Consider the following 144,179-nt stretch of genomic DNA (forward strand, 5'->3'; position numbering starts at 1 on the left):
ATCAAATAATAATTTATACCTTTGCATAATATAATATATATATTAATTAATTATTTATAAATAGTTATATTATATTATATAATTCATATTTTATAAATTTATTTATTTATTATTTTTTTACGCTTACTATCCAAATTAGTTTTTTTAGCAACTATACTCCATTTCTTATCACAAAATAATCTATCCCTGTACTTGTTGTTGAGCTTGTTCCATAACGCACTTCGCTTTTGCACTTCGGATATCAAAAGTTCACAACTTTCCATATTAAATAGTACAAGCGCACTAAACGCAACGATGTGCGGCAACAAAAACAAAATGATTTGTTTTTCAAATCATCCAGTGCGTGCGAACGAATTCGATTGCCCGCATGTGCGGCGATAGCGGCGGTACATTAGAAACGCTGACATGTTACCACAGATTTATTTATTTTGGTCGCCGCATCGCACGCACTAGTGGTGTATATAGAAATTAATTTCGGGGGGGGGGGTATGAAAAAATATATACTAAATGAAGGTTATAAATTAACTTATTTTTAATAACTATGAAAATTAGAATACATAAATTTAATTACAGAACAAAGTCTAATTTTCGAGGTAGATTTGCAAAATTATTTATCACTTCTTCAGTGTTTATTGAAATACTTCGATGAATTGACATGAGAGCTAGCTAATCCTGTTAGTCGATTTTCGCTTGTACTATTTCTCAAGCACGACTTCAATCTTTTCAATATCGAAAACGATCTTTCTGATGACGCTGTTGAGACTGGTAAAGTTACTAACATTGACATTAAGCACCATATATTTGGAAAAAAATCAACGGAGTTTATTCAAAGTATCAATAGCAGATTTGGATTTCTGACAAACCACGGAACATTTGCAATTATTCTGAGGACTTTGTTTTGGATAATTTGCATTTTTTTGATGTGCGAGGATGCACAATTACCCCATACCGGGCAAGCATAGGTAAGAATTAGGCGTAAATTTGCTTAAAAAATTAGGAGAGAGCATTTTTTTCCCATACTAGACATTTTGGTTTTAATTAATACATAGATTAAAGAAATGCACACGTGGGTCGTACTAACCATAAATTTCGGGGGGGGGGGGGGGGTTAACCCCTATATATACGCCACTGGCACGCACCGCAATGCGTTTGCCGCACTCACCGGATTCACATAGGACACGGTGTAAAAGACAAAACAAAGTATAATCTTCACGATTATTGGGTTAGGCATATTAGGTTACACCTATACCCAGGTCCGGATTAACACTATCGTAGGCCCTAGCCCCCTAGTCCTTGCAGGGCCCGTTGTCCAGTATTTAAATGGTTAAGAAACCTTCTCTTTGGGAGAGAAAGTGTTAAATTTCATGCAGTGTTAAGCTTTTAAAAACAATAATATTTACAACATAAAAATCAAATCTAAACTTTTATATGATAACTATTATACATTTTTATAAGATAAAAGTTTTAACAAATGTTAAAAAAATTCATTTTAATTTTAAACATATTTAATATAAATTGTCAAAAACCATATTTTTTTTTTATACCAATTTGCATACTACAAAAAAATCATAACACATTTTCCTAGGCCCAAACATTTTTGTAGGTCCAAGGCACAATATCTATAGTGCCTGTGCGCTAATACGGTCCTGCCTATACCCATAAAAGAAACGATAAATTAATGTTTCAAAACAAAAAAATGGTTACCGGTTAAGAAAGATTTTCCGAACTTGACTCTTTATTCATATACTTATTTCTATACATGTTATTGTTTTAATTAACTTTTATAAAAAAATATAAAATAAATTTTTTAATGATTTTCAAATAAAAAGTTATACCAAATATGAAAGACCTATAAAAATACTGTACACAATAACTTGTGTACAGAGTTGTAATTAAATTCATTCTTATGTTCACTCTACAACAACTATATTAGGTTTAGCAATTAAATGGAATCTACCAAACTTACTGAAAAGGACCGTAACATTGATTTAACTTATTTCAAGTTTTGGATATTGTACATTGGATCGGATAGTCTAATCGAAAACGAGTTGAGGTGTGGTGTGCATGTGTATGGTACAGTTGCATTATTGATTATAAAATATAACCCATGTGCTATAGAAAACTAGCGGACTGCGAGCGTCATTCATTTATATGATACCAGGGTGTGTTTTTTTCAAAACACGGTTTTGTTATTTCACAGAAGTTTTCGTTTTCTATAAGTAAATAATTAGTAATTAATGTGCATATTATATAATCATGATGTCATAGGCGGCATTAGGGGGGTACAAGGGGGCAGTTGTCCCTCCAGAAAAAATATTGAAGGGGAAACTTATCATTTTGCCCCCTCCTAAGTTAAATATTATTTAAACAATTTTTAATTTTTATAAAATACTTATGTTAAAATTACGTTTGTACAATTATAATATAATAATATAATATATACATATAAAATTATATTATAATTTAATTATAATATAAGAAAATTACTCCCCATATTAAGTCAGATCAATATTATCAATATTACAATTAATATAAACTAATGCATTAATGTACTTGTACATAGATTAAATATACAATATAGTACATTTAATCAATGCTCTAATCAATACTTTAAAAATATAACATAATATACTACATTGATATTAATTGATATACTTATCGTCTAATCCAGGGATTCTCAAACTTTTATAAACACTGTACTCCTTTTTACCAATAAACTTTTTATGTACCCCTTCTTAGTTAGTAAACTAAAATATATATAAAAAATTTAAAGACCCACACATAATGCAAAATAAAAAATAAAAAGACCACCACAATGGTTATTTTTACTGATTATATGTATAAATAATACGGCTTATGATGGAGGGGGCATAATCCATTCCCCTAATAGCTACGGCACTGCATAGCTTAGTAAAAAATGCTGCAACCGACAGTATATACTATTATAATGATAACTAACAGAAACATTTATTACATTTTATTAAATTAGCTTATTAATTATGGCACTTGGATGTTTACCACCTTAATTAAATAATAAATTGATAAAATTAAAAGAATAATAATAATGAAATATAAATAGGTATTTTTATGAAACAAGAATAGTCATATAAAAAGGTAATAGCATTGTTAAATGTAGGACAAATCAAACAAATGTTGGACAGTCCTGTCCAATGTAGTACGATTGGCAACCCTAGAATAGCTTAATGTCATGCCAATATAATTTTAATATATTCGACTGTGTACTTGGTATAACAGCAGACCCGTTTAATCAACGATGAATTAAACGGTTAGTTACAGTATCGTTTTAAGTCTGAAATTCGCAAATGTTAACTTAAATTTTGGAGTTTTTTCCACTATTTAAATTTAAAAATTTGTTGGTCAGACTCGAACCCCTTGAAAAATGTCGAGTACATCCAAGGGGTACGCGTACCACAGTTTGAGAACCATTAATCTAATCAGTTATCATACACATAGTAAGTAAAAATGTATAATATGTACATAAATGTGAGTAAATTTTTAAATTGCTCAGTAAATTATGATTAATTTTTGCCCCCCCCCCACACACACACACACACACATACAAATAGAGCTAAGTGTCGCCTATGCATGATGTGATTATTATAGGTTTATAGGATACAAATGAGTAATAACTAGTTAGAGACATATTTCTAAGCATGTGGACTTTGCAGACGTGTATAGAAAGACAGTTTCATTGACCATTCTGATTACCTCGGTATTTTAGTGGCATGAAATGTTGAGAGCCAAAAGTCAAATCCTTCGTACCTACACTAAAATGAATGCCAGTGTAGCAAGCGATCTACCAGCCTGTTTTTGGTGAACGCGATTTGTGAACCGCTTAGCAATACCCAAAATACACAACGAGGAGGTGGGCTTACACGTATTTCAAAAATCGCAATTTAAAAATCACATCCATGTAATATAAGTTTCGATAAATAAATATTTCAAATAAAAGTTTCTTTTAAAAAATCACAATTTCAAAATCACATCCATATAATATAAAAAATAAAAGTTAGTCGCTATTTATGAATGTAGCACGCATATCATTTAAAAAAGCAATAAACAAATCTAGTTCGCTTTTCCGCCACATCTTCCAACAATACATTTCTAAATGTGACTGAAGCATATTGATAGGTACGCCTCTTTTTTTTTAAAATACATCGAAATATATCGTTTATGTCGTTAACAATAAATTACCGATAAAGAACTGGATAGTGCCTAATGGATAGATCACATTTAGATCACATGTAAGCGGTAGATCGCACGCTACACTGACACCCTAAAATGACTTTATAGCAAAAGTCTTAAGCGTTGTTAACGACATCCTTTAGTAATCATTGTAGCCAGACGCTTGCACAAAAAAATATTTTGTGTGGAATTTTAGGATGTACATTTTCATACTTAAGTAATCTATAAGTTATTTTTTACTCTATAAATACATATTTAATAATATTCCTGAATTTCGAGGGAGGGATTTAATCCTTAACATATCCCCACCCATTGTGTACGTGCCTGATCATAGTCATCATTTTTTCACATTCGATCCGGTGACCGCGGTTATCATCGGTGGAAAACAATAATCATGTGAACTTTTCGGCGTACACGACTCAACTACAGACGAGCCACCGTTGAGTGCTGCGCCAGCGCATCAGGCGTCGACCACGCGCGCTACCGTCGGCATGGGCACGCAGCACTTCCGGACGGTGGTGACGCTGTGTGTTCGGTGGTACGTCATGCGGGTGCACTCCGGTGGCCTGTATTTTTCTCGTTTTCCGCAGCGATTGTACGCGAAACAACCGTGACCGCGCGTCTCAGGTACACAGCGAGTGGGCACACCGTCACGTTCAGGCGAGAGGAAAAATGACCCCGTAAAGGTAGGTAGACACGATGGGCGGAGTGGAGACGGTCACCGTGGCAGACGGCCGCCAGACGCCGCCAGTGGCGGTGAAAAAGACGCGACCACGGTTCACGTACGAAACGTGGTACACGATAAACGCGGGTTATCACATACGTGCGGTACTGCAGGGGGTGACGCGACGTTCGCCGTATACGTGGTTGGTGGGCGGGATGAAGTGGGACCAATGAGGGGAGGGGGATTGAATAAATAAAACATCGGCCGTGTTCTGCGCGACGGGTGGGCGAGCGGCGGCGGCGACGTCACAAGCACGTCCGTGTGCGTTTCGCGAACTCTCCAGCGGCGGCGGCGGCGGCGGCGTTGGCGGCGGCGTTCGTGGCCAGTAGGCAGTAGTGTTGTCTGCGGCGGCTTTGGTGCACGACCACGCTTACACCAAACACGCACGCACGCACGCACGCTGACGACGACGGCGACGACGCTTGCAGCGCACACCCCGAAACGCAATATCGAAATATCGTTGCGAGCACGCGCGTGCCCTTTCCGCGAACTCGATTATTATTATTATTATTATTGTTGTTGTTGATGTTGTTGTAATTAAATTATATATACTACGCGAAGCCACAGATTCGGCAGCATTACGGTTTATGCACGCGCGTATGCACTACGTTATCATCGTCAAATCATTCACGTGCGCGTTTTCGTTGGTTAAAATTGTTTATTGTTATTTTTTTTTTTTTTCACCGCGACTCGATAATAATTATACCGCTTTATAATAATATAACCACTACACGTTTGCCATAGATCCCGATCATCACCGTCGCCAACATGCTGGTAAGTGATTAATTATCGTCCGCTCATCACACCGCGTGGTCGTAATTTTTATTTTTATATTCTATTGTATGCGGTATTCAATACAATAACTGCACGGGATTTTTGTCCTTTTGTTTCCTCATCTTGAATCAGTAACGATCCGCACTTCGTAAAGGATGAATTAACGCGAGTTCGGAAATTATGAATTTATGAATTATTTGTTAATTATGAGTTATAAATTTTGAATTCAAACCCATCGGAAAATGATACCCTGTAAACAAGGATTGCCAATAATAGTAGAAGTATATCGGGTCTGAAAATTAAGATTTCGTGATCTACTGTTTCACGTTGCTATTCTGCAAGTCGACAGAAAATCTTGGACTACGCGCAATATATTATTCTACGCTCTCCGAACGATTAAAATCAATAATATTTAAATTTATTTCGGATTAAGAGGAAAAACAATGAAAATCGTTAAAACGCTTAGAAAACGACTATTTATTCATAATTTATGACGATGTGCCCTGTACGTCAAACGTTCGATAGTTTCTCGTAAAGAGACCTGTTATACGGTATAATGATGTTTGTACTTTTTTTTTTTCGAAGTGCAATTTACAGAAACTCGATTTACGTGGGAGAAACAAGTTGTCACCTCACCTGTAATAATATATTATTGATGTGATAAAAATAAGTAACAATACACACACATAAGATAGCAATATAATATTGTAGGTAACGACCGACGGTCATGAATAGTTCTAATAGATTCGTGTTATGAGTTATATAATACGATTTTTTATGATGGCTTTAGTTATTTTGTACGAGCGCAAGGTTATAATGTTACACATCGAGACTCTCCGAAAATAAAATAGACCACCTCGGACTACACTTGGCCGTGAATCTTCATGTTGATAAAATTCAAATAGTTTTTCATCCAAATCGTTATGGGAAAACTGAAAATTGTCGGCACTCCTCAGCGCACTTTGTGTAGAATAAAAAGAGTAAAGTGTGAAAGTGTGTAGTAAAGTCTTATTAATTTGAGGTGACAAAAACAGTTACTTACACGATCGAATACCATAGAATCGGTTTAAATTCAAAAAAATATATATCATAAATATGATGCAATTAAATTAATTTTCTGAAGATTTTCATCTGCTAAGTACCTACGATACTCAAAATGTTTTTTTTAAAATTTAGCGAGAAGGTCGAAAAGTTAAACGTATTATGTCCGTGGGTTGTGGAGCCACTGACGCACATGCGAAACGATGGCTTTACTGCCTGATATAACATAAACGTCGTCGGGTTGGCTCGGCGTACTCTGGGTTTCGGAGAGCGTGCGCGTGCGATAGCCGCCGTCGAGCGTCGCTTGTCGATATTACATTGTTTACTGAGTTCCCCGTTGCGGTTGTGCACGATGTAAGCACTGCACTGCACAATATTTTTTAATCCATAACCATGGGCGCAATAGGATTTTTAGCACCCCTAAGTTCAAATGTAGCCCTTCTGATTTTTTATTTTTTAGATCCATATAATCTATAGTAATTAGTATTTACTAATTGTAGTAAAATACCATTTAATTTGATTTTCAGCATTCCCAATATTTGCGCCCAAATATTTGTCCAAAACCCTCAAATTAATTTATTTTGATGAGGTCACCTCCCCTTCTAACCAATATTATGTAAATGTATAATATATACTTAATGTATTAAATCGTGAATTTTACATAAGAAAAATACAAAATTAGAGTTTTATAAAATGTAATATGTATTTATAGTTATATTATATATTTTATGTATTTAATAGAATACATAATGTATAACTTTTTAATTTGCTGTTAAATTATTGGTGACTCCCAGGTTGTACACCACTGATGTAACCTACGGGGATGGTCGACCGAAGATTTTCTTCGTTAATTTTTAACTGATATTGCCGTCAACGTAATACCACGTGGTTGTTGCGTCATTGTGTCTCCCCGTCAACACCACTGACCAGTAATGAGGTTCCCCCCAAATTTGGTGCGCTCTCCAGACGGCGGTTATGGCGTATTTTTTTTTATTTCGTGTTTTTCAATCCTGGTACCGGTTTCTGGTCACCGGAACGGCGGGGACACGACGTGTTACCGCTGCACCGCGACAAATGTCTCTTTATGTACCGGACGTTCACCGTGGCTTCCGGACTACCGTCGTGTTTTACCATGCATCGTGCGCGAGTATGTTATCAGTGTACTGTATTATACATTATAGTGTAAACTGCCGCTGCATTCACCGACGTCATCTGTTACAGAATATGTATTTGCATATTTGTTTTTGTTTTGGTGCCACTGTCACTCCGTAATTTTTTTTATATTTAGAAAAAAAACCGAGCCAAATCGCACTCTCGGTAAAATAGCTCACAGTTAAATTTTCGTTGAAACGTCAAGCGGTACAATATATTATTATTACCTACGTAATAATTTTTTAATCGCTTATTAGAAGAAATCGTTTGCTGATTTTGAATTTTTTTTTTTAAAAATTGCTACCTTTTCTATACGTTCTTCATTCAACCTTGCAAAGTATTGAATAATATTTTCAAATACTGCTGCATTTTGTTACAAATTTACTATTGGAAATAATGTTATCTGAAAATTAAACGTCATACCCAATACATTTTAAATAAGTTGAGATAAATGTTTCACGGTGTTGTGGTTTATCTACTTAAACTTTTCTAGTTGGTTATTATTATATACTAGCTCAGGGGTCGCCAACCTTTTCAAACAAGTGAGCTACATTTGACATTTAAGTCCCTGGTGATCGATATCCAAGAGAATTTTAGTATTTAGGAAGAGATTTGTTTGATGAGCAAAAGAATAAAAGATCTAACCTCCAAAGAATAATTATTTATTGTATTTTCATAATAATAATCTAATTTTCCCATTATCCGATTAATCTGATTATTTTACGCGATCGACCGATAGTGGTAAAATTAAATTTTACAACGATCGACCTATATTCCTAAAAAGATCGACCAGTCGATCGCGATCGATTGGTTGGCGATTCCTGTAATAGCTGAATTACCCGACTTTACAAGGAGCAGTCTTCATCAGAACATAGTTTTTATAGATTATCTTGCACTATTTAAAGCTTAGTATGGTACAACTCTTAATTATAAAACAAATAAAACCAAATTTCAAACGAATCAGTATGGTAGTTTTGGTTGTACACTGAATCACTCGGTTTTGGACCATGAAATCATCTTTGCCGATGCCAATATTTTTTAAAATCCGATCATATTGCACGACTGGAGTATTAGAGAAACAACTATGTCAAATTTCAAGTTAATATATTTTGTAGTTATTGAGATGTAGAGTAAGAATACTTTTTTATGATATTTCTACATTATAAAATGAAACTACTCACAGAATTGCATAGTCATAGGTTTCGCGTTTCCGATTAGGTGATTTTTTTCATTTACACTTCTTTTGGATTTTACCTTTTTTAGTCAATTAAGGATTATATTATAAAATATTTTTTTGTGAAGTCTCTAAATTATAAAACAAAACTACTCACCAAATATCATTGTCATAGCCTAAGCGTTTTCTGCTAGGCTTATTTTCATATTTAAGTATTTATTTCATTTTTACTTTCTACTTCTTAGGGATTGCATTTTGGGAAATCCTTTCTTATTGCGAATCTAGAGTCAGTGGCGTACATTTAAATTTGCTGGGGGGGGGGGGGGAAATAATGCATTTCAAAAACTAATTATTTATAACTAGCTCTTTTTTCACTAATCAAATACTTAAAAGCAGTGGTGTAACCGGGGAGTTAACAGGTCATAACCCCCCCTCAAATATCTCTTATTTTGTAAGGTATACAAGCATTTTAAGACTGAGGTATAATGTTATATCTTAATATGTTATATCATAGGTGTAATATTATATCCGTAAGGCCGAACATTTGTTATAAATATTATTTCATATATTTTTCTTAGAAGCTTGTACCAAAATAGTTTTATAAATTAGTTATCAATTTATATTCATACAAACATGCATTTTTTATAGAACATAACGATAACACAATCATAAGTAATGTTTTTACTCTTATCTCAGAACGTAACAATAAGTATTTTTAAATATCCCATCATAACTTTTTTTTTGGCCCTGAGGGTGGGATAGAACCCTCCCCCCGTAATTACGCTTCTTTCAAGAATGTATTTGGACCATTATGTCATATTTTAAGTTCAAACAATTTATCGTTTTTTAGATGTAGCGATGATCAGTGAGTGACTTGTATTTGGTTTATATACTCGTATATATATATACATCTATAATACAATTTGCAATTTAGTTCTGATAGAAAAGTCACTGCAACGAGTTTTAAATTTTAAATGAGCTTTAATAATGTAATAATTTATTATTTAATAACAGTTAATTATGAAGGAATATTTCAACGGTCGTGACTATAAATATCTTTTTACCTATTTAATAAACTTATATTTTACTTAATTGTATATTAAACTATGTAATGATAAAATGCTTATTATTTAGTCTTGGAGTGTTTTATATGACATATAGTAATGCTATATATTTTATTATATCATAAAAATATTAGTGTGTATATATATATACATAATACATATATACATATATACATATACACATATATACATATATGTGCGACTAGGTATTTGGTAATATAAATTATAATGGAATCGATAATAGATACTTCAACATTTATTGGATTAAAATTTTTGAACGATTTACAATACTAATTGAAACAATTATTGACTCATATATCTAGCTTTTTTTTATTCTCGTTTGAATTTAGTTGGAATTATTCAGACTATAAAACGCATTTTATAAATTACACATAATGACATTTTTAAGACTAGTTTTTACATAAACATTGTTTAACAGATAAAAATAGGTTAGAAATTCAACATAGAATTGTAAAATCTGTTATCTCATGTAAAATTAACTTCTATTACTATAAATATACTGTCTAACTATTAAATTTAATATTTATCATAAATTGTAAAATTAAATTAAAATTAAATTTGGGTATATATGTTAATGTGTATATATTTTTTAAAAGGTTTATCCCGTATATTTAATAAAATAAAATAAATTAAGAAAAATTTAAAAAAAAAGTCGAATATTTAACAGTAATTAGCATCTAAACAGAGATTGAAAAATTATATACGAATAAAAAATGGATATACATCATGTTTTAATAATACATTTGATGATTTTTAGAAAACTTTGATTCTATTCTAGTCACTAATCACTATCAATCTAATAACAATTATACCAAAAATTTGTCGGCTTTTTTTTTTGTTTTTCTATCAGTTTAATTTTATTCGTTAGCTATGATGTGTAGACAATATTGATTATAACTGTTGCGTGGACTCATTTGAACCCATAGATATATTTATATGCCTGTGATTGAACCTGGTGGTCGGTTTCCAGTATATTGAGTATTAGTATAATATATTTTAATGAATGTAAAACATGGTTAACCATGCATAAATTGCACAGTTACGAATTGTATGCTTCTTTCTGCATTTTGTTAAGTTTTATTTTTTTCTGTCTGTATTGTAATTATTTATTATAAAGGTTATATTATAAATAAATATATCTTATTTTATATAATTATTATAATATATATATATATTTTAAAAATTATACAAAGATGAGTTATATTTTTGGTGACTTGTGACTTATAACTCAATAATTTACTTTATGATAATTTTTTTTTTTTGAGATTTAAAATTATTAACATACATTCTAGGAATTGCACATTTTTAAGTACTGCTGTATTTTAATCGTCAACATTTTAAAAATTATATCCGATAAAATATGTTGCTCCATTTTTTTAAATACTATAATTTAATTAAGACTTAATATTTATTTAATATATTATTAAGACTTTTTGATTAGATAGTTTTGTTAATCATTTAATTGAAACTGACCTAAATTATTTATTATAAATTAACATTTCATACGAAAATGTTGAACTATAAATTATTAATATAAATTAAATTACTGAATATAACTAATAATACATTGAAAATTATTAATATGGAGATAATGTTGGACATAATTAAGAAAAAACAGCAACGCAATTTTTATGAAAAAGAAATATGCTGATAAATGTTCCACTAATATATTTTAATACGTAGGAACCAAATTGTATTTAAAAAAGTATTTATACAAGTGTTATATAAATTATAATTTTTTAAGTTGTAATATTCTATTTGAAAATAATGGTATTACCTTGTTTTAAAAATGAAAATAAACTGGAGCGTGTTTATACCTTATGCAATTTAATCGTAAAATAATGAAAACAATTGAAATACAAACATCAATCTTACTTTTGTTATCTTATCTCTTGCTTAGGTAATGTTGAACACATCAAAATCACGTTTCATAAAATATAAAGCATTACAATTAAAATTATTCAAGAATTTCGTACCATGTATGAACAAACCATTCTATCGTTCTGACTATTCATTTTTATTTGTTAGTAACTTTTTTATATTAGTCATTATACCATATTATATATATATTATATTCATCACCTATTATGTGAAAAATATATACTTAATGTTATTTAAAGTAAGATTCTACATCTGCTTATAATAAATAAATATTTAGTACACAAATGCACTAGTTTTTCAAGTCTTATAAATTATTTATATATGAGTACTATACTGTAAAAAAAAACATTATTTAACTCAGTTATAACATACATTATTAATAGAATATGATTTTGATTAAATTTTGGTTAATATTTAAATTGTCGATAGGAAATGTTGAAAATAATAAGATATGGTTAAAATTTTCATTTTAAACAAACATATTAGTTTTAAATTACACACTATTATTATTAGATAGTTACTTCTTGCATAATAGCTTACTAAAAAATATTTTGCATTTTTTATCAAATTATTTTGAAAATAGTATTGAATCTAAAATGAGAACAGAGATAGTAATGATGGCCGATTACATAAATATGTTCAAACGTAAAATCAATTTTTTGTTTTTAACAAAAATTAAAACCTGTCATAATTTAAGAAAATATTAAGATCACTTTTCACTCAAAATCTGAAAAATTAAATCTTCAATAAATGTATTGAAAAATATAATAATTAATTAAGATAGTTTATTTTATAGTTTTTTTTTTTTTTTATAATTTATTATTTAATGTACAATACATTGGCATATATAAAGTATCCCTACTACTCCACGTTCCACATTTCTCGTCAAATAACGCATTTAAAATTCTTTCAACTATATTGTAACGCGATCTATTAAACATGTTCAGAAAAATAAATCTTTCGCTTTTAATTTTAAATCAATAAATACAGATAAACATGAATTACCATATCAAAATAATATTTATTGTTATTGGTGGTATGCTTTAAAGTAGAAAAAAAGAGCAGAGGGAACTCTAGACCATATATCATTTTCAGTGTTACATTTATTCCCATACAATTATTAAGCAATTAATTATAAATAAAATATACCTACGACGTATCGTATGTAATATAATATTAATAATAGGTAATCGTATATATTTTGAGATGTAGTTAGTGAATAACTCCCTTCACAAACTATTCATGTACTTTAAAAATGTATAAACTTGTAAATTACTTACTTATTGTTTTAAATAACTGATTGTAAATATCTTTTAATAATATAAAATAAATTTAAAAAAGGTATATAAAAGTATATACTACAATATAATTTTTAATTTATTTTTAATATGGGTTAGTTTTGTTTGTAAAATATTGTTTAACACCTAGTGACATCATCTAAACTGCAAATCCAATTTTTCAACTATTAAATTGTGTATAATTATTTTTAACAAACAGTTAAGCGTTTTATTGAACTTTTCAGAAAACGTTAAAGGGGACGCTTTATAATAGGGATAGCCAAAAAACATCGATGTTTTAGGTCGATATATCATTGTTTTGACATATAATAAATAATAAACATTTGATTAAATATGGATTAAAAATCCTTAACTATTCACGAAAAAAAATGTATAAGCTTTTTTTTAAATAATAAGAATTATCCGTTTATATTTTTAAAAGTTATATTTTTTCTTTGGTTACATTTTATTAAAATTATAATTGACGAACACGTTGCGACGAAAATATATTGCAATTGACACGCTAAGAAGGAAAGTGGTGAAGGTGCGCAATAACATTGTTTCCGTGGTACTGCTTTTAACTTACCATATAAAATAATTAAAAAAAAAATAAAAAAATAAAAAAATTTATAAAATACTAAGATTTTATACATAAATTTGGAAAAGTAAATGAGAATGAATTCAAATATTTATTGATCTAATTTTTTTTTGACTTCACGAAAAATGATTTTGTTGAATTTACATAAAGTAATATGCCCTAATAATTTAAAAAAAATTAACTATATACCAAATATGGTACTACGCACAAAGCATGCAAAAACATGCTCTATTAAATTTTAGATTTTTATTACCATTATTATGAAACGGATTTTTATCTCAATTAGCATATTTTTCGATGTAATAAAGAAAACATGCATATGTATGCACTTACGAGTCATGATTACAAGTAGTGGCATACATCCTTACTTGATGTACAGTCGAGTGACTCGTTCTGAAACCAAATTAGAAGTGCAGAATTATGTTGAAGTTTTGGAGTATTGATCTTATTCTTAATTATATGATTTTTTCGAATAGTTTGGCATGAGTTGGTAGTAAGCTTATAGTTCTATAAGATGTGATTTCATTCTTGGTTTTTTTGGGCTTAAGAATAACAATTATTGTTGATAATTTCCATATTGATGGAATGTAAGAAATCCGTAATATGGAATTAAAGATATAATAACGATTGTCTTTTTCTGTAGATTTTTTAGAATTTTATTGGTAATAAGATCATAACCGGGTACTTTTTTTTTTTTTTTTAATTTACTTATTAGAAATAGAACTTCGCTAAGTGAGGTATGTTTTGCTGGAAGTGACATTGAAAGAGGACTATTAATAAATTGATTGATTTTTTCAAGGTGTTCAGTGCTAGGATGTATATCAGTATGTGGTTAGAAAATGTTAGAGAAATGTTCACCAAAAATATAAGTTAAACAATAGCATTTTAACTATTGAATTTATTATTTAATCAGGAAAATAGTACAGATAATAAAGTGTGCAACAGATGGCAGCTCTGGTAAGAAAACAATTTTTTTCTATTCGTACACATCGATGGTTTTTCATCGATACATCGAACACATCGATATTTTAAAAATCGATGTATCGATGCATCAATGTTCAAACAATTTTGACCACTCCTACTTTATAAACGCTGTAAGAGCCAAGGGGATTGATTTCCCTTACGTCCCCTCACTTAAAGCCCTAGTGTTAAGGAAGTGGAACCAGTGACGGTGCTAGAGTTTGCGAGGCCCTGGGCAAAATTAATGTTGATTCTTATAATTTATATTAATAAAATATTTTAAGTTCAGTTGAATCAGAACCGCGGGGCCTTAATTATAATTTAAGGTGCGGGGCCCCGGGCAAATGCCCCTATTGCCCACCCCCTCGTGCCGTCCCTGAGTGAAACATAGTTCCAGAGTAAATTTAGAATTCAAATTTATTGTTGTCACTTGGGCGAAAATGTTATAGTCTAATATAACACTAGAACACTTATAGCATAATAACTATGTTATAATATTTTCTAAAATTTAAATGAAAGGAATTATTTTGATTTTTGTATTTTGTTTTCATTTTTAGAGATGATTAGTTGTTATTATATTTGTTTAGAAATTTAAAGGATAACAAAAAAAAAAATAAAGTTAATCGTAATTTAAGAAATATTTTAAATGCAGTTATATTCATTTTTATAGTTTATATCAAAATACTAGTTTTTAATAGCTAAGACTTTAAATTATTATAGTAATATATAGTAGTATAAATATAATACTCGTTTAAGTAATAATGGAAACCATAAATTTAAAAAAAAAAACTCAATAGAATTCATATTTGGAACTCGTGTATTAAAGTATTCTTACCTACTTTCAAGATTTTATAATATAGTCGGAGTAAAAAGGAGTTAATCATGTATTAATATATCATATTGTAATACATACAAATATTCGTACTATTAAAATATCAAACTTTAATTTTAATTTAAAAATGTTGAGTTTTTTAATTTTTTTATTTTTTCAAATATTTCACATCACATAATTTATTTAAAAAAAAAATCTGTTTATTGATGGATGATATTGCATAAAAAAAATTATTAATGTTAAATGATATAGTAAGTCATAGTGGAATTCATAAGTGCTTATTTAGATACTGAATTCATTATTCAATAAACTCCAGAGAATACTAAAAAATGTAAAATGTAATGAAAAAAATGTGATAATATACTTATTTTAAACTATAAGTAATGAATCAATAATGACTTCAAGAGTTGCATACAGCAAATAATATACATAAAATAAAAATCGTAACTATTATTTTAATGGCTCTAATCATTTTAGATACTTCTGGGTTGTATAATAAAAATAAATAAAATATATTTTTTTTTTTTCATTTTTTTTTATTTATAAATATGCCTCAATTACCAGGGTTATCAATGTTTCTGAGTAAACAAATTACATTTTGTAGTTTTTACAATACATTACGATTAAAGTTGTATATACAGTAAGTTTATGATTGTGTAATTATATGCGATGTATCTATGCGTTCATGTTATATTTTCTGAAATAGGTTCGTCTCTTTGAGGAGTTCCAGAATCGACGATATTCTTTCTGTATTTGGTGCTAGTATTGTTGGGGAGCATTCGTTTGTTTTAGAGCAGGGGTCTCCAACCTACGGCCCGTGGGGCCGTATTAATAAAATAAAATAAATTTATTATTTTTTTTCTTTTGGTATTATTCATAACAATTTATGTTTGTAAATATATACTAACACGAATAATAGAAAAACTCGTCAATCACACTTATCTGCCTAATATTGTACTCAAAACTTACGCGATTGTCAGATAAGATATGATCGACTTTTTCCGTTGTAATAATAATGCTATCGAACGTGTGATCGACGGGTTTTTCTAACTGCGTGAGTCCACTGTAGTATATCGGGTATAATTTATAAATTATGTAGAATCAGTTTTTATGATTATTGTAGTTAAGTGTCATTTATTATCGAGTGTAGTGCTCTGTGCTGTATTAAAATAAATTAAGTAATAAGTTAATAAGTTTAAGTAAAAAACGGAAAGTCGATACAGAGTGCCGTGTTTTTAACAAAAAGTGGAATAATGACTATTTCTTCATTAAACAAAATAATGTTGCTTTATGCGTTATTTGCAAGGAAAAGGTTGCTGTTTTGAAAGAATATAATATTGGTAGACATTATAAAAGCAAGCACGCATCTACATATAACGACCTATCTGGTAAACTACGATCGGACAAATTTAAAATCTTAAAACAGAATTTACTAGCTCAACAGTCAATTTTTATTAAACGGTCATGTCAAAATGAATCTCTCGTAAAAGTAAGTTTTCAAGTAGCCCGTACTCTGGCGATAGCCGGAAAACCGTTTACTGATGGCCAAATTGTAAAGGAGTGCATTTTGAAAACAGTTGAAGAGATTTGTCCCGATAAAATCAATTTATTCACCGGTATTAGCTTGTCAGCGAATACAATTGCGCGACGTACCACAGATCTCGGAAATTATATTATTCGTCAATTAAAAGATATTGCTAAAAGCTTTAAATATTTTTCAATTGCTTTGGATGAATCTATCGACACTTCAGACTCAGCGCAGGTGCTTTTATTCGTTCGCGAAGTCAATGAATCTTTTGAAATAACCGAAGAATTGGCCGCCGTCCACTCAATGAAAGACTCATGTACTGGTAATGAAATTTTTTTGAAGGTAAAAGAATCTATTTTTACTTTGGGTCTTGAATTTAGCATTTTAAAAGGCGTAACTACTGATGGTGAACGCAACATGTGTGGAGCACATACAGGTTTGGTTGGAAATATTTGTAAAGCTGTATTGGAGACTGGTGCAGCAGCACCAATGGCTATTCACTGCATAATACACCAGCAAGCTTTGTGTGGGAAAAATGCACCAATATATGAAGTTATGAATATTGTTGTGCAGAATGTAAATTATATTCGAAAAAGTGCTCTCAGTCACCGTCAGTTTAAGAACTTTCTTGCTGAAATTGAAAGCGAGTACCCAGTATTCCCTATCATTGCGAAGTTCGTTGGCTCAGCCGAGGTCACGTCTTGAAAACATTTTTTTATCTTCGTTCAGAAATCGACACATTTATGACAGAAAAAAACCGTGTAATAACTGAGTTAACTGATTTAACATGGCTATGAAAATTAGCTTTTCTCGTCGATATAACTCAGCTCCTTAATGAGTTTAAAGTTGCATTTAAAGTTGCAAGGAGCTAACTCGTTGATTTCAGATACATATTCCTACATTAGAGCTTTCAAATTAAAACTAAATCTATTCACAAATCAATTAATAGAAAAAAATCTTGCACATTTTCCAACATGCAACAAATTCAAACTTGAAAATTATGAAGAATTCCCTACCGATTTTGCTGTTGGAGTTCTCACCTATTTAAAAGAGCAGTTCCAGACCCGATTTAGAGATTTCAAAAGTGCAGAAGACCGTATTCGAATTTTTGAAAATCCATTTGCATTAAAAATAGAAACTTTACCGACAGAGTTTCAGCTTGAAGTTATCGAGCTCATATCAAACAACAATTTCAAAGACTATTTCAAGGAAGCTAGTCTCCAACAATTTTACGCCATGTTGCCAGAGGAATCATTTCCAAATCTCAAAAAACATGCGCGTGAAATGATATCAATATTTAGCTCAACATACTTATGTGAGCAGACATTTTCAAAAATGAAATATGTCAAATCTAAGTACAGAACTAACTTAAGTGACGAACATTTACAAGCGACGCTGCTAATTGGAACCACAAAGTTTGATGCAAACTTTCAAGACATTTTAAAAGACAAGCAATTCCAAACGTCTCACTAAATAACTTACTCTTATCATAATAAAACGAAATTTTGAATTATAAAATAAAAAAATTATATAAATAAACATACATTTTTTAAATAAATCTTATTTATTATTATTTATTGCTCAATTTTATAACCTATCTATTTTTCTAAAAATGTTGGCCCGCGATGCCAAAGCGTATATCAAATTTGGCCCGCGGTAAAAAAAGGTTGGAGACCCCTGTTTTAGAGTATTTTGTCAGGAGGCATATAGTTAACAGTTGTTATGGTGTTGCATGAAGTGCTTATACATTGTTCCTTTTTGCTTATTAGATGTTCATGTGTGTATAATGTGTGGCCAATTCGCAATTTGTTTAATATAGAAAACATAGTATTATTTGTTTACATTATGTATCAATTTATATCAGAAAAATTGTGGTATCGCTTATAATTAACGAAATAAAAAAGAAAATATTCATAAATGAATAAAAAACAGTAAAATATTATTCATTCATTTTATTCTTAACTACCGATGGCCGAAAGATAATCCTGAATTATTCGAATGTAGAAATATTTAATTTTGTCTCTGACATTACTATATAACTATACATTACTTGGTAATAACTAAAAAAACTAAAAACAATACAGGTAAACATTATTCCTATAATTGATAAGTAATTAGTATTTTTATTTATATACGGTTTTACCTTGATTACTTAATGACTAATAATTAATAATTTTTCATTAAACGATTAAATGTATATTAGGTTAGATAGATTAGATTTGTATATATACAAATATAAAAGAATGAGTTAATCTTAGATTGTAACTAAATTTAACATATATAAATGCATGTAACTAAACATTGTACTTAAATTGTATAGTATTTTTTTATTATAAGTTTAAAAATAGAATCCACAAGGTTTTACAAATTCGGCTTTAAGTTAAAATTATAGTGTTTCGTGTTATCTCAGTGATCAATTTGTTTAGAAAAATTAATGCACTATAGAAAATTCCATTTTAAGAACTTATATTTTTAATTTTTTCAATTGTACTAAAAACGTAATAAAATTAAATGATTATATTCAAATACATTTGCATTTTAACAGAGTCTTGATATTTGATAGGTAAATTACTGAACTTCATTAAAATTTTTTTATGGACGTAATGATTTATCATGGAATTAGAGTAAAAATAATATAATAGGTATTGAATCTCGGCGATGTTAAAAGAGCAAGATTAGTGATGTTTATCTTCCAGTCACTGCATTCTATCTATTCGTTTACGTTTAAAATCTCAAATATTTTATATAATTTTATAATATTTTAAATATAATACCTAGTTTTGGTTGGTGATTTTGAATGTAAAATGCTAATTGACTTTCATGTTTAAATATTACATTTATTGTAAATTATAACGACATAGTTTATGAAGAATTGGGTTGAAATTTATCAAACTTTTTCTGTGTTTAAAAAATTACACATATTTGGCAAATTATTAAAAATCATCTAAAATAATTAATAGTATTTTAAGTAATCAAAAAAAAATGTTTAAAAATTTAATTTATTGATATTATTTTTAATTTGTTATCAGTTACTAATAATACTATCATTCGTATTAAATATATTTTTGTTATATTTGTGTTTTGAATAATACATAAATTATTTATACTTATACTTCAAGTAGTTCCGAGGTCGCAATATCAAACATATTTATTATTTATATTAATTATGTTAAAATTAATATCACTATGTCCAAAATTAGATAAAATATAATTCAGTACTTCTATACTTATTTGCTTTAAATTTAGAATTGTTAAGATTCTTAATAAGATATTATTAAGTGGGTTTCAGCATTTTTGATCCAAGATTTAAATAATATTTTATAATTGGCTTCTTTTTTGGTTTTTAATTATTTTTTACATATTTTAGATTCTGAAAAACAAACAACTTTACTATATATACTCGTTGACAAATTTTAAATAACCATGGAAAATTTCTGCCTTCGAATACATAATAGCAAAATTTCATAAATGTTTTTTTATTAAAATTAAAACAATAAGTTTTATCATTTTCAACTATATACTGTAAGTAAATATATTTTAATAAGTACTTATTTATACATTTTTTCTTACTTTTTATCCATTATATTTTTTGGAAATTGTAGTAAAACTCTTATCACATCTTTAATTGTTTAAAATTTGTATTGATTAGATTTAAAAAACACGTATTATTTTCATTAAGAGATACCAATCAGTTGTATAAATATCGAATCAAGTTATAAAGAGATACATTGTAAATGATTATTAATGTAAGTATATGGAAAGATGATGTAGTATTATCCTGTAGTTTTTAATAAGGAGTTAGAATCTGTTTACTTAGTTTATCAATCATATGTACTTTTTTATTTTTAGTTACTATCTATTTAACCTTACTATAATCTACATGTACCACTCTACTCAGGATTATAATGTGTATAAACCAAAAAATATAATCATAAATATGTTTAAGAATCGATATTCATAAATTTGATATAATAATTTACCTATCATACAATCAAATGTTTGTGAATTACAAATATATTTTACGTAAATTGAACTATTTTTTCTAAAATAAATATATTATTATTAATTAGCGTTATAATTATTTTACTGATACTTTAAAACAAATTTATACTGTAACATAAAATTGTAGAAAAAAATAGGTTTTTTCGCTTTACTATCCCATATTTAATTGAATTTATCATTAAAATATAAAAATTAAAATTATTGTATTAATATAATGTAGTGTATCTTTTAAAACTTGTAACTCGTATTTGGAATCGCGTAAATTCGTGCACAGAATGTTAATTAAGAAAAATGATTCACGAAAGGCAAATGTAGGATATTATAACGGTTCCTATGTTTAGTATTTATTATATACTATCGTATCAGTGATCAATAATTATTATAGTAGGGATACTTTAGTGGGGATCTATCATAGAGATGCTCATAAATTGCAATTGGATTATACTGGATGTAGTAGCGTCGCGTATTGAGATCTGTCAACATCGACGCTGTCTTGTTGTCTTTACCTTCATCATTTCAAACTCTCCGTTTTGGCCAAAAACAATAACCTCAGGTGACTTTATTATTGAATACGAATTTATTCTTATATTATTGTATCAGTTGAAAAATGTGCCATATATGACTAATAATTATTGAGATATACTGGGAATCTATAATTATATTTTTGCAAAAGAAAAATAATTCAAAACATCATGTACATGTAGAATGTATTCTTTAGCTCTTGATCCACTTTTTACTTATTCGTTTTTATATGTATATAGTAGTTATACGAATAAATATGTCATAGTATCATTAAAGTCAATCAATTTTGATTCATTTAAATTAAATAAATTTAATCGTATAATTAGTTCATATTTTTTTCCTAACTAAATGTAAATTATTTAAAAATACTCCTACTATAGGGTACCATAAAATGTACTTTCAACGAACTTAGAAACTTTAAAATATTTAATCCGACTAAAAAAAGATATATTTAATAGAAACAATTTATTAAAATAAGGTAAAGAAATGAGATTTAGTTATTAAATGTATGAACATATTACGAATACGTTAATCCAAAAAAAATAAATGTTATGTTGTTTAATTAAATAAAATGTACATTTAATAAAATAGGTCAAAGTTTTATTCGTTAACCCATTTTATATTGTATATGCTTTTTTTAAATTGTTTCCTAACCTTGATATTTGGAGTATATTACTGATGTATTAACACTTAAAATTAAAATCCTTGAATATTGAAATTATAAAAATTAGTCATCCTTTGACACTATTGTGATGGTAAAATTAATTACATGTACATCTACTATTATTAAGCCATGCATTAAGATAATAAGACACCTACACAAAATAAACACAATATGATATATTTACAAAACAAATTTCAAATTAATATAATTAATTAGTATTTATTTTAAAATTATATTAAATTATATTAAAATATTAAATTATTAAGTAGGAATACTATCATTAAATGGATTTATTAATAAGCTCATGAAAATCAAGTTAAATTAAATTACAAATTGTTATACTTAATGTAAAAAACATTTATAAAAAACTATTTATTATCTTTTAAATATTTTCTTTGTGAAATCTTTAATCTGAATAGGCTGTTCAGTAAGTTAATTTTTATATAAACTTGTATTTCACAAATCACAAGGACTTCGATTATGTTATAAGTTTTGTATAATTAATATATATTCATAATATTTATTTATGTGGGAACCATTTAAAAAAGTAGTGTTTATAACAATTGGTGGGCATTCGAAAAATGCTAATTGGCTTTCACGTTTAAATACTACATTTATTGTAAATTATAACGACATAGTTTATGAAGAATTGGGTTGAAATTTATCAAACTTTTTCTGTGTTTAATAAATTACACATATTTGGCAAATGATTAAAAATCTTCTAAAATAATTAATAGTATTTTAAGTAATAAAAAAAAATGTTTAAAAAATTAAATTTATTAATATCATTTTTAATTTGTTATCAGTTACCAATAATACTATCATTCGATTAAATATATTTTTGTTATATTTGTGTTTCGAATAATACATAAATTATTTATACTTAAATTCAAATAGTACTAAGGTCACAAAATCATTTTTTTTTTTTTTTATTAGAAAAATACAATCTGTTTATTACATACAATAAGAATTCGTGGTATATTTTTTCCATACTATCTTACTTCACACGAAAAGAAGCCCCTTATTAGACGTACTTTTACTAACATAAGAATCAAGTATAAAAATATTTTTAGTCTACTTTAAGAGTATTTTAAAGTTTTTATCTGAGTGAAAAAGCAATTGGTTTTGTGGTTGATACCTAATAATATATAAATATATACATAGTTTATATATATAAATGAATAAATAAATGTTTAGACTGGAGTATTATTATGTTTGTAAAGTACATATGTTTGTATGTATGTATAAACATGGCTGTATATATAAGTAATAATCAATAAAATCGCAACTTAAATAAAATAGAGTCGGAATTTTATTGACTTCATATATACCTGATGATGAATTTTTAATTTGAAACCGATCGTACTTTAAAAATATAATAATATTCCAGTAAGCATTTATTTATTTATTTATTTATATATTAGTTTCAAGTATTAACTATTAACTAATTTTAATTTTAGTTTTTTATTATTTTATTATTGATAACTGATAAGTATTACTATATTAATAATAATAATACAATAAGTTGTTATACATAATGTATTTAATTTTGTTAAAATTAGTAACATATTCAGAAGTATTAGCAGCTTTATTATTAAATTAAAATGTAACTCATAGTATATAGTAGTCACATACCATCAAATAAAATTGTTCATAAATTCAAAAAGTTATTATTTTTCGTAATATCATTTACTACTTTTAAACTCAGAGAATAAAATTTAAGTTAAATTACTAATTCAATAATTATAAAATATCCGTATATTTCTATATTTCTCTAAATTTTGTAAAAAAAAAAAAAAATGCAAAGATGTATTAGAAATCGTGAATGTTAAATATATATTTATAATAAATATTGTTTTTTTTTAATGCAACGACTTATCTTCCCCATTGACTCGTCGTAGACTTTCTTTTTACCTATCTCTCAATTTATGTATTTACTATTATCATTAATATTTAATGATTATACTTATAATTAGTTTAATTATAATTATATACTTTAAACTAAAATTATAATTGTTATAATTGATATAATATATATAGCTTTCGGAATATTAATTAACATGTTAAAATTGATTTAACATTTTTATTCTTTGTATTATCACAATTCGAAAATAGAAGGCAAATCAACTATCCATATATGGTTCTGATTTATATTATAATTGTTACTATAATTTAATTTGATAAAATAATTTTAAATGATAGTTCTTTTTAGTAAAAATAAAAAAACATTTGCAATCCGTAGTAACTAAAATACAATAAACAAATTCAATGATAATAAACAATCAAAAACTCAGTAAAGATGAGAAGTATATACATTATGGTACTTTATGGTATATAGAACAGGATTAATAATTCTACAACATCCCGCCACTACCACAGAGTTAGACTACAATTTGGCATTATATAAATGGATTTAATGGCGGTATAATCTAAGTAGAATTTATAATATAGTTTTGTTTGATGAAAAAAAAAGCTGTATCTTAAAGTTATTACCTCGTATAGAACTTTTTGATTATTTATATCATATATATATATATATATACTTTTTTATTTATTAAAATGTATGGGAATAGCCCAAAAAATAATTTAATGTATAGTACAATATTGTTACGAGTTCATTATTAATCGCATTACCGATACTTTTGCTTTTTATGAGGATATTTTAATTTATCACATTACATATTATAGTATATAAGTAATTTAATAATGTAAACTAAAATAGTGTGGATTTTTAAGCATTATTAGACGAAAAATGTCATGTGCTTCTAGGTATATACAATTAATTATTATATTTTATTTAATTTAATGCCTAGTTTACTCGATACTTAGTACTTGTCACTCGTAAGAATATCACATATATAAACAGGTATGAGTAGTGCTTAGTGTTAGTAAAACTGTGAGCGTGAGTGAATAGAATGCCGTTTTATATTTTAACGACAAGTGGCTATCCTCTCCACAATCCCAATATACTCGCGTTGGTACTCACAACTTATGACCGTCTGATGATAGTGTAAGTCCTTAGTAGAAATGTAAAGAGAATATTTATGAACTGTATTACCAAACTGAATAATTTTACCGGTTTTAAACTCTGAAGTATACCTATTTAACCTATAGTGAATGTTGATTTAAGCAACATTCTATATATATATATAGGTTACTAAATTATTTTAATTATTAAAGTATTATTAAATTATACGTTAAACTAAAAGATTAAGATAAAAATAAATATAAATATTTTCTTACTAAAATACACATTTAATAACCAGTCTCGTTTTTATTTAAAAAAAAATGAATAATCTTACATTGGTAGATCAATTAAAGACAACTAAATAAAAGTGTTATATTTTGTATTAAATTTGGAGTTGTTTGTTGAATAACTGCAAAAGATATTCTATGCAATAGAATATTGGACTTTAATTCTATTTTAAATGTGATCCGCTTGTCGATTTGGATATTTGACGTATTGAAAAAATAATTAAGATTGCCTTTGTATTCGAGTATTCATAGTTTAATCTATATATTTTATATATGATAAATTTTAATTTATTATAATTTCTCTAGTTAGTAATATTTGAAATAAATATGGTAGTATTATTGTACTAATCATGTCATGTTTATTTTGTGAATGTTAATCACTGATCTGCATTTTTCTACCATTCTATAATATTCTAAATTTTGAGCAAAAGATTGACAAATATCTCAAACACACAAAAATTTAGAAATGTAGCTTTATTTCAAGTGCATTTCGTGTAGAAATAATAAGCCTATTTAATAAAATTTTAGATGATATTTTAAAAATTATTTCTAATTAATTCAAATAATTTCTACTTAAATGGTTTTAATTAACCTCTCTTTGTTACATACCAATTAAATATTGCTTATGCGTAGTATACTTACAATAATTACTTTTAAATCTACAGTAATGATATAATTATATACTTCATAGTATTTTACAAATTATTTTAATAATTTCTATTTAATTATTTTAAATTATAAATACACAACCGTGAAATAAGTCATAATTCATTAATTATTAAAAAATAAACAGTAATGTATTGAGTGTTGTTGATTAGAAGAGTTCAAGAATGTAATAATTCTGATAATGTTAATAATTAATATATTATTTTTTTATTATATATTTAAAGGTAATATTTATCTGTATTCATACAGTACCAAAAATAGATTATGAAAAATGTAATTTGGAAATATAATACACTTTAATAAAAAGTGATGACATGTGATTATGGGCTCCATACAAACAGTAAAGCTACTAGGATTTGGAAAAAAAAATTATTTGTATCATATAAAAATATATTTGCTTATACTTTCGATTACAACATTTTCTTATAATTTAAGGATATCTATATGAAAATGTTGTTACCCAAACTATAAGTCATTTTTGCATGGTAAAATCAATTTTTTTTCCAAAATCTTTTCCTAATAGTTTTATAGTTTGTATGTTTGTATACAGATTTGATGTTATTTGACTTCTAATTGAAGTATATTATGTTTTCAAATTATATTTTTATATTATATAGTACGCAAATTATGTAATTTTAAATATTTTATGGTGTCAGTTTTAAGGAATAATTTAGAAAATAAATAATTTAAATAAAGTTGAAAAATTTATTCAATAACAAAAAATTCGATTTTTAATCTCATTAGGTATACTTTTAAACATAATTTTAAAATAATAAAATAATAAAAAATAAAATAAAAATTAAAAAAAAAAATATATATATAACATTTAAACATCACAAAATATACCTAACACTTTTAAATACCCGAAAATATTTTATTGCTATAGTTTTGATCATTACATTGATACCCTAGAATCAAAGTAATAGATAACCACAGTACAAACAAAAACGAAATGGCATCTACGTGTTTTTAAGGAAACATTTAGTTAATGTTACTTTTAGTATGTAGCATAAATATTTTAAATACTTATGAACAATTATAATACAAGCATTTGAAATTGCTAAGTAGAACCATAAAGATTCGTAATTAGTTGACATTAAACAATATTATAGGTTAACAATACGATTTTGCAAAAATTATGGTGCAGATTTATTACCCTAAAAAATATTTATTGAAAAACTAATATATTTTTACTTCATCCTCGAAATCTAATACACCTTTTATTTTAGGGTTATTAGTTTTGTTTCATCAGTCGAGTTATATATAGTGCCTAATATTATACAGTTACTAAATATTATTATGAACATGATTTAGTATCAAGCAGATTTTGACACTGTTTTTATGCTTTAATTTTCTTCCACCGTAAAAGCAAATTAACAAATTTATCGATTGATGCATTTTTTATTCGTATGTACTCGTATATAAAGTGATTGTAAATATACTTATAGTTTTATTGGACCATTTTAAATGCACATGATATCTTGTATTTTTTTATTTAAAACGCACATATATATATATATATATATATATTTTTAAATAGTATTATTTACATGTAAACTAAATCGAAGTAAGTACCTATGAAATTAGTTGAAAATAAAGCTTATAAGTAGGGCAGAGGACTTGTAGCTCTAAAAAATGCAGCACTTATGCACTTAAAAACCCAGTAATATCTACCAACAATATACACCTATATTTTTTTATGTGATTTATTAAAAAAAAAAAATGTATAAATAATTTAAATTTGCGTAACAGTAAATCGTTTTTCACATCCTACTTTAACGTCACAATAATAACAGTATACTATCCTATAGTATCTTATAAGACTGTACAGTTAGTCAAAAATACATCCACACCAAATTCCGAAAAATAGCTGCTTGTAACCGACTGCTAAAAATATTCGGCATTTTAATATTAAAATAACACACAAAGACGATAAGCTTATATGAATTATGAATAGACGCACATATGGAAATAGCATAACTAAGACTAAATTACTAAAATAATAAATTATTAACGAACAACGATTGACAAAAGTCAGTGTAATGAAATTGTTTGGTATCATTTATGCATGCTATCGGAAATTTTATGATATAGACAATGCGCTTAGTGTTTATAAATTAAAATCGGCAACACTCGAAACGTATTTCTAAAAAAAACCTGTAACTGCGAACAGTCAACAACCATATTAAATGATCAAAATTTAAAATTATTTTTTATTCAACAATATTGTGATCGTATGTTAGATGAAATAAAAACATAGACTGAAAAGTGTTGATAAAATAATAATTTATTTAAAATATGCATCTAAAAGAAAGCAAATATGCCCTAAATACAAAAAATACTCGAAATATGCATTTATGTGCAAAATAAAATTTTAAGGCTTGGTTTATGGAAACATGAAACGTATTTGATTCATTTCCTGCTATTTTGTGATTGCGTAAAACAAAAATGCTACAAGTCCTACTACAGTCTACTCTATGTATAAGTAAATCTGAAATCATTGCCTTTTTATTACTATAAAAACCAATAGAATATTAATCCACTTGCTCTATAAGTTTATTATGATCGATGAACACTCGATTTAAGCATTGGATAGTTGATAGTTTCTTACACGAATAAATACTTTAAATTAAACCAATGTGAAACTAATTGATCTCAATTGTATAATTTTTAATTTTTAAATGTTAGGTTCTAATGAAATAAATTAAACTTTTATTTTTACTAAAGATTTTATAAAACTTAAGTTAATACTAATTCCATTGCTATTGTACTTCAATTTAGCAGTCTGTGAAATGTAATACGAAGGCGCCAAAAAAATTAACCCATGTCCTCTATTCCTATTATACTGGATCCTTTAACGTTTAATCTTTAAATTATTTTTTTGTTAAAAAAATGATTAAGTTTTAAACAATTTTAGGTTACTATTTTAGAATACTACATAAAGGTAATCTAACAGATAATAAACAATTATTATTGGTTGATTTTGTAAATAGATATTTTAATGATAATTTTAAAAAAATTGTAAACATTATTTTTTTTTTGCTAGTGAAAAATCAGACTTGCAGCTCTGCCTATAGCTGTTAAAAACTATTGATTTCCTTAAATATATTTTACCTACACTACATGTAATAATTTAATATATATATATGGAAAAATTGAAAACAGCATAACTATTGGCATAAAAATTTGAAGTTATTTTAATTGATTTTCATTGTTCAAGATTTGCTCACAATTTTATTATTGTTGGATATGCCAAAAATGTTGTCCCTAGGAATAATTTCTATTAAATAAATAAGTATAATTTGATGGTTGTATAAATATATAAAATATAGAAATTTCGTGTTTTAAAGGTTTGTCCTTAAACTAGAAGCATGCGCCAGATTATCGTCACTGCCTGTAAATATACACCACGGGTGTATATTTCACCATGGGTGGCCGGTTAGAAAAAATTAAGTGCATAGACCTCTGTGGAAAGCTAATATATGTTTATATGCACGTGATCAGATACAAAGACGAATTAGTGCAAGAACCGTTTTTATTACGCAGTATATTTTGGTTTTAATATGTAATTTTTTCAAAATAAACAAACACAAATGTGTCTAATTTTTACTATTCTTTTGCTAAGTATTTTTCAATTACAAATTATTTACTATGCTAAATTAATTCTTCTAAAATACTCTAACCATACAGATTACGATAGAAAAAAAAAAGGTTATACTTCTATAATATACTAATCCCACAAAATTTAATATTTTATAAATAGTTGAATTATAATTAGTACTCGAACGGATAACCCAAAGTCAATCGAAGTTCAATGATGTATTAAGTTGTTCATTATTCATTCAAATATTCAAAGCACCAATAATTTCAAAAATTAAATCCATTTCAGATAACGTATAAGTATACTAATATTATTTGTTGGAATTGTAGAGATTAAGTTTTAAATATGCTGTAGTATTTATGAACATTTTTAAATTGGAAATCATATAAGTTATTAATTTAAGTATTATTGTTTGTATAAACGTGTACTTTTCAGGATTGGCTTATCAGTATTTATAAAATAGTATTATATTTATTTTAAATCATAATATAATTAACTACTTTAGTTTAAATATGTAAATATGTTGTCGTAATTCGTTATTTGTTATAATATTAATTAATAAGCATTAAATTAAATGAAAGCCGTGTATAAAAACAAATAAACCAAACATAAACGACGAAATATACAACATAAAAATAAGTAAATTGTAGGCATAAAATATTCATTCTTTCATTTTTATTTATAATGATTTAAAAATCTACTAATTTAATATGTTACATCAATATTAATATATTTAATTTTTAGTTATAACTAATATTAAATTATCTCACTAAAATAAACTATTATTTTAAAATTAAATGGTAAATATTAAAAGATATAGGTATGCGTGTATATGATTGTTTAATTTTAACTATTTATAGCAAAAAAATGATTTTATTTAAAAATCATTTTGGCAATTGAATTTATAAACTCAATAAAACTCAATTAAATAGCTGATTTTGTTGAAATAAATACCACTTATTTAAAATTTCAGTAATCCGTTTTTTTACTTCAGAACCAACTTCGAATTACGAAAAACGTTCCATAAATGTTCCAATATAATGTTAAATAGAAAATCCAATATTCAAAAATGTTTAAATTTGTGTGTGTTTACTCAATAGAGAATTAAATTATCAAACTTATTAATACTTGTAAAATGATCAGGTTTATTTATAATTATTTAGGTATCGTTTTATCTATCATAGTATGAATTCAAATACCGCCAGAAGAATGCGTACAGAAGTAATACCTATAGGTCAAGTAATAAAATCTGCCAACACATTTGTTTTAAACTTAATGATTGATTTACTATCCAATGGATGTACTATTACAATCGTCTTGATAATAAAATATTCTCTTTCATTTTATACAATATAAGTACTTAAAACCAATATGTTTAAACGGTAATCGTTCAATTGTTGTATGATTATATTAAACCATAAAACGTGCTAACATTTTCTTAGTTAATTTAGATATGGTGTTAGTAAGTTTAAAATAATTTAAAAATTATAATTTTTTTAAAATCAATTTTCATAATAATATTATAACCTGATAACCCCTGTATCTTATTTCGGAAGGAATTTTATTTTTTTCCATCTATTTACTATACGATAATAAATCTGATAAAGAATCAATTGATTATTATTTATAAGTATATAGTTTTTAAAAAATAAGTGGTATACTTCTATGTGGTAAAATTAATTTTTACTGAACTTGAAAACTCATTTTTCAAAAACTATTGATAAAAAGTAAGCTATCGATTTGATATTCAATATAATAAAGATTATCATGGTTTAAAATTTTGATTTTTTGAAGTTGTTGTAAGTGCTAAGTATATTATAAATTGTTATATAGTAAAGTAAATAATAATTAATAATTCACATAACGTACGGTATTTTTCTTCGTTATCTTGGAATCATTTAGCGGCTTCGACTATACATACTCGACAAAAGTGCTTACAATGTTGCGTATACATGCCAACATGTTTTATTATAAACACTCAACCACCTCCCTGGGTAGTATCGCCTGTGTTGGCTATGTGAGGCGATTGAATAACACAAATATAATTTTAAACCATAGGATAATGACGTATTAATGCACTTACCACCAGCGGTGTTACTTTTGTTCTAAATTAATAGTTATTCACGGTATCATTATAATATTATTCACAGTCTTAAATTATTTTTAACTAATAAAATAATTTAAATCATTTATTCAATGGATATTGTATACTCAATTCTCATTTAGTAAATTATTTATACCATAATGATAAATTATGTTGTAAGAATATTTTGGTAAGCAACCATCAGCCAAACTTAAATTCTCATCATCGTCATACAATATACTAGTATTCTTACATGTAATCATATTAGGGTTTCATATTAAGTACAGGAATGTATCTCTTTATATTATGGTATAAAATTGTAAGTTGTGTATTTTGTTAATTAAAACTTTTCTATTTTTCGTAAATGTTTTGTTATAATTATAGGTTAAACGCATTATTTCAAGTAATGTTAAAAATATGAATAATACTCATGGTACTACTACAAGTTCTCGTTATTCTTCCGAACTTAATAAAATAATTAATTACATATTTTTAGGAAATAATTTAAAATGAAGATGGCATAATACAAGACATTTTAATTAAAAATGTAGAAGACTTCATACATTTTTTACAACATTTACGTCAGCATAATTCTTTTAAAGAGAAGAATTTTCTTTTTGTTAGTTATAAGTTGTAAGACTTACTTTATACATTTATTACCAAAAATATAAAAATAAAGTAGGTCGTAAAGAAAAATGTTTCTTCTTTTTCTCCCTTGCCTTTCTCCCAGCTATTTGGGGTCGATCAGTCTTAATTTTTTTAAAGAAAAATGTTTAAATAATAATATAATAAAAATTAAATTAAAATAAAGAAATAAATGCTTAACCTGAGATATTTTTTTTATTTCGAAACTGGTCGTACTTTATATAGCAATACTCCAGTTAAGCATTTATTTATTTATTTTTTTGTATTAACTATTTGTTTATTTATTTATATATTTATATATATTTAATGTGTTTTTGTTTTCTTTGCAAACGAAATAGTTGATATTTTTATTAATTCTGAATTTCATGCAATGACTAGTAATGATAAATTATATATTATATTTAATATATATTTACCTATATTTATTCTGGATGTTATTAAAAAATTATAGTTTTTGATTTAAAGCCTATGCTATGCCAAATATAATTATTATGCTATTAACTTATTAGCACTTACCTAATTTTTATTTTGTATATTTTATATTTTTATTTTTTTTTTATTTATTTTATTTTTATTATAGTATTCATTAATATAGAATTTACAAATATAGTGGAACCTCGATAACTCGAAACTCGAATATAAAGATACATCTAGAGGCGTGTTTAAGAATTTTGAATTGGGGAGATGGGTTTAAATTATTTTTATTATTTCTATAGGAGTCAATATAAAAATGAGATATATTTTAAAATATAAATAAATAATGTATAATTTTTGTATTACAAAATGTTTGTTAAATGTATAAATTATATTACTATTAATCAGAGAACAAAATCAAGTTTATGAAGTTTTTTCTAATATATATATATATATATTAGATAAAACCACATTCTTAGGTAAAATTATTTTAAAGAAATTAAAAATGAAATAATTTTGAAGATCTCTTAGATAATCACGAGAGATGTTTTACATCTACATCAGCATCTTTAAAAAATGTTTGAAACTATAAGTTATATTTTCACGTATATCTAAGTACAGTCGATTCCGTTTAATAGAGACACCGATTAATAAAGACAACCGCTTAATCGGGACAATCCTACATTTACGAAAACAAATGTATACTAGTAATGTAAAATTACGCCGCTTATCTGGGCCGTGAATCCGGATAATTGGGACATTTCTATTAAATATAATAGTAAATATTAATAGATCAATAGTTTGACAATCGCGATTGACTCCTGTAATCAATTATTAGATTAAATTATACATTTTATCTTATCATATGTTCAAATGTGATGTGTTTTAAATGTTATTTAGTGCATTAGTCGTGTTTGTCGCGTGCAGTAACGATGTCTCGTATGCGTAAAGATTTATCGCTTGCGCAAAAATTAGAAATTCTAGACAAAATTAAATTATAGCCACCAGGCTGTAGTACTCGTCGTATGTCGGAAATGTTAGAAATATCGAAATCAACAATCGCTCGAATTTAACTACAAGACCGTTTTTGCGAGAACAAGCTCTTAACCAAGTGACAACCCGGAAAAGAAAACGAGAGGGTAAAGATGCAGTTGTAGACGAGGCACTGACTCAATGGTTTACACTGGCTACTAGTCGGGTCCTATATTAAAAGCTAAATCCGAAGATCTTGTTAGGAAACTTGGTAATGAAGAATTCAAAGCCACCGATGGCGGGTTATCTAGATGGAAATTAAGACACGACATAAAATTTAAAAGATCACATGGCGAAAAAGCTAGTGCATACTCAGAGTGTGCCGATGAATGGAAACTTACAAAATTACCACAGATTCTTGCAAAATTTTCTTTCGATGATATTTATGACGCAGATGAAACAGGATTGTACTACCTTGCAACCCCAGATGGTTCTCTGTGTTTTAAACACGAATCGATAGCTGGATCATAAAAAGCTATGGACAGAATAACTATACTGTGTTGTGTGAACGCAATTGGGACCGACAAAAAAAAGCTTTTAGTGATAGGAAAAAGTAAAAAACCTCGTTGTTTTCAAAAAATTTCTTTACAAAAATTACCAGATGAGTGTCATGCAAATAAAAACGCATGGATGACTTTGGCCATTTTTACCGAATGGTTACAACGTTGGGATAGTGAGTTGAACAAAACAAAAAAGGCTAAAAGGCAAAAAAATGCCTCGTTTTAGACTACTGTACTGCCCATCCTAATATATATATGAAAAATATCAAGCTTGAGTTCTTACCACCTAATACAACGTCACTAATTCAGCCTTTAGATATAGGTGTTATCCAAAATTTAAAGGTTAAGTATAGAGCAACACTGGTCAATTACATTTTAGAAAAGATTGAAGACAATTTATTTGAACCAAAATCAACGGCAATAGATATCAGTAAAAAAATTAATATCCTACAAGCAATTCAATTAATTTCAGACAGTTGGCGTGATATAAGTAGTAGTTCGACAATTAAAAATTGTTTTCGCAAGTGTGATTTTTTGGAGGAATGTCAAAACATCGATCAACAGTTGGAACCTAATTTCGAAGAATAAGAGTACTAAACAACGTAGAATTTGAACAACTGGATTCAAATATGCAATGCTATGAACAAAATGAATACATTGATGATGTTATTATTCAATCCATACAAGATCAATATAATTCAAATGAAGACACGGACGAGGAACCAGATCCACCAATCCGACTACAGGAGGCAAAGAAATCTATGGAAACACTGAGATTATTAAATAATCTCAATGTTTCTTTTCAAATTTTTTTCTTCAACAAGGAAATGAGGGAAGCCCGATAAGTGCTTTGGATACTTGTTCGGACTACATTCGTCAACAAAAAAAATAAGTAAAAAAACAAAGTAATATTCATAATTTTTTTAAATAAGATAAAATAATAAAAAAATAAAATATATATATATATGTAATTTTATAAATATTTAGATTATAATGCTATGTTTTTCTTTTTGTATAATTAAATAATTTCTATAATTGTATTAGTGTAATATGTATTTGTAATAATAATAAAATATAAGAAATCAGTTTTTCAATAAATGTATATGTTTTTTTTTTTATTTCGGATTATTGAGACAACCGCTTTATTGGGACAATATAACATGGAACCGATGTGTCCCGACAAAGCGGAATCGATTGTTTATCTTTAATCGTAATAATAATACAACTTATAAAAAAAAAAGTGTTTAGAAAATTACTTGGTTCGTGTATTTTCGTCATCATTTGATATAAAAATGATAGAAGCATGTAAAATCATTAAATATCTATAATAGTCAATGGGAAGTTTGAGCACCCTAACTTCCTTTCCTCTTTCTTTGAGAAAGCCTATGAGTACAACGCAATAACCACTAATTATGTTATCGTTGTAAGATATCAATAATCATGATATTACTATTTCTCTATTGCAGTATCAAGAAGTAAACAACGAAGAAATAATGGATTTAGACGAGATCCTAGGAAACTTTGGACTGGGCTCATATCAATTGACAGTTTGTGGTCTAATGGGGCTTGTACTCATGTACTCTAACATATCGCCACTCAGTTATGCAATTACTGCCAGTGATCTGAAATACAGGTATATATAAGTGGTCATATTTTTTTCTGTCTAACATTTAACAGACGTAAATTGACACTTTTTATTAATATTTATCTGAAAAATAATACGAAAAAAAAGGTTTTTTTTAGGTTTAAAAATGATTTATGCTTGAAATTATGATTATATTTTATATCATTATTTATTTTTACACTTGGCATAATCGAAATTTTACTTTAACAACTTTAAAATATATACTGTATTTAAATTAATTTATTATCTACCTGAGTGTTTCTCTTTTGATTTATGTAATCGTATTCTACTTGACAAATTGATAATATTATTTTTAAATTTTTAAGTGGTGAGAGTACATTTATATACTACTTTATAATCTTTTATAAAATGTACAAACATTTAACTGCTTTTATTTCCAAGCTGTACAAATAATGATTATGTTATGATATTTGAAAATTATACATTTACATACATATTTCAGTAGATGTTAAAGTAAATTTAATCAAAATATTAATTAATATTTAATTTATAATTAATTATTATAAATTGTAATTAATCGAACTCAACATTTTGTGCTATCAATTTATTTATTATATATACTTTAAATATATAAATTTGTAACATTTTAGGCGAATCTCATTTATGGACACATTAATAAATAAATAAGATTCAACTGAAAAAGAACATTTTGATTTCTATAAACTATTATTAAAACCGAACGAATTCATTGAATTTTAAGAGAATATTAATAGATTTGTTACAAATTAAACCAATAATAGATATTACTGACAATAATTATAATTAAAAATTATAAAATATAAATACAATTATAAAAAAAAATTAAAAAATGTATATACACATTACGGAAAGTATGATAAATATTAATAAATATATAATATGTACATAAAGTATACATAAAACATTCCAAATGGTGGTTTACGTAGGAATATACTTTTTTTTCGAATTATTTTTATTTTTATAATCGGATATTTCGTTGTGTTGCGAAAAAAATTAATTGAATTTAAATCCACAAAAAAAGAAATTTTTAATTTAAAGACAGAACGTATAATATTAACCAACTAACTTTAAGCTTTTATAATTAAAAAAAAGTACAAAGCTGTCATCATACTAAAATAATCTCAACAAAAGAAAAAAAATCAAATGTTAAATAACAGTTTTATATTTTTATAGAAAATCAGTATAAGATATTGTTAATTCATTTTTAGGAAAATAAGCTATAAATAATTAATTGGTATGTGAGATATCCAATGTCTAAAAAATCTTATATTAATTGTTTCATATATATTAAAATAAATATGATTTTCTAGATATTTAAATAAAAACTACGAATATCTAGTTCCAAACTAACCTCAATTCAAATTAATTTAAAAAAAAAAAAATCTATTTTCTATATTGAATAATTTTTAGGTATTTTTAATAATTTTTCGATATACAACCGATATATACAACCGATATAAAACCGATACCCGATATTATAATCACAAGTAAAAACTAAGTTGATTATTAATATACTCGTATTACATAAAAAAAATCAACTTTTTTGGCAAAACCATGAACTGATACTAAAATTAATCCGATACTACAAACCGATAAAACCGATACCCGATATTATAATCGCAAGTAAAAACGATTTTTAATATATTACATAAAAAAAATCAACTTTTTTGGCAAAACCATTAACCGATACTAAAATTAATCCGATACCACAATCCGATAAAACCGATACCCGATATTATAATCACAAGTAGTTTTTGCGGTATCGGTTCAAATATCGGTTTTGAAAATAAACCGATACCGATATTTCCGATACCACTAATATCGGCCGATAAGTATCGGTTCTAGGATAGGTCCTCCCCTAATAATTTTGTAGAAAATTAATTTATTTGAAATTGAAATTGTGTAAGTATTAAATTAGTTCCTCACGATTTATTCATGCAACATATTAGATGGTAGCTTATGTCTAATAATACTTTGATTAATTATTTCTTACAAGGGACACCTATTTTTGACCAATCATATTATTAGTAACGTATTTAGGATTTTGATATCCTCGAACGTATAGTATCTCCTTCATATTGAAACTCTATACTATATTTTTAATTTTCTTTTTATAATTTTTTTTCTTTTTAATAATAAAACGAATTTTAATAAAAATATGGACATGTATTATAATACTTGTAAACCATAAACAGTACACAGAAATTAAAATAAAATATAAAAAATTTAGATTAATTTCAAGGTGTATTTATCCAAATATGTTTTCATTAATTTATATTGCTACACGTTATTTTCTCATGAATTACAGTGGCTGTCACGATATTAAATTATTACTATGTATGAAGTTATTAATTAGATAGTGATACTATAACAATGCTTCCAACTTTATTAAAAAATACGAATAAAATATGATCAAAATATTATTGTAGTTAATGAATACAAACGTAACATTTTCTAAATGAATTTGTCATTAATTGTTGCAATCGGTGAATCTGAAAATAAATTCTTAATTTGTAAGGTTGCTTCTAATTATAATTATTCTGTACAGTGTTCTCTTAATTAAAATAATGTTCATGTATATTATTCAAACGCCATAAAATGTATGAATATAATTTTTAAATTTCAATAGTAAAAATTAGTAAAAGAGTGCATGTGGTTTATTGTTTATAGGATGTATTTACTATCAACTATTAAATGCAAGTTTTTTAACGACACTACGACTAATGTAAATTAAGAACGATATTATTATTTTTAGTTGAATTTTAAATTATATATAAATTGCTTTAAATAATGTGTTAAATTATATACGCGATTTTTTATTACTAAGATCAATTAAGAGCACTTTTGTTTTTTCGGAGAATTAAATTGTATCGCCTATTTCATTGTGAAAGCTGCGAGTAAAAACAGGTATTTAATTGCTTTAAAATGGAATTATTTCCTTAGTTTTTTTTTACTTGAAGTATTTAATACTGAATTCATTTTACTGAAGTAGACAAATTGAATTTATGATAAATTGAAATCAGATTTTTTCGTTATTAATAATAGATAAGCGAGTCTAAAGAGTGCATTTGATTCGTAATCAATCGAGAAGAGCTACTTATTTTCTTTTGAAATATTTCAGTTCAATAAACACTAGATTTTTTCCATTTATATCTATAATATAAAATTTTTACTATATTCTCGATACTTCGTTATTAATAATTTATTATAATAAATTATTATGATTCTATAGAATCATAAAATATGATTAAAAAAAAAAAAAAATCATAATAATAAAAATGTTAGGTTTAAGAACCATAGCATACGTTATATGGTAACTTTATATACTTAATTTAAGTACAAGGTTAGAAATAATTAATTTGCCAATCTTGTTTTTTTTAAATACCCATGTGCACATTACATGTTGAGACGAAAACAAATTGTACACTACCATTTGAGTTGTTATTATAATTTATTAAAACATTTAATATAAATGAATAATTAAATTTGTGCCATGATATTGTAAAAATAATTGATTATTCTGTCATGTAAATATGATTAATTTATTAGGCGCATTAAATAGGGATTTTCAATACATCATTGCAAATACATTTGTTATAAAAATAATTTAACACTAATTTTCTTCGAAAATGCAATTTTATAATCGAGTATTAAATCAAGGCTTTGCACCCGAATAACTTTTTCGGATTTCGGGTGTTGAATGCATTCGGGTGTTAATAACCGTTATTATTCGGGTTAATATTGGTTAATACGGGTGTTAAGTAGTCAAGGAAAAATATTATTTTTTATTGGTGGAGGGTGGTGGGGAGGCTGAGCCCTCTCTCCACTAATGAAATATTTATATTTTATGTTACCTGCCTATGTAATAAAATATAAATTTCATATACAACTGTGCAACAGTTTTTTAGACCAAACTATCATTATGTTAATTTCAAGCAATGGTGTAACTACGATTTATTTTCGGGGAAGAGGGGATTATTTTATATGTATATGAAGCTTATAAATTATAATACATATCTATTAAAATTAAAAATACTAACACTATGTCCTACTCCTAGTTAGTGCGGACATATGGCATGCGACAAAAAACAAACTATTTTGTATTCTGCGTTTGTGTTTGTGGCATAGGCGGAAACCGGTGGTGGGGCTAGAGGGGACTAAGCCCCCTGAAATATAAAGTACAAGTCTTAGCCCCCCTAGCCCTAAAAATTGTTAAGTGACTAAAAATACAATAATTATTATAACTGTAAAATTCATTTTTAATAACTGAATTAAAAAAAATATTCTGTAAAAAAAATTAAATCAAATTCGTAAGATTTTACAAACTTCTAGTCATGAATTGGAACGATTGCAATTAATATAATATTAATAATATGTAATAATGTAACCCATGTAGGTTGTTTAATTTAATTAATTAATAATTTCTGTTTAGAATACCTACTTCAAAAATGTTTATGATAAGGCACTTAATTGTTTTTTTTTTTTGTTTAAATTGTTGATTAAAACTGTCAAATTGTTAAACTTCGTAAATTGCCTTGTTGAAATAATAAGCAAATAATCCTCAACCCCCCACAAATTTCACCAAATTTCCCCTTATGGTTTGTGGTGCGTGCGCACACTAAAAACGCACTAGCTAAAACATAAGTTATGTTATATATAACATAGGTAATAATAATAAAATAATAATAATATAATAATAAAAATAATAAAATAATAATAATAAATAATACATAACATAGGTTATGTATTACGCTATCGTAATACAAAAATAATGATGATTTTTGATTGTACTAATGAATGTTACAATGAAATTATTACACCAACAAAAATTGACAATTCATGCCATAGACATGTGTACTACACGCCATACACTGAACAAATACGAATAACGCGAACAATAATTTAAGTAATCGTACGCGAGATATCAATTCTATTTCAGACTTACGGTATTGCAATAAATAACGACTCGGTGATTCGCAGAAGATCCATTACCATAGGCGGACATTTGGTTGATTTTTTGGGGGGGCTATAATAATCCAATGTAAAATAACCCACAGGGGCTTCGCTCCCACACTCCCTTCCCATAAAAAAGTAAAACTTATTACTATTAAAAACATAGATATGTTTAAATTTTATTAAAAAATACTAAATAACGTATATTTAAAAATAATTAATATTTTATTTTAATGATAAATAACTATTTGTATTAGCGAAGATACTCAAAGTATCATTGCTTTTTATCTTTTTCAATATATAGTATTGAAAGATTGCTGAACCTATCTTGAACCAACAATGTCCTCAACCAAGTTTTTATTTTTTCCATTGCACTGAAACTTCTTTCGCAAGTAGCCAAACTATGTAATTGGTATGTTAATGCTATTGTAAATAGTTTTTTATTATTTCTTATTTTACGATTTTCAAAAAAAATGAACAGATAATTATAAATAAATTATAAAAACAACGAATAAAATTTCAATGTTTCGATTTTGGGGGGATCTAAACCCCCCAAGTTCCCTTATACCCGCCTATACCTATTACCCATTCAATTATAATAATACGACGTATCTATTTGGGATAATTTTAAAAATAGTATCCCAGTTGTTTACACTCTAACATTCAACATACCATACCATTCATGCATACATGTCAATATGATATATTGCTATTGTCTTTATTTAGATAAATTTAGATTAATTAACAATTTTGTACATTATTTGTGAAATTATTCCTGTGAATAATAATTTTACTATTAAACAACTAATGACAAAATTGAAATAACCACAAAAAATACATACAAAATGATATGTCACATATAGATTGTAAAATAAAAAAAAATCATTTGGGTTATATGGGTTTTAGGTGTTTGATTTTTTAAGGGTTCTTAGGGGTGTTACGGGTTCGAGTTAATTCGGGTGCAAAGCCTTGTATTAAATATTAGGTAAATAGTTCGAAAATAATTATTTTTAAGTTAAAATATTAGAGAAATATGAACTTTTATATTTTATAGCTGAATATGCATTATTACATTTAACTAATTTATTTGGTCAGAACTATTTGTTATATTAACTCTAATTTAATTTAAAACTATCAATAATGTCATAAACTATTGAAATACTTTTTAACATATGCTCTAAATCATTTTTATGTTTAAAATAAAGTTGCTAATTTATTTGAATTTTAACTAATAATTTAACAGAAAATGTTTAAAAATATAAAATTGAACTAATCATAGATTTTAATAAATTATAGTAGACATGGACACATGATAATATATATTTTTAATCTTAAAATAGTAAAAAAAATTATTACGAGTGATTTAAATTCATTAGCTTATAAAAATGCATTTTTAATTTTTTTGAACGAGTATCAATAAATTTAGTAACAAATAATTTTCTATGTACATTTATTTTTAAATATTATTATTCACTTCTGCCTTGTAGTAAAAAATAAGAATACCGTGTAATTTAATAAAAACCCTATCGGACGAACTAACGATTTTGACAAGACGTGTTGAATTTCATAGTACCACGACATTTTATCTTCCATTAACATTGTATAACCCATTTTAACTTACTAGAAACCTATATATAACGAATTATTAAAATACTTTGAACATGAAATTTCGTATGAATAAAATATACTATCAGTGACAAATCTAATCTCAGAAAAACTTGGATTATAAAATCATTTAGCCATTTTACATTAAAAATAAACCTATGATATACTAAAAATGACGATGTGTAGTCGAGATAAACATAAAATAACCTGAAAAACAACTTTTGGTATCAAAATCAAAATTCACAAAATTCTTGTCTTGAAGGCTGGATATTATGTACCGCTTGTACTTTTGGTAAATCCAGAATTGCCTTTATTATTTTTTTCTGTTACCTATATGAGAAAAAATCAAAGTTAAATTTGTGGTAATTCTTTAAAAAAAAAAAAAATCGATCAAGCTTATTTGTTTTGTAGTGTAATATTCGCTAATAACTATGCAATTAAATTACCAGTGTACACAAATTATAAATTAAATTAAAAAATGTATTGATTTTTCTTCGGATTGTTTTAGATGTGAAATACAACAATGCGACTCAAATAATACATCGTACAACCCAGATTGGTTACGGATAGCCGTACCTTTTAAGGATCCTGATTCCTATAATGAGCCTTACAAGTGTGTCAAGTATAACTATAATTTACCACCAAGCGAGTTGGGCAAGTTGAATAATACGTGTTTACCCAAATTTTTTGATACTAACTCACATCAGAAATGCGATAAGTGGGTGTTTGACGACACAGAAAGAACCATAGTAAACGATGTGAGTCAAAAACCTAACAAAAATTGTTAAGTAACTATGATTATTCTTATTGTAAACAATAACACTAATACCGTTCAATACGAACTTATTTTATTCAGTTTAATATCATGTGTGATGATAACAAATGGAAACTTAGTATGGTGGGGACAATAAACAGCATCGGTCAATTCATTGGCATTCCTCTATCGGGATTTATTTCGGACAAGTAAGTACAAAGTAAATTACACGTCCTGTCACTCAATGATCTAAAACATAGATAAATATCATATTAAAATTAATATTTAATAATATTTTTAATAATTCACTCACATAAAATTACGAGTACAAAAATATAAAAATATTCGACTATACTATAACTATAAATGTAGTGAAGATCTATACATAGACACAGTGGCGTCGTGAACCATGATTTTCAGAAGCAGTGGCTTCTAAAATTTAGAAGTGATAGATGGTGGAATGTGACTTGATCAATTATTGGTAAATGATTAGGTATATTGGAAAGCAGCAATCAAATTTTTATGAACCTTAAAATTTAAGGTGTATAGTGAACGCTAACATTGAATCGATTGGTGTGGTGGGGTGGGTCATTAATAAATTGTTCGCTTCTATATTCTTTATAGTTGCTACGTCACTGCAAAGACACCTATATTATGTTTACAAGAATAAAAAAAGACTAATATAGATGCACTTATCGTTTCATTTTACATTAATATTGCGTTGGGATATGCAGTTAAATATTATTACTTTTCTTAATTCTAATTTGATATTGTATGACATTAATAGCTAACAGAACTAAGTATTAAGATATTTAACGACTGCAGTTGACAATAATAAATATTTATCAAATGAATTAACAAATGAGTTTAATAATTAAATGCATTTTGCTTACACATAGAAATTTAAATTTTCTAATACGATTTTATAATGTTTTAATCGTACATTTTGTATTACCTAAAATCTACATGATAAAATTGTATACAGTTTCATCTTCATCCCTGTAGTCTGTACTAATATATATTCGGGAACTAATAAAAATATTCAAATAAAGCATTTCAATGTTATCTTGGTAATTTATATCCCAGATTTGTTTCACTAAATCTAGACCTACATATATTACCTACCCCTAAATCCATATGTAAATAGACACATAAATATACACGGGTATTACAAACTAATGAGGTTCTTAATTTTAAAAACGCGTCAACAATAAATGTAATAAAAGGTATAGGTTACACATTTTATTGCAAATAGTAACGGCACTAAGTTTAAATTTTGTCAAGACATCTGGATTACGACCTTGTGTATATACATACGTACTAATATATATGTACATTAAATCGATATATTCATAAACCCATATACTAACCCTGCATTGGATAAATATGCACAAATAAAACATCAATATTATAGAACACTTGCCCTTTATCAAATGACCAAAAAAAAATTACTCGAAAATATTTTTTTTATCGAATATAACTGTTGAAAATACCGATTAGAACTTATTTGAATGCTTTTAGAACACTTCTATGTATAAATTAAAACATTTAGTTACTTTCTATACATTTTAGTAATTTATGGCCATTATTTATGATGAAGAAAACATGTCCATTAAACTAGCTTAACGTAATTTTATAATCGAAAGTTATCTTTCTGGTTGATGGTAAAAAATCATTCAAATCATCCCGAACAAAAATATTTAAATATTGAAGGATGAACAAATAAAACTTAAAGAATTGTTAAATGATTTCAAGCATTAAAAGTAAAAAATTAAGAACTTTTTAAGGTACAAACCGAACAAAATTCTAAGCAAATTAAAAATCGCAAGATGATAAGTAGCAATCACATCATAGGAACTCTGCATAAGTCTATTCAAAAATTAACTTCGCAAACAAACATTTCGTTAACAATTTCTTATTAATCCACAAAATAGTTCAAAAATTATCTTATAATAATAAATCTAATTTTTTTTAAATTTTTTTATTTATGAAACTTTGTAGATTTACAATTATCTTCAACAATTAAATATAAAGCTAACATAATATAACATAATATATAAATATAAGTGTTACAATAATTTTAAAGAGAAGGTATAGGAAAATAAGATGGAAGTAAGTGGTTGACAACTATGGTTAATAGAAGTAATAACGGGTTGATTATGGCTTTGAAATTTGGAGATTAGGCTTTTGGCTGTAGTTGTTGAGGGTGAAATGTTAGCAGTAACATTGGCATATGAATGTTTTTGTTTCTGGTTGGAACTGGAGGCGATTTTATTTATAGACGGAATGATGTGATTAAGCACCGGATGACAATAAGTTTTGAGTGGTGGAGATTTTTTGCGGTTTTCACTAAGTTTTTAAATACTGGATATCCTTTGTATGAGGCTGTGTGCGGCCCCGAACATAGGGCACACTTGGCGGGTTCTGATGGTGATTTAGTACAATCTGAAGTGTAATGGTTTTCTCCACATTTGACGCATCGTGGGGATTGGTGGCAAAAGTTACTAGTGTGATAATAAGCTTGACAATCATGGCATTGTGGAGGGAAGAGAATTTCCCGGGCTGCTCAATTTTGATTCTGGTATGAAGAAACAAATCTAATTTAAGATTATCACTGTTATTATCAGCAACTTTTAGATCAATTCGAAAAGAGGCAAACGTCTTTTAGTGGTATGATGTAGAATATTAGAGACCTAAATAACTTCGTGGCCAATATCAAATAAGCTGGCTTGTATGTCTTCCACAGCAGTGAACAGGTGAAGGTACCTGATAAATACAGCATATGGTTTCAAACTAGGTGTGTGTGGAAATTTATCTGTTTATTAGTGATAAGATAATTATAAACTAGATTATAATTATTGATGCCGTCGGTGCGGATAATCTGGTGCTTGGGGTATTTTAAAAGTTAATACCCGAAAGAATGACAAGGTCGAGTAAGGATTTCTTGAGCGTATAAAATTCGTAGTCACCACTTAAATAGAAGAAACTATTTCCCAATTTTAGCCGGAAATTATTTGCTTCAATTCCATACATTAGGTGTCTATCGTCTTTCGTCATTTTTGTCCTTTCCCAATCTGCTTGCAAATATTTCTTCAATTTAAGAATTTCTTAGACAACCAGTCACCTGTCGACACGTTTCATTTAATGTAACATCGATTTTTTTTTTGAGTGGGTAAATCTATCCCACACCGGTGATGTATATTCGGCTGTTGATAGGCATAGAGCTATTGCAGTAGTTCTTAATGTTTATGGTTGGGTTCCCCAGCAGCTCCCCATTAGTTTTCGTAACAGTCCGTTTCGTGACGGTTTGAATTCAAGCCGGTGAACCAAAGTAAAAAAAATGAAATAATTTATAAAAACACTTGATTTTAAAGTTTTGAATCGTTTATATTTATTAAATCGAGTTTATTTAGTGATATTCTTTATCAAATTGTCTATTCGTTCTATGTTAATAATCTTTTATTTATGATTTAAATTTTTTATTAAGGTATGGTCGCAAGTTTATCTTGATTACTGGATCTGTTTCATCTGCCATACTCGGCACAATCCGATCATTCACAAACGATTACTATTCGTTCCTGTTTTTTGAATTTTTTGACTCAATAGTTTCCAGTGGTGTATATGCAGCTACGTTTGTTCTAGGTAAGAAAATTAAATTCTTAATTTCTAATTATGTGTACATATACTTAGTTATGCTAAACATTCTTATAATCTAGTTGATATTTATTCAAAATTTCTAAATTATTATCCGTTATGAATGATTTTTATTTTTTGGAAATCCAATAATTAGATAATAAGATAATAATATATATTTTTTTTTCAATACTATTTATTTAATACAATGTGTCAATATTATTCCAGGTCTAGAATTAGTCAGTCCGAAATCACGAGTAACGGTAAGCACTCTGATGGGTTGCTTCTATCCAATGGGTGCGGTTTTCATGGGTCTCGCAGCATACATGATTCTCGATTGGAGGATAATTCTTAGAGTGCTCTATCTACCCGGAACACTAATTTTGGGATACATCTGGTATGTTTGATATCTTGTCGTCTTACGCTGTCTGTACGTATAACAATGTGTCTTAAACATTTTGGATTTTAATGCGATAGGTACGTGCCAGAATCGATGCGGTGGCTTCAAACACAAAACAGAATCGAAGAAATGGCTGATGTGCTATCTAAAATTGCTAAATCAAATGGTAAAACACTACCATCCAATTTAGGTCCAGTTAAAGATGCTCTGATTGTCAACGCTCAAATTAATAAAATGGTAATAATACTGCATAAGTATATTCTATATATATAGCAACGTCCAATACTGGGTTTAGTTTTATTATCATCTGAGACAAACGTAAATCATCTTATTCACATGTTTTATATTTTCGTTTGATTATATTTTAAGTATATATTATTTATATAATAGAGAATTTGTCACCGGTGACAGTAAATCGATACTGCTTTTTACATTAACCTTCCATTACCATAATGATTAAAAAAAATAATCAATGCACAATATTTAAATCATAAACTAATTTGGATGTAGTTAAAATTCATAATACGCCAAATGATGGATATTTTTGATATTTCTAGTTAAAATATAAATTAAATTATATAAAAATACAAAGAATTATCTTTTTGTTTACAATATATTTATTTTTTTATTACTTTTTTTTTTGTAAATGTTAGAAAATTGATTAAATTAATTTTTTATTGTAATTGAAAAACTACTTTTGCAAAAAATACTCATAAATATCCTTCTAGAACATGGAAAGTTTGCGACGCTCATAGCGATTATCCCGAATAAATATTATAATGTCATTCCAGCCTGAAGATACAAAACTGTCATGCAGTAAATTGATGAAGGAAATATTTAGTTCGAAGGAGATCTTCCTGCGGTTGATCAACTGTTCGTTTTGTTGGTTAGTATACTACAACATTTAACACTACTGTAACTATTATAATATGTTTTTGATTGTCTTATTTGTTGCGATTTGATAAAATACCTATTTACACGTATTTTTGTCATTTTAGGATTACGATAACGCTAGTATATTACGGTCTCTCGTTGACTTCTGTGGAGTTCAATGGCAACAAATACTTAAACTTTATGCTTGTAAACGCCGTAGAAGTACCGGCGTTTTTGACATCGTGGTACTTCATGGAACGCTTTTCCAGACGAAACACTCAAGCGTTCACGTTCATTTTCAGCGGCATCGGTTGCATTTTGGTCAATTTAATTCCTTCACGTGAGTAAATCATTCATATTTTCCTTGTAAATTATTTTACTGGATATGCGTATGATTTCAATATAAAGACACATAACATATCTATAATATTTCCATAAATTGTAGATACTAGTTCCGACGTTCCAAAACAAAACATATTGTATATATTATACAGTAGCGGCTCGTAGTTTGGACGACGAGACGATCGCGCATCTCCTAATATTATTTATGAAATGAAGGAAAATAATTCTGATTGTAATAGTATACCTATTAATAATTTATTAAATTATAAAATATTTAAAATACTAAAATGGTCATTTTCAAATAATTAAAATAATCATTTTATAAATGTTGTTGGATGCGATCGCAGCGATTATCATGTGCGTATGCCATAAGTACGCATGCATATTATCCTATCACTGCTGAATGCTGGGCGATAGGCCGCCGCCCGCCGCTTTCGAACGAAAATCGTCGTCACCTAGGTTACTTTATATAATATTGTACATATCCGAGGTGGGCACTGGCGGCCCGCGGGTCTTTTTTATGTGGCCCGTGCTATATATTCAAATTACGTCTAACTATTTTAAAGTTTATCGTCTATCAATATAATAATTGTTATCTGGTATTAAATATCGTTAAATGTCTAAATGTCTTGTATAATATGTATAGTATACATTTTATACGTATATCTTTCAACTATAACTGTATGTACCGAACTATTTAACTGTATCAGTTTCTTCGTATCATTCGTGCCGTGCTGTTGTGTGTTGAATTTATTATTTTCGTGTATAGTATATAAATGCTAATTAAAATGCATATTTTGAAAGACTTTTTTTTTTGCTTTGCATGCTATGGCCTTCTAGATTTTAATTTTCTAAAAATTGGCCGTATAGTGACTTTAAGCAGGGACGTATTTAGAATTACTTCTAGGAGGGAAGAGGGAGACTCAAATTTTTTCTTTAATTCTGGCTTAAAATTTACAAGTAAAGTGTTTCGTATTATTTTAATCAGGTGAATCTTTAATATTTGTGGTTTTTTTTTTTTTTATCTAATGTCGGATCCACTTAGAATTGGCTTTTGTGTAGTTATTTTTTAATACCTGTCCGTATTTTGAAAGTTACACTTGTGCTTTATTTGATTTTTTCACTAAATATGACCCTGACAAAAAGCCCAATTCAGTATTCATAGCCACGCGTAATTTGATTTCATTATAAATTATCCACAATAAAAAAATTTGAAATATGTAGGTATCTCACATATAATCAATTCCTTTAATACGGATTCAAGGGGGGTGATGGCCCCTTTGACCCTAAAATATGACCCCGACTTTGAGTTGCTCATTTTGGACTGCGCGAACGTGTACGGATACGTTTATTCCGCACTATCCTGCAAGCGTATGGGACGACACACTGTGTCATCCAAACATAGGTATAAATATGATAATTTTTAATTTTGATAATGATTTTTAATTTTTAATTTTTATAATGATAATTTTTTCCAAACTAACCTGAACAGTTCAACCGTGGATTCCAGTTTCCGATTGCCAATTAAGGAATTTATTCTTGTCGATTATGTGTCTCATTTAATCGCGTGCGTTTTAAACCACGATTGTTTGCCAGCATTTAGCCAATAATAAAATAACAATTTCAAAAATAAATGATATAGGAACAGATAAATACTTTTTCATATTGTCGCACTCCCTTCATCAACATCCACGAGCCACCCCTGATATATTAGATTTACAATAAAATGGCGTTTTTGATTTACAGATTTTTCGTTGTTAAAATTGTTGTCGTTTTTGGGCAGTAAGTATGCCATCACTATGGCGTTTAACACAATGTACGTGTTTACCGCTGAGATGTTCCCTACTGAACTGCGCATGTCACTGTTCGGTATAACATCTATGTTCGGACGATTGGGTTCCATGATTGCTCCACAAATGTCTTTATTGGTATTTAAACAAATATTAACTGTTCGAATGTTAGATGTCGAACGGGAAATAAAATTAAAACGCACTCATGTAAAATAAATTACATTTTTTGTAACAGGCCTCCTATTTTGGGCAGTACGTACCGATTTTATTATTCGGAATCATATCGTTTATAGCCGGAGCGTTGTCATTCTTATTCCCGGAGACAAAAGATCAAAAACTACCAGACACAGTAAAACAGGCTGAATTCGTCGGAGAGGTCTACAAGGACTCGTCAACTGGTTAATCCAATACGAGAACATGTACTGCGAAAGAACTGTGCCTTATGAAATTTGTATGAGTTTTTTCATTTTTAAAAATGAGTCATGTGTCTCAAAACGTATTATTTATTTTTTATTTTAACTGTCCAACACTAATCAATAGTATTCTATTAACTATAAGTGGAAAAAAAGTTTCTATAACCTATAAGTCCGCATGATTATTATGTACATGTGTACTTGGTTCACTATCTGACATATATATATTTATAGTTTTATTTTTTATTTATACAGTATGTAATCGTGAATAATTTCTTAAAAAAATTCCATTTCATCACCCTTTTTCAGGTGTTATTTTTTATATTACTGAAATTTCTGTGATATTTAAATATGTAATACTTACATAATTTAAAAATTTTAAAAAAAATTGTTAATTATTAATTGTATTACTATTATCTAGTATATATTCAAGTGCTAAGTATACCACCTCTGTAAACATATATTATTGTTAATTATAGCAATAACGTTAATTATTATAATATATTTTAATAGGAAAATATACTCATATAAGAATATATTAGTATAAATATATTTAAGGAATTAAAGACATCATATAATTGTATTATAATATTTTAGTCAAAGTATTAAACTATTTAATTTTTTAATGTAATTTTTATTTAAAAAAAATCATTGTTGTACGTTTCATGTATCAAAAATTTTTGTTAAAAATAAACAAAATACTTATTTTACAATATATTTTTTATTAGATAGGAAAAAATTTAATATTGTTTTATCAATAAAATTTAATTTTTAATTTTTGATCATATTATTTTACCAAAAAAATATAACACTATTTGTAGTGCATTCGATGTATTAAAATGTACTGACAACTAACGTCTCACATAATAATTGAGTGCTAAATGAAAAACGCGAAAATCACGGATTAAGTGTCCAACATACTTATATATCAGTCGGAGCTGGTTATGTCTCATAATTATCGTCATGACAGGTGATTGAAAGGCGTTGATTGTCCGTTTGTATAACAAAAATAAATATAATCCCCCTTAAAAAGTTTCTACTCGTGGTCGATCCTCATTTGCTGCTAATTCAGAAAAATATATAAATATTTATTAATAAAATTGTAAAAGTTAAAAATTCATCCCTGTAGATTGAAAACAATCTTGGTTATTATCTACTGGACACTAATAATTGTAATATATTCATAATGACTGTGTTATTTGTATTAAATACAAATCTAAGATGTTGGAGACGGTATATAAAACATGATTGCCGACTAACATTGTATATTATGGTTCCGATACGAGTAGATTAGATGATACATCAATTTGCGGCGTCACGTTGAAGCCTAAGTCCACGCGTATTAGGTGGCAATCAGTTACATTTTATCGTCTACGATGTGAGTCAGCCTGAGTAGTTTACAATCGTAAAGATGAAAAAAAAACTGAAGATATTTTGTAGACAGGGTTTGATGGTACCTAACGCAATTTAGCGGTGACGTGAATCGTGATGGGTCCGACAAAAAGCTGGTTTCACATTTTGGTGTCTCAGTACCGTAACTAGAGGTTGGTGAAATAGACGGTTATCAAAGGTGCTTCAGAGTAAGAGGTGCAATTGAATTAAATTCAAATTTGATTTTTTGTTTAAAATAAGTGCCAGAATAAAATTCACTGAGATCGCTACGGAGGATAGTTACGGCACTGCGTTGCGTGCCAAAAAGCCACAAAATTGTTCACCATTTATACCTATAAAAAATAACACATGATTAATTAATAATAAATCGAATATCGGTTACATAATACTTAACTTATTGGTAACGACTTAAGTAATTGACAACAAACACATGTTTTCGATGTTAAAAATAATGAAATTTATGTTTTATATTAGTTAATATATTTATAAGTTACTGGCGCAATGTTTTTCACAGATTAGTGGCAATTATTCAATCTTTGTCTTCACGTGGTTTATATTTTCGAGTACATGATGAAAATATTGGATCAATTCACAATGGTAACTTTTTAATGATCGTAGAATTTTTGGCGAAATTTGATCAATTCATATATCAACACATCGAAAAATACAGTAACAAGGGTATTGGATCTACTTACTTCATACTTATCTTCTACAATTTATAAGAAACGTATACAACTTATGGCTAATAAAGTAACATCTAAAATTATAAATTTAAAAAAAACAAATTTTTTTCTATAGTGATAGATTCAACTCCCGATTTATCTCCTACTGATCTGTTATCTTACACTATGTTCATCAAGGTGTCCCAATTGAACACTTTTTAATTTTTATTTCCGGGTGTAGTCATAATTCTCAACAGCTATGTGAAGTTGCTTATAATACTTTAAGACATTTCAACATCCCTATTGAAGACCGCAGGAGCCAGATGTATGATAATGCCAGCAACATGTCTGGGCAATATACAGGACTACAAGCAAAAATAAGAAATACTTAATCATCCTCTTGCAATGTATGTACCATACACTGTGCACTCGCTGAACCTAGTTGGAGTCAATGCTGTACAATGTTCTTCCGAAGCTACTAAGTTTTTTTGCAATCTTCAACATTTATATACCTTCTTTTCTACTTCAACTCATAGATGGGATATTTTAATGAGTCATTTAAGTTCTAAATCAAAGACAATAAAACAAATCAATACTACAAGATATTTTTCAAGGGATAATGCTTGTATCAGTTATAATAATCCTTGGTGTGAGACATTAAAAGCGCTATCAGAAATAGAAAAAAAAGCAACTGAAACATCAGAAACTCGAAGTGAAGCAGGTTGATTGCGTCATAAATTTGAATACTTGGAAACTCATCTTATCCCAATTTTTTGGGGATTGTTACTAAGTAGACTAAATGCTGTAAATAAAAAACTACAAAGCATCGAAATCGATGTAGTCATTGTTTTGGAGTTCTATGATTCATTAATTGACCTTATAAGTTCACAGCGTGAAGAACTTAATAATTATAAAGGAAAAGCACTAAATCGATCTACAATAAAACATTATAAAACTAGTGTATTAAGAAAAAAAAGGACGATCCAATACGACGAAAATAGAGCTAACGATACTGAACTCAATGGGAAGAAAAACTTCAGAATCAATACATTTATGGTTATTCTTGATGAACTAGGAAATTAATTATTAAAAAGACGCTAGGCGTATAAATATACCAAACTGATTTTGACCTTGAAGATTTGCAAAATGAGTTATTACATTTAAAAGAACATTTGATTATTAAATTTGGTCCAGAAACACTGTCTACTTTAAAATTGATTCAATTTATCTATGAAAATGAACTTGAAATAGTTTTAAGAATTTTTTTTAAGTACACCAGCAACTAATTGTTCGGCTGAAAGGTCATTTTCGTGCCTCAAAAGGATAAAAAATTACCAAAGATCGACAATGAGCCAACAAAGATTAAATACTTTAGCAATATTGTGTATTGAAAACCAAATTACAGCAGAGATAGAATATGAAAACATCATAAAAACCTTCACAGAGCAAAAAAGCAGATGCAAAATATTGATATAATGTTTTAATTAATTTTAATAAATAACAATTATTTGTATTAATTATCTATTTTGTAATTGTAAAAAAGAAAGTACTCATTTAATTTAATTTTAATAGATGTTTTCAAAGATTTTTTAACAAAATTTTTTAAATATTATAGGAATATGATAGCTATGTTTTTGTATTCAATGTTTATTACCTATTTCATATCTCACTATTTATATTTCCGTTATTTGACTGTTTAAGCATTGTTTATTTGTACTGGTAATAATGGTATCTGAAGTAAAATAATAGACATGAAATATTTTGTTTTTAGAAGTTTTCTATTTTAAAGATTTAATATTTAATATTTTTATTTTTTTTTGATAAAAAAACTGAATACAATTTAAAGAAAAGGGTTTAGACCAAATATTGTTGGTTCCTTAGTAGAGTGGTAGGGAGTGGGGGGCAGAGTGATTAAGCCTAGGGGCGCCAAATGCTAAATCCGCCACTGTTCGTGAATGAACAGAACATAAAGTGTGTTCGTCATTTTCGAATTGTGCATTATCAATTCGTATTTTATATCTTTTCTGGAGAAATTGAAAATTGTCTCAATATTAAGAGTACAACCAAGCATTTAAATGAAGACAACAATAAAGAAGAAAATAAACGTTAGTTCAGAAAATACGATGATAGTTATTTAGACTTTGGTTTTATTTACATCAAAATAGACAACGAATAACGTCCTAAATGTGTTATTTGTTTAAAAGTATTAGCTACCGATAGTATGATTCCAAATAAATTAAAGCGTAATTCTAAAACTAATCATGGATCATTAATTAATAAAAAACGAGATTATTTTGTTAGACAACGTGAACAATTAGAAAAACAATCAACCAGTTTTATCAAACAGACAAGTGTTCCGACCAAAGCACTTTTAGCTTCTTATAAGGTAACATTTCGTGTTGCTCAAAGTAAAAAACCTCATACAATTGCTGAAGAACTCATTTTACTATCAACAACTGATATGGTTTCTACTATGATCGGGGAATCTACTGCAAACCAACCTAAAAATATTCCCTTGTCTAATAATACAATAAATCGCCGAATTTATAATATTTCTGACAATATAAATGAACAGCTTATTAATAACTTATAAAACAAAAATGTTGTAATACAACTTGATGAAGCTATCGATAGTAATAAAGACGAACACTTGATATGTTATACTCGTTTTATGGACAAAACAAATATTATAGAAGATTTATTATTTTGCAAACCAATTTTCGGAGACACTAAGGCTAAAACCTTATTTGAGATCACTAATGATTTTATGTATTGTAATAATATTAATTGGGAAAATTGTTTGGGTGTATGTACAAATGGGGCTCGAGCTATGGCTGGTCATTATGATGGACTTCAGGATTTAATACGACAAAAAGCTCCAGAAATGATATGAACTCATTGTCTTATTCATCGAGAATCTTTAGCATCACAAAATATGTATCCATCGTTAAATACCGTACTTCAAACAGTTATAAAAGTAGTTAACTACATAAAAACAAGGCCTGTTAAAGCAAGATTCTTTAAAAAGATATGTGAAGAAATGGGAGCAGAGCATACTGCGTTACTGTTTTATCGTAATTCTTGATGGATATTAAAAGGAAACGTACTAATTTGAGTGTTCGAACTTAGACAAGAACTTTATACTTATTTGAGTGAAGAAGGTCAAAATGATTTTAACAAATTTATTGATAGTGATTTTGTAATTAAATTAGCGTATTTATGTGATATTATTGAAAAACTTAATATACTAAACACATCTTTACAAGGTAAAGAAACTCATATTCTGCAATTATATGATAAAGTGGTTGCTTTTATTAAAAATATCGACTTATGGCAAAGAAAACTGATTGAAGAAAACGGTTAAACCACGTATTTTTCACTTTAAAAAAGTTTTCTTGGAGATAATGATCTTAAATTAACAATGAGCTCATTAAAAATAATTTCTGATCATCTGATGACTCTTAAAAATCATTTCGAGAAATATTTTCCAGAAGACACCGTATAATACAATTGGATTAAAGATCCGTTTAGTGAAAAACCATTACCAAATTTCACAACTACCGAAGAAGAACAATTAATCGATATTTCTTCTGATTCTTCGTTACGAATGAAATTTTCTTCATTTTCACTTTTAAGATTTTGTAATAGCATTAAAGATGAATATCCTGAAATATCCAACAAAGCTTTCTGTGTACTACTACCATTTGCGACATCGTATTTATGCGAAGCAGGCTTATTGCAGTTGCTGTATTAAAATCAAAATATCGATCAAAATTTGATATTGAAAAAGAAATGCGTGTGGCTATCACAGTATTGCTACTTAATTTTGAAGAATTATTAAACGGAAAACAAGCACATTGTTTGCATTAAGTTTAAATATTAATACTCTTTGTTTTTTTTTTTTTTTCATAAAAATAAAAATATTTTGTAATACTTTAAATTGAAATTTAATATTTCCTGTTAACTTATATTGTCATTAAAATAAAAATGTTTGTATATTTAAATACTATAAATTTGTAATTTAATTTTTTATGGGAGGTGCAATTATTTTTTTTAATTTTTAGGGTGGCGTGAACTAAAAAAGTTTGGGAACCGCTGTTATACAGCTTATTTTAACACTTATTATAGCATAAGAATAGGTACATTCTCTAAACACGTGATTAATAAGCTGTATTTCGATTAGTTAAATCATCTGCAGCATACTTTTTCTATGATAAGTATCACATTCTTTTGAGTTGCATTTTTTAGTATTTCTGAAATGTAAACAAATGTGTTTATACTACATGTATGAAATTTGCAAATATATTTTCATTATTTCGTATCATAGTTGCTGATAAAACGTTTAATTGTACTATTTTTCCGGTTCGTTTCAAGTTCAGAAAATGAACCCAAAGTATTTTTCTACTTTTTTCCTGTTTAAATTGAAAATTTAAATCGCAAAGAATACCATGAAATAAAAGTAGAAAAGTCCTCCTTGTCCGGTGACAAGCAGTGATTTAAATAATTATGTTTAATCTTATGTATGGTATTATGATTAACAGTAAAATAATTTGAAAACATTACGTCGATTTCTTTAATCAATTTTGCTTTATAAATGATGGTAATTTTTCTATAATATAATAAATAATATACACAATTACATATATGTAAAAAATACAAGTATTCATATATGAATATAGTATACGAATAGTACCACAAATTAATGAGGAAAATTCGTTATAATACGCGTTTGATTTTTCCCTCATTGCACTTATAGTATATAATGTCTCCCCACCCATAGTTTTTACGGAAGCAACAAACTGTTACAGTTTCTATACAGGTGTTTTGTACACATTTAGTACACATCATAATGTAATTTAAGTAGTTAGTTAGTACTTAGCCACTGATGCAACGAGTGTGTAGAGCACTTGCATGCGTTATAATGTAACATTTCGTTTCAACGTTTTCGTTTTAAATGCATAAATACAATCAAAATGTTTGAATACGTCTATCTCACTGTTTGCCTCTTGTGCTTGTTCTACATATTAGCGGCGGTCTATACGCTGTTCATCCATTGAACTGTGCGTTTGATTCGCTGAACTCATGGGGTTCATTCTTGTTTCTGCAGCTACGTCATTTTCGACGCGATCGAAACATCAGGAATCATTTGATTAAAAAATTACCAAATAAATCAAATAAAGAAATTTAACTACAATATATTGTCCGTAAAACTATTGCCGTTTATGCGAATTAATTAATATATAGCAGGTTAAACATTTTTCATGAACAACGAACGAACCGCTATTTTCATATGTCTCCTTGCTCGATGTGCAGGAGGTGTTACGACACATTTTTAGCTTTTTTTTATTTAACTACTATACCTGTAATGTGCTTCTGCTACTGCTAACAACACAAGACATCAATACACACCATTCTGACACTCTTATTTAGTGTTTTTCGGTACGTAATTGTAGGGTATTGTTAGATTCCACGCATCCACCAACTGTTGAAAGCAATTTACTTCTCGAGTCTATGTTACATTACATGCCGTGCTCTATACTGTCAAATCTGTCACCAATAAGGCGCAATGGTTTCCACGAAAATCCGGTAAGCATTTCTAAATTTAACAATTAAATATTAATTTTAAACGCAAAATAACTTTCCGTATCATCAAAAACGATTGATTAAAAAATGTACTCATCCATTCATAGTTAAATAATATTGTCAATAAATATATTAATAATTATTATTTACTGATATTTCAAAATCTTTGATGATCGGTCAAAAATTGTTAGTCAAGTCTATCGAGTTTATCGAGTTTAATCAATTAAATAATTCGATTATATTCCAAGTCTCAAAACTGATTTTTCTATATTAGCATAAATTATACATTAACTATATTAGCATAAAATTAAAATAGTTTAACTCGATCTAAACGCATTCATAAACCCATAATGTTATTCATAATTTTTTGAAATACTTAGAATGTCAATGAAATAATGTTGTATTCAAATGCGTAAACACAAAATCCATCTAAAATACAACTAAGTATTCAGATAAATTGTATGATACTATAATATATTAGAATACCTTAACGTATAATACTAAGCATATTAAAAATAATTCTGTTCGTGTTCAGTAGAAAACAGATAGGAGAAAAAATGCACGAGTGCTGTTATAACGTGCAAGTACCCCGTGTAGACACTTGACTACATAGTATAAACTATATTTATACAGGTGATTTTTTTTTGATTTTTTTTCGTTAAATATCGGTTCAAAAGAGATGATTTTTTTTTTCATATTTACTCAATCAGATAGTTACAATAAACATTTTTATACACTTTTTAGATACGTAATAATTCTCATAGCAATTACAAACTTCTTTTATATATTATTTTAAAAGTATGGATATACTAAAATAGTGATAATTGTTTATATTTGAATAAATGAGTTGACAAATAATTAAACTTCATGTAAATGTATACTAATTAAAAGTATACTTAATTATTGGCCAAGTTACTTGTACATTTTCTCTTAGAGTTGAAACAAATTGTTTCAGAAGACATTTCAAGGAGGCTACCGAAAATAATTTTAAAACATTATGGCAGAATAAATTTGTTTGGTGTGATAAAAAAGAAATATAACCAGAAAGGAACCAGAGTAAGATAATATTTGTGTAATTTACTTTTTCAATTATGATACCAATGACAAGTACAATTGTTTACAGTAAGAATAAATTGCATAATAATTTATCTAATTACGTAGATGATGAGTAAAACTTTCATTGACCACAAAAAAATCAAATAAATAAATTTCTCACAATGGTTAAAATCGAAAACGACTGATTTAATTAACCATTGAAAATTTGAGGAGATATTTCAAAAGAAGACTGGATATTGAATTATTAAATTAATAAAATATATCAATAAATTATTATATACGTACAATTGTATAGACTTGTAAAATATGTTATAATAATAAAGATTTATTCAAATTATTTGTATTTTGTCTTTCTTAAGACTTTTTTAAGCTCAACATTTCTAACTATATAAAATCTATATGTAAAAATACAGACAATTATATAAATGTACTCGTGTTCTAAATATCAGCGAATAATGATAATATTTATAATAGTTAAGTTACAAAAAAAAAATTGATTATAATATTTATATACTATATTTAAAATCAAAAATGTGTATTTAAAAAATAATTAATTGGATTTTTAAGGATAAAAGTATCAAAATTGTGCCTATTCGTTATTAAAGAAGTATTAAAATATGCAACAGCACCAGCCTACAATAAATTACTCTATGATATCCTAAGAAAGATTAATTGGATATTAACTCGTAACTAGAATTACTGGTGAAAACAATCGGAATTGCTGGTTAAAGATGGCCAAAACAGGTATCCTGGTAGTGCTAACACTTGATCATAGATTTCATAGGATTCTAAAATTCTTTTAACGGTGTGAAAAATTTTTATTAATGTTATTGTAATCTAATAATATTATTTAACAAATAATTAATGCATATAATAATTATTTTATATTAATAATTATTATTAACATTCATATTATTATTGGAAATTCTTATTAATTATAATTTATCGAAAACTATGTATAATTCATAAAATATACGAGCTGTTCCCAAACTTTTATGGATCACGCATCTCCAAAACAAAAAAAAAATGTAATCACGTCTCTCATGAATAGTTAAAATAATATTTTTTTATTATTTTAATGAAAGCAAATAAATGTCAATCTAAAAATAAATATATGATGGTCTAATATACAATATAAATATTTGCCTTGCGCCTCACAGTTTGGAAGCCATTGTAACACATATTTTGACATGTATCTTAATTGCCTACACAAAGCGCCGTCTAATAGGTATTAAGATAAAAATTTTATAATTTTTTTAAAATTTACTTGTTTACAAAAAAAAAAAACTAAGAAATCTTTAAATAACAAAATTTTATAATGTTTAATACAAGCATTATTGTATGCATAAAAAATTAATAAAAGAAATTTTATTTCAATAATTTTAGTATAGCAAAATTAAAAAAAATAAGAGAATTATAATTTCATATTAAATTGTCCGTTAACAGTTGTATCATAAAACAATTCTATCAAAATTATTGACAATACTGTTTAAAATAAACCATAGTATTACATAAACATTTAATAATCAGTGCATACTTAATGTGGGGTCAACAATGGTGTTTGTGTAACCAAATCTTTTTTTTTTTTTTAATAATTAATTAATTTGACAGTATAACAAAATTAAGTGATTTAGATTTGTTTTCAGTACTTCCCTGTCACAAAAAAATTCCACATTTTCTTTAATATTAGGTAAGTATTTGGGTAGTCACTATTTATATTTTTAAATACCTTAGTTCAAAACTCTAATAACTAAAATGTATCGAAAATTATAAAATAGATACTAATTAATTTACTTTACTATAAAATAAATACATAAATACCTAATATTTCTGTTACAAAAACATAAATGTCTTATAGTATTTATACATTTATTAGTTTTTCAAATTGTAATCCTTAAATAATTTATTTTTTCAATATTGACCTTTTATAAACTCGGGTATTTTTATATTAGTAACTAGCTGACCCGACAAACGTTGTTTTGTCATATAAATTATTTCTAGAGAATATTTTGCTAGAAAAAAATAACTAATTAAATATAGGCATGTAAGAATGTGGGTAAGGATAAGGATGTAAGGAAGATATATGGCGTGCTATGAATGGTAACGAAATATAAAAATGAAAAAACATCAAACATTTATTTTTTTAATAATTTATTAAAATTGATCCATTAAAATAATATATATCGCTAATTATGACAATATAAGTAAAAAAACAATATCTATCCCTTAATGCAACAGAGTGTACAATATTTTTTGTAATCCCATCTTTCGCAAACACAAACTGGATGGCTCGAGAGCACACCACGTATAATTATCCGTGTGAAAAATATGATGTGCTCAAATCTAAGCTACAGACATTGTTTGGCTTTGAAACTTATTGATAGTCATTGCAAATGCCAATCTTATTGGAAATTTAAAGCGTTTAAATTGTATTGGCACATCTGTGGGTATAATAGTAATAATATATTTTCACCTCGGAATTTGCCATTTAAAATTATGGCTTCGATAACATTTTTCATTAATTTTTTAACAACTTATCGCGTGTCGTTGTACAACCGTGGTAGGTCAAATTATGAAGCAAAATAACCGAAGAACAAACCTTCAATTGTAAATTATGCGGTGGCATGCCTGGTAAATCCAATGAGTTTAAAAACTGTTAGATAATTTACAGCTTCAGTAGCATAGCAAACTATATCTATAGATTTGTATGACACCATGTCTCCTGGTAATAAATGTTTATCTTGAGATTCAATTCGTTGACGTCCACATTTTTTACTACTAAAATTGCCCTTTCTGCCAGCCACTCATGATTTATGTATTGTCTGTGTACATTGGAAAATATCTAGTCAATGAGAGCATCTTGCGAATAAATGATTGTGCAGAAATCGGTCGGTAATTTTATACATTCCGTTTTATCTGTAGTAACTTTCCCATCTCCAATATCTAACAATTGTTTTGAGAATCTTCTGCACGCAGCTTTTTTTGATTAAATCGCAAGTATCAAAATCGTTCGCTCTCTGTCTTTACATACATTTCAACCATGAATTGTTGACGAAGCTCATGATATCGTAGAATAATTTTGTCTTGATCTCGTTTAATCATCAACCGATATGCATAATAATTTTTCGAACTAACATTCTTATTTGTTTTGACACCTGTTGCGGGATCTTTTTTTGTTTAATATTTATGCAATAACCGTCATTTACTACCAAAATTAAAATTAATAGTTTTTAAATAGTTTTTTTTAAAGTATTTTAATAGTTTTTTAATAGTTTTTTAATAGTTTTATTTAATAATTCATTTTCAATTGTGCAGTTATCGACCGGGTCAAAAAGGGCTATTTTTAGGGTTTTTCCAGCAATAATTCTAATTTTTCTCGCCGTAAAAACCATCCTTGAACTTCAACGAACATTTGAAAAAAAGATTTGGCCAAATTGGTCCAGGCGTTGTTGAGTTATGCGCTTACCAACACATTTTGCGATTCATTTTTATATTATAGAATAATTATTAGAGGCCGAAATTAAATTATTTTGCATATTAATTTAAATTTGATGTAGTAAGACTAGGTTCAAAATCTTTACAAATTAATCGTTAAAGGTTTTTTCATATTTCAGAATACTTCAAGATAAGAAAATACTTCATATAATAAAGAATATTAGAAATATATCGATTAATTCTATATATTTTCTATATTTTATGTTGCAGTAACATACATATGATAAATTATATGTTCAATAATAATGATATTGAATATTGAAAAACACGGTAAGAGTTTTGAAAGGAAATAATGAAGTATAAATTACAGATATTCTCCCAACGGCTATGAAAAGAGATTTTCAGCATGCTCCTGTGCCTTAAATTGACAAAGTATGTTTTTTGTGTACATATAAAATAATTTTAACGGACCATAGTACAAATATGATACCAGAGCATATGGAAAAAAATAATGTTGTCAACTGTTTTTAAATTTTTGGATTAAAAATGTGTCATTTATAGTATTTAATTAAATTAATAAAATTTTACCTAAGTAAATTTTTTTTTAAGCTGGATTATTATTTAATATATACCTATTTATATCAGTTTTTTAATATTAAAACTTATATTTCAACATATAAAAACATATATATAATAATAATAAAAGCATATATATAATATTTTTTGTATATTATATTATATTATATTATGATTTTTAAAAAATATTGAAATAATATTTTCAACTTTTTAAAAGAATATTATTTCGGCCTCTAGTTATAATGTATTTGTAATTATTTATATTGGAAAAATGTATCAATAAAACTAATTTTATTTAGTTATATATTTTAAGTAACTCCATTTTCTGCACTTGAAATTATAAATTATAAAAAATTTTTTTACTTAAATAAATTCCCAATATTACAGTCATACTTACATTGAATATTTATAATATTTAATAAAGTAGTGTAATTAAATAAACAAAAATTAATAAATTCTTAATATTTGTAAATTAATAACTAAATAAATAGTTTATATATACAAGAACTAGCTGATTTACCCAACTTCACTCAGATTAGTTTTTAATTGGTTTTATTATTTAAAAGTACAATATATAATTATAAATATAACATAAATCAAAAATAGTTTAAAAAAAAAACATGTTTAACAGTTAACTGTTTTGTGTGTGAAAAACATTTTCAGATCAAATTGTGAATTTAAACCAATTTGAATCAACTTAATCACAATTTCATAAAAATTAGTTCAGCAATTTAAGATTTAGTCATACACACATACAGAAAAAATATACATACAAAGATATATAAGTAAATACATTTTATTCTTCTTCTCATCTTATCTCCAAACTATTTGGGATCGGCTCCTTTTGTCCTACACATCCATTTTCTCGATTTTCTACAACCTCTACGCAAACCAATAGTCTTCATATTATTTTCAATCTTAACTAATCATTTATTTTTTGGTCTTGCTCTCTCTCTTTTTCCTTCAATATTCAACATTAATTTTCATAACCACTCTTATGGCTTTTGTTTTCTCTCACCTCATCACTTGCCCGAACCTCTTCAATCTATTTTATCTCATCATGTCCACTATTGAAGAAACATCAAAACAACCTCTCACATATATGAACCTCACTATTTTAATTAATACTGCACTTGTTGTCAAACCCATTAAATCCAAATAAATATTCGTTCCTTATTGTCTTCTTTGACCACTTCATTCATTCATCAAGCATTCTCATTTTCACAACACTCATACTCTGTTCTCTTCTCCTACCAACCGCCCAATACTCAGTATCATATAGCATAGTTGGTCTCACTACACTCTAGTACAATTTACCTTTCAGCCTCATTGAAATTTTTTTATCACATGAAACGTCCCACGTTTCTCTCCTGTACTTTACATCTATATGGTTTTATATATATAAATAAATAAATTGTTTTACCTGGAATATTATTATATTTGTAATCTATGACTAGTTTTGAATTAAAAATGCATTATCAGGTATATACAAAGTTAATAAAATTACATCTGTATTGTCTACTTTGTATGTAACTATGAGAAATTTTTAAAAATAGTCATAAAAAATATAATAATACTTCAGGCTAAGCATTTATTTAATTATTTCCATGTATAAACTATTTATTTATATATGAATATTTATTAATTGAGTTTTATATATTATAGGATATAATCAGATGTTTGATAAGTTGATAAAAAACATTTATAATAAATATATTAGGCATATAGTAATAATACAGCATTACTCAGATATTTTATATATACAATGAAATAGAATATATATAACTAAAAGCTCTTAAAGATTTTAGTAACTTAAATTTTAAATAGAGTTGGTAAGTTGGTGAAATATTAAATTATTTTTAGTAATTCAAACTACATATAATAAAAAATTAAATCAGACATTTTTTTCATTTTTTTTTTTTTTTTTTTTTTTAATTACTTTTATACTTAAAAATGTGGAAATTACCTCACAGTTAATATAATGCTAGATTAAATTAAAATTAATAAGAAACCACATGAAAATAATAAATAAAATTAATTTATAACGTACAAATATAATTTTAAAGTTAAATGGTGCTCATAATTCCCCTTAATTATAAAAATGATCAATACCCATGAAATGACAAAACACATATCAAGAATTTTGCTTAACAGATACTAAACCTAGAAATTAGGGATAAAAGTCAATTGTGTATGGCAAATACATACAGAATTATAAATGTTACATCAAATTAAAAGACCATAATTATACATTATATAAATTGCAAATAAATTGCACTCTACAACATAAAATAATATTGCTTTCAAATATTTCATGTGTATTATATGTGTAGTTTATTATTTTAGTATCTAGGAAAAGTAAAAGATAAATAATTAATGAATGATAAGAAAATTAAAAAATGTAATTATTTTTTAAATAAAGAAAAAAATATTTATTGTATTTTTTAAACTTATATACCAGTAATTTGACAAATTATCAGTTTTTCTTAGACTAATAATAGTAAGGTTACTCTCCATCTGAACCAGAATCATCATCCAGAGATGCCTTAGCATATTTTAAAGCATCTTCATATACTTCTTTTGAAACTTCTTCATATTTTCCATCAGTATGTTTACCAACCCAACTGAGTTCTAATTCAAATTGTTTATCTTTTAATTCATCATGAACCATATAAATACTAAAAAAGAAAAGTAATAGTCAAATAATTTTATCCCAAAACAAGTTATAAAAGTTTCTTTATACATCTTAGCAGCTTCTTTAATCAATTCTTTGCAAGTCATTGTTTTTAAACTCAATTTTTCTATTTCAGTTTTGGCAGTCTGTTTAGCTTTACCAATAGCACATCCAAAGTAACCCTAAAATTAAAAAAAAACAGAGTATTATTAAAAAAAACATCTGTAATTAAGCTAGATACAAAACAAATCAATTAAAAGGTGTAAATTTAAACAATATTAAATGTAATATTAAACTAATTAATTAATTTTAATTTTAATTTTTATAACTCGAATATAATAATTATGACACCTTATTATTGCATGTTATGTGTAACTTAAAAACATAAACATACAAACGATACACCAGCTGGATCAATCATATACATTTGAGGACCATCAGTGGAATCATAAGAACCAATAATAATTGCACATCCAAATGGTCTAATAGCACTGTATAATGTATGAGCATGTATATACATGGATAATCTTTCGTTTAAATATTTCAATGAAATGGGCACATTGTACGATTGACGAAATGATCTTGCCTCTCCACGTGCAATATCTAATATGGCACTGGCATCAGCCATTAATCCTCCAACAGCCTAAATTTACAATATGTTTAATGACTAGTCTTTAAAATATAATAAAATAAATACCATTCCGATATGATTTTCAATACTGAACAGTCTCTTTCCTGTGCCGTCTTCATGAAGTTTAGAAGTAACTAATTTTTCTACCGCAAAAACAACTCCATCAGAACCACGTAGAGCTATAGCAGTCCTAAAATCAACAAAATGTCAGTTCAATACAAAATAATATATAAATCACACACCAATATTAGTGTATATACATACCCACTGTTTTCAACTGCTTTAAAAGCATATTCCACTTGAAATACTCGACCATCGGGAGAAAACTGAGATGCTGATAGATCGTACTATATAAGGAAATATCTTATGTAAATTATTCGTTACAAAATAGAAAAATTGAAAAACATTATTATACAGTAAAATGTTCGAAAAATTATCATGATTTGTAAATAATGAAAAATAAAGAAAATTTAAGATAACTGAAAAATAATAACAAATACTTACGCCTGTTCCAATAGAACTCATTTTGAATAACTTATTGCTGCTAGGGCTAATAAAATTTGATTAAATAATGTAAAATATGGTTCGGTGTGATTAAAAAAAAGTTATAAAATAAAAAATTAAGCGTTACGGAAAAATGTAAATCATAAACACAAATCTGCAAAGTAACACTGATAAAGCAAATAAATATGATTATAAAAACCTAACCTAAAAGAATGAGTGTAACCATTACCAAAGAAAATAACATATCTACCTGCCGCCAACAAAAAATCGTCAACCGTCAGCTGTTAAAGTCTGTTTTGAAAAGCTTGAAAAATGTCGTTCACTTTTTGCACAGTAAAACCATAGTTTGAATCATCAGTTAATGTAAATGTTAAATTGTTTTCGTCATTTTTATTTTCTATATGAAAAATTGGACTGAGGTGGTTTATTTTTAATATTTTTTGTTAGCGACATGTTAATAATGCCGAAACGAATCTAGTTATCTAGACCCCTTGCGGGTTTTTTTAAAACTATAATTGCTTAACGCTTAAAATAAAAATATTCGCTAGATAGTAGCACATAAATAGGCATAAAAATTTATTGAAGAAAATAATTGAAAATATTAGAGGATCATTGCAAGGGGAAGGGGAGCACTGGCTACAACTGCCCCGGGTGCCAGTTTTTTAGGGGCATCAAAATGTTGTGGTTGGAAATTTGCTCACTTGTGAATTATTGATCTTTTAAAATTATTTTAAAATTGTAATTTTTTTGATTTTAATAACAATATCATAAATTATTTTATGTATATATATTAATCTATACATATAAAATTCAAATATCATTCACTCACTGATCGCTGTATCTCAAAAAATACGCAACGTACGGACTTGAAATTTGGAATAGAGATTCTTTTTCATATTTTTACCGAGCAACAAGAAAGGATTTTCAAAAATTTTGTGTTTTAGTGGAGTAGTTAGTAATTATAATTATTCATCGCCAGTACGTATTGTGCAGCACGCCGCGGCGGCCCGCGGTTTTCAGCTACCTGCAACCTATCCTTTTTGTCCGTCGTCGTCGTGTAGATAAGAATAATTGTTCCGAAAATTTTATCGATAGAAATAATCTCAGCCTACATCAATACTAATGTTATATCATTGATTAAATATATCAATGATTATATTATATATATAGTAGAAATATAAAATCCAAATATCACTGATTCACTGATCGCTGAATCTCAAAATCTATTCAACGTACCCACCTAAAATTTGGAAGTCTTTCACCAAGTAATAAGAAAGGATTTTTCAAAAATCGCGTATTTAAGGGTCGAAACAATTTTGGACTGGATGCGTACGTTTTTCAATTTTTGGTTACCTAGGAAATATTTGATTTGTTTAATATGTTGATTTTAATAATCACCGATTAAGAGTTATGTAAATTATTAAACTGTATAACAACATAATCAAAGCTATAATTTAAAACGGAAAATTTAAAGGTGAACATGTACTATTACCACGCATCCCAATGACTCTAACAGATAAGCCATTGGAAGCGACTCACTTTTGCAATGATCTTTAAAAAATTATAAAGACAATTAAAACAAGTGTGTGGACTGAATTTTGAAAATTCATGCTTCTCACATGGATAACTGTGTGTGGCCTGCTCACGCGTCAGAAAACTTGATTTATTTGTGTACGCACCACAAAAGGAAAAGCAAAAAAATAGTGTAATCCAAGTAAACTTTAATAAATAGCATTTATTTAAAACCTTGAATTATCAGAGTTTTCTCAATAAAATGAATAAATAAAAAAATAATCCAAAATAAATTGAACATTGTTGTAAGGATATTAGTATATGCTTAAATATAATAAACGGTACAGCAAGGCGTGATAGACATGGCTATATTTAATATTTACTAATGATTAGGGAACAGATTTATATGTAATAAAAATACAGAAATATGTACATATGTATGTAAGTAAAATTTATAAAATATGTGCTAAAAACATTCAAATATGTAGGAAAAAAAATTAATTAAAAAAAAAAAAAATTATAATTATTAAATTGTCAAAATGATTTGTTGCATTGAATTATTACAATATCTCACTTATTAGATCTGAAAATATTTTTAAAATGGCTAAATGATCGTTCCACATCAACCTACATGGGTTGATTAAAGCATATTTGAAGCGCATAATATCAGAAGGCGATAATTCCAAATTTTTAGATGGGTGTCTGCCACTCATTATGTCATTGATTGATTGAAAATCAATATAGCTTAGAATTTTTTTCTTTAACAACATGAGTTTTCTTTTTTACAGAATCTCCTATTGGTCCGCTTACGAGTTTTTATTTTGCAATCGTTGATTCGACAATTTGCATACTTTCATTTAAGGACATATTTTTATTTCTAATGCGTATGTGCAACAAAACTAAAATTTATTGAGATGAAAGTTAAATTAGTTTTTAATGTTTCATTTTGCATAATATTTTGAGTTTTTCTAATAGCGATAGAAGTTACTGAATCTAAATTTGAAATAATTTCTTAAACTTTTGTACGAAGAAGACGTATGAATGATGAAATATGTTTAAAAATATTTACAAATTAGTGAAATATGTAAAAATATGTAATAATATAAGTAAAAATAAAATAAAATAAAATAAAAGTAGCATCATATTAATAGGAATGATTTAAATCATGAACATTTCTTATCGAATCTTAAATATCTACTTTTAATAAAAATATGAATTTAAATATAAATTACTTCTACTTATTAACCTACTTATTATAATATATAACAAATTAATATTTCAACCGTTGTTTCGGGTTATTTATACTTAAAAAGGCAAAGGTTCAACGGTAACACCCAAAAAGAGTTGAACACTCAAAATTTTCTCAACGGACAACGTCAGGTATTACTCATTCATTGATCATCGTTACATCTCAAAACTATATGAACTTGAAATTTGATATGGTGGTCTCTCCAATATTCAATACATGCAATAAGAAGGGATTTTAAAAAATATTGGAACCAGAAAATACGGTAGTTCAACGTATCACCAAAATTACTATTCTGATTCATTTGAACTTTCGTTTTATTTGTTTTATAACCACCAATAGTTATACCAAACTTGGCTTTAAATAGTGTAAAGTAATAATCGATTAAAACCTGTCACGACCAAGAATGTTCCGTGAGAAACCGGGTAATTAAGCTAGTTTATTAATATAGGTATATTATTAATGTATTTATAGCAATATAACTATCAGCGATCCAGTATATTTTTAATATTCCTAATATTAGTTGCCAAATTTGTTGTGATAATGTCAATAAACATAAGTTATTTATAATAGTACAGCGTATTATGTTATCGCGTGCGGCATGCGGTGGCATGCCTACTACACAAAAGTAACATTAATTTTAGAATATCTAAAAGGTTCATGAGGATCTATCTCCTATATTTTCCGTGGGTAAGCCCCTCTGAGGGGCGCCAATTTTTTTTTTTTGCGCCAGGGCGCAAAATGTCTAAATACAGCACTGATTGCAAGAGGAAGACTAATGGCACAATACATGACACAGATAATGCAGAATACGATTAAAGGAAATTACAAAGACCTGAAAGAATTGTGTTACGACAGAGCAGTATGAAGAGCTGCAATAAACAAATCTATGGATTTATAACTAAAAAAAAAAAAAAAACAGTACATAATTAGTTTTGGCATTGAAATATATTATAATATATTACTTCTATTACTGATAAAATGATCTAACTAATAATCATTAGGCTATGCCAATTTTAATTTCAGATTTGATAATGTGGTACTCGTATAAAGTAAATACCTACTATGAATCATGATGATGGTAATATTATCGTAGTTTAATAACAGATATCTATAGTTATAACACGAACATCTTATTGTATGAATAATATTAATGTACAATTAACATTTTAAATAATAACTAATTAGGCATTCGAAATATTATATTTAAAAAATAAATTTAATCAAATTTATTTACTAGACGTATAGTTTGTTTTTTATTTTATTCTAAAACATTTTATATTGATATATATTCACTTTCAAACAATGAACGAAAAGGATATCAACGATGTTCTATAAATTGGAAAGTTCGAAAAATTAGAGAATAATATTATAGTTAACTATTTTTTTTTTGTACGTAATAAACTATCAATAATGATTTATTAATTACTATTAATAGATTCTAAATTTGAGGACTTCGGTTTTGAGTGTTTGCTGTCAATGATTCTGATACAACAAAAGTCAGTGCTTCTGATGAAGAAGACAATAATGGTCAAAATGTAAAGCAAGACTATCCAAAAAAGATTGCTACAAGAAAAAAAACAATAAATTAACATTAATAGCAGAAAAATGATAGGAAAACTAAAAAGCTATGTGATAAATCTTATATCTAATAGTACAATAGGAAAAACTATACCATATAAAACTAGGGTTACCAGATTATATTTTTCTGAACCCGAGTCTTTTTGAAAGGATAAATATTATACATATATAATATAATAAATATATAATGCCATACGAAAGAAAAAAAATATATATATATATATTTTTTTAATATAATTATGTATAGAAGCAATATAATAATATCAATAATAATACATATTCTTAGTCTTCAGATCTTATGGAGTCCAGAGTTTCTTCTGTTGATTTTACTACATATTTAACTGATCCAAACATTCGTTCCAACATTATATAAATAACTTTATTCTAGAATTATATCTATAGAAACTTTTTTCTAAATTCTATGAAAAATTTTATTCTAAATTCTATAATAATTATATTTTATTCTAATTCTATAATTTACAATCTGCAATATTATTTGGGCTAATTTATAAAAAAAATAATATACTCAAAAAATGAATATACTTCTAGGAAAAATTGTTCAAGAAATATTATTTAACATTATTTAACATTATTTAACATTATAGGTTGGTAGGTACGAGTTCGAAATGTTGAAACGAACATAGTGTATAGCAGAGGCTGCCAAATATTTTTCGACCACGATCTATTCAATATATACTTCACCTTTGAAGATCGACTTTCTTGGAAAATTTTTTTATAAACCAGAATAAAAGATAAAAATTATACAGATAAAACTTATCGACAATTTGTTCATAATCACCACGATTAATTTTCGTGCACGTGGCCTAAAAATAAATTCTAACATGATCGACTCTGAAATCGTCCGCGAACGACCGTTTGGCCGTCCCTGGTCTATAGTCAATGGCGCAACTAGCGGGTAAGTTGGCAAAGTGAAACTTTGGGGCCCCTTGATAATGCAAGTGGTTGTTTTGGATTTTATGAAATTTTTAACGATACAATGGTTTTGATTATCTTATGGGAAAGGAGGAATCGGTGATTTTTAAAACATTTACATTTATGGTTAGGGGGCCCCATTTTATATTTGACTTTAGGGCCCCCAAGCGTTAAGTTGCGTCAGTATCTATAGTATGGAAAATATATTAATATATTATATAGATTTTTAATTATCTAATTTATAATTTCGTGAAACATGCAAACAATGAATAAATATATTTATTATAAATTAATTATTTATGAATTGAGCAATAGTTAATTTTAATTAACTTATAAATTTGGAAACTTCATGTGATTTGCTCTGGTCAAGGAAACCTAAAAAATATTCAATGCGTGAATTAAAAATAATTAATGCATTTTCGGTTTTACTAAATTCGAATTAAAATTAATTTTTGGTAATGACGAAAAAATACTTAAGTGATGTGTATCTGGGTAATCCTTTTTGAAATAAAAATTTTTTGAAGTGTTATAGATCCATCATTGAATTTTCTTGACTAATAAATAATAATTATTAATTTGACTAATTATTATTTCTTAATTTGACCTTACGAAAAAAATTTGTATTTCCCTGATGATGAAATTTGGCATATAAAAATGAAAACGTCTGTGCTGCGATCTGTGGATCATCATTAAATACCGTATACCTGTCAAAGATTATATTATCACATACTTAATTGCAAAATCATATTTTAATCTTTTAAAAAAATTCTGTGCATTATATAAACTATAAGGTTTATAGAGGAGAATTACTTTCTCAGTCATTCTACTATCACTATTGATCGATTATAGAATATAGTTTATTAATCTGATTATGCCATTTGTCAGTTTAAAGTCAGTTGAATGTCATTGTGGCATTGCGTGTTTAATCTATATAGCGTAATGACCATATAGGTAAAAACGTAAGATGTAATTGTTGGAGTTCAATACCAAATTTTTTGCAATCGTAATGTCGTCCAAATGAAAGTAAGTGTCTTCTAGACGGCCTTCGAGGATTCTTATATTTTTAGTTTCATTATGTAATCTAATTATTATTTGAATAGTCATCAATCTCCAGTAATGTAAACAATGTTGATTTTTCGTCTTTGGAACATTCGTTGTTAGTAGTTGCTAAACATTAATATTTATTAAACTATAGTTTTAGATGGTTTGTTAATGGTATTCTAAAGAGACAATGCTGTTAACGCTGTATTATATGGCTACCACTTGGTTTCAGTCCTATAGATTATCCAATATTAAGTCAAATTTAAAAAAAATCTTGTCCAACAATTTGACTCTAGTTGTGTATAAAGAAAAGGATTTTGTTGACTTAGAAAACGAAAGTAAGTACCGGTATTGAAATATTATTATTTCTTTTTAAAATATTATTATTTAATTATTATGATTTTAGATTTGTACTCTAAAAGAAACAGTGATATATTTCTATCTTTAAGACCTCGTGGTATTACCTCAGACAGTTGTAAAAATGCTAGATCTGCTCAGCTAGATCAAATGCTTTCATTTGTTGGCCACAAAAGATCATGTTCAATTTTACCTGAGGTAATGTAATATATTTATTTAGATTTCTTGTATGATTTTTACAATTATTTTAAAATGTATGATATACAATTATTATTAGTTTATAAAATTCTTATGTAAACAAGATTAATTATTTAAGACATTTTATAGTCAGGATTATACTTTTTGGTACCTTTACAATATGATTTAAAACTAATTGAACAATAATTTATTAAAAATAAATGTTATGTTTTAATTTTATTGTATTTTTTATTTGAACAGCAAATATTGAATGTAGATAGTTGGATTCTCATTCCAAGTAACCAAGTTACATTTCCTGCTCTCTTAAATACCCATAAATTGTTGAGTTTAAATCTTGAATCAAAACTTCATATTTTGATTGAAGCCAATTATAGAATGTTCAACTCCCATAATAACATAAAAAAGTGTTTAGTAAGTTGAATTATAATTTATGTATATATTTATTTATAAGTAATAATTTGTGCATATCAACACATTTTACTTTTTTAGATTGAAGATTTTGGAGTGCCTAAAGCATGGAATGCTGATGAGAATTTTGGAATTTTGTTGGAAACTGATCTAGATCATTTTACAAAACTCACCAATAATTTTATGGCTAATGCAGAACCATTGTATTTAGGTAACCATATGGAACTACTACGAATTCAAAGTACGAAGAAAATAATAATATTGATTACAAATAAATATTGTATTAAATTGTGTTTTTTTTTCTTTCAATCCAGCGGTAAAAGTGGAAGGTCAGCCATGTGATGTTGATTACCACGAATCAATTGCTTCTAATATTGACTTTGTTTATAATTTACAAGATAATTTTGGTAAATATTTTTCAGAAAATTAAATATACAGTAATTAAACTTTATGTATTTATCATTTAGGTAGTAAAAGCAATTTAACATCTTTTCAATGGAAAAATTATTGTGATACACTTCAAGCTGTATCTAAGGCCGCAACTAATGTATTAAAATCTGGAAAATCTATTAATTTTTGGTACAGTTTATCTATTTTTTTTTAAATATATTAGAAAATATTTATGACAATACCATTTTACATGACTTATTTGATGGTATAACAAACACTCTAATTATTAACAATGTAGTTGATATGAATTACTATGACATATAAAATAAGATATATATTATATTTTTTATTGATTTCTTGTATGTTACTTATTAGCCTAGTCAAATTAGACCAAAAATCGACAAAGTTCGGAACTAATTCCACAAAAGCAGGATTTTAGTTTTTTTTTTAGTTTATACCTCACTGATGAACATACTAAAAGTCCTGACACCTACCCCCTGTGCGTAGCTCTCCACCCCTCTTCAAAGGGTGGCGAGCCCCTTTCACTATTTTCGCTTATAACTCGTCAGCTTTTCAATTTACATTAAAAATACCTATGACCAAAATTAAAGACCATAAAATTTACAATAAGAATACATTATTTTATTTGACATACATATTTATAAAAGTGAAATTTAAAGAAAAATTGAATTATGAAATAACTATTAATTACAATCATTTTTAAAATAAATACAAAAATTAAAAATTATACATTTATTTTTATTTTTTCAGACTATAAGTTATGAAATTAAATTTAAAAAATGGTGTAATGGGGTTGTAGGTCCTGAAACAAAATTTATTAATATACTTAATATTTTCATATTTATATTATATTATGTATTGAATTATTAAAATCATACTGTACCTTATTAATTAAATTATGTGGGTCAAATTTTTTTTATTGTCGGTGTATTGGTTTCTTCTTTTTGATTTTCAATTAGATTTATTTCGTCAATATAGTCCTCTAAATTGTCCTCTTCTTCATCATCTATGATCGGTTGGTTGCTGATTTAAACATGAACCTCCTTGACAATGCTTGCATATAACTGAACATAGCAATCCTGCTTTTCGACAGCTACAATTTTGTTCACATGTTTTTGTGTAGGCACAACTAATCACATTCAAAAGAGTATCCGGTGCTGGTGGCTTTTTCGTGAAAACTGGATTTAGTTTACCATTATATTCTTTCCAGCCCCAATTCTGTGGATCTAATTTATTGCCACGCCACAACTGTATTTGTAAATAAACTCGATGTAAATGTTCTCTTGCCGCATCGATAGTAGGTGGAAGTCTAGCTAGTTGAACTTGTTTTTTGTTAGAGGCTGCGGTTTTTTGAAAAACATCATGTCTTAATTTATTCAAAGACGTAATGTGGGTTGGAGCTTTATATAATGTTAAAAGATATTTTTCTCCAGCACGTTCAATTTCTTCCTGCGATGAAGATTCATTATTAAATATTAAAATAAGCTTTTTACCATTTCTAAACTTACCACCAAGCTCACCCGATTGTATTCATTCAGTTTTGATTATCACAGCTCAAGAATGTAAAAAATTAAACCAAAGAATAATCACGCCACCCTTTGAAGAGGGGTGGAGAGCTACGAACAAGGTGTAGGTGTCAGGACTTTTGGTATGTTCATCAGTGAGGTATAAACTAAAAAAAAAACCAAAATACTGCTTTCATGGAATTAGTTCCGAACTTTTTTCTAATTTGACTGGACTATATTTCATTATTTTACTATTGTTTTGTGTGTTCATTTTAATTTAAAATAAATTATCTTCATATTTTCAGTTCAGCAGTATTGTCAAGAGATACTGTAAATGAAATAAATTTAGATGAATATGTTATTATTGAAAATGTATCTGACGAAGTTGATGGTGCTCTTGGAAAAGTTCAGCCAGAATATTTTACAGAAAATAAAATTGAAAATAACACTTTTCAAGCTCTTGACACTTCTAAAGTAAATCAATTACATTATGTTCAATTTGACAATGGTATTAATGGAAAATTTAACAATAATTATGATGATGAAAGTTCATCAAATACTAGTTCTAATGAATCAATTAGTTTTCGAAAAATAGTTCTTACGCCAATTGAAGAAAATGAAGTTAAATTATCAAATGGGTATTAAAAATAAAACTATGTTTAAAAAAATTATTTCTTTTAAAGAATCATATTTTTTTTTTTTCAGAATAAAACCCATTAAAAGTAGTCCTGATGTGTTTGGACTTTATAAAAACTCTTTAAATTCACCCATGATGAGAAGTCATCATTCATTTTCTGATTTTAGCAATGGTATAGATTCCAAACCTCGATGTCATACTCCAGTGCATCATAGCGGTGAATCAAAAACTGGAAAACCTCCAAATATTATTATATTTAGTGACAGTGCATCTAGTGCTCAGCAAATTGAACACTCATTAGAATCGGTTTTGCATAGATACAGGTAAAATTATCATCATACTACAATACTCAACATAATTAATGTAAATCAAATTTTTTTATTAAAACATGTTTGGACTGTTTATTGTTTGATATTTATTATTAGTACTCGCAATATGCAAGTAAATTAAATTATTTTCAGTATCTTAATACTAATTATAAATAGCGGTTATTTATAATCATAAATTGTGACACTATTTTATTGGTTTTTTTATCATTTAAAGACATGGTGTACTTACTAATTTTTTTTTAATTTCATAATGTTTTTGAACTTATGATTGTTTTAATATTGTACATTTGTAAGTAAATTTATTTGTAAATTGCAACTAATTAAAATATATTTACAGAAATCTGAATAACTTATCAAACTAAAATTTAAATTGAACCAATTAAGCTTGGTTTTAAATTTATTTACATAGATTTCTTCATATTTTAATAAGAAATAAGGTTTAATTATGAATGAAAACCAATTTTTTTTTTTTTTTAATTATTAGAATCGTATTCTTTTGTTGAAATATTTTTTTATTTTACTGAAAATAATTTATATTATTTGCACTATATAAAATTTATGTTTAAGTATTATTATTATTATTGTTTATAGTTATTGTATTAATTGTTATAAGGTATACGATATACACGCTGAGTTTAGAAAAAATGCTTTATTCACCATGGGCATCTCAAGCTACGATGGTTGTTGTCTATGGTACTGTACCAGATGAACTGTATCCATTACTTGAGGATTATCTTTTAACTGAAGGTGGTCGAGTGTTATGTTTATGTTCTGATTTTCTGGGTACATTGCTTCCAACTGCATTCAGTACAGCAGAAGTACGTTCTGATGATATAGTAAGCTTCACATATCGTCCATTGTCAATGCGAACGTCCCTTCTGCACCATGTACTGTGTTATCAGCCCAGCACACCCAATAATGATCACTTCCCATCCGAAAACGGGTAAAATTTATTTAAATTATTTAAAAAAAGATCTAAATTAGTTGTATAGTTATGAATAAATCTGAATTGATTATTAGTATTAAAAAAGAAGTGAGTTCAGATGTTGTGGATATTTTTGATTCCAACAACAAGCATCATTCTATTAATATTGAAGTTCTAGCTGCTGAAGACACATGGGAAACACCTAGTATTATTTTAGCCACTACTCCATCTGGCGGTAAAGTCATTTTCTCCCAGGTAAATGAACCATTAATTATAACATGAAAATAATATAATACATTTTTTAATCAAAAAATGATACTTTTACATCTTTTCATTTAAAATAAAAGGAGTACATATTAACTTTATGCTTGACAACATTAGGTACACTTGGAAATTGATCCTCATCAGAATGGAGAAGTAGTCCATACAACTATGGAAGATAGACACCTGTTAATTAAAGATTTACTGAGTACCCATTTAGGGCTTGATTGTTTATCATGTGAACAAGAACCGAAACATACTCCTGCTTATTTACTAGGAATTGAAAGTGTATGTTTAGTTTTATTTATTTTTAACGTGTTTAAATAGTTACTTAAACAATTTTAGGATAAAGTTGAATTTTTAACATCTTTAAGAGGAAAAGTATCTCATAATAGTTTATTGATATTGAAAGACTTAAAAGTTCAGTTTTGCACAAAAAATGAAATGTGTGTTGGTGCTAGTGAATACTCATTACCTGTAATTTACAATGAATTTCCAATAAACTTTAACATAGAAGAATATTTTCAAGTAAGTTGACTATTCAGCAGTATAATTTCTAGTTATTTATTTAATGTAATGAGTATGATATTAATGAATAATAATATAATATTTGTAAAATTTATTTATATTTATATTTTAATAATTATAATATTTAATAGAATAAGAATAGTATTAATATTTTCATTTATTATAAAACTATAATTGTAATTTATTTTACTTGTACAAATTATTTTACTATTCAGTTTAACCTAGTTCTCCAGTTTTTGCAAATTATTTCTATTCCTATATATTGTATTGTATTATATTATATTTTCTTTTTATCGCTTACCTGAATAAAATGTATCAATCATTAACAATTTTTTCTTTAGTTCTCACATTTATTTAAATACAAAATTCAATGTTTATAGAATCTTCACACTGAAAAATTAGGACGCTTAGTAATATTTGGAGAAGTTATGTCATCTTCTATGAAGCTTTTGAATGATCCAATATTCTGGCATGGACTCGTAGTCATTCCTAAACAACAAATAACAGGAATAGGTAAAACTATTTTACTAAAGTTTCGTTTATGTGTTAATTTTTTTTTAATATGCTATGATATGATTTAATTAATGCATGCACTATTTCTTATTTTGAAATAGGGAGAGGAGGTAACAAATGGTTAAGCCCAAATGGTTGTGCCATGTTTTCTGTACAGTTGCACATTCCTTTTGATTCAAAACTGGGCCAAAGACTTGCATTGCTACAACATGTGGTTGCATTGTCTGTTGTGTCGGCTATATGTTCATTACCTGGTGGTTATGATGTATGCACTTCTGTTATTTTTTATGGATATTTTATTGGTAAAATATTATTCCAATTTTTATAGAAACTTGATCTCGGTCTGAAATGGCCAAATGATATATATGCTGGAGGAAATGCAAAAATAGGTGGATTAGTAATCAGTAGTTCTGCAGTTGGAAATGTTGCAATTTGTTCAATTGGTATCCATACATATTAAATTATTAATTGTAATACATTTTACCACAAATTTTGTTGATTATAGGTTGTGGTGTAAATTTAAATAATAGTTTACCAACTACTTGTATAAATGATATAATCATTGAACACAACACTCATACTCATAATCATCTCAAGACATTAACTTTTGAACAATATTTTGGAGCTGTATTTACTGAACTCGAAAGACTGTTAAATCAAGTTCAAAATGGCAATGTAGACATTATATTTGATCTTTACTACAAATATTGGTTGCATAGGTAAAACTGATTTTTTTTTTTTAAATTAAAATATTATAGTTTTTAAATTATATATTATATACTTCCATTAGTAATAGTGAAGTCAATGTCCTTCGTCCAAACAAAACATCATTTAAAGCCACAGTGATAGGACTTGATGACCATGGGTTCCTTAGAGTTCGTTCAGAAGATGGAGAAATCATTGATGTCAGACCAGATGGGAACTCATTTGATATGCTATCTGGTCTCATTTCACCTAAATAGATAATATCGTCTTCATTTTTCTATAATTAATAACAAATTGTTTTTATAAAAAGATGACTGAAAAATAATTAAATAAATATTTTCGGTCCAGTAAACTCATAATAATTCCTTTAATTATATTCAACTTTTTTAGACATGATAAGTTATAAGTTTTTGAACTTAATGGATTTTTTTTTTACTCTACATGATTGTTGGTCATTAATTTATTTTAAAATCACTATGATTTTAATTAAATTTCTAGTTTAATATGACTATTTTTAAAACAATTAATAGATTAATAATTATTGGATTATTAAATTTATATTTTATTTAAATCAACTGAAATTAATTTCATAGCAAGTTAAATGTCTTTCAATTGATTTAAAAACATATTAAACTAAAATATTTTAATTTGATTAAGACTGGATCAGTAATTTACTATGTACTTAATTTATGTTTCAATCACATAAGACTAATTCTTATTTCATATTATTAATAAATTTTAAATTTAACTTGGTTGGTTTAGGGATTTATTTAAATTTAATATTATATTTATACATAATTCAAAACCAAATATTGTTACCAAATATAATTTAAATTAATTTTTTTTTTTAATTATATTTTCATATTATTCAGTAAATTATGTAAATAAAAAAAAAGTATTCTTGTTAAATGTTATGATGCTTTTTAAATGCTTATAATTAAAATATAATGTAACATTGTTATTTGCCTAATTGTTGAATTATTGCTCATAGCTTGTTTGAGATAAAATATTTTAACTGTTGTTATAGTATTTATACATTATTGTTAGTCAATATTGATATATAAATAAATAATAGGTAAATATGTTTAACCATAAATATTTCTAAATTAGTTTAAAATACCATATTTTTCCTCATTTTTATTGTTTGGTTACAACTTTGTATCAGTTTGTTGAAAATTAAATATTTTTTACAATAAGCATATAACTAATATTATTATCAAATTATTATTTTACACATACAAGATAATGTATTTTTAATAAATATTTTTACATTCCATTAATTTGATCTTCAGTTAGATTAAGAAATATTATATTAGTTTGTGTTATACTTTTAGTATAAATTATAAAACTATACTAATCAATAAATGCCTAACATAATATGTTTGTAAATTTTAGCTTACATTTGTTTTTTATTTAGTACGTCATTATGGAATATGGTATTTTGAGAACACTAAATATTAGAAACATACTATTGATAAAAATTCTTGGACATTGTAACATATAGATATTTGTCTATACAAAAAAATAAACATTTTTCAATTACGTAGTTCTCAGGTAAGTATATGTTATTGAGAAATAAAGGTAGTCAATATATCTCCATAATCATTAAGTTATCATTATTATCATGCGTGTATTATGCAATGCAGCAAGGGTTCTCAACCTTTTAATGTACATTCACCTTTCATAATATTTTATGATGTCACCCATCCTCTCAATGTAATAAGATTGAAATAAGTTTAATTTATATATATATATATATGTATTAATAGATCACCAAAAACTATTGTCATATAAATTCAAAAAACTGGAAAAAAATAGAATCATAAACAAAATAAATTAAATATTCAAAAAGTGGCAAAGGACACGAGAAAATAGGTTTTTCACTAATAATAAGAGTGAGGATTTAGTAAAAATAATAATCAACTAGTGAAAATAAAGAGTTTATTATAATTAGTTAAATTTAAACATATGATTATAAAGTTTTAAAATATTTTATGTAAGTTACCTAATTTTGATTTTTATACCATTATATAATCAACATATCAAATTCAAAAAAAAAAAAATGAAAAGGGGATCTCTGGCTACTGAAGGAAACTCGATTTAGGTTGAGACAAAAAAAAATACAAGTTCTAAAAAGAAACATAAAAATAAATGAATTAACAATTTGTTTTTATGTTTCTTTTTTTTCTTTTTTATACATATTACTTTAATGTCTTAAGGGAAAACATAAACCGAATAAGAACTGAGACGGCTAATTACATAAGATTTGTAAAACTCCTTAAAACAGCGGCTAAAAAATCAATACCTAGAGGACACAGGCATAGTTATACTCCCTACTGGACGAAAGAATGCGATACTCTACTTAATGAGTATGAAAAGGATGGGATCGAGGTCAATGCAAACCGTCTGATTGGACTGTTACGCGAAAAACAAAGGAAGAGGTGGTTAGAGGCCATGGATAAGTTAGATTTCACCCATTCCAACAGAGAAACCTGGTTCCTCCTAAGGAAATTGGGTGCCGCACAGCTTTCGTATACATCCTGTAAAGTATCACCGAACGATGTCTCAAACATCCTATTCAATACCTCAAACATAAAACCTAAAAAGCATGAAAAAACAAAGATTAAGTACGAATACAAAACAATACTCAATAGTTGTGTCGAAAAATCGGAAATAATGGAAGACTTTAACGTTGCAGAAATAGAAATGGCTCTGAGCCTCTTAAAGAATGGTAAAGCCGCTGGGGTAGATGGGGTATTACCAGAGTACATTAAACACATAGGACAAAAGGGGAAAATTTGGCTCGCCAATATTTTCTCACACGTTAAAAACACAACTACTCTACCTAAAGTGTGGCGTGAAGCAAAGGTGATTGCAATCCTGAAACCCAGCAAAACAGGAAACTATCCAAAAAACTATAGACCAATCTCCTTGTTGTCCTTTAGTATGAGCTGTTTGAAAGGGTCTTCCTGGCGAGGATACAAATGAAAATTAAAGTCACCCACCTAAGGAGCAGGCGGGCTTTAGACAAAATAAAAGTTGCTGTGAACAAGTATTGTCAATAGTGACACACGTCGAAAATAGGTTTCAGAAAAGAAAGAAATCGGGAGCAATATTCTTCGATTTGACCAGTGCATACGACACGGTTTGGAAACGTGGGTTACGCCTGAAGTCAGCAAACATTTTGAATTGCAAAATGATCCTCAAGTTTATTGAATCCATGTTAGCAGACAGGAAATTCCAAGTACAGCTAAACGGAAATGTTAGTAAATATAAATATCTCCAGATTGCTCCAGAGATGGTCTCGCTCAGGGCTCTGTCCTTTCTCCAATTTTATTCAACGCCTATACTGCCGATATAACATGCACTATATCAAGGAAATTTATTTTCGCAGACGACGTGGGTTTAGTAGCCCAAGCGAGAAAATTTGAAGAGGTGAAAAATATATTGAACGAGGACCTTGCTAAAGTACACACTTTCTTTGAATCCTGGCATCTAACTCTTAACCCGGGTAATTCAGCCTCCATTGTTTTCCATCTAAGCAATAGAGAAGCAGACAGAAAATTAAATCTGGTAATGGATGGTAATTTTATGCCAACCGAAAATGCACTAAAGTACCTAGGAATTAAGCTTAATTAGATCATTAACTTTTAAACAACATCTAGAAGGGGTTAAAGACAAGTTGAAAACACGAAATAATATCATCAGCAAACTGGCCGGAACAAGCTGGGGATGTAGGGCAAACATCCTACGAATTTCATTCTTGGCATTAGTCTACAGCATTGCAGAATACTGCGCCCCAGTATGAGCTAGGAGTACGCACACTAAAAATGTCGACATACAACTAAATCGTACAATGAGAATTATATCAGGATGTGTCTAATCAACTAAGTTAGAATGCCTACTTGTGCTCTCACTTATAGCCCCCCCCCCCAGAAGTGCGTAGGCATTCGGCAGAGCTAAAGATGAAAGAGAAAATACAAAACTCTCCAAGCCTTCCAATATACGATAACTTGCATAACGCACCAAACAAAAGACTGAAATCTAGAAATCCTATATGGACGTTAAAAAATAGTACAAACACAGAAGAGGACTTATGGAATTTACATTGAAAGTATGGAGTAGTACTAAATAACCACCTCATAAGCGATCCAACCCAATTAGTTCCAGGTTTTGAATTTTTCCGTGCAGTATGGACTGCTTTAAACTGTATAAGAAATGGACAGGGAAGGTGCAATTATTTGATGCACAAATGGGGTATGGTGAACTCTCCTCTCTGTAACTTTGACCAAATCCAAACGATTAGGTACATTGTTGAGGAATGTCCGGAAACAAAGTTCAATGGAGGAATATTAGGTCAATACAATGGCGATAAGGAAGCGCTAGATTGGATGTGCAATCTTGCCATACACATATAAGATTTAATAGATGTTAATTTGTAGCTTGTTTATTTATTTATTTTATTTTAGTTAACTATTATACTTATATCAATCCGTTATCAATTTTATTTTATTTTATATTATTCCGTTATTAATTTTTGTTATAGACCAATACCATTCCATATGCAATAAATAAATAAAAAAAAATGTCTTAAAATATTTTATGTAAATTAAATGAATTTGACTATTATTCCATTATATATAAATGGTATAAAATTAAAAAAAAAAAAATTAAAAATGGTTATCCGGCTCTCAAAGGACACTTGATTTAGGTTCAACAAAAAAAAAATCCAATTTCTGAAAAGAAACATAAAAATAAATGAATTAAAATTTAAATATTTTAAAATAAAATTAGATTGATAAATTTATATTTAAATATATTTTAGAATTATGAACGCTATTTTTTAAGAGTTTATTATTATTATTTAATTTCAAACAAATGAATTAAATATTTTAAGATATTTTATATAAATTAAATTAATTTGCTTTTTATTCCAATATATATTAAATGTATCAAATTCAAAAAAATTAAAAGACGTTACCTGGCTCCATATTAAAATTGACATAGGTCGAAACAAATAAAAATCTAAGATCTGAAAAGAAACATAAAAAATGTATTTAAGTTTAAATATTTTGAAATAAAATTAGTTTGCTTAATTTAAAATGATCTTTATTTTATAAATATGATGGCGATTGATTAAGAGTTTTTTTATTATTAGTTAATTTGAATCATATGATTTAATTTGTAAATATTAAATACTAAGTTACAATTACTAATAGTATCCAGAGAAGTAGACAATAAGTAAGCAAGACTCAGTTAATGCAGTTACTAGAGTAGGGACTATAGTGCACTTAGTGCAGTTGTCAGAAAAATGATTAAAAGGATCCGACACCGACGCACACCCGTCATATCATAATACATGGTGGGGCGAGGCGTTCTGTCGTCGAACAATAATTACTGCAGCAGCGGCTATTTTTAGAAAATAAATTAGAATTCAATCCATGGCCTATAATAATTATAAGAATTAATGATTATAATCAAGGCTCGGAATTGTATGCACTAAAAAGTACTAAAATATGTGCATACATATGTGTTAAAAAACATCAAAATATGCGGTATAATATGCAGTAGAAAATTGGAAAATAATTGCTTAAAAAATAATAGATTGGCTACTGACTAGTGTATACTGTACAATGAAGTCGCTTGCATGCAGATGTATTCAGTATATAACGAACAGAAATAATACTGTGTATAAGCTGATAACCTAATGATTAAACATAATTGTTTACCAAGGCCGTATCTGGGGGGGGGGGTTGGGGGTTCATCAATTTAAAATTCCAGTTTAATTGGTTTAAACGATTTTCTTGGCTTGCTTACACAACAATAGGTGAACAAGGAGCAATGTGCACGTTTTGTGTTTTATTTGCCAGGGATTTCGGAGGAAAGGAAAATCATCAACGATTGGGAATCTTAGTTAATAAGCCATTTAATAATTGGAAAAAAGCTATTGAAACTTTATCTCATCATAGCACAACACAATTTCATAAAAATAGTGTAATATTTGGTGAAAATTTTATTAACACGTATACCAAACTTCAACCAGATAATCGACAACAACTCGATTCCGCAAGAGCTCTACAAATTTTTAAAAATAGAAAAAAACTCGTTCCAATTATAAAAACAATTATTTTATGTGGCCGACAAGAGTTAGCACTTCGAGGGCGAAATGATTCGGGTCCTCTTGATTTAAATATTGTTGAACCTGATCATAATGATAGTAATTTTAGAGCATTGTTGCGTATGCGAATTTCATGCGGAGACAAACAATTAATTAATCATATTGAAAATCAGTCTTTAAACGCTATGTACATAAGTCCTAGTATACAAAATAATTTTATTAAGATTTGTGGGAAAATGATTCAAGATAATTTAGTTTGTAAAATTAATGCAGCGAAGTCGTTTTCGGTTCTCGTTGACGAAACTACCGACATATCACGCATAGAGCAATTGACTCTTTGTATTAGATATATAGATTCAGTAGAGACAACTGATACTATTAATTATGTTTTACGTGAAGACTTTTTACAATTTGTACCGGTTCATAGTACAACTGGTCAAAACCTAGCCTCTGTAATAATAAATTCATTACAAGCACTTGGAATTAACGATAAATATATGGTCGGTCAGGGTTATGATGGCGCTGCGTCCATGAGTGGAAATCTCAAAGGCGTCCAAACTATTATAAGGGAAAGTCATCCAGCAGCACTTTACGTGCATTGTAGTGCGCACTCTTTAAATTTAGCGCTAGCTCATTCGTGCAATGTTCAATACGTCAGAAATTGTATTGGTACAATAAAATCTATTGGAAATTTCATTAAAAGTTCGGCTATGCGGATAAATATATTAAAAACTAAAATAAAAAACATTTTACCTAATACCAAGTGGACTAAACTGACATCAATGTGTGACACTCGTTGGGTTGAAAACCACAACGGAATTCAAAGATTTGTTGAAATTTTCCAACCCATTGTTGAAACTTTGGAAGAATTACAATTAGTTCAAGACATCAATACGTCATCAAAATCAATTCAATTTTATCGAGCAATAGTTACTAGTGAATTTATATTAAGTATGATTACATCAAATACTCTGTTTTCAATGATACTTCCACTGTGTAAAAGTTTACAATCAGTTAGCTGTGACTTAGTAGAAGCTGTACAACATATCGAGACAATACTAAACGAATTAATTCATTTACGTGAAAATATTGATCATACGTTTAATGAACTTTTTGAAAAATCTGAACTTCTTTTAAAATCTATTGATGGAGAAAAAAATATTAGAATTCCCAGAATAGTAGCTCGTCAACAAAATCGTGTGAATATTGTTACTAATTGTCCGAAAACATATTTTCATATAGCTATTGCAATACCATTTTTTGATGATTTTATAAGACAATTAAAAGAACGCTTCACTAACCATAAAAAAATAATATTTTCGCTGTGCTTTTTACTTCCCAATAAATGTACTAATTCTGAATTAGAAGCAAGTGATTTCGAATTATACTCAGAGTTTTTAGATTTGGATGCACTTTCGAACGAGTTAAAACTTTGGAAAAAAAATGGTGTGATAAACCAATCTCCTGAACGATCTCCTGAAATACTTGAAGCATATTCAAATTGTAACAAAAATTTTTTCCCAAATATTTCATTTTTATTAAAAGTTTTGGCAACTTTACCAGTAACTACGGTGACACCGGAAAGAACTTTTTCGACGCTGAAAAGAATAAAAAATTACCTAAGGAATGCAACTGGAGAAGACCGATTGACTGGCCTAACATTACTCAGTGTACATAGGAATATCATTGTAGATCCAGAAGAAGTAATCAATCATTTTTCAAATGAAAAACAAAGAAATATAAAGTTTGTCGTATAAAATATAAACCATTTTTCAAACTAAATGTATAGAATTAAGTTTAATAATCTAATTAATATTAAGTCTAAACATTTTTTAATGTGAATTTCATTAATAAATACTATTTATAATTCTACAATATTATGAATTTTTAACCATATTTAATTACCTACACAATATTATAATACAATTAGAACACAAATTTTTGGCTTACAACTCCCCTCACCCCGAAATTAATTTCCAGTTACGGCCTTGTTGTTTACGAATTACTTATGGTTATACAATTTGTTTATGTCATGTTACAAAATATTAATACAATAGTAAATTTATATAAAAATAAATATGGGCCGGTGGTGGTCACTATTACGAGTTCTCGGTACCATAAAGATTATAATATTATTGTTTAGTGCATTGGAAGTCGGAGCAATACAAATAATAGCCGTTGATGAATTAATTTATTTTGTCAAACGATATAAGACTTAAAATTTTGGTTGTCATATAATTAATATTTTATTATTAAACTATACATTTTTTTAAAAAATGTTGTTAAATCCATTTATTTATTCGTATGGCATAGACAATGTAACAATATATATATAATTTATGAAAAGTAATAAGCAAGTAGCACAACAGAATATAATGACAAGTGGTATAAACAGCAGTATAAAAGTATAATGACTATAGCATAATGTCCAGGCTTTTCACCCATTCGATATCTTCAGGGGTCGCGTTAAAAATGTCCTCGAGCTTTCCTCCGAACTTTCTCTTTAGGCACTCTCGTATGATATGGTCCATGTTCTGGTTGGGGGCACCACAGTCACAACCTGGGTTAGGAGTAATGCCCTTTGTGCATAAAATATCCCACTCTTTCATGACCTGTACGTAATCGGTTTAAGATTGTCCAGATTCTCCGTGGTAAATTGAAGCCAGGTTGTTTGTTTGTAGGGTTCTTAATGAGCCAAGAGTTGCTTAATTCTGATTTTTCCCATTCATCTTTCCATCATTGTACTGCGTCATATTTGGCAGTGATAAGTTTAATAGCAGTTTCCCACGGAGGTTTACGTGACTTAAGTCGGCGTATGCATAGGTTGTTACAGAATTTAGAGTGTTCATGAATTGGATGGGAGGTATTGTTACTGAGTTTTGACCATAATTTAAGTAACGCTGTTTGCCGGCGATGTTGGAAAGAGATGATGCTACTGAGAACGGGTAGCCAGTCGAGGGGGGTAGTATTGATTGTGCCTGATATAATGCGCATGCTTTGATTGAGTTTGATATCCACCTTTTTGGCATGTGTGCTATTTAACCATAACGGAGAACAGTATTCAGACTAAAGTGAAAGTGGAAGTTCTCAGCGTTAAGAAGTCAGCGCCCCAATCTGTACCTGTCAATTTTTGAATTATATTGATGCGGGAGTCAATCTTAGATGCAACGTTGGTTAAGTGTGTTTTAAAGGTCAGTGTTCTGTCCAGAGTGACGCCCAGATATTTTGGGTGGGGTACATGCTTTAGTCTGGTTCCTCGGTAGGTAATTTCCAGGTTATAGTCTGCCATTTTATTATTGAGATGGAAAGCTGATGTTTCAGTTTTACTGGAACTTGGAGTAAGTCTCCATTGTATTAAGAACTTATCTAAAGTTTGGAGATCTGAACTGAACGTGTACGCGCAATTATCAAGAAGTTTATCCTGGTTTGCAATACATATATCGTCCGCGTATATGAATTGCTTGGAGGCAGTTTTGAGTAGATCACTAATGTATAGGTTAAATAGTAGCGGAGTCAAAACAGATCCCTGGGGTAGTCCATTGTTCAGCGTTCTCTTCTTGCTTTTTGTGTCGTTATTGAGGTGGATGACAAATTGACGATTACTTAACATATTATTTAGAAGATTTGTTAATGTCTGGCAGGGAATTATTCGTAAGAACTTGAGAAGCAGACCTTTTCTCCATACTGTGTCGTATGCACTGGATAAGTCAATAAATGTAGTGGCGGTTTTCAAGCACTTTTCGAAGCCGTCTTCTATGAAAGTAATGAGGGATAAAACTTGGTCACAACAGCTTCGATTAGGTCAAAATCCTGCTTGTTCAATAGGAACATGTTGGTTGATGATTGACATTATGCGGTTATAGATGAGCCTTTCAAGTTGTTTATAGCAAGTGCAGAGCAGAGCGATTGGCCTATAGCTTGCTGCGTCGTTAGGGAGCTTTCCAGACTTTAGAACTGCGATTATCTTCGATTTCTTAAAGATTGGTGGGAGATAGCCAGTGGATAAAATTTCATTGAAAAATCTTGTGAGCCAAGAGATTACACGTGGGCCAAAGTTCTTTATGAATTCTGGAAAAATACCATCTATCCCATATGTTTTTTCATGTTTTAAACTGTTTATAGACACTTCCACTTCCTTGGGCGAAAAATCGCGAGATTTGGATTCAGCTTTTTTTTTTAAGGTTCGTAGTTCAGCATTTACATTCTTGCTAAATGGTTTGTCCATGGGTGCCCTGGAGGTTTTTACTATTCGATTCGCTATAACATCAGGGTTTATGTTCGATGATTTACTTTTGTTCTTATGGGAATTTGGATCCAATTTTCTTAGTAGTAGCCAGGCTTTTCTACTAGAGAATTTAAAATCCAAGCTTTCTATCATGGTCAACCACCTTTCTTTGCGAGATGAAATTAGTGAATCCAATAGTTTTCTCGCTATATCACTATTTGGTGTTTTGTTAAAGAGGTTAAATAGTCTGATGGATTCTTTATCCCAGCACAGGATGTATTCTTTGCGATATCCTCTCGGAATATGTTTTTTTGCTGTTGCGATAACCAGGTTAGTGAAGCGAGAGTAGTTTTGAGGAACTGGAGGGATCCATCTTATGTCATTAACAAGTTATAGTTTGAAGTTAGTCCAATTACCTTTTCGGAAATTCCATCTAGGTTTTGGAATTGAGGGAATAATTGGTACTTGTAAACCTATGTTGAGAATAACTGGTCTATGTTGGCAACGGGGTAATGCTGGTAAGACTGTTCTGATAGTACCTAGTGGTCTGTGTTCGGAGTCTCTTGTGACAAAATATAGATCAGGATTATACCCTTTATTCCAGCGGCCAGAATGGAAGGTCCCTATTTCTTTAGCATCAAACACCAGGTAGAGGTAGTTATGAGAAGACCATTCATAGATTTTCTCGCCATTTTCATCGTTGTCAGAATAACCCCATGATTGATGGTGACTATTAAAATCACCCATGAAGACAGTTGGGAGTGCTAAAGTTGCAGGAGTGTTTGTTGGCCATCTTACATCTGGTGATTTGTAAATATTCTGTATGTTAATTCTAGCAACTTTAGTTGTAATTATTGAGATTTCGTGAGTTACAAGAGTGTTTACGAGTTGCCAGTCTATAATAGTTTCTCTTACATATGTTGCTGATCCATACTTGCGATCGTAGGTCGCATCGGCTAACAAGAACCCTGATATGTGTCCTCTAGTTCGTAATTGTTCTTCGTTTGAGGCATGTATTTCCTCAAGTAATATCACATCGATTTTATGTATAGATAGCAGTTTAATAAGGTACTCTGTTTTTGCTCTGCTTATCCCTTCAATATTTAGTTGAAGAATGCGGAGTTGAGGACCTACATTCCGAGTCCGGTAGTCCTGAAAAGGACTGTTTTCTGGAGACTTCAACCTATGAGGGTGGGAATCCATTGTATATCGTGAAGTGGGAAACCACAGGTACGATTGCCAAAAGTTGATAGAACTTTAGCCGTCTAGGACGTTGACCGGGGTGCACTACGTAGAAGCGCTCTATCTGAGCACCCCAGTAGGTATATAAAAAAAAAAAAAAATTATCATCATCACAAAATAGTGTATATACACAGAGTAATATGTTTTTCGGTGTAATATACTAAGCCATTTAGTCAGTGACAGTGACAAGTCCATATACTTTATCTATAATTCTCTAGAAACTGCAGTTATATGCAGTATTATTTATGTTGGACTTATGTCTAATGGTATTGTCTATATCTGGAGATAGTTTAGTTTTATAAATACATATTTGGAGTTATTAAATATCACATATTAAGTGGTTGACTTTAATTAAGCAGTATAACATGATATTGGTTCTAATGGTCAGTCTCTTTTAAATTCTATAAGTCTTTAAAGTCAAAAGTCTTTAAAAATGCAAAATATATAGGAGCGTTTATTTATTCTTTCATAATTTATTCTAATCCATGGGCTATTTTTACATATATATGAGTAAACATCTAATAAATTGAAATTCAGTTATTTTATACATTTCTTCTGTATTTAAAAGGCATAGAAAAATTATGAACACATAATAAACTTAATTTATACGCTTTTACAATATATGTATAAAAAAATAAATGTTGCCATGTAACATAAAATAAAATAATTTAACAAGCATAATATAACTTAATCATAACTAACAAAAATGTATATGTATTTAAATTTTACATAAAATACATATATAAATATTTATACTGAAAACCATATTATTAATAATTATTACAAATGTTAGAATAGTTTTTACGTGGTGATTAATTTGTATACTTATAAAAAAAAGAAATATTTAATTATTAAAAATATTAATAATAATAACTAAGTACTGGAAATAATGATAACACTAAATTATATATAAATAATTTTAAAAGTGAACAATCCATTACATACAGTACAAAAAAAAAAGCATTAGATAAGAAAAAATATGCATGGTTGATTAACCTATTGATTTTGTTTTCATTGGATTGTTAATGATAATGATTTTTAAATTATTAATTATTTTATGCCTTATAGAACAATTTTCCATTAATAACTTATAAAAAAATTAATTATTTTGGTAATATATATATATGTATACACACACCATATAAAAAATGTAAAGTATTGTTTTATTTTTCTAATTCTATGTACAAATTAAATTAATTAATTGATTAAACATTACAATTTAATTTTGGATTAATTCTATATTAAACTAAACATTTAATAAATAAAATAACTAGTTGTAATTGGTAAAAATATTATGACAATTATTAAATAGAAGTTAGTTTAAAATTACTAAATACAAAATCAACGATTTTTCAATTATACTAATGTAATTTTTAAAATATTTATAAAATTATTTTAAAAATCAATATTACCATCATTATTTTGTCCATTTTCTAAATGTGTTTGTACATGCACTTTAAGTTGCTCATCAGTATCAAAAGACATTACACAAAAATGACATAAGAATATAACTTTTTCCGGTTTATTTAACATATAATATATACATTCACTACATTTTGCTGCATATTTTAAATGCATTTTCATATGCTGAACATACTCATACCATGTAGTTGATTCCAACAAACATTCTTTACAAGTATATGGTGGATTTTCACTATGGTTTTCAGCTTTATGTTTGTTTAGAGTAGATTCATTTTTCATCATAAAGCAGCTGGAGCATGGTGGTTTAGATGGTAAAATATTACCTTGAGTACTATTTGGCGATCTAAAAATAAAAAAATTCAAATTTTAAATTTTATTATTTGGTAATTTATGATTATTTCTAATATAAACCCTAGTGAACCATAGCTTTATTACTGGCGAGCATGAATTATTTATTTTACTTGAACTAATTTTTTTAGACCTTAATTTACAGTAGAACTTCGATTACAAGGGATAATAGTGACAAAAAGTCAGACGGTTAAATGAAAACTACTGTTAATTGAGAATTTTTATTTAAAGAATTCTAATTTAACTTTTTTATGCATTATTATACTTTTTATAATCTATGTCATATAAATACATAGTTATGTTCTAAAATGATTAGGAGTAGACATTTGAAATAATCAGTCTTTGTTTTTGCGGTTAAAAATTAATTTTCTTACACCACTAATAAATTTTTTTGAATCATATCATGGAAGTGCGAATTTTCTTGATTGCAGAAATTCAGGAAGATATCAACAACTTCCAAAAATCTATTTATAATAAAGTCCAAGTATTTTATTAAATTAATATTATTTATTTTTGAAGTGAAACTTCTTTACTGAGGGTATGGCAAAAATATTTAGTCACGTGACCGACTGATTAGAATGAAATGACTTAAGTGCGTCGTATATCTGGTAAGCTACTAAGTATACCACCCTACCAGTAACGACTCGTGTATATGAGCACAAGTGCTCGTGTACTATCTACCCAAACTTAAAAAAAATTGAAAACATAAATCATAATAATACAACTAAATACCTGTAGTGTTATGAAAATTATTTTTCAAAATATAAAATTAAAATTATAAATTCAGAATATTATGAAAATAATATAATATTTAGATTGGGTTATTCCGAAGACCAAACGGCAGGCGGTTGTCCGCGACAGAACGGTATCATTATGTGTATTATAGTGGTGCAGTAGTGCACACTATTGCTGTGCACATTTGTACAATGTAAAAATTAAAACAAGTCGAAACACGCAACAAGCATTATAATGGAATTGATATGCACATTCGTTTTTGTGCACATAACTAATTAAATTGTTTTCAGCGAATTATTTTCGATATCGCCGCGCCGTTGCGCGTTGACATCGGCATTACGATTTATTTTTACTCTCATTTGTTTATGATACTCCGATTATCGACTGATAATGTTAGTCACTATCTTAAATTCAAAATAACAATCGTGTTTCTGTTTACTATCGACCACTAACGTTAACGTATATTATTATTCGTGTAACTAATAAACAACAATTAATTTATAAATATATAAGTACGTTATATGTACCTATACTTTGTTAAAATTAATATTTTTTTTACCCACCTACATATCTTACAAATTATTTGTGCACTAACTTATGTGAACCTCACAAGCCACCACTGCACCCTACTACTCTTTTCTTTTTAAAGCCTAACTTAATGGGTATAGGAATTAGAGACCCAGGACCCAGGGGGATCTGAGTATTTATGGCCGCAGAGTAATTTCCTCTATTCGGGAACAAATGACCCCACCACCCTCATTTTTAACTGGCCATAACTCAGTGAGATTTTAATTTAATAACCCCCGACCAACTGGGAACCATTTCAGAGGTGCGGGACTACAGGTTTCCGCTCTAGGGAACGAGACAACCCTCCCCCCTTTTTGGCTTTTTCCTTTTTTTGCTGTATTTCAGTCCAGGAAGTCACTAGGACCCACCCTGCCACTGAAAAAAACGGGGTTTTGAATTCCCCTCCCTTGCTAACCTCAATGGAAAAGAACAATTGCCATTGGTGTTAAATGGAGACTTTAATGTAAACTTTGCTTCAAAACACTCCAAACCACTTATATATTTTTTCCGAAACAAACTTAATTTAATAATAAATAATGATTCAATAACACATAACAAGATCAGAAACTACTATTGATGCGATTTTTACACTATACGTTCCTAATATACAAGCAAGAACTTACATATCTTATTTCAACTATCCTAGACCAATATTTACTTTTCCAAAAGAAATAGCTACAGACAAATCTTCTGACGAATACATGTAAATTGATGAATTATATTCTAATTCATTGTTTTTTTTATATTTTTTTAGATAAAAAATTATATAGTCTTAAGAATGTACACCACACCTATCACTGTTAAATGATTCAGATTGACAGTTTTCAATAAATGAACAAACATTCTTATAAATGTAGAGATGCTAGATATAAGACCTCCACATGGTGCACCCATAGTAATGCCAACAATATATCGAAAATAGTCTACGAGCAATAAGCTTCGATTTAAACATATCGTTAGCTGTGATGGACCCGAACTGTTATTCCAACCTATCGGTCACGTCACTAATTTTTTTCTTAAACCCTAAATAAAATAGTTTCACTTCATACTTGGAACACGCACCTTTTTATCCTACGTACAATATACTGTTTACAAACATATACCTTTTTTTTTGGTACATACAAACAAATATTTAAAACATTTTAAAACAATGAGTCATGGTTAATTACGAACACAAAAAATCTAGGTTCTACTATATTTGTATATAAACATGTCTGAGGTTTAATACTATTATAAAGGTTTTTAAAAAGTGTATTAAAAAACATTAATTTACAATAAATTTTAATAATTTATAAGTGTGAAATGATACATATAATTTTAGCTTATAATTAAGAAAAAATAATTAATGATTTTAATTAAGGAATCCTTGACAGTTTTACACTTAAGAGACCTCATGATAAAAAAAGTTTGAGAAGCACTGAATTAATTTTAAAATACTTTATTTAGGAAGGTTATAAAGATATTACTGATTACTGATTAACTTCAAGAAGCCATTAAATTAACTTATAATATAATTTCATAAAAATAAAAATTACTGGATTTAAACATTTTTATGTATTTATTACATTAAAGAATTTATTTATCATTAATATAATTAAAATACAATGAAAAAATTAACAGCAGAAATGTTATTTTGCAATAGGTAAATCTATTAAGTATTGGATGATTAATTAAATATTTCCATGTACTATATGATATTATGTTAAATATTATTTAAATTTTATTAATTTAATTTTAATTATTTGAAATTTTTTTGTTAATATAATTTTGAATTGATTACCTGGCAAAACATTTTTTACAAGTTGTACACTCAGTAAGTCGAAGTTGACTTTGAAATTGCATTGGAAGTATACCTTCTTCAATTAGACCAGCTTTGACTAGAGCATTTTTCCAAAATAATGGACCAATTAATTTAGCTTCATTTATTTGTCCAGTAGAATTTTTTTCTTGAATTATAGTTTCTAGAAGTTTTTGATACTCTTCAGTATTATAATCAGTTAATTGTTGTTTTCTTTTTTTAAGCATATTTTGAATATCTTGTCTTGAACTTTCAATTGCTTCCTGAACAGCATCTCGTTCACTTTTTTCTTCTTCAACCTAAAATAAAATAATGCATTTAATTAAACATGAATACAAATAATTTTCAGTTTGTTATCTCACTCTCTCTAAATTAACATTTTCCATTTCTCGTTGCTGTTTTTCCCATGCTTTTTTTGCAAATAAAGGGCCAAATGGTTCACTATCTTTTCTCAACTTTCGTGAACCAAGTTTTTTCTTTTTATAATATGAAACTTTAGGATTAAAATCTTCATCACTATCAGATGAACTTGAGTGGTAAGGTCTAGGATTACGAATTGACATTTTATTATGTACATCCATATAATGAATATAATAATTTTTTTCACCAACAATAGTTTTTCTACAGAGAGAACAAATTAATGTCCTGATATTATTGTGACTTTTTAAATGTGTTCGGAAATTTGCTATATGACGAAATTTACGATCACATATTCGACAATGATGAGGTTTTTCTCCTGTATGAGTTAACATGTGTTCATTGTATGAAAGTTGACTTTTACAAATTTTAAGGCATTCATTACATCTAAAGTATTTCGAAGGCCTTATTGAAGAACAAGGTAAAGGTTCACTTATACTGTTAATATTGCTGTGGTGGAATGTCTCATCATCAAGATGAGTACGTAAATGTTCATCTAGATCACATTGTGTATTATATGATACATTACACATAAAACATGAATAACATTCATCATAAATTTCTTCTGTTTCACTTTCATGCTTAGAATTTTCAATAGAATATAAATCTGTTACTTTGTTTTCAATCTAAAAAAAATTTAACAAAATATTAATAATATTAGTGAACAATTTATACTTCAAATAATTCACTAAAGGACATAGCTTCTTCAATAGAAACAATTTTGTTATTTTTAAATAACAAACTATATTTTATTTAACTAGCATTAAAAAGATAAGATGAAGTTAGTATATTACTGTATAGAATTATATCGTATTAAACTAAAAAGTGAATACATAAAAAATATTAATGTTTAGAAATTTAACCTTCAAATAAGTTTATAATTTTAAAACTTAATAATTCATAAATTATTCAATTTTGTTAAGTAATTTATTAAAATAATTAAAATGAGAGATCAATGATAGGTATTTTTAGATATACAAATAAGACCCAATATATAATACAAAATATTTACAGAAAATACAATTCAAATTTTGAATAGTATTAATACAGTACTAACTTATTAAAATAAGATATTTCTCACAGCTATTTTATACAATTATAGTCGTTTATTAACAAAATTTTACTTTTTTTTAGCATTAATAAAATTATACATGTACCAGAATTTAAAAATTACAAACTATAAAAATATAGGTAATTAAAAATCATTTAAAAATCTAGAAAAATGTATATAATATAATTTCATATCTTTAAAAAAATAAATAAAACAACCAACAGAAATAAAAACAAACTGTTAGCCACTTTTAATAGATTATTAATTAAAGCATAGGCAGATGTATTATTAAATATTTATGCGGACTAAACAATAAAATTCTACCCAAGAAATAAATAACTTAATTTCAAAAATAATTAGGACCTATAGAATTACTGTTATATAGTATTTTTGTTTACGTTAAATTTATCTCAATTGGTAGCACACAACGTATATTACCAAATCATGGTTTTCCAGCTTGGATGATAGATACTGTAAACCAAGTGCATCATAATCTATAGAATTTTCTTTAGAGGTATCATCTTGAATTGCGTCAATTGGTTCTGTTTTTATAAAGTTTACTTCTGTTTTGAATCCCATATTATCCATATTGTTTTAAACTAGAAATATTAAGCCATACACAAATAATTAATCACTGTAAATTAACAAATTAACGCAAAAACTACGTTGGTTTTAAATAGAACTTGTTTTGTTTAACATTCTACTATTAATTATAAATCACAAAATAAAACCAACGAAAATAACCAAAAGATGTTGCAAGTATATTTCAAATGTGAATGCATGCAAGTGATAATTATCATGTTTCACGATATATATATTCAACCGTTTGCTATCTATTGCCAACGCTTACCAGTCAATTTAATTATTGTAATACTAGCAGTATCAAAATCCTAAGGCACCTATAAAATTGAGAGTACTACAAATTTAACGACGAAAAGTTTAAATACTCACATAATATTCACAGACACCGGGGACCCGTGCTTACTTGAATTTTGGATGTCGGGTGTAGATTACGAAAAATATATAGGTTTTAATATTGTGCAATCTCTTTGGTCAGCCAGGGAAGATATTTAAAATTTAAACTATTTGGCGGTATGTGTACGATGTCAAATCGATGCTCAAAATTATCATCATTGAATGGTTGTTCCGAATTGCGATTTGATTTAACCATAGAGAAATTACATTAAACTATTCATTAAAAAGACTTAAAGACACGAGTATACAACAAGTAACACTACATAACCAATAATAAGCAATACTCGAATATAATAATAATACTCAACGAACGGATTCCATTTATTATATCAAATCTACTGTGAATGTAAATTAACCAATAAAATACATTTATGAAAAAATACGTAGTCAGTAGTTATCAATAATTCAAGTAATTAAGGTACACAATAATTTTAAGACAAAGGTATAATGTTATCATTAAACAATGTTCACAGTTTAAATAAACTAAATCATAACACATTTTAAAATTTAACCCGTGCTTAATCGACTTATTAAAATTAAAAAGTTTGTACTTATGTAAAAGAGAATTGAAAATTTAAAATCTTCCCCAAAATATTTGTTTGGCTACTCAACTGTCTACAAATATCAATCGTGTTTCGTACGTATAATACTTCTCCATACGTAAAATATACGTTTAAGTTTTGAATTTTTTTTTTTTTTTTTGTCAAAAAACGCGAACCGACAGATATTCACCGTAAAGTAAATATATAAACAGGGTTTTTGATTTAATTTAAGTGTATACAAACCAACTGTATGATACATTTATATTTAGGAAAATATTTTTTTTTGTTTTTCATTGGAATATTGCTTCAGGTTAATTTTTTTCTGCACGTCAGTTATGGATACAATGGTGAACGTCCCTTCCGAATTTCATAAAACCATATGTAACTTATAATTCGTATTATATATTAATTTAATAACCTTATAATTTTATTATTAATAATACAATTATTTCACATACACATTTCACACTAGATCAAGATGCATCATACACACTATCCATGCAATAACGCAGAACACGTATGTGTTCGTGAGATAAATAACCCAGAGATAAAGAGAGTAACCCACAACTTTTTTAGGTGGTGGATGGAAGGGTGATTAATTGACTGCTAAATATATTATTGTTATTATTGTATGATAAAATATATACTCCTGAGAAAAATGTAATCTAGCAGCCCACATTTAAATTTTTAATACCACACCAAAGATTTACCTCGACCGAGATATCATCAAACAGCTTCCCCTCACCTCTTTTCTGAACAACAAATTAATTAATTTAATATTATACATTATTACAACTAATTTAAGGATCTAACTTATAACTACACATATATTTGTGTATTTTTATACAACTCACAAGTATGAAACCAATATTTACATTCAGCAGAATGTCACTGGTTAGTAGGTAAATGAATACTTATAAATATTATTTCAACCTAACTATAAAATAATTTGATCAACTCACTTTTATTGAAACTGATTGCAGTTGTAAAACTAATAGTACTAGTAGGTATCTAACCAATTTTCGAACAATTATACATTTATGGGTATATAAAAAAAGACAAGTATAATTTATAAACTTAATATAAAACTTTTAATGAATAACATAAAAAGTAATCAGTAATACTTCGTATACAATATAAATTATTACGGTAATAATTAAATAAAGAGATTTAGGTAGGTTAATGGCTTAAGAAATTTTTTTTTAGACGCAAATTTTTCAATAATTAGGTTTTATTTGCGTTTGAATTATATATCTTTTCTATGCTTATAATCAGGGCTCGGAAGTACTATCAAATGCTATTTTTTCTAGGTTCATCCTAGAATATCCAAAGTAAAATATAAATATGTTTCTCACTACTCGAATATCATATACAAAATTTAATTTTGCTATTTTTTGCATATTTCCAGGTTTTATTGCTATTTTGCTAATTTAGGTTTTATAGTGCTATTTTCTGGTATATTTTCACATAATGTAGAAAATAATCACATTTTGTTGATAATAATTGTATTTACTTAGTTATGTTTTTTAAAAATATTTTAATTATTGGAAATAAATAGACATTATCAAATATTATTTTATTTTTTCATCGACAATTTGATGTATTAATAGTTAGTGAAGTCATTTTTATTTCTTTATTATAACTTTGCATTAGATTATCAATCATTTTGATAATCTAGGTTAATTTCCAAGGTAAACATAAAAAATAATTTAATAATAAGTACATTTTTACAAATATATTTAAGTAATTTAACATTTTTGTTAACAGTTTATAATTCAATCAGTCCAGACTGTGGGTAATAAGCCCAACAATTTGTAAAATTACATTTTTTTCAAGTTAAATGTATATTTTTTTGATTTTTCGTGCTATTTATAGCGTATATTTTAGAGTTTTTGAGTGAATATTTGAGAGCTAAAAAGTAATATTTTTAGTGCTACAACTTCTAAGCCCTGCTTATAATCATAAATAGTTCCAGTTTTGAGGATGTAATTATACTGTGTAGCCGGTTTTTTTATGTATTTAAGTTAGATATGATTGATGATTGCTTTAATTAATATGAAGGATGTTAAAGATTTTGTAAACAAAATATACGACATTGACTAATGTAATTTTTAACATAAAATGCAAGATTTTATCTTTTGTACTCTCACAGTAATTTCGTCCGTGGCGTAGGCACCTCTCGCCACCCCTTTGCTGCGACCCGGCTCCTTTAAACCTAAACTTGTGTTGGAATAGTGAGTTTTCATGTAAGTTTCTAGATAATAATAAAATATTAAGTAGCGGGCGAAAGGGTGATCGCTCCCTTGAATCCGTATTTAAGGAATCGATTATATGTGTGATACACATTTCAAATTTTTTTAATGTGGATCATTTTATAACGAAATCAAATTACGCGTGGCTATAAATACTGAACTGGAAATTTTGTCGAGTCCGTATTTAGTGAAAAATTAAATGAAATGCAAGCGTAACTTTCAAAACATAGACAGGTGTTAAAAAAGAACTACATAAAAGTCGATTCTAAGTGAATCCGGTATTTGATTAAAAAAAAAGAAACCACAAATACTAAGGATTTACCAGGTTTAAATATTACCAACAATTTTACCTGTAAATTCTGAACCTGAATTAAAGAAAAAAAATGAGTCGTCCCCCATAGAAGTATAATTATAAGCACTAAAATAAGCATTTAAAACATTTTAAATTAAGCAAAAATATTTATTTAAAAAAAAAAAAAAACTATAAAATTCTAACTAAAAAATCAAACAAAATAAAAATAAATCTTCACTTTCCATACTTTAAGGATTTTATGGATTTTCTATGGGATTTTTCTGAAAAATAAAATATAAATTGTTTTTTCTGTTTTTGATCATTCTGACGTTTGACACTCAGTTCTATTTTCAGCATGGAATATCTTTGTTAATCCTACAACGATGCCTCGGATGGTGACGAACTACGTGACAACGATACGAATTATCGTATAACAAGATAATTTATTTTTAATTTTATCAAAAACGAATTTGCAGGTGAAAACTATAATAACGTAAAAAAAACTGGTCAAATAAGCAAAAATAATCAGAAAAACTGGAAATAAGCATTTTTTTGAAAAATTGCTGAAAAAAGTAAAAAAAGGCACCTTCAAATTTCATAATTGTACGTGTTATAACTTGACATACACTTCTATAGCACTCTGCTACATTTTAAGTCAATCCATAAAAATAAGCAAATGCTTAAACTCCCGAGCCCTGGTCATCAGTATTGTTTTTTCCGGGTTTGGTAAATTGAGTCCCATTTTATTAATTTTAGGTAAACTGAGTCTTGCCTAAAAATAGAGTCTCTCGAATAGAAATGAAATCAGTAAATTGAGTCCCTTGTGTAAAAATTAAAGCGGTAATTTTAAATATGGTGAAATGCTGTTTTTTTTTTTATTTAACATACTTTTAATTATATTAACACAATTATATACTACGTACATTAAACTTACATTTATCAGTTATCACATATCATATGCAGCGTTGTTGTAGATAGTTAGGTACTTACATAAATGTTGCATAATAATACTGAGCGAAATATAATAATATTTAACAATGTAAAGGTAAAATACATTTACCTATCGTACTCGGTGAATTTATAACTATATCAACGATTATATTTATAATTTAAATACATTTAAATTAATTTAATACAATAAATATTTTAGACGGGACTCAATTTGCTGCTTTAACTGTTATACGAAGGACTCAGTTTACATATTTCGAAAAAAGATAAATAGTTTTTTCTTACTAACAGTACATCAGTACTTACCTCACACGATCAATCTTACAGTCAGAATTACTGATCGTGTGAGGCCCGCTTTAATCTTAAAATTCTTTAAGTGAAATATATGTTATATCAGGATATATAGAATTCAATTTTTCACCAATATTTTTATCGCATTTTCTAGAAGACCTTCATTTTTTATATTATCAAAGTTTTTCAGATCTTAACAAAAAATATCTGCATATATTTCTCAATATTAAATTCCATACCTAATTTTGATTTTATTATTTATTCTGTCCATAAGAATTTGAAAAGTGATTATTTTACACTCATTAATCGCTGAAATTACTTAGAAAGAATCGTCTGTTTTATAATTAAATAACTTTTTAGGTATTCGACGTCTTTTATTTCGAAAATCACTTCCAACAATATATTATAATTTATTTATAGAAATTATAATTTCGATTTCATCAAGTTCTTCATTCGTGTAATTTATAAATGTATTTGTTTTTTTCATGAATCTATTAGGAATAGTCTTCAATTTTTTTTAGCAAATCCTACGTATTGTCTTTTCATATTGCTGTTCCATCAGTCGAATTCCCAATACATTTATTTGTTGACATGCTTTTTGATTGTAAGGTTTGAATAACTTTATCAGCAAACGATTGCTCAGTTGAAGTAGTAACTTGTAGTTCATTTCAAAATGTATTGATGCAATGTATATTTAAATTTAAATTTATAATAATAATAATATTTTTCACTATAACGAGTGTATTAGTCCATTTTGTCAAAATATGTAGCAGCCCACCGGGATACTTCCGGTATTTCGGTGGGCCTATCCACCCCTGAACCTGCTACAAAAATTATTTTCCAAATGAAAAATAAAAATTAACTACACCAAATCTTTCCGTGCTACATTTTTTCTTTTGTCTTAGGGGTTAACCACCTATCTCACTAAACCACTCTATCATTCCTCCAGTGGCGTACCTACTCAAGGGAGGGAAGGTTAGGGGTTATATTCTTTTCTATTGTCTTTTTTTTTCCGACTTACAGAAGACAACTTGTTAATTATAAAAGCTGTTTTAGAGTCATTACTTTTTATTAGTTATTAATAAAAACTTAATACATATGACCCACAATAAACATTCACTACATAACCTATATATATAAATAAATATATGTATACACGACACGTGCACTGGAAAAATACTATTTCTGAATTTAGATCTAATATCAACGACTTCGAAATAGTATTTGATGATACATTCAAAGTTTGTGCTGAATTTAATATAAATATTTCAAAAGTTGGGAAATGAACAATTTCGTGTATAGTTGATCCTAATGAAAATACATAACATATTAATAGAATATAAAAAAGAAGAAATTAAATATTCATGTTATTTTTGTAACATTAGATGATGAATTTTTAAATTCACATTTTAATCAAGTGACTTTAAATATAATTTCTGTAGATGGAAACGTAATAAACTTTATAAGCACTGATAATGATTATCCTTGTTTGCCAAAAACAATTAATATTAGCATTGATGAATTAAAAACTGAAATCAGATTAATAAAAAATATTACAAACACAAAATTACCTCTAGATTTATAAATGGTAACTATTACTCAACAGCTCCAATGGCCAAATAATATTTTATAATAATAAATAAATATGTTTTTGGGTAACTACTGGCCCCCACCTACCAAAAAAAAGGGGAGCTTGTTCCTCTTGGATTATAGGTTTGGCGCCATTGATTATAATTATCTAAATATAACAGTAATTTGTTTAATATACTATATCCGTCAGAAGCAACAGTTATTATACCTGTAGCATTAATGTGATATGATCTGTGATGAATACTAGACAACTTTCTTTAAAAATGTTGATAAACATGATGTACCAAGTTGAAAATATATCAATAGAATGCATTAGACTCCTAGAACATACAACAAACTCCTAAAGAGTATACGTAAGCTTAGAATATAAACCCTTAGTAGTAGCATTAATAGTAGTTGACATCTTATTATTTTCAAATAAGTTTTAGAAAAATATAAACATTTAATCATTAACTTTTTATTATAAACTTAGCATATAAGTTATTATTTGAAAATATTAACATTTATAATATTAAAACATTAAAGGATATTAAAAACAAATTAAACTTGATAAGCATAATATTAATATTAAAACACTATTGGTAAAAACCTTAAACATACATTACCAAAATAATAAATATAATTATTAATTAGTATTTAGTAAAAAATAGTTTAAATACTTGAAAAATATAAAAACAGTATTTTGTAATATCATTGTAGAATTATTTATTAATAGTTTTTACTCAAGGGTAAATATCCTAGCTGAAATATCACTAACCATCCAGTTAATTCCTTCCAGTAGGTTTTCTCCTGTATATGCACTACAATGTATTATTTTCCAATGATGAGTTTTAATACGCTCTAACTGTAAAACCTAAAATAATAAAAATAAAAAAAAATAATACAATTTAATATAAAATTAATATATGATTAATAATAATTTATTTTTTAATATGAAATAAGGCTTAGATTTTAAACTTTGAATGAAGAAATAAATAAAACAATTATTAGTATCAATTTTTTTTTCATCAAGCTTTCTGTTAGTAAATCTAAATAAAAAAACTAATAATGTATGGAACACTAGAAATTATTTGAAGATTATAGAATAACAATTTTTTTATTTAAATTTATTAACAGAAAATTTGATGAAAAAACTAGACAATAAAACACATAAAACTTAATGTTGAACTTCAACAAGATCAAAGCTTAATAGTTTTTAGTAAAATTTGGTATCTAGTTTTGAGAAATAATAATATATAATATAATATAAAATGTATTATAATATGTATGTACATAATTTGATACATATTTAAGTTAGTTACAAGAAATAAAATATTTAATGCAGAATGCACTGATTTGTTCTCAGAACGGTCAGATTGTAATGATTTATTATTAATTTAAAATATATAGAACAGTTACCTCTTTTATTTCTTCTGATGATAAAGCACCCGGTAAATCTTGTTTATTAGCAAATATTAACAATGTAGCTCCGGCTAATCTCTAAAAAAAAAAAAAAATATTAAATAATTTTTTAATTACTATTTGCTATGATAAATGAAATAGATTACAAATATATAGGTACGTACATTCATTAAAATTTAAAATGTTTCTAAGATAACAACGTAGTAATAAAAACTGTAACATTGAATTTTAAAATTTTTATATTTTAGACTCTTATATTTATATATTTAGATGTGGCTCTCAAAAATCACTAGAAAATTGTATATTTAACTGTATACGTTAAGATGTGATATAAAATAAGTAAAAAAGGTTAAAAAAACTGTTTTGCTGTTTTAATGATTGTAATTTAAAAATTGTACTTTAACATAAATTTATTGATCTCTACTAAATAACACTTCTATTTTTAGCAAATTAAAATTGATTGCAGAAAGATGCAGTAGACATTTTTAATCTGAATTAATTTTACTACTTATACATGAATAATAAATTAAACTATTCAGTGAATCGCTATAGTATAATTTAAAAAAATTATACTTCTAAGATTTTTAAAGTATGAAATTTCTCTTCTTAAATACCTCTTCTTCAATTAAACTATGTAATTCAGTTGTACAATCACCCAGTCTTCTTTTATCTGCACTGTCAACAACCCATATAAGACCATCAGTACTTTCAAAATAGTTACGCCAATATGATCTCAATGACTTCTGACCACCAACATCCCATACATTAAGTTTATAACTGAAACAAAAATTATAGAGAATTTATTTTATAAAAAAAATAAAAAAAACATTCAAAACATTTAATAAGTGTACAATTATAGTATTACATTTAGAAACTTATCACCAAATAAATAGATTTTCTGATTTATTATTCTTCTTTTTCTTCTCCCAATTATTTGGAGTCAGCCACCATTGTCCTAAACTTCGATCTTATCCTTATATCAACAGTCCTCATATCATTCTCAATTGTATCCAACTAACTCTTTTTTGGTCTTCCTCTTCTTCTTTTCCCTTTAACATTCTTTTTTTCATTACTTTTATTTCTTCTCGCCTCATCACATGCTAGAATCATCTTAATCTATTTTTTCATCTTGTCGACTATCAACGCTACACCAATACTACCTCTGACATATTCGTTCTTTATTCTATATTCTCTTGTCACTCTACTTATCCGTTTAAAAATTCTCATTTCTGAAATACTCATACTTGCATAATATGTAGAATTGGTCTCAATACCTCCTGTAAAATTTACCTTTCAGCTTCATTGGAATTCTCTTATCACATAAAACACCAGACGCTTCTCTTCATTTTATCAAAGCATACACACTCCTATGTTTTACATCCGTGTCAAATCCCAAGCCTTTTGTAAAAATTATCCTAAATAGATATTTATTAAAATTTTCGACTTCATCTATTACATCACTGCTAATTGTCATTGGTTTCCTCGTACTGTCAACTCTTGTTTTCTTCCTCCAAAGTCATATTCTATTACTCTGTTTTATTTCTACTAAATCTCAATCCCTTTCCTTCAAGGACTAATCTTCATACATCTAATCTATTAACTTCATTCAGATTTTATCCTACCAAAATTATATCAACAGCAAACATTATATATATATATATATATATATGTTACTGGCAATATGGATAATACGGTATTTTGCAAAATGCCTAGGTTATATGTAAAATAATATTGACAGTCACGTGTTTTATTTACATTGCCTAAAGTGGATCAGCAATTTGCATAATGCCTAGGCATTTTGCAAAATACCTGAATTATCCATATTGCCGGTTACATATATGTATATAATACCATATAGATATTCTGATTTATTATATTATTTATAAATATATGTTTTATATATGTATTATCATTATCTGTAAATAGATATCCATATACATAAAAAATATTTATAAGTTGAAGTAATTACTTTTTATGATCTAATGTTTTTATGTTAAAACCCAAGGTCGGTTCAATTGTATTAGTTGGTTCTCCGTTATACTTTTTCAATATTGTTGTTTTTCCAGCATTATCCAAACCTCTGATAAATAAATTTTGTTAAAGATAATTATATATTAAAATAAATATTAAGAATACTGAAATTAACTATTATCATTAGTACAAAAGTAAAAGTATAAACTAAAAAACTTCGAAGTTTGAAGTAACTTGATAGTTTAAACAGTTATATTTTAAAGGATACAAAATTAAGATCCTCATTTCTTTTTCCTTTTGTTTCATCTTCTTTAGAACTGTCATCAATCCCATTTTGTATAATATATGTTTATAATTCTATAATATGTAGATATCACTTTTAGTTTTTAATAAACACTGAAAAATATTTTTCTATAATAACAATAACTTATTTATTCCGTTACTTTCATTACATTTACTAAATCGGTTTTCATAATCTCGTTTGTCCAGTGACAAGGTATGATATGATATCACAAACTCATGAATATAAAATGATAAGGTGAGTTATAAATAAAATATCTTCTAAGACCGTGGTGACTGGCATAGATGTAAGATAATAGTACACGTGAGAGACGTAAGATTTAATATAAAGTCCAGGTTCGTATTTAAAAATTTGGCGTATATAATTTTTGCTCCCGCCCAAAAAAAAAAAAAAAAAAATTAAATTTAATGTAAATCTTATTATTTCGTCTATAGTCGAGATTCTTTAATATATTAAAATAGGTATAACTTATAAATTAAAATTGTTTAATACTTTTTTTAATCAACAAATTATAACATAATAAACATACTATTTTCTTTTTTTTATTGTTTTATTTTTTTTTCATTGGGTACCTACATCATTTTTAAAATTAATTTTGCTAAAATATTTTGTAGCCCCTGAGACTTGACGTCCCCGGGAATGTGCCTACCCGTGCTCCCCTAAATACGAGCCCAAAAAATCGGATACACTACGAGCATTTAAGTGTAATTTAAATGTGTTTAAATTTAACACCGTAATGTAACAGAATTCGCTTTCACTTGAATGTTACGTGTTACTAACGATCAGTGTTTAGGGTCGATCACTACCGTGTATCGGTTGTTCGCCGATCTATCTATCACTTATTCACAGTTTGTTCTCGGGTAATATGTCAAATTATACCATATTACCAATTTCAAAAAATCCAAAAAAGAAATCACAGAAGAAGAATTAATCCAGGTTTTTTCTTCAAAATCTTATCGAAATTTCTTATTATTAGATTGGTCAAGATGAAGTTAATAAATTGAAATTGAATGAAAAAAATAAAACACGTTGAACTTAATATAAAAATGAACTTTTATTGTTAATTGTTGATTATGTTTTTTTTAGTATTTTGAGTTTGTCCTCCCCCATTTTAAAAGCCTGGATACGCCACTGCCTTTAACCCCTCTGAAATATTAATTTCAATACTAGTTCACCCAGTCGAAATATTTAGTGGTACCTACTTGAAATCGTGTCAAACATTATGTATGTATTATCAATGTTGGATTAACGAATATTTCGCCTGGAAGAGAATTTTAAAATGCCGCGCTTTACAAACCTATTGTACAGTTGTATCCAGGTATTGTAACCTTATGTTTTTTCCGATTTCGGTAAGGGTTTTCAGAAAAAAATTTCCGAGGTTTCGGTTTAAATCATAAATGTTAAAAATGTGAAACTGAGCTTACGGTTACGGTTGCGGTTAATACCGGTTATAACCTGTTACCAAATAATATTTTTAAATTAGAATTTTAAGTGATTTTAACCGTATAACTATCTACTTTATATATGTACCCTCTTTATGTTATTCTTTGTAAACTAATTCTAAAACTAATTTCTTTTTATTCTTTTATTATTATATATATATTAGTGATGGGAACAATCGAGTGATTTCAACAATTGAGAGGTTAGTAATCGAGAAGATTTAACAATTGAGAGATTCACTCGAAAAAAATCTCTCGGTCAGTACTTAGTTGATAGTAACTATTTACTGATTACTGAATAAAAATTTAAAATTCTAGTAGGTAGTACCTAGTGTAATATTATATTATTCAAACGAACGAACGATTTCATAATATAAGTACGTTGTATTACTTATAATAAATACATTAACCATAATACATTTTAATTATTTACCATATATTAATGAACCATAAAATTAAACATGTCATATTTTTTTGGGAATATTTTAGTTTATCATCAACTTCATATAAATAAAATAAAACTACATCCTTGTTTAAAACAATAAAAATTGATACTTATTAAATTACAAATCAATATATAGTAAATAAAAAAAAAAACGTTATAAAGTTAAAAAATTAAAAAATGTATAAATTACTGTTTAAAAATATTATTGTGACTAAAAATGGATAAAAACTAAAATAAAATATAATATCACAATATCATAACATTAAAATTTGTCAATTTTAAACTACTACATTTGTAATATTTAATTTAATGAATGCATCTTTACAAGCAGTAATTAAGAATTTGAATTGTTGGATTCAACGATAAAATACCAAATAAAATTTTTAAACTTTAAAATATGTTATGTATTATAATTTTAAATAATCAAAACTGGGTATTGGGAGTTAGAATACCCAAATCTAATTATTATTGCCAAGGGCGTCCGCAGGGTGGGAGGAGGAAAGTAGGGGCATCTGCCCCCCCTTGGCTTTTTCATGGGTCAATTATCATAACCATTATGTAGTATAAAATATCATAAAATAAATATTTTTTAAATTAAAAACATTTTTTTAAACGTTGAGTGCCACATAGTCGACAAATGTTATGTGGATTTTTATGGGTGTATTATGTCATCGATTTTCGATGCACTGTTTAGACTATTATATGTGAATATTAAATATTTAATAGGATCTCGTGATTTCATTGGTATCATTGAATATAAATACCAAAATACTACAAGTATTTCATATTTATAATCATTAATCAATGTTGGTGTATTTGGATTTTGCGTGGTTATTTTTGGTGGGTATTAATTATTTTTTCCGAATAACGACGGCGGTGACGACGATGTCGAACAACGCACTAAAATATCGTACATTTTATATTTATATTTTATATTTATATTTAATTGATAAATTGTATATTTATAAATATATCGTAACATTGGTATTTTTAATATAGGTAATAGAACTATTAGTATTTAGTATCAACATTCAACACCATTTTATGGGCTTTTCATTTATATTAATTAAAGAAAAACTATTGTTAGGAAATATCAAGTATGTATGTTTTTCATTCAATATGGCTTTACAGTTGACAAGACTACGATATTTACGGTACATGAGATTTGAAAGACGAATTGTCGATAGAATAATAAAAAAAAATTGTTTGGTAGTGAACAAAAAAAAAAAAAAACTAAAATTAGTACTAAAATAAAACTAACATTTATATAATTTATACTCTAAATAATACGATAATACGGACGAAAATATAAAATTCCGAGCACTATAGTTATAATAGCGTAATACTAATAAATACTCTGAACGATCCTGAAAACAACTTATAATTGTGGGGTAGGAAATAAAATATTATACTACTATTTTCTGTACACATTTTCAGTGAACATTTTTCGAGGATTAGTAATTCTTTCTAAAAATTATAACGCTTTAGAAAATTTCAAATCTGTCGTTATCGCCGTTAAGAAATTGCCGCCATTCAAAAGTTACCACTGAGGGCAACTGCCACATTTGCCTCCCCCCCTACCCCGGAACTGTATATTATGTAACCTTATGTATCCTTATTTTAACTATAAAATAATAGTAATTTTTCTCCATTTTGTGGCGGTGCTAGGCCTGAACTCCATTTATTCACTATATTGATAACGATGAAAATAATTTTTTAGAAAACATATCAACAACATTTGGGTAGGTAGTATGTATATTTTTTATAATATATTACCAAACTGAAAATTATTATTTATTCGAAATAAACAATAATTTATTTATAATTTAAGTAAAAGTGACATGAGAGTGTGTTGTACAAGAGATTATTACATTTTCATACGAATAAAATTGGTAAATAATTTTGAAACTGTATAAAAATGAAAGTAATATAAACACTTTCTTTGTTTACTGATTAATAATTTAAATAGATTTAGAAAAATGTCCGTTGATAGCTGGTTCATCGGCGGCATAGTTAGACATTTCTTGAGGAATCACCGCACTTTCTTCGATACCGGTACAAGGACGACACATACATTCCAGTGGAGCTTTTGTAGTTACCTATGATCAAAAACCAAAATGTTTTATAGTAGGTAAATATTGTACTATAATACGGGACGTGTTTATAATATTTTATATGTTTATTGGTATATAATATTTTCGGTACATAATGTACAATAATACAATATATTATTTATAAATGGATATAAATTATAATATAAATTTATATATGAATACAATTGATGGGACCCTTATTGGCTGTACTCATAATTTGCTATTTAGTAGCTTATCTCTAGCATAAGTAGTATAAGCTGGGTTTACACTACACCATGACGTGTAATTTACCTGACCGTGTGCTTTGAAAATGTGTGATACCAATAAATATCTTATGATGATACTATCAAATTTTAGTTACATATATTCGCAGTTTTTTTATTAGATATGAAATATTTTCATAAGTTTTAATAAATAATAACTGATGAATAGTAAATTATATAGTAGAAAATATGTATTATATTATTATTAGGGCTCGGAACTTAATGCACTTAAAAAGTACTAAATATGCATGCACTTATGCGCTTAAAAAAGTATAAATATGCACTTAACTTTTTTTAACGCAAAAATTGTTCATAAATAAAGATATTTTATTAAATAAACTCGTATATAACAGTACAAATGTTGTTAGTATATTATACTAAGCTAAACATAAATTCTAGGTATAAATACATAAGATAAAATATAAGTAAAATAAATAGCTTGAAATTTGAAATTTTCTTTTAAAATGTTTTCATTAGGTTTTTCATAGTGTCATGAAAATAATTTCAAGGTTACTTAACTGTAAATTGAATAGTCCAATAAAATCATGCAAATGCAACACTTTCTGAGCCCTTTGTTATTATGAATAATGTTATCATAGAATATTAAATTATTACTATTAAAATCGGTAACCACACGTTCAAAATTGGATAAAATCAACTTCACGGTATCTTATGGTTAGTGAGGTAACTTGTGATTTATTATACGGTATACCTTAATGTATCAAAATGGTTCAAACAACCAGAGATAATTATTTTAGAAGACACGACATGGCACGGTGTAGTGTGAACCCGACTTAAGATGTAAAATATAGCTATTGAACATAAATTCAAGGATGGGACATTTAGGTTAAACTATTATAGTAGTTCAGGAAGCTCTATAATACCATTATCAAGACGTAAGAGAAAATTAAAATTTGTTTCCAGCCTTCTGTCGGTTATAATATTCAGGCTACATTGGCTCATAATTAGATAGAAATTATGGGATGCGTGATACATTAATATATAAATACTGATATTTTATCTCTCGTTGGACACGTTTGACTTGATTTATTCCACAAAAATTAAAAGTCACACAATGATTATATCTCCATGCATACTCTAAAATATACCTCATAAAATCACAATATAAATATTTAAAAATTTTATCGGAGATACTAATTTAAATTCAATACAAACTATTCTTATAAAATTTGAATTTTCAATGCTTCAAAAAACACTCTATCTAAATAATTTTGACAAATAAATTCACGATCAATCATAAAAACAAATTAAAAATTCTTATGGTCCACTAATAAAAAGAAGATACCATAAATTTATAATTAATAATCAATATGTTCATGTATTCTATAGAATGACATTAAATTAAGTTTTGAAGTATTAACTATTGAGTTATAAGTTAGAAATATTTACCTACGAAAAATGGACTAATTCACTAATTAATCGAGATATTCTTATGATAAATAACAATCCTTAGATTTATTAACTTTTATAAATATCTTTAGATCATACATAAAAATAAGGAGACAATAGTTAACAGTGAGACTTTTTATATCATTAGTAAATAGTGCAATTTTACCATAGCTATTAGCGCTTATAGTAAACTATAGTATAAAGCAAGTAGGTAACTTATACTTGGGAGACATGGTCCCTGACAAAAGGAGATGAGAGGAAATTACAAATGGGAAACTATAATAATTAAAAAAAAGTACTATTGAAAAAATTAAATAAAACAAGATCTCTAGGAAGACCCAAAAGCCGATGGATTAATATAATAGCCAGAGACTTGAAATATATAAACCAGAACATGACCTTTGAATCAACTTACAGAACATGTGGATGGCGACATTATTTAATGGCTCAAATGTTCCTTAGTAGACCAATACACTGAGAAAAAAAAAGAATAAGAAAAAGAAAAAGAAGTAAATAATGCCAATAACAAAAAAAATGTCCTAACCTAAAGAACTTCAGATATTTGTCCAGATGTTATATCAATAGTACCGTATTTGGCTCGGAGTACTTTAACAAATTGCTTACGATCACGAAGATATAAGAACCAACTAACCAATAATTATATTCTTATGCCTGAGACCAAGCTATCCAACATTTCCATCAAAAAATTATGATCAACGCGATAAAAAACCCTTAGTGAAGTTCCTAAAAATAACATTCACTTGAATAGAGTCAATAAATGAATAGATTATATAATTAGAAATAACTAGATTTTGAAAGACTGTTGAATAGTCTTGGTTATTGAAATCCATGTTGTTCAAGAATTTATATCTGATTTAGCAAAACTTAAGATTAACGAGTTTTAGAGCATAATAAAATTAATTACTATTCGGATTCGTCTATTATTGGTAACGCTGAAACTATAGTTTGTTATATTTGGAGTTAAAAACATGTGTCTATTTTTAAATTTTCTAGTACCTTTCTAAATTTTTTCTCGCCTTGTTTTGCTTTAGGACAAAAGAGTGATACTGAGGCTTCTCGTTCACCACTCTCTTGACAGCACATACAAGATCTTTCCATTTGCCATATTTTTGACCCGGAAACCTTATAAAAAAACACCATATTATTAAATTGATTATTCATTAATTATTTTTCTAAAACATAGTTGTAAGTTGTACTTGAAGATAACTGCTGCAACGTCCTGTACATGCAAATGAAGGTATTGGTTTTGGTACACATCCTGGATACTGTAAGACATGGATAACGGGCGTTACTTGGCAGTCATCACTAGATCTAGCGGTTACTACCACTCCATTTCCATTATCAGCAAAGGCCATGCTACACATAGCCAATACTGTCAAATATTCTAAAATTATATTCAAACTGTTTATTTATTTACTATAAAGGTTTTAAAAATGTATACGGACTTCTTTAAAAAAAAAAAAATAGATAACATAAATGTAATTATAATAATGTGTGTTACATTAGTATATAAAATACGAGTATATATTATTATGTTAAACTTAAAATATAGATATTCTTTTACTTAGCGTAAAATCAAAAATATTCACTAAAAATAATATGGTTAAAATTTCAAACATAATTACTATATTTTATCATGGAAATTAAAAAAAAGCTTAAAAATTAAATTCAAAGTTTAACTTACTGAAAAATTCCTGGTTGATGGCAGACATTACGACTCAAAGACCATACTGTGATTAATCTAGTGAGTGGTAGCCGATTTTGAAGAGCATAAACTTCCGACCTATGATTTATTAACGGGACAGCCCTCCTGGAGGGGTTACATGGTTTATGGATTATACTTCTCAGCTGGTAAACTCCCAAAAACCACATACACGTAGAATCATTTAAAACCAGACGGTTCATTGGCGTCAAAGAAAGTGAGAGTTTGTAAAATAGTTTTAATGAAAACGCTAAAAACGAAAATAAATTGTATTGTTTTTATTTTTTTCAAAAAATAAATATACAGTGTAAATAAGTAACTCATTGAATACCAGATTGTCCAGGATTATAGTTATTCACAACGTTCCCATCCATTTTAGTGTTGATTTAATTTGATTAATCAATTTTTACTGTAATTTTTAATAATTATTAAATTGTAAATAATATATTTCTAATTATTAGAATTCTGAAAAATATTTAAATAAATTAAGAACATTTAGAGATCTCAATAAAGTCAAATGTTTAAAATTAAGTAAAATAATTAAATAAGTTTTTTTTTTTAAAAATATCAAGATAATACCGCAAAAAAAAATCAAAATTAATGTTACTCTTTTAATTTATTATACGGTGCTTTTTGTGAAAGTGAAATACCATTGCTTTCTAGTACAATTTATATCTTAAATTAATTAATTTTAAAAATATGTTTAGTCTAATTAATTGTCAATAATAAAATATAGTAAAATATCATAATGTACCTATATACCTATATATATAAATTAATAAGAATAAGAATATTATAAAAGTAGTACAGTCTTATAAAATAATCTTAATTTATTCATTGGTTCGAAAAAAAAAACAAAACTAAATAACTATAAATATCTTTAAATCAACCATAAATTTCTAATTCATACATATGGATCGTTTAATAAATAACAATGACGCATATGGTCATACACGTATTCGTGTACGCATGGCCATAGCTAGAAAACTATTGGGGGGGGGGGGGTGTTAGAGTGTAATTGTGTATTTTGAGTAGCAAATTTTAAAATTTCAAATGTAATAGGCATTTATAAAAAATGTCAGGGGTTCTGAACCATAAAACCTTCTTTCTTGGCTACAGCATTGTATGTGTCATGGCCTTTAACTATAGTGGAAACGTCAAAAAATCATATAGTATCATGAGGGAACGGAAATATGAAGAATTTATTTGTCTAAAAATTATCATTACTTATTCAGGAAAATAATTAAAAACAGATTTCATCAGTAAATTATTCAACTTTTTATTTTTATGACAAAAATATTATGGTTTTTCAACTTAAAATTTAATAAAATACAAATATGCATTAATGAAGTCTCATTCCGAGACAATTGGCTGACCCGAAATATATTATTGGGACACTGAGACGCCATACTCAAAATTAGTTCTGTCCTGCTCAAACCGGGACATATGGCAACCCTACTTTAGGTATCATCGTATTGATATAGTGTATCCCTAAATTTAGTCACATTTCTCATAAAAACTGTACATTCTAATTTGAAATTTGATTTCGAAAACACCCTGTAAGTTTAAGTTTACCTTAAACTTAACTGTATATACTTTCAACAAATAATATTGCAATGCAATACATATTTAATTATTACATTGAATATTTTCTTTTTAATATTTTTATATAACATAGTCTAGATCAAGGATTGGCCACTCAAAATTACTAGAGGGTCAATTTTTAGAAAATAACATTTTCGGGCTAAAACAGAAAAAAAAAGGTTATTCAAAATATGAATTTAAATTAGCAATATACACAGAATTAATAAATTCAATACACACGACTGCACGATATGAATCATACAAAGAAACTGATATAGTAAAATAGTTCGGTACAATTTGTTATGGTTCAAAGCTATACTTATACATACATATGACATTTAACCATTTAACAATGTTTAATAATAGATAACAATTATTATATCGATAAGTTATAGTATAGACGATAAACTTTAAAATTATATGATGTAATTTTAAAATATAGTACGGGCCAGATAAAAAATGCTCGAGGGTCGCCAATTGCCCACCCTTGGTTTAAAGAAATATTTTGTTATAAATTTATTGGTATACATTAGAAAAACAAAGTGGCCATGAACGTATCAAAAATAGTACAATTTAAAATTTCATGTAATACTACAATTCATCCATTACTCAAAGAAATATATATTTATGTATATTTAAATCTCGTTTACTGATTATTAAAAAAAAAAAAAAATAATGGCTACTACACACACATTTTTTCTATTTATGTTTCAATATGGTATAGTTCGATAGGTATATTATATAAACTAATAATAATATATGACAATAACCAATATTAAATTGTGTTTTGCTATACTATTATATTGTCATCTTTAATAGGAGTTACAATTATATAAATACCTTATATGTTTAAAGTTAAATTAAATTAAATATTGTTTAAGATTTACTAAACTTACATGGTTACATATATTAATTTCGTACAAATTAATTATATTATAGAATACATATTATTAACATAGTAATTAGTATATGTGGTTTAAATCAAAAAATATAATATTTTTATTTAACACAAAATATACTTATATATATCATATATTGTGTATTTATTTTACAATTTTATACATTCAAATTTTATATGCAAGAGTTTTTAGTTCTTTAGTTTTATTATACTTACTTTTAAAAATATAAACACTGGTTGTGATATATTTTGTTTCAACAAGATAAAAATTTTTACACCACATGACCACCTGGGGATAAGTTTAACAACCCTCTCTATCCAGCAACACTTATGTGAGCTGGAAGTAAAAGCTTAAATATACACTCTAGAAGTCATAAATAGTTTTGTTGTGAACGTTAGTAGTCACTATTAACTGATCAGTCACTGATCTGAACTACTTCGATAAACTATACTGTCAGCTGTATTATGTAAGTATTTAAAAAAAATGTTCATATTTTGTTAAATTTTAACACAGACATTTATTTGTTAGCAATTATGAACACGACTCAATTGTTTATAATTTCCATTGCGGTTTTTCTCGTACATAGCGTATTCGCAGAAGATCACCCAGAAGAATGTGAGACTTTGCCTTCTGAATTGCATATCATAAAAGGTACATTTTGTCATACGGCTTACAATAAAAGTAATTGTTATCTAATAGTTGTGTAATATATTCAGAGGAGTTTGATGAACTTGGACGACTTCAAAGAACATGCAATGGAGATATAGCAGTAAACAAGTGCGAAGGAGCGTGTAATTCACAAGTACAACCCAGTGTCATAACTCCTAGTGGATTTTTAAAAGTTATTATTTCGTATTTAATACCTAATGTTTACCACACGTATTATAATTAAGTATTGATTTCATGACATGCAAATAGGTAAATGTTTCAAACATTAAAATTAATAGCTTAGGAATAAAAAAATCAATTAAATCAAATTTTTATAATTTATTTTATAAATTAAATTTCTATTCCACAGAAGTTCCATTTGTCGTTATTTGAATAATTACTATTTAGTAGTATGTAGTTTTATTTAATGATGGTATATGAAATGTATAAGGAGAGAATAAAAATTATTGTACGATAGATACGGACAAACTTAATTATTTAAAATATTCTATTTGCTACATTTTTATAAATAAAAACATATTTTATACACTTATTAAACTATATAAAATTATTTTACATCAATATCAAGGTTCATAATAATATTCTAAAAAATTATATTTTATTATAATATATAAATAAGTTGGTTATTTGTTCAAATTTCATTCCTATAATAGTATAGTTTGTAGGTTAGTTTACAGTTCCAATAGGTAGGTAATCTAGATTGTAGATATATACGAGTTACGCTTTTAAAACTAATCCTGATTCGGGCTCCAGAGTATATATGTATTATTTTAAAATGAATATCTTATTTGTAAATTGCTATGGAATACTTTATTTTTAAGGATATTTTAATACATAATAGAGCAAGATTTTATGGATGACTTCAAATTTACAACTTTTTTTTTATTTATTTTATGCTTATACGTAATTTAAAAGTTCTTATCATAGAATTACTTTTAAAATGTATTGTTTCACTAGTATGTTTATATTTTATACAGAAATATAAAATAAATCTGACATTTATGGTAAAGCTATAAATTATTAGTTCTAGAATTAATATACATATATTTATTGATTATTCCACATATGCACCTTATAAAAACCAAATTATAAAAATGTCAAATGTTAATTTCATAATTATGGAAATAATGACTATATAAATTTTTTAAATATTAAAATAATTAAAACTGTGCATCAGGATAAAGGTATTGGTTAGATAATTTAGTTTAAAATAATAAATCTTTCATATAATATTTATAACATAAAAAATATATAATAATTAAAGTTCAACTATTTTAGATTTAAGTTAAAAATTGTATAAAAGTAAAATATAATAAATTATTATTTCAGGAATGTTATTGTTGTCGTGAAACGTTTCTGAGAGAAAGGATCATAACACTTACTCATTGTTATGATCCAGATGGCATGAGATTGACGAGTGAAAAATTGGCTACTTTGGAAGTTAAACTTAAAGAACCAGCGGACTGCAAATGTTTCAAATGCGGAGATTTTTCCGGCTAAAATTATGTTTAAATACATGTAATAATCAGCAACCTTTTCATCGTACTATTTTACCTGTGTTATAATTATTATTTATAATTTTAGCAACTAAGAATATTTTTGTAGGTACCTACACATTATAATACTGTTCATACATTTTTTATTATTTTGGATTAAATGTAACTGCATATTAAATACATATTATTAATTATTAATTTTATTTTTTTAACAATTTCATTAACATTGCTATATATAAAATACAATTTAAAAATATAAATAAGTTAAATAATTAGGAAAAACATCTGCCGATATTAAATTTTATTTTATTAAACAAAGTTAACCAATTCCTAAAGTTACCTTTTGGTGATTAAACAGTTATTATGAAAAATTATTTTAAATTTAAACATTAAAAATAATACATGTTCATTATTTTGATAAATAATAAGGATAAAATATTGAAGTTACTATTTAGGTTCTTATCTTTATAATCAGATTATTTAAATTATTATTTATATACCATATACTACTATTTATATTTTTCCTGAATTGACGACGCCGTCGCTTATCATAAACACCATATAATTTTTTATTATAAAAATATAATTTCTTATGTACCTATGCAGTGGCACCGAACTATATTTCAAGAAGAGTGGCAGTATAATTTTTTATTAATGCAAAAGTGTAGTATAATATATAATATGCCTATAAACATACTATGAAAGACAGAGTACCATATAATTTTACGCCACTGAAACAAATTATAAACATATAAAAAAAATCCCATAATTCATGGACACCCACCCACCTCTTCAAACAAGAGTGGTGGCCGCTACCCCTGAAAGGCAGGATCGGCGCTACTGTACCTATGTATATTTTATCAGGGGTAAACGCAGGAATTTTTCAAGGGGAGGGGAAAGGTATTTAAATTTTTTAATTTTTGTTTCATTATCTAGTTAGTGATAAAGTACCTTATTGTTTTTGACGTGTTTTCTATCATATAGGTAGGGAACGTAAAAAAATAATTAATTAATTATGTGTATAGTTAGAACGTTAGAACTTAATCTTACAGTATTTATTTTAATTAATTAATGTGCAACTTTAAATCAATAAATACATTTTTTTTTATATAAATAAAATAAAACCATTGATTTGATAATTTTAGGTTAATTATAAAATTAAATGTTTCTAGATTCTATAAAATAAATAAAGAACTACCAATTACCAAACCATTTGGTATTTACTAACTTAAAATATTTACATATAAAAGTTGAAACAGTGCATCGAAAACCGATGACTTAAGAGGGAGCAACAGAGAAAAAAATATGTAATACACCCATAAAGATCAGCATAACATTTGTCGACTAAGTGCTATAACTAAGTGCACTCAACGTAACAAAAATTGTTTTTAATTTAAAAAAAATATTTATTTTGTGATATTTTCTACTACATAATGGTTGTGATGATAACCCATGAAAAATATAAGAAGGGGCAGACGTCCTTACTTGCCTAAACCTAAACTGAGATTCATCCCTGGGCGTAAAATGTTAGAGGGTGTAATTTTTTTAATTATCAATAACTAATTTGATATTTTTAACTTTGTTAAATACTGTAATTAGGTGAAAACTCAATACGTAGGTTAGGTTAGGTTATATATTAATTTTTACCTTAGGATGGCGGCGTCAGAGAATAGGAAACTCAGAATTACTTAAGAATGGTAAATCCAGGAGGAAAATCAAGAGAGATAAATTCATAAGAGATAAGAACAACGAATCCCACATCTTCGACCATGATTTCCAAATAAATGATTTTATCACTAGCTTGAAAGAAATGAAGAATGGGAAAGCGGCTGGGTACGACGAAATTACAATAGAACAAATTATATTATTAATATAATCATTATTAATATTATATTATTCTTATTTTGTTTGATTGTAATGTTTCTTATATTATCACTATTATATTATTCTTATTTGTTTGATTGTAATGTTTTTGTGTAATGTAATAGGGCCTAGTTAGCACGAGGCTATTTTTGGATAGTGGCTATAGTTTATAATAATAAATTATATACTGTTGTTGTTGTTTAATGTATGCTTAATGGTGATGAAAAATTAAAAGCTTGCGTTTACCCATTATGTACGAATGGTTAGTTAGCGTATATCCATGATGGACGAATTTTCTTAAAAGTAGGTATACGCATAAATCCAAAAATAGAGACCGAGTATATGGCGTATACTTACGTATACCCTCCAATCATGGGCATCCCTAGAAATTTTTCTAGGGGGGGGGGCAAAATTAATTTAAAAAATAAATGAAAATTTTTTTATACATTTTATTTATAGTAAATTATTATACTTCGTCATTATTAAAATTATGAATTAAAACATTACTGACATTTAGGCTAATCGCTGACGGGCAATTTTCAGTTGCGCGATAGTTGCGCAACAATTGAATCATAACCACGCTCACAAATGCAACTAAACTGTCGTGTATGACACAAAACAAATACGAGTATATAATCGCGCAATCGAATGATTTGTGACAAAACACAAATTAATTAGTTGGTCAAACTAATTGTATGTTTAACTAGTTGTATGTGAGCCGATTATCATTTATCACTGTGGACGTCACCAATTCGATTAAACTGTTGCGCAACTATCGCGCAACTGAAAATTGCCCGTCAGCGCCTAGCCTTATGTATAATGTACAATTAAAACATCACTCAAAAAATACATTAAGATAAAATAGTCCGATTATTATTATTGATAGTTTTCATAGATAGCCGTCAGCCGTGTGTTGACATAATATGTTATGGAAACTTAGATCTATTTTTAGAAACTAATTTATCATTTGGAATTTTACCAATTTCTGTGAAAATAACATTATTCCAAGGGAGGCAAGTGCCCCGTCTTGCCCCCCCTGGGGACGCCCATGCCTCCAATACACCACTGTAATTAACCAATATAAACCTATATAATTATGTAACATAGTATAATTGACAAAACAAAATAATTACTATAAAGGTTTGTATACTTGTAATAATAATATATTGAGTAGTGAGAAAAATTAACTACGAATACATTATAATTGTTTTGTCGAAAAAATAACAGTAGTGCCAGTTGACATTAACTTTTACTAACTTCTGTGTTTTTTTAGTTGTTTATTTATTTTATTGTTGAAACAGTGAAAAATCATTATACAGTGATATATTATAAGTATCTTATAATGATGTATATAATACCACGGTCAATAGGTTACCTCGTCACCAAATAAACCATAGGTACTTTCTACTTACATACCTAACCTATGTTGTATGCTGGTGTTACGAGGAGTCTTACTTCTATGTATTAATCAATTTAATTAATACCTAATTAATTATGTTATAATCAATGGTTTAACAGCGATAATTTAGAATTCCATTAAGGATATACATTTTTATTATCTAGAAAATTATAGGTTTTCAAATTTTTATTTTTTTTCTTATGTTAAAAATTAAAAAAATAATTTCATAATGACGTGTTTAATAAAAAAGAAAAGCATTTAATAATTTTATAATTCTTGTCACATTATATCAAGCCGTAAACGTAGATCATACATACAAAAAATGTTGTTAATTTTTCTTTCCCAAAAGTGTTAGTTTTCGGGACTTTGTTCATATTATGCGCTCTGAAAAAATCTACTCCAGAGAAGTATGCAAGCACATAACTGCTTATGAACAAACAGAAATTAAAGCTGCAAATTCTATTGTGGGGCTGTGGGGATGTTAAAATATACTTAATTTAAATTGAGGAACATATCAAAATTAATGTTTCACGACTCAAAGAGTGTCAACCAAAGATGAACACATGTAAAAAGTCTGGTGATAAGGTTTGAAGAAGTATCATAACCTTAGTATTATTGTTTATTAATCTTTAATGATAAGTACATAATTGGTAAAACTAATATTTCGTGGGGAGGTTCTCTTCGCAACGAAAAGCCCGACAGCGAGTAGTCCAGCGGCGGAGCGGTCGTGGTGAATAGTGCGGCGGCGAAATGTCCTAGACCCAATTTTTTGATGCAGGTCATACGGGTTCCGCGCCGACAATATCCGACGTATTTTCAGAGAGCATATTTATAAATTACTAGCTGACCTGACAAACGTTGTTTTGTCATTTAAATTATTTCTAGGGAATATTTTGCTAGAAAAAAATAACTAATTTAATATAAGTGTGTAAGTATGTGGTATATAAGTGGAAGAGGTATGGAGTGCTGTGAACGGTGACGAAATATAAAAATGAAAAAACATCAAACATTTATTTTTTTAATAATTTATTAAAATTGATCCATTAAAATTATATATATATATATATCGCTAATTATGACAATATTAGTAAAAAAACAATATCAATCCCTCAGTGCAACAGTGTACAATATTTTTTGTTATCCCATCTTTCGCCATCACAAACTGGATGGTTCGAGAGCACGCCACGTATAATTGTCCGTGTGAAAAACATGATGTGCTCAAACCACAGACAGACATCGTTTGCCCTTGAGTTTAAAAACTCTGTTGGATAATTTACAGCTTCAGTAGCATCGTAAACTGTATCAATAGATTTGTATGACACCAAGTCTCCTGGTAACAAATGTTGTATCTTGAGATTCAATTCGTTGAAGTCCATATTTTTCGCTGCTAAAATTGCTTTCTGCCAACCATTCATGATTTGTGTATTGTCTATGTAGATTGAGAAATATCTGGTCAGTTAGAGCATCTTGCGAATCAGTGATTGTGCAGAAGTCGGTCAATAATTGTATGCATCCCGTTTCATTCGTAGTAACTTTCCCATCACCCAGGGGCGTATTTATGGTGGGGGGGACGAAGAGGCCCAGGCCCTCTCCGAAATGAAAAACACCATTGTTAAAGATTGTTATTTTTAATATGGATATGTCTTAATGGGGGTTTACGAAAATTTATCGCGACACTGAGAATGTTGCTTATGCGATAATTTAAAATTTTATATTTATAAAATATGTTTATTCTTTTAAGAAAATATGTGGTGAATTTTGAGTGACTCTAATAAAAAATTTGTTTATTACAATGTAGTTTTTATACTTAAAAAATAATAAACCATTAAAAAAATTGAGTTTCTTATTTTTCTGATAAAGACTGTCGAGAAGTCTTATAGTATTAAAGTAATTTTTTTCGTAATAGTGTGCTTCCTCCTTCTTTTCCACCCAAAAATCAAATACATAATCGGCCCCCTCCGAAATGAAAACCTATATACGCCACTGCCATCACCGAAATCCAACAATTGTTTTGAAAACCTTCTGCACGCAGCTTTTTTTGATTGAATCTTAAGTATCGTAATCGTTCGCTCTCTATTTTTACATATATGTCGACCATAAAGTGTTAACAAAGCTCACGACATCGTAGAATAACGTTGTCCTGATCGCATCTAATCACCAATCGAAATGCATAATAATCCTTCGAACTAACATTCTTGTTTGTTTTGGTACCTGTTGCGGGATCTTGTTTAATATTTATGCTATACCATATACATATAATATACATTTAATACCAAAAATTAAATTCATAGTTTTTAATAGTTTTTTAATAGTATCATTTGTTACGTGCCAACCGATCGATCTGATGATTCAGTTCCAACGTCTCAGTCAACGCTTGGTTGTAGGTGTAGGCAGGAATAATTAAGACTTTTTAAAATAATTAAATTTATTTAACTCATAAAATTATCCTTACTACAATTCTGTAAATATTCTAAGTAGAAATTATTTAAGTCCTAACAATTGTAACTTATAAAAATAGTTAGAAATATTTCTAAGTCCAGACCATAACATACACTGACGTGAAAGTGATCAGTGCAGCATAGCCAAAACTCGTCTGATTTGCCCTTGTTTTCGGGTCCCTTTTATATCTGGTATCTGCATGTGTGTGTGTAAATCCCAAGTGTGTGTGTGTAAATGAAAACTGATAATAAAATAATTAAAATAAGATAATTTCCTGTGAATTCTGTGAATTATCTCTCAACCGGCCCGTAATTAGTGACGCACAGATCCAGGATGTGGTCAACGTCGCTGTTTTTACTTATTTTAATAAAATAATAAAATTTAATAATAATTTAATAATCTGTCCACGGTTGTGGTTTTTGTAGTTCTGATTATCTAAATAGTTGCAAATAGATTATGTGTAACTATCCGTAGATGTTAGAATATGTGTAACCATCCATAGATGCGTTCACAGGAACCCCCTTGTTGTTAAGTATTCATATGTGACAACGCGGGACGCGACACATTTAATAATTCATTTTCAATTGCGCAGTTATTGATCGGATCAAAAATTATTAAATTAAACTACAATTTATTAAACAATAGCACTTAGGAGTATCGTAGATTATCATTATATATTATATATTGTATATTATTATTGTATTTCCTTCCGTAGATTATTTTCACACGAACAAATAATTGAACTAGAATAATAATAAATAATTATTATTTCATGATTTTATTTTCTTTTTCTTTTATTAATTAAAAAACATGGCGACTATGACCATTGGATGAGATTTATAGTAATGTACAAATTGTATTAACAATAATAATAAACTTAAATACTCGATGTAAGACAATAAAAGAGTTATATTAAATCATATTGAAAAGGTTAGCGGTAATGATGAATTTGACTGAGATGGCAATTGAGTTAGGGTTCAGGTTGAGTGCTGTAGCGAGTGAATCTGGTAAAATAGTTTTTTCTCTGATGTGGCATCGTTATTCTTATTAATGCTCTTATCAGCATTATATTGTTGATACAATGATAAATCAGTGTAAATCTTATCAATTGTTCACGTTTGAATTTTTTAATTATATATTAACAAACAGCTTCTGCCAGCACAAAGTAATTATGAAATATATGATTTTTCATACACAGTTATTCAAATAACTCGATTGATTATAAGTAATCAGTATATTTTTATCTTACGTAGTACGAAATGTTACTTTTTTTTAACTAAAAAGAGTATAACGAAACCAATGAAAAAGATTTGCTGTTGACTATTTTATTAGAGTGTCATCTGTTTACTCTAAGTCTTTTGCGATGTCGATTATTGATAAACTTGCAAGAGCTCTAGATGGGCTCAAGTCAAATGATTTAATTGGACGGTAAGATTTAAAGTTATAAAAAATGTATTTGTTTAATCATTAAATTATTAATTTTTAAAGGTCTGGAGATAAAGAGAAATATTGCCGAGTTACTGCTGATTTAATTTGTGCACCAATAATTATGAATTTTTCATCGTTTCCTGACTTACTACACAAATCCATTGATAGTTTGTTTAAAATGTGTGACCATTCTGAAGCTAATATTAGAATGGTAGCTGAAGAAAATTTAAACAGAGTTGTCCGTGTATGTATACTAATATTGAATTTATGTACATGTCACATTTATGTGTCAATATTAAATATTTAATTATTCTATATTTTAGTGCATGATAGATTTTAGGAAAGTTGAAATATTTGTTGAATTATTAAAAGAAATTAAAAAAAATGATACAGTTCGTCGATTAAGAGCTGCTTTATCAAGATTTGGAAATATATGTCATTTAATCAGGTAATTTTTATATATAAAAGTTATAGGTATCACTGAATTTATTTTTTATTTGTAATGAATTTTTATTAAAAATACTCCAAAATATAGATATAATATAATTAATATAATTAATACAGTATAATAATGTATAGTAAATATTTTATTGAAAATAACTCCGAGATCATTCCAGAAAAAGTTAATAATTCTGTATTTTCCAGTCCTTCAAGCCGTTCAAAATTTGTTTTATTTTTAATACCTTGTATTAAAAAAATAGCTATGAGAACAGAAGATCAAGTCGCCGAAATATTAGCGCAAACTTTTCCAAAAATCATGCAAAACTTAGGGCATATTATGTCTGATAGTAATATAAAAGTAAATACTTTTAGACTTGTAGACTTTTATGATTTAATATTTATAAATATTAATTGCTTACAGATGTTATTGGAGGTTTTTGTGAACAATCTTGTTACAGATTCTTCTACCATTCGTAGATCTAGTATTACTTGTATTGAAGCATTAAATCTTTCCAGTAGAAAACCAATGGTTTTTTTTAAACATATGCTGCTCATAAATTCAGTTTTAATGTATGGTAAGTTGTAATTAATGTATATATATATATATATATTTTTATTGTGAGTTGATATAATTTTATATGATAAAAAAATTTCATAATTGCTGTAATGATTAATAAATTGTTTATATATACTTAAAATATAATAACTATTGTATTAATAAATCTTGTTGTGTATATTATCTTCTAATAAACCATTTCCATCATTAAGTTAAATTAAATAAATGCACTTTCTAACTGTTCATAGTTAAGTTTAAAATTAATATTAAGTTAAAATGTTAAATCTTTTTTACTTTCTTAACTAAAAACAGTTATATTTTTAATATTCACTTTGATTTTAAAAACAAAGTAATTTATTTATTTATGTGCAATAATCAATTTGTATTAGTAAAGGAAGATATTTTTTTTAAAATATACCCATAAAATTACAGTTTATTCTTTATATTTAAAAATGTTTCAAAAAATAAGTATTTTTTGCTGCTTACATTATACTTATGTAAATATATTTAATTTTATCATTTTTCTAAGATATTAACAAGTCAATGGGATCAGAGCGTGCTTGGGCTGAAAGTTGCGTAATTATTGGATTATTAAATAGTGTTAAAAATACAATGTTATACCCAAAGCATATTTGTGATAATTCATACGAATTCAAATTAGAATTGAAACTTCTTCAAAAAATATATTTACAGGTACTATAAGAATATTTTTATATAATTTTATTGTTTTCAATTAATTATTTAGAATTTAATATTTAAGTCTTCTTAAATCAGAATAATTATTTTTAACTATAGTATTAATATCTTTATTTGATTTTCCAGATATTTCGTTTTTGTTGTTTTTCAATTTTGCATCCAGACTCTAATATAGTAATGTGTGCATTAGAAACTCTAACTCAAATGTTTATATCTTGTCCACATGATACGCTGCAATTTCTTGTAAAAAAAAAAATGTTAAATCAAACAAAGCTCTTTGAGACTGAAATTGGTTAGTTGAGTTTAAAATGATAATAATTTTTTCTAATATATGATTTTAATATTAGTGATAGTTAAATTAATATTTTTATAATTTTTTTACAACTTTTTTCTAATCTCACATAAATAAGTCTAGAAAACAATTGAATTAGTAAAATCAATTAACATAATAAAATTGTATTCTTTTATACTTAAATATTGCTTATTATATTAAATTTTATATTATTCTACAGTGTATTTCAAAATGATTTATCTGATTTTGGTTAACTATAAATATTGTTCCTGCAGTTTGTGGTAAACAAAGCACCAACCATCTGAATGATAGGATTATCCAGTATTAATTGATTACTGGTAAATTGTGCTAAAGCGCACTTTAACCAAGTAGCATGATTTAATTAGTTATTATTAAAATATGTTCCGTTTAGAAAAATACCAATTTGTTATTACTGTGCAGCGTTATTTTTCAAAAATTTTTAATATTGAACTTCCTACAGCCCATAGTATTCAAAAATAGCATAAAATTTCTCTAGAAATTGGTTACTTATATTGTCTTCATGTCGACCAAGAACTTTGAATGAAGTTGTTGAACAAATTCAACAAAGTTTTGTAAGAATTCCATAGAAATTAGTTCATCATGCATCCAAAGAACTCGTTATTCCATATACAACAATTTTGCGTGTTTTGCTAAAACATCTAAGATATAAACCATACAAAATTCAGTAGCTTCAGGCTCTTCATGATGATTATATGCAAAGAAGACTTAAGTCTTACCTATCTGTCCTTGAGAAGAATGAAAAGGTAGAACAGTTCCCATTGTATCATTTTCAGCAATGAGTCTACTTTTAATTTGAATGAGAAGCTGAGTGTTTATGGACCTCTTCATTCCAAAATATTTTGAATTGAAAAATCGTGTCATAGATGCCATCATTTTAATTACAGTCAACATGCTTCAATAGATTTACGAAGAATTTTAATATCACTTAAATGGGTATCATACAAGTAAGAGAGGTCACATTAAACATTTTTAAATATTATACCTACAACTTAATGTAATCAACTAAATTGTAATACTCAATCTAACCTGATTATTAAAACTTTACAACAAGTATACATTTTTGAAATTGGACTTATCATTTTGAAACATACTGTATTATAAAAATTATCAAACTAATAATAATAATCTATATATTTATTGCCAAAACAATAAATATTCTTATATTTGTAGCCTGTTTTATTTGTAAATTATCCATTTTTTTATTTTCTTATTAAAATTGTGTATTTTAATTTTATTATAGCTAAAATGCAAGCTACAGTAAATTCTATCAAAATACCTAGAACCTTAGCCGAGAGCTTACAAAAATCATTTCACTACAGTTCATCTGAAAGCTTAGAAACTTCATTTGTTCAACATTCTCTACCAAAATTTGGAGAAGAACCAAGGTCAATTTCACAATCTATTGACTCAGACAGACCCTCATTATCATCAGCTAATTCAATGACAAATTTATATTCAGAATTTGGCGATGATAGTGTGAGTGAGATTGATTCAATTGCAGATAATGTATTTTTTTCTGAGTATGAAAGTACTCCTGAATTTGATATGCAAAGTTTAACTTCTGAACATAGTTGTCATTCAGCTTCTGAATCAGTTTTACAACAAGTATGTTATAATTTATTGTGTACAAATTAGTCTTATTTAGAAAATAAACATATTTATATTTTAATTAATAATTACTAATATAAATAATTAATGTATTATGTTGGTTTATAGGAATTTGAATTTATAAACCAAATTTGTGAAAATGTTCCTTTAAATGTAATTTGTGTGAAAATTACTTCACTCTTCTTAGCACCAGAAGTCAGTAAATCTATCAGAACTGGTATTAAATCTTCTGCACTTGGATGTCTCACAGAAATGTTGAAAATTAATCCAAGTTTAGCTTTCATTTCTGTAAATTTGTCTGGTATTATAAATTTATATAGAGAATGTTATAAATGTAGTTTATAATAATAAATAATTACAGTAAAACCCCTCTAATCCGTCACCTTTGGGACTGGTGGTATGGTCGGAATGCGAAAAAGGTCGGATTATCAGAATATAAAAAAACATTTGAAAATAAAATATTACCAAATTTATTTATTAAATTATTTTAAATAATTAATTAATAAAAAAATAGAAAAATAGTAAACGGACAATTAATTTTATAAATATATTTAGCCACATACTATAAATTGGAAAATCTATATTTATATCGATAATACTATAGTCAGATCAACCGGAATGGCGGACGAGAGGGGTTCTACTGTATTTTAAAATCAAAAATAAAAATAATATCTGGTACTATCATTTATAGGTATCGCCAAAACTATATTACATATTTCTATTAGCTATACCAATCATGAAGATCATCTTTTAAGAGGCATGGCTATTAAATTAGTTGGGACATTTATTGAAGTCATTCTTAAAAACAATTTTGGTGAATTTAATATACAAAAATATGAGACAGGTTTATCAAATGTAGTAATTACAGATCTAATCAAAATTATTGTACAGGTATATTTTTTAAATTATTGTGTAGAACATTTTAATTTATTTTTATAAATTTAATTTTAGGGTTTAAAAGATGATTCTTATATATGTGTATGCCATTCACTCTCAGCTGTATCAGTATGTATAATGCCTCTTTTAAACAGTAATGTTTCAAATAGTGCTATTCCTATTCTTGAAACTATATTGTCAGGCTTAAGTTCTTATTGGCTTGTTAAGGTAATATATTTTATATTGATTTATTTAATAGTTAATACTTCTATTTTACTAAATATTGTATTTTATTGTACTTTTTTATTATCTTCATTAAATCAATTTTTATAGGTAAAATTATTAGAAATCATAGAAAATCTATCTTTTATGACTGTATATTTTGCAACTAATAGCTCTATGTACCAAGATAAAATTTTGGATCGGATAGTGTTTAAGTATCTTTATGATAATGAACATAGTGTAAGACATGCGGCTTCAAAATGTCTATTACGGTATAAATTATAATTAATAATAATTTTTAACTAATATTACTGAATAATTTTTAAATATAATTTTACATTTATTAACAAAATATGTTTTTTATATTCATATTAGTGTTGTTCATAATTGTTACTATAAAATTGATTATATGCAACAAGACGTCATTACTTCCTGGGTTTGTTCAAATACGAATTTGTATTGTACGAATTTACTTCAGCTTCAAAATTGTATGTATAGGATTTCTTTTTTGATTTTTGTGTTAATAATAATATATTTTTAATAATTTAATGTATAGACAAACACCACAACATGTATATTGAAGCTTCATTATCTCGATTAGTTAATCGTTTAACTAGTAATCTTATAAAAAATCAGTCAGCTGTAGTTGTAAGTTATACTTGATCTCAATGATAAATTTAATGTTTTTATGTAAAACATTATCTTTTTAGGCTGGAAGCATTGAAGCACTTACAGTTCTTTCTAATACTTTTAAATCACCAGAATATTCAAATATTTGGAGGTATTCCTATACTAAAGGAACTAATTCAGATTTAAGTATTAGGTTGTGATATAATTTATATGAGTTTTATTTAAATTATAATATTTAATACATATTTCTTTAGACCCTGTTCAGGATTATTTACATCTGTACTTTCCATAATGACATCAACAACTGCAGCTTTTGATTTAGAAATCCATTGTTGGATGTTAAAATTGTCTTCAAATTTAATAACAGGTTAGTAAAAATTTGAAAAATATAAAAAATATTTTAACAAATATTAATTTTTTCAGAGTTAGTTAATTCTTCACCGACCATTAATATAAAAGAACATAAAATTGATTTTAGCAAATATAACCGCTGGTTTGAAGATGATAAAGTTAGTTAAAATTATTTATTTATTTTATTATTAATATTATATTTCATATGAAAACAACATCTATATACTTTTGAATTTTAATATTAATTTTCTAACCCAATAAAGGTTGGTGTAAATATAAATCTGCTAATAACTATTATAATCTGTAGAAGTAGCAGTAATTATATCATTTTAATGAAAAGCTATTTACTTAAAAATGAAATAATAATAATAATAATAATAATTAGAAATTCTGTGGTTAGAAAAATATTAAGCATTCATAAAAGATAAATATTTTTCGAGTTAGATGATATGTCTTAGTGTTAGCATAATCTTAAATTTTAAATTCAAAAAACAAAATAACTCAATTTATTACTAGTTTCAAGGTGTTACATTGTTTTAAAGTTTATTTTCAGTGTTTCCTTAATAATAAATTATTTTAACATATTATTTATTTTAATTTTGTAACTTGTGATTATTTTTAAATTAACCCTTTAAACTTTAAAGTAATACAAATTACTGATATGAAAATATAGAATATTTATAAGACATGTATAACATTTTAATTAGTAGCAAATTTTTAAAAAAAAGCCCAGTCTATAAAAATTTCAAAGAATCTAATAAAATAATTAAAATAATTACTCAATGATAAGATACCATATTTGTTTTAATAAATATTTTAAGTAAAAAATTCTATTATAACAAAATTATATAACAATTGACATTGTAATTATTAGGTACCTGTTAATACAATTCATAATCAAGAGTTTTGTTTTTCAAATTTTAATAATAAAAGAAATGTAAGAGGGTCAAGTTTAGGGGTTTACATTAGCAAGGCCCCAATTTGTAAATTTCCTTTTTTTGCTACAATAAATTTGACTTTCATTTTTGAAATGAGAGAAAATGAATCTATATTTAATTAATTAATTAAAAATTAATCTTTTTCCATCTAAGTTGGAAATTTTTTTTTTATATAAGAAAAATTAAAAGATATTTGACTTATATGATTTATTTAGTTGAAGAAATATTACAATGAACTGTGGAAACATGTTCTCAAGTTATTAAACATATTTCGAAATGTTGTATTAGATTACAGAGAACCAACACATACTCCAACTTCTTTTCAAAAATCAGGTAATTTGTTACTATTTATTAATAACTATCAAACATAAAAATATTTTTTTTTTTTTTTAAAAAAAATATTGAAATTGAATAACTGACACTTATAATATTCTGCCATATATAGGAGAAAATGAAAAAGATAAAACAAGTGTAAAGGATATACCTGCTCGAAGTAATTATTTCCATAAATTGCAATCTGTTGTTAGAGCATCTTATAACAACTATAAGGTAATTAATTAATCCATAAATAAAATATAAATAATGCATTTTTATAACAGTTAAAATACATTTTTAGGTATCTATAGAAAACACAAGTAATGAAAAATTCATTAGATTTCTTGAATCAGTTTTAGATGCTTTAAAGACATTATTAAAATTTATAAGTGCAACTGAATGCCAACAACATGTAGAACGTATACTTCTTTGTTTAACAGCAATTTTTAACTTAACGCCTAATTATAGCTCTAAAGTTATTGCTGAAGTAAGAATTTCTATAATTTAATCCTTGTAATTTATTATTAAACTTTTTAATTTTCAGTTGTTTAAATGTTTGACATCAAAGTATATTATGCCAATAAAGCAACCAATTTTTAATAAAAAAGATTCAATGTTCATAAAAAATAATTCACAAACACTATGTATGTACACACAAGCATTACAAATGCCTTATGAATGTTTATCAAACTTTATTGATGCTAAAATTAAATTATCTCAACATGCAAATAAACGATGGGAAGACGAAAGAGATCGTAAGACAACTATGAGTGGAAAACATTATGGTGTTAGTTCTGAAAGTTTAGATTTTTCATCAAATTTAAAATGCTTTCGCCCATTAATTGTTAAATGTTTAAAGGTATGATAATTATACAATAATTTTACTTATAAACCATATTAAAATATTCTTACTGTTATTAAGGTTACTGTTAAAGTTCATATTAATATTTATGTTATATAAATCATTATTTATTTTAGTTTAGTGCTAATAATTTTATCTACTTCAATCCATAACTGAATAACTAATTTACCTAGAATTAAATATTGAAATTAATTTAATTTAAAAATCCAAATTAAATCGGTTTATATAAATTTAACTAAAAAATTTAGAATATACACTAAAAGTTTATAAAAATTCAGTCTTTTAATAATTAATAACTCAATTGTTTTTTAATAAAACTCAATGCCTTGGTTTATTGTGTATAGAAAAAAATTTAACTATAAAACTCAAAATGTATATAATATTTACAAAAATAATTAAAGATTATACAGATAATGTTAGTGTCTTAAAAACAATTTTATGAATTAGACAAAATAATATTTAGATTGAATCTGAAATTTAGATTATCTGATTTAATCAATCTGACTAACTTAAATACAATATATTGTGTATACAATTTAAATTGTATATTTTAATTAAGGTTATGGATTGATCATATTATTTTACAACACTCTTGTTATCACTTTTGATTAACTTATTTTAATAAATTGTTATTTTTCAGTAAACAACAGTTTAATAAGGTTTTATATATTTTAGAAAATCTGTTATGGTTGTAAAAAATCATTGTTAAATCATTTACATGTATTTTAGGAATATGTAAATACTGGAGATGTAGAATTACAATCATCAATATTAGATTTACTTATAGCTCTAATCCAAAGCAAAGTTAACTTAAATGTAATTGACCCAAAACATGAGTTTTTGAAATATATTTTCAGTCAATTTGATTATCTTGAAAATGGACTATACAGGTAATAACTAATAATAAAACTTAAAATTTTATGTTTAGTTTATGTAGTGATTATTATTATACGTATCTAAATTATAGAGATCCAAAAAAAATTATTTCTACCATGTTTCAATTTTTCATTAACTTATCTGAAGATAAAAATCAATCAAATATAATTCCTGAAGCCATTCATCTATGTGATGGCTTAATGGCTAGTGGATATTCTCCAGAATCGTATTGTATGTTTATTTATGTTTATTTATGTTTATTTATGTTATATCAAATCTTGTTAAATTACAATGATAATATACTGATTCATTTTATAGGTATCCCAGCAATATTACCAATTGTTGAATATGTTTATATCTTAAAATCAGCGTTTATGGTAAATTCTTCAGATTTAAAAGAACTTGAAGCTCAAAGAGAAATGCTTTTTGCAATGTTGTTGAGATTATGTCAATTTAATGAAGTAAGATTTACAGTTAAAACTAGTTATTTATTAAAAAATTTATATTTGAAAACCATAATCTGTTATTGCAGGTTGTAAGCATTCTTAGTCTTGTAATAGTGGAAGGCAACGAAGATAAATGGAAAAAACAATCTAGACAACTATTTGATACACTTTATACATCATTGGGAGGCTGCAAGATTCAAGCAACCTTACCATCTTTGATTAACCTATTATTAACATTACATCCATCTTCTTACAGTATTCATCAACAGCTACATGTTATGTTCAACACTTGTTATGATATAGAAGTATGTATTATAAATTGTTATCTTCAAGTGATTCATAGAATAAGAATAAGATTTTAAGATTTCATTTTTAGAAATGTACCTTAGAGCATTGGTTAAACACAGTACTATCAAATTTAATTATAATTCTTATCCAAAAATCAGAAGATTTAATTCTTCTTAGAATTTCAGAATCTGATATTTCAATCAGTTCTAATTTATCTGAACTTACTACACAGTCTGATCCTTTAAATGCATCTATATTAAGCAAAAATAAATGTCCTGGAGAAGAAACTTTTTCAAAGTAAATACAAAAAAATATACTTTTTAATTTGTAAATAGTATTACATATTATCAAACTTGTTTATGTTACAGGTTTTTGTTTAGAGTTATATATTTGTCTGTCAATGATATCATGTTATCCCTTGGTTACCCTCAACCTGATTGCGATAAAAAAGTTTGCTTGTTATCAGAATTTCTATTGACTTGTCAATATATTGTACAATCTGGTAATTATTGATTAGTATGAATCAAATGTTCCTAAAAAAAATTTAATTAATTTTTTTCAAAATTGCAAAACATTTTAATAGTTTAAAATGTCAAAGAAATACTTATTTATTTTATAAATTATTTAATCATTAACATATAAGTAATTTTTTTTTTTTTTTTGATATTTTATTTATTAAATCATACTTTTGGCCTTTTTATAGTAAATGGTTTATTATTAAATAGATTTATTTATTTTAAATAATTGCTATTCATTTTATTTGTAAGGTAATTTTCCAAAAGTTGTAATTTACTTACGTAACTTCCTCAACAACGATCAAATATTTATTACACTCCATAAGAATATCATGACCTTGTCAATGGTCTATCCTTTACTTGTTTTACACTGGGTTCAGTTTATTGGTCTGTTGGATTATGAGGATATTGAATTTTGGAAATCCTTATTAAATACTAACACCACAGAATCACAGTAAATATTATTGATCTATAACAACTATTAAGATTTTAAATATATAATTTATTTTATACAGATTAGGACGTTGTTTTTACTTAAGTATTGTTCAAAAAGGTTGTTTCCTAATATTATGTGAAACATTAGTAAGTAATGATAGAAACTGCATTGATTGCTCATTCATTGTACTAAAATGTTCCTTGTTCTTTTAGAATAAAAAAATTAATTTAGATAATAAGTTGTTAAAGTGGTTCTTGTCAGATTGTGTAATTCAGCTATTGGAAATGGGAAATGAGCCTTCAACACAAGAATTTCTGAATTGCATTCATAAAGATCCTGATTTAAGTTTAATGCATATAACAGCTATTACAGAAAAATGTGTTAAAGATAAAGTAATTAACAAAACTATTATTTTATCTATGATGTTAACATTATTATTTTTTTTAGTTGGACTTGACAAATGATTTGTTGAGAAGTTTGAATGAAGCTCATCCTGTGCATTGTGGAAAAGTAATAAAATTGATTTTACCTGTATTATTGGAAGATTCACACTTAGCATTATCACAATTCGCTAGTTCTATAGCAATTAGGTATTTTCATAATTTAAAGTTATTAGAAACAAACTAAATTAATTTTATCTCTTGAAATAAATCTTTTGATTAGAAAAATGGAATACCTTCTTGCATTACCTATTAGTGAGAGTTCTATTCAATTAAGTAAAGAAGAAACCTTTAACATTTTAGAGTATTTTAAGAATTTCAATATTTGCATAAAAAAGTAAGAAGTATATTATTAATTAAAATAACTAATTAATAAAAGATTACGTTAATTTTAACAATATCATTACATGTTTTAGTCGCTACTGTATATTAATATCTTTATTTAATAAATTTGGGACTCAGTGTTATAAGTTTTCAAGTATAGAAATTGATCAGAATAAATCTGTCAACACTATGAATTTGAAAAATATTTTAATTGATAAAAATTGGTTTTATGACCAAGTTAAGACCAGGTAATTTTATTATTTTACAAGCTTTTATTCTTTGTAGTTGTTGGTTTTGAAGACCATTAGCACATTTGAAACATCCTTATATTTCTCATATTATCACTTTTATTTATAAATGTATGTTTTACAATCTTTACATTTCCTACCATCTAAACCTTTTTTTAATGTCCTTTAAAGCTTGTTCCTTATTTTTTGAATTTTATAATTCTTCATGATAGGTATAATAATTATATTACATTTTTTTCTTACTTTGATCATAAATGTCATTTTTCTTTGAGCATCTGATTATGTCTGTATAATTCATCTTTAATTTATTATTTATTCTTTATTTAGTAAAAAAAATAAAAGTAAAATAAAATCATTTAATAAGCAATTATTATACTTTAAAATAAAATTACTTTTTTTAGATGTTGTCGTTATGACTGTCCTAGTCTTGAGTCGGCTAAATTGTTGTCAAATTTGCCATTACAAGATGTAATCTCTATAATGCGCTGTGATGATTTTAATAATGATATACTACAATATTGTTTTACTGTATCAACTCAAATTACTATTGAAGTTTGTTTTTTTTATTTTTTAATTCAACATGTCAGCAAATTGTATTCAAATATTTATTACAGACATGGAAATCATTATCTGAAGTAGAAACTAGTTTAGAACTGTGTCCATTGTTTGTAGCTGCACGATTTGTCTTAGTTGAACACGTTCAACAAGCTTGTAGTTTTTTGCCTAGGTTTCATCAAGTAAGACATATTTATATATGACTAGGGCTCGGATTTTAAAGCATAATAAATAACAAAAAAAGCACAAAATTGTTTAAAAAAAAGTAAAAATGAATCATATTTATTTTTAAAAAGAGCAAAAAAAAGCATGATAAAACATTAACATAAATTAGTTATAATTTTATAAAACTGAACAAAAAAAACTGAAAAATTAATTTAAATTAAAAAAAAAATTTACTACTATGTATTTGGCAAAATTTTCAGAAGTTAAACTGACTTTATTGTCTGACAAAATGTTTTTATACATAAAAAATGACCGCTCTATACCCACCAAAGTAATCGGTGCATACTTCGATATCAATGTTATACAATTAGTGAGTACTGAGAGTAGTTTCTACAGGCTATATGCAATAGCCAATAAGCTATCAACTTCTAAGCTGTGTCTGTAGATCGATAATCTATACATTTAAGGTCGTTCTACACTAATGGTACGGTCACCGTCCGGCGATGGGTAAAATATAATATCTATATTTATATTAATTTTTTAATTATTATTGCGTGTTTTCACATTTTTTATAAATTATATAAACATTTTTTTCATTACTATAGAATAGCAAACAAATAAAAATTCCACAGCTAGAAAAATAAAAAAAAGCATTTATACTAAAAAAAGCAAAAATAAATTCGTTTGTTTCGAATCAGATTAACGTGAAACAAATATATGTATAAAAATTAAATTTCTATCTTAAATATATAAAAAAAAGTATTTGCTTTAAAATCCGAGCCTTATATATAACTAATAACCTACTTATCGCTCTTTAAATTTGTATATATTCACATTTGTTTAGATATTTTTACCATTGATCAATGAATTAAATGAAAAACAAAATGTATATAAAACACGTATGTGTCAACTTTTTGAAGATAACAAATTTATTAAAATGGTATTGTTGTTCACTTCAGCAATTTCAAAATTTTTGGAATGTGTTAAATTATTATCAAAACAAAAAACAAAAGAACATATTATTCTGATGGACTCTAACAAAACTCTTTTAAGATATACAGTTTTACTTTTTGAGGTAAATAAGGCATTTATAGTTATAAAGTTTTAGTTTAACAGTTTAAATTCACATTTTAGCTGCTAAAATGGAATTTATTCAATAAATCAGCTGCTACAAGTAGGATACAATTGCTACTTAAGTGTGTATATAACGTTTTTGACGTGTGTGGATTGGCTAACGAATTATGCTCTACAGAACTAGGATCCATTGCTTCAACATTAATTTCTGTGGTAGAATTCATTACAGATGATGTACTTTTACTTGTGACAGATGATTGTATGTATTCAATAAGTAAAAATATTTTGTTCGGTTACAATTATTTAATTTTTATATAGATTACACAGAAACAACAGATTTAGTAGATACATGCCGACAAATTTCATCTTTGGTCTCTTGGATTGAAAATTCTCGTCCATTATTATCAAAATTTTATTTAAACCAAATTACATGGTAATAATATTTATTGCAAATCTATATAACAATTTATATATATATATATATATATATATATATATATATATGTGTATGTATGTGTTCAAATGTATATATTTTTTATATTATTTTAGTCTTATCATACAAATAATAAGCCGCCATCCAATGGTAAATGGATTTGTAAGAGTACCTCCAGGTGCATGGAAAATGTTACAAGCACCAGCGAATACTATTGAATTTACTATACCAACAATGCCTATTGATGTATTACAAGAAATTGATATACTGAAACAGTTTGTATCTAGACTTGGTGTAGTTGGCTGGAATAGTAAACAACAATTTGAAGAGACCTGGATGACCTTATTAAGTGTGTTAGTTCCATCCAGTGAGTCTGATATACCAAAAGAGGAACTAATTTCTCGCATACAGGTAAATTTACTCTTCAAATTTTTATCAATTTTGTAATATAAATTATTATGTTTTAAAAGACAAGTAGTGCAGCTGTGAATGGAATTACACAATTATTCAGTCAAACATTGTTCAAATTTTATCCTGGTAATACTACTAATGATAAGTTTTTACACATATCTAGAGATATTCCACTTGATTTGTCTCATCACAAGTAATTGTTTATTAGAAGCTAAGTAATTTTGAACTGTTTGAAAATTATCCATGTAAAATTAGGTGGTTTGTCAAATTAGAAGAAGTCAATGAACTAATATACTCGACTTTTTATTCATTTAAAAGGACTGCTGGCAAAGAAACATTATTAGATCATTACGACTGTAGAGCTAATATTGAAAGAATACATGATAAACATCGGTTTGTATTGTTCTAATAGCCTATATAATTATTTAATTATTTAAGTTATTAAATTGTTGAAGTATAATATAATATTATATTAATAGATACAGTTATCATCAGCTGTCAGTGAAATTTTTGCAAATTGCAATATCAGATCAGTGGAAAAGTTCAAATAATCAAAGTGATTCAAGTAATGTTTAGTTACAAAGTATATAAAATACATGTATATAAATGTATACATTTTTTTTAAGTGTGTTCAATATTGGAAAAATGTTTACTTAAAAGAATCAAGATTTTAAATGAAAGTGGTTTGGATCTGAATTCTTGTATATTATTATTAAAAGAAGTTTTCAATCAGTGGATGGAACCAAAGGTTTTTTAAAACTATGGTTTTTATTATTTTTATAAAAAATAATTTTTTTATACAGACACACGGTTCTTTATCACAAATTAATGAAATGATTAAATGTTTGCTTGTTTTATCGGACTTGTTTACTGAAAGAGATCATTATATATGGATGCTTAATGTATGTATGGATTTATCACAATCGCACCACCATGAAGATTTATTATTGCATCAGTATGTCATTATTGCTGCAGCTAAAGCAATGTCTATTTCTAGGGTGGAGGTAGTATTATAATTTTAAAATACCTGATAAATTGGGATACATGGCTACTAATTTTATGCGTGTGCATTATTATTGACAGGATTTAAGTATTCAAGAGAAAGTGTTAAAATTAATTGATAATGGTCTTAAAAGTAATTGTCGTTTGACACAATTAGCTGCTTTACATGGATTACTTTATTTATTAGAAGGATGTTTTATTGTAAATAATGTGTTATCAAGTAGTTCAGAAATTATTCAAATGGCTGTAGATTTTGTGCAAAAACATTTGTGCACTGAATATTCAATGCTGTAAGTTAATATTATTCAAATTGTATTTGTGTAATCCAGGGGTTGTAAAAATTGTATTATTTGTAGATATGAATGTGAGTGGCAATTATGTGTAATATCAATAGCATTCTATTTAGTTGAACATGGGTCTGACCACATAGAAGATTCACTGCTCATGTCACTAGAAGGTCTTACAAAATTAGTATCATCTTCAAGACATTTTAAATTATATCAAGCTCTTATACAAGTATAAAACTTTTATATGTTTTATTAGGCTCGTACACAAAAAATACTCAATAAACAAAAATATTACTTAGAATGCTTATTGGATATTTAGAAATGTCAAAACATACACTGTTTTTTTTCTTTTTTAATTACAATTGAATAGTATGTAAAGATTTTTAGAGGATTGCAAGCTATGATATTCTTTCTCTTTCTATCACACGCACAATATAGGGATTTAGATGTTTTCTATTTTTAATCTACCGATTGATCAGATTGATGTGATAAGAATTTTGAAAACCGATTTAAATTAGTCATAAAGTTTTTTTAAGACAGTGTTTTTTGATTTTGTCTCCCAAAATTTCACAAAATAGCATTAAACAAATTGGAAATATAAAAATTAA

The 144,179-nt window shown here is 26.9% G+C and overlaps 9 protein-coding genes and 1 long non-coding RNA gene across 14 annotated transcripts in view; 6 read left to right on the forward strand and 4 right to left on the reverse strand.

Annotated features, from left to right (window-relative positions):
- The first annotated feature begins 4,753 nt into the window (after positions 1-4,753).
- Positions 4,754-51,085, forward strand: LOC112691225 (solute carrier family 22 member 21-like). 3 transcript variants are annotated; one of them, XM_025565396.1, is made up of 11 exons: positions 4,754-4,892; positions 36,083-36,249; positions 43,307-43,556; positions 43,655-43,761; positions 47,040-47,194; positions 47,414-47,582; positions 47,663-47,822; positions 48,377-48,471; positions 48,584-48,798; positions 50,547-50,728; positions 50,826-51,085. In XM_025565396.1, exons 2-11 carry the CDS (start codon positions 36,110-36,112, stop codon positions 50,991-50,993), a joined length of 1,641 nt encoding a protein of 546 aa, XP_025421181.1. In that variant the 5' UTR covers positions 4,754-4,892; positions 36,083-36,109; the 3' UTR covers positions 50,994-51,085. The 3 variants fall into 3 exon arrangements, with proteins under 3 accessions (XP_025421181.1, XP_025421168.1, XP_025421175.1); XM_025565383.1 differs by lacking the exon at positions 4,754-4,892 and adding an exon at positions 5,204-5,704; XM_025565390.1 differs by lacking the exon at positions 4,754-4,892 and adding an exon at positions 21,699-21,787.
- A 6,829-nt stretch (positions 51,086-57,914) lies between these two features.
- LOC112691333 lies at positions 57,915-59,988 on the forward strand. Its single transcript, XR_003149302.1, has 3 exons — positions 57,915-58,643; positions 59,596-59,696; positions 59,764-59,988. It is a non-coding gene; the product is annotated as an uncharacterized LOC112691333 (long non-coding RNA).
- A 6,124-nt stretch (positions 59,989-66,112) lies between these two features.
- Positions 66,113-67,664, reverse strand: LOC112691313 (proteasome subunit alpha type-3). Its single transcript, XM_025565484.1, has 6 exons — positions 67,517-67,664; positions 67,277-67,359; positions 67,079-67,202; positions 66,776-67,024; positions 66,451-66,563; positions 66,113-66,385 (listed from the first exon to the last, which is right to left on the reverse strand). Exons 1-6 carry the CDS (start codon positions 67,535-67,537, stop codon positions 66,214-66,216), a joined length of 762 nt encoding a protein of 253 aa, XP_025421269.1. The 5' UTR covers positions 67,538-67,664; the 3' UTR covers positions 66,113-66,213.
- A 5,884-nt stretch (positions 67,665-73,548) lies between these two features.
- Positions 73,549-81,048, forward strand: LOC112691384 (biotin--protein ligase). Its single transcript, XM_025565628.1, has 18 exons — positions 73,549-73,811; positions 73,984-74,167; positions 74,236-74,384; positions 74,625-74,795; positions 74,874-75,033; positions 75,107-75,199; positions 75,260-75,371; positions 77,014-77,346; positions 77,414-77,668; positions 78,288-78,617; positions 78,695-78,854; positions 78,981-79,148; positions 79,206-79,388; positions 79,769-79,901; positions 80,003-80,166; positions 80,230-80,344; positions 80,407-80,620; positions 80,692-81,048. Exons 2-18 carry the CDS (start codon positions 74,020-74,022, stop codon positions 80,861-80,863), a joined length of 3,060 nt encoding a protein of 1,019 aa, XP_025421413.1. The 5' UTR covers positions 73,549-73,811; positions 73,984-74,019; the 3' UTR covers positions 80,864-81,048.
- A 5,399-nt stretch (positions 81,049-86,447) lies between these two features.
- LOC112690985 lies at positions 86,448-89,575 on the forward strand. The gene is made up of 5 exons (XM_025565101.1): positions 86,448-86,600; positions 86,949-87,804; positions 87,967-88,227; positions 88,288-88,427; positions 89,357-89,575. Exons 1-5 carry the CDS (start codon positions 86,448-86,450, stop codon positions 89,573-89,575), a joined length of 1,629 nt encoding a protein of 542 aa, XP_025420886.1.
- A 3,982-nt stretch (positions 89,576-93,557) lies between these two features.
- LOC112691802 (putative zinc finger protein 840) lies at positions 93,558-99,582 on the reverse strand. Of its 2 annotated transcripts, none has more exons than XM_025566212.1 (5): positions 99,481-99,582; positions 98,968-99,128; positions 97,424-98,104; positions 97,044-97,360; positions 93,558-93,956 (listed from the first exon to the last, which is right to left on the reverse strand). In XM_025566212.1, the coding sequence occupies exons 2-5, from the start codon at positions 99,115-99,117 to the stop codon at positions 93,587-93,589; spliced, it is 1,518 nt and encodes a 505-aa protein (XP_025421997.1). In that variant the 5' UTR covers positions 99,118-99,128; positions 99,481-99,582; the 3' UTR covers positions 93,558-93,586. The 2 variants fall into 2 exon arrangements, with proteins under 2 accessions (XP_025421997.1, XP_025421993.1); XM_025566208.1 differs by having other exon boundaries at positions 99,380-99,523.
- Positions 99,583-106,095: 6,513 nt separating this feature from the next.
- On the reverse strand, positions 106,096-109,272 carry LOC112691350 (ADP-ribosylation factor-like protein 2). The gene is made up of 5 exons (XM_025565583.1): positions 109,060-109,272; positions 108,790-108,900; positions 107,435-107,597; positions 106,818-106,898; positions 106,096-106,272 (listed from the first exon to the last, which is right to left on the reverse strand). Exons 1-5 carry the CDS (start codon positions 109,122-109,124, stop codon positions 106,138-106,140), a joined length of 555 nt encoding a protein of 184 aa, XP_025421368.1. The 5' UTR covers positions 109,125-109,272; the 3' UTR covers positions 106,096-106,137.
- A 3,522-nt stretch (positions 109,273-112,794) lies between these two features.
- On the reverse strand, positions 112,795-116,518 carry LOC112691366 (bursicon). Its single transcript, XM_025565605.1, has 4 exons — positions 116,448-116,518; positions 115,960-116,147; positions 115,760-115,885; positions 112,795-113,075 (listed from the first exon to the last, which is right to left on the reverse strand). Exons 1-4 carry the CDS (start codon positions 116,473-116,475, stop codon positions 112,938-112,940), a joined length of 480 nt encoding a protein of 159 aa, XP_025421390.1. The 5' UTR covers positions 116,476-116,518; the 3' UTR covers positions 112,795-112,937.
- Positions 116,519-119,327: 2,809 nt separating this feature from the next.
- Positions 119,328-121,165, forward strand: LOC112691376 (partner of bursicon). Its single transcript, XM_025565617.1, has 4 exons — positions 119,328-119,414; positions 119,477-119,599; positions 119,665-119,789; positions 120,947-121,165. Exons 2-4 carry the CDS (start codon positions 119,482-119,484, stop codon positions 121,115-121,117), a joined length of 414 nt encoding a protein of 137 aa, XP_025421402.1. The 5' UTR covers positions 119,328-119,414; positions 119,477-119,481; the 3' UTR covers positions 121,118-121,165.
- A 6,759-nt stretch (positions 121,166-127,924) lies between these two features.
- The window catches only part of LOC112690923 (huntingtin), an 18,177-nt gene continuing 1,922 nt past the window's right edge, over positions 127,925-144,179 (forward strand). Inside the window, exons 1-47 of one of the 2 annotated variants that reach the window (XM_025565035.1) lie at positions 127,925-127,979; positions 128,068-128,242; positions 128,303-128,486; positions 128,566-128,690; positions 128,888-129,041; positions 129,105-129,258; positions 129,769-129,932; positions 130,062-130,227; positions 131,510-131,874; positions 131,986-132,178; positions 132,569-132,768; positions 132,829-132,981; positions 133,087-133,247; positions 133,351-133,463; positions 133,532-133,623; positions 133,686-133,798; positions 133,860-133,972; positions 134,029-134,114; positions 135,110-135,227; positions 135,340-135,443; positions 135,511-135,696; positions 135,754-136,068; positions 136,801-136,961; positions 137,039-137,178; positions 137,266-137,408; positions 137,480-137,698; positions 137,770-137,978; positions 138,050-138,183; positions 138,449-138,650; positions 138,712-138,778; positions 138,845-139,024; positions 139,080-139,222; positions 139,296-139,409; positions 139,489-139,644; positions 140,046-140,196; positions 140,259-140,381; positions 141,209-141,439; positions 141,499-141,697; positions 141,757-141,871; positions 141,988-142,282; positions 142,342-142,475; positions 142,538-142,675; positions 142,762-142,847; positions 142,909-143,030; positions 143,086-143,286; positions 143,366-143,574; positions 143,641-143,800. In XM_025565035.1, coding sequence (XP_025420820.1) covers positions 128,178-128,242; positions 128,303-128,486; positions 128,566-128,690; positions 128,888-129,041; positions 129,105-129,258; positions 129,769-129,932; positions 130,062-130,227; positions 131,510-131,874; positions 131,986-132,178; positions 132,569-132,768; positions 132,829-132,981; positions 133,087-133,247; positions 133,351-133,463; positions 133,532-133,623; positions 133,686-133,798; positions 133,860-133,972; positions 134,029-134,114; positions 135,110-135,227; positions 135,340-135,443; positions 135,511-135,696; positions 135,754-136,068; positions 136,801-136,961; positions 137,039-137,178; positions 137,266-137,408; positions 137,480-137,698; positions 137,770-137,978; positions 138,050-138,183; positions 138,449-138,650; positions 138,712-138,778; positions 138,845-139,024; positions 139,080-139,222; positions 139,296-139,409; positions 139,489-139,644; positions 140,046-140,196; positions 140,259-140,381; positions 141,209-141,439; positions 141,499-141,697; positions 141,757-141,871; positions 141,988-142,282; positions 142,342-142,475; positions 142,538-142,675; positions 142,762-142,847; positions 142,909-143,030; positions 143,086-143,286; positions 143,366-143,574; positions 143,641-143,800 — 7,356 coding nt within the window. In that variant the 5' untranslated portion in view covers positions 127,925-127,979; positions 128,068-128,177. Of the gene's footprint in view, positions 128,243-128,302; positions 128,487-128,565; positions 128,691-128,887; positions 129,042-129,104; positions 129,259-129,768; positions 129,933-130,061; positions 130,228-131,509; positions 131,875-131,985; positions 132,179-132,568; positions 132,769-132,828; positions 132,982-133,086; positions 133,248-133,350; positions 133,464-133,531; positions 133,624-133,685; positions 133,799-133,859; positions 133,973-134,028; positions 134,115-135,109; positions 135,228-135,339; positions 135,444-135,510; positions 135,697-135,753; positions 136,069-136,800; positions 136,962-137,038; positions 137,179-137,265; positions 137,409-137,479; positions 137,699-137,769; positions 137,979-138,049; positions 138,184-138,448; positions 138,651-138,711; positions 138,779-138,844; positions 139,025-139,079; positions 139,223-139,295; positions 139,410-139,488; positions 139,645-140,045; positions 140,197-140,258; positions 140,382-141,208; positions 141,440-141,498; positions 141,698-141,756; positions 141,872-141,987; positions 142,283-142,341; positions 142,476-142,537; positions 142,676-142,761; positions 142,848-142,908; positions 143,031-143,085; positions 143,287-143,365; positions 143,575-143,640; positions 143,801-144,179 lie in introns of both variants that reach the window. The other variant, XM_025565041.1, reaches the window with a different exon arrangement.

Source organism: Sipha flava, unplaced genomic scaffold (genome assembly GCF_003268045.1).
Source record: "Sipha flava isolate LNK unplaced genomic scaffold, YSA_version1 115_pilon_pilon, whole genome shotgun sequence".
NCBI classification, from domain to species: Eukaryota; Metazoa; Arthropoda; class Insecta; order Hemiptera; family Aphididae; genus Sipha; species Sipha flava.

Excerpts from the sequence above, each read along its gene's own strand:
- LOC112691384 (XM_025565628.1), top strand. The coding sequence starts at position 74,020 with ATGCTGTTAACGCTGTATTATATGGCTACCACTTGGTTTCAGTCCTAT. Across the intron at positions 79,149-79,205 it reads ATTTACTAGGAATTGAAAGT|GATAAAGTTGAATTTTTAAC; the intron begins GTATGTTTAGTT and ends AAACAATTTTAG. Across the intron at positions 79,902-80,002 it reads ACAACAAATAACAGGAATAG|GGAGAGGAGGTAACAAATGG; the intron begins GTAAAACTATTT and ends ATTTTGAAATAG.
- LOC112690985 (XM_025565101.1), top strand. The coding sequence starts at position 86,448 with ATGTGCACGTTTTGTGTTTTATTTGCCAGGGATTTCGGAGGAAAGGAA. Across the intron at positions 86,601-86,948 it reads CACAATTTCATAAAAATAGT|ATTTGTGGGAAAATGATTCA; the intron begins GTAATATTTGGT and ends AATTTTATTAAG. Across the intron at positions 87,805-87,966 it reads AAACGAATTAATTCATTTAC|CTATTGCAATACCATTTTTT; the intron begins GTGAAAATATTG and ends ATTTTCATATAG.
- LOC112691225 (XM_025565383.1), top strand. Across the intron at positions 36,250-43,306 it reads GCCAGTGATCTGAAATACAG|ATGTGAAATACAACAATGCG; the intron begins GTATATATAAGT and ends GGATTGTTTTAG. Across the intron at positions 48,799-50,546 it reads GGTCAATTTAATTCCTTCAC|ATTTTTCGTTGTTAAAATTG; the intron begins GTGAGTAAATCA and ends TTTGATTTACAG.
- LOC112691376 (XM_025565617.1), top strand. The coding sequence starts at position 119,482 with ATGAACACGACTCAATTGTTTATAATTTCCATTGCGGTTTTTCTCGTA. Across the intron at positions 119,600-119,664 it reads TGAATTGCATATCATAAAAG|AGGAGTTTGATGAACTTGGA; the intron begins GTACATTTTGTC and ends TAATATATTCAG. Across the intron at positions 119,790-120,946 it reads CTCCTAGTGGATTTTTAAAA|GAATGTTATTGTTGTCGTGA; the intron begins GTTATTATTTCG and ends TTATTATTTCAG.
- LOC112691313 (XM_025565484.1), bottom strand. The coding sequence starts at position 67,537 with ATGAGTTCTATTGGAACAGGC. Across the intron at positions 67,360-67,516 it reads TGAGTTCTATTGGAACAGGC|TACGATCTATCAGCATCTCA; the intron begins GTAAGTATTTGT and ends TTCCTTATATAG. Across the intron at positions 66,564-66,775 it reads ATCCAGCTGGTGTATCGTTT|GGTTACTTTGGATGTGCTAT; the intron begins GTATGTTTATGT and ends TTTTAATTTTAG.
- LOC112691350 (XM_025565583.1), bottom strand. The coding sequence starts at position 109,124 with ATGGGATTGATGACAGTTCTAAAGAAGATGAAACAAAAGGAAAAAGAA. Across the intron at positions 107,598-108,789 it reads AAAACATTAGATCATAAAAA|TTATAAACTTAATGTATGGG; the intron begins GTAATTACTTCA and ends TTTTTGTTTCAG. Across the intron at positions 106,899-107,434 it reads ATAGTTTAATTGAAGAAGAG|AGATTAGCCGGAGCTACATT; the intron begins GTATTTAAGAAG and ends TTTTTTTTTTAG.
- LOC112691802 (XM_025566212.1), bottom strand. The coding sequence starts at position 99,117 with ATGGATAATATGGGATTCAAAACAGAAGTAAACTTTATAAAAACAGAA. Across the intron at positions 98,105-98,967 it reads AGCTGGAAAACCATGATTTG|ATTGAAAACAAAGTAACAGA; the intron begins GTAATATACGTT and ends AATTTTTTTTAG. Across the intron at positions 97,361-97,423 it reads AAAATGTTAATTTAGAGAGA|GTTGAAGAAGAAAAAAGTGA; the intron begins GTGAGATAACAA and ends ATTTTATTTTAG.
- LOC112691366 (XM_025565605.1), bottom strand. The coding sequence starts at position 116,475 with ATGTCTGCCATCAACCAGGAATTTTTCA. Across the intron at positions 116,148-116,447 it reads CATCAACCAGGAATTTTTCA|AATATTTGACAGTATTGGCT; the intron begins GTAAGTTAAACT and ends ATATAATTTTAG. Across the intron at positions 115,886-115,959 it reads GTTGCAGCAGTTATCTTCAA|GTTTCCGGGTCAAAAATATG; the intron begins GTACAACTTACA and ends TTTTTTTATAAG.